This window comes from Salmo salar, chromosome 03, assembly GCF_965601325.2.
Source record: "Salmo salar chromosome 03, fSalSal1, whole genome shotgun sequence".
NCBI classification, from domain to species: Eukaryota; Metazoa; Chordata; class Actinopteri; order Salmoniformes; family Salmonidae; genus Salmo; species Salmo salar.
The window spans coordinates 59,124,320-59,268,498 of record NC_138293.1 but is presented as its reverse complement, the minus strand read 5'-3'; the positions used below and the strand labels follow the sequence as shown (position 1 = coordinate 59,268,498).

Sequence of the window (144,179 nt, the reverse complement as noted above, 5' to 3'; positions counted from 1 at the left end):
TTTTTTTTCTGTTGTGCTGTTGGCGGTAGGTGCACTTGATTCAGAAACCCTGCTCACCGGGTAGGCAAAGTGTTCCCATTTTGAACCATTTAATTTGTCTGAAAAGACAAACTCCGCCTACCCGGCGGACTGGGAAATCTGTGGCTAAATTGAGTGTGCCTACTGCGCTGGCCAATCGGATAACTTAAATCACCGTGCTTACAGCTTCCATGACCCCGGCCACAGCAAAGTTTTATACTAGCCTACGTGACATTACAGAACTTTTAAAACCATGACCAGAAAGAGACTGTCAAAGAATACAGCAAAGAGCTGCTGTTTTTATTCAGCACTGTTTTTATTCAACACTATTACAAAACATAAAGCACATCTCCCTACTTCCACTTGTGTTGCAGCTGCGATGAATGAGTAGCCAAGTGTATAGATAGCCCTGCATCTTTATTATTATTATTATTATTATTATTATTAGCAGCTTGTCGTGTCCATTTTAATATCAAGAAATGTTTCACTTTCTCTGGTAATAGGAACAACATGAATTAATGCATGAGGCAGATGTGGTGAGACTCGATTTTCGCCATCAGGTGGAACAAGGTGTCCCCGCTCTCTGGTCAGTCTCACCGGAGGAAAGGATGGAGAGAGATGGGACCGTGAGAGGCGGACCCTCTGTTGCACTCTCCCTCCCTCCCTCCACTGAGAGTAATGCTTAAAACAACAGGGAACTCGGAAAACTCAGACTTCTGACTTCAGTGCGTTCAAGACAACTGGGAACTCTGAAAAACTGGGAAAATGTGTTTTGAACGGTCATCAAACTCGGAATTCCATGTCGGAAATTGGGCATCTTTCTAAAACTCCGACTTTCCGACCTGAAAACTACTGACGTCATGATTTGACCTCATTTTTTTTGTACCCGAGTACCCAGTTGTCTTGAAAGCACCATGACAGATGCAAGTACCATCAGTCCAGTAAAATAAAAAAGCTAATTATTTGTAAACTTTTTCAATTTCTGCTCAGCTGAGCCTCGCAAGTGCTCCACGAACTAATCTATTTTGCTATCAAAGCTCAAGATTTGAAATATAGATTTATTTATTTTTTAGATTTGAGAAGACCAATATTGCCAGGCATATAGCCAATATGCTGAGATACTGTATTAGGCCTACTGCACAAACCTTATTCCTACAGAACTGTTTTTATTAGGTTAATTATACATTTTTTGAAGTCATCTTTTATTTATTTTTTGGTAGATCTTGGCTTTTTGACTGCGAAAGTGAACTTGACTCAGAATAGGTTGATGACCACTGCTGTAGATGGTAACTATTATAGTTCGCTAGCCTAGTTGGTATCCCCAACAAAAACGCCAGCTAACATTTGCTAGCTAGCTAACGCTAGTGAACTACAGAATGCATGTATCCAAAAAAGCTAAACAAATTGCATGGAAAACGTTTCTGACTTAATACACGGTTTATTTCACGGCATTCATTGATGTCGGAATTTTGCACACTGACCTTCTCGACTATGTCTTTGCCCACTGTTACATGATGTCAGTGTCAACACGTGGGCAGGTTCGAGTTTGTTGCTATTTTGAACGTGTTGCCCAGATGGGCAAATCTTGACATTATGCCTTAATTCCTGGGATAAATAAATAATTGCACCAATTGCATCCCATCCAAAAGTGAGAATGTTCCTCAACAGTGAAACCCTTGCAAGGTTACACGATGGAGTAAGAGTTATAGTGACCATTTTAAGTGCATTTATAAACCATTATTAAGTTTACAATTTGGCAAGCACGAATGATTCACACTTTTTTTTAACCATAACTGTTTATTTAATGTTTCTAAAAATGGATGGATAAAGTAATTGACCCATTGCCAAATGCACCGTTAAATGATTTAACAATTGAAAGTATTTTTTTTTTATGTGAACCGTCTGTGAACCCGTTTTTGCCATTGGGTATGGGCATCAGACGCCAGATCTTTATTGAAGAGTTGTGTCAATGAGGTGGTCGGTTTTCAATTGGCTAACACTTATGTGCTTTGTTTAGGCTGAAATGCGGCATTATGTTAGACCCCTTCAATTGCAGACCGCATTTACGTTATTACAGTGTAACTATGAATTATCACAATTAATTACAATACTTGTTACAGTGTAATTACGTATATAATTACACTGTAATAAGGACCCCGTAAAATGAAGTATTACTGAAAGTTGGCCATTTTAGAACTTGGGCCATGTCTACAGAAACAGACACCTGTCATATGGCCTCCAGTGACCTATCCTCTGAAGCTGGGGTGGACAACTGCACCCATAACCTGAACGTTGACCTTTCATAGGGATGAGCAGTCATTCCCCTAGGTTATCCTCCCTATCTTTGAGTTTGCAGGTCCATTAAACCCAGACACCCATCAGGCAGTAAAGCTGAGGAGGAGAGAGATTTACACCGTTTCCCAGCTTGGAGGAGTCCTCATGGAAACCTGACACTAAACGTTAACAGGTGTCGGTCAAATGTGGTTCTTGTTGTGTTGTTTTGCTAATATGGTGTGTACAGGGGATAAGTACTGAGCACAGCGCTTTGGGACAACCAAGGGAGGAAGTCTACATTTAACAAACCTTTTCATGAACTACCTACTTTAATGTTCTGTCTGTGATCTATGCCTATCTATAGGCGTTACTGTCAAATGCAGAATGAGAGCGATTTGGCTATGACTTACCACTCTTTCTATAATGAACAAAAATATAAACACAGCATGTAAAGTGTTGGTCCCATGTTTCACGAACTGAAATAAAAGATCCCAGAAATTGTCCATGCGCACCAAAATATTATTTCTCAAAAATGTTGTGCACAAATTTATTTACATCCCTGTTAGTGAACATGTCACCTTTGCCAAGATAATCCATCCACCTGACAGGTGTAACAAATAAAGAAGCTGATTAAACAGCATGAGCATTACAGAGGTGCACCTTGTGCTGGGGACAATTAAAGGCCACTCTAAAATGTGTAGTTTTGTCACACAGCGCCACAGATGTCTCAAGTTTTAAGGAAGCGTGTAATTTGTATGCTGACAGCAGGAATGTCCACCAGAGCTGTTGGCAGAGAATTGAATGTTAATTTCTCTAACGTAAGCGGACTCCAACGTCATTTTAGAGAATTTGGCAGTGCATCCAACCGGCCTCACAAGCGCAGACCACGTGTAACCACGCCACCCCAGGACCTCCACATCTGGCTTCTTCACCTGTGGGATCGTATTTCTGTGTGTAATAAAGCCCTTTTGTGGGAAAAAACATAATCTGCTTGGCTGTATTCTGATTATCTGTGCCTGGCTCCCAAGTGGGTAGGCCTATGCCCTCCCAAGCCCACCCATGGCTGCGCCACTGCCCAGTCATGTGAAATCCATAGATTGAGGCCTAATTCATTTATTTCTATTGACTGATTTCCTTATATGAACTGTAACTCAGTAAAAATCTTTGAAATTGTTGCATTGCTATTTTTGTTCAGTGTACATTAGTATAATCGTTTGGACTCTATTAGCATAATATGGCATGCCTTATAACAGCAATGTATCTGATGTTGCCAACCAAGGTTTGATATGAGACACAGCATGACAGGTATTTCTCTCATTCCCACAACCGCTCAGTGAGGGTGCTAGCAATGGCATTTGAAATAAAACATTCTGTTGTCTCCTGGCTAGCTGCCAAGCTAAACGTAGCTGCAGGGAGCAAGCTGATCCCAGAGAGCCTCCTACTCAGCACATGCCAGAGGGCGTGATGAAGAACAAGGACTGGATGGGGGCGGTCTGTCTGAGAAGGGTTAGGAGTTAGGACATACTGCCAAGAGTCTGGCGCTAGCCCCGTCCCACTGACCCACAGGCCTGTCTTGTACAGGATATGCTGGATCAAAAGGTTGTTAACCCCTTGACACATTACAATTTCTGGGATTTTGCTTGGATTTCCCATCCCTTTGTGACACGTTATTAAGAGGAAGCACTGCATGTTAACTATTCTTCAAGCTAGCAGGTTAATTGAGAACTTGTAGATTGTTAATTGAGAACTATTATTATTTTACATTTTTTCCCCCGCAAACTCTGAACATTTTCATCTGGATCTTCGCAACTAGCTAACCGCAATCCTGGGTGACTACTCCTGGCTAGCGTTTCCATCCCGGAGCAAGCACCAATTAGCCTGAAGCTAGCCCGGGCCAGGGCTCCTGTGCTACCACCGAAGCCCACACTTGGGCTGCAATATCAGGACCCCTTCTACTGCCGGTACGGGGCACGGAACCCCACCGATCCTCTACGACTGGAATACCGACATAATCTGGACCCATACAAATCAGCCAGGCTAGACAATCTGGACCCTCTCTTTCTAAAATGATCTGCTGAAATTGTTGCAACCCCTATTACTAGCCTGTTCAACCTCTCTTTCGTATCTTCTGAGATTCCCAAAGATGGGAAAGCTGCCGCGGTCATCCCCCTCGTCAAAGGGGGTGACACTCTAGACCCAAACTGCTACAGACCTATATCTATCCTACCCTGTCTTTCTAAGGTCTTCGAAAGCCAAGTTAACAAACAGATTACCAACCATTTCGAATCGCACCGTACCTTCTCCGCTATGCAATCTGGTTTCCGAGCTGGTCATGGGTGCACCTCAGCCACGCTCAAGGTCCTAAACGACATCATAACCGCCATCGATAAGAGACATTACTGTGCAGCTGTATTCATCGACCTGGCCAAGGCTTTCGTCTCTGTCAATCAGCACATTCTTATTGACAGACTCGACAGCCTTGGTTTCTCAAATGATTGCCTCGCCTGGTTTACCAACTACTTCTCTGAGAGAGTTCAGTGTGACAAATCGGAGGGCCTGTTCTCCGCACCTCTGGCAGTCTCTATGGGTGTGCCACAGGGTTCAATTCTCGGGCCGACTCTCTTCTCTGTATACATCAATGATGTTGCTCTTGCTGCTGGTGATTCTCTGATCCACCTCTACGCAGACAACACCATTCTGTATACTTCTGGCCCCTCTTTGGACACTGTGTTAACTAACCTCCAGACGAGCTTCAATGCCATACAACTCTCCTTCCATGGCCTCCAACTGCTCTTAAACGCAAGTAAAACTAAATGCGTGCTATTCAATCGATCACTGCCCACACCTGCTCGACCGTCCAGCATCACTACTCTGGACGGCTCTGACTTAGAATAAGTGGACAACTACAAATACCTGGGTTTCTGGTTAGACTGTAAACTCTCCTTCCAGACTCACATTAAGCATCTCCAATTCAAAATTAAATCTAGAATTGGCTTCCTATATCGCAACAAAGCATCCTTCACTCAAGCTGCCAAACATACCCTCGTAAAACTGACCATCCTACCAATCCTCGACTTCGGTGATGTCATCTATAAAATACCCTCCAACACTCTACTCAACAAACTGGATGCAGTCTATCACAGTGTCATCCGTTTTGTCACCAAAGCCCCATACACTACCCACCATTGCGACCTGTACGCTCTCGTTGGTTGGCCCTCGCTTCATACTGGTCGCCAAACCCACTGGCTACAGGTTATCTAAAAGTCTCTGCTAGGTAAAGCCCCGCATTATCTCAGCTCACTGGTCACCATAGCAGCACCCACCCGTAGCACGCGCTCCAGCAGGTATATCTCACTGGTCACCCAAAGCCAATTCCTCCTTTGGTCAGCTTTCCTTCCAGTACTCTGCTGCCAATGACTGGAACGAACTGCAAAAATCTCTGAAGCTGGAGACTCATATCTCCCTCACTAGCTTTAAGCACCAGCTGTCAGAGCAGCTCACAGATCACTGCACCTGTATATAGCCCATCTGTAAACAGCCAATCTATCTACCTACCTCTTCCCCATACTGTATTTATTTATTTATCTTGCTCATTTGCACCCCAGTATCTCTACTTGCACATTCATCTTCTGCACATCTACCATTCCAGTGTTTAATTGCTATATTGTAATTACTTCACCACCATGGTCTATTTATTGCCTTAACTTACCTCATTTGCACTCACTGTATATAGACTTTTTGTTTTCTTTTGTTCTACTGTATTATTGACTGTATGTTTTGTTTATTCCATGTGTAACTCTGTGTTGTTGTATGTGTCGAATTGCTATGCTCTATCTTGGCCAGGTCGCAGTTGCAAATGAGAACTTGTTCTCATCTAGCCTACCTGGTTAAATTAAGGGGAAATAAAAAAATTACAAACATTGGGTGTAATTTAAATTGAGGATTCAGAAAGAGGATGGTGCTGGCTTTTACGCTACTTTCCAACGTCCTGTCCGTTATGTTCCACACTGCTAGCCAGTGACTGGAACGTCAACGAGGACAGCAGTCATAGTCCAAAACTGCAGATTTTATTGTAGGTCTTGAGATGGTCAGAAGGGAGACCTTTAGACGTCTTCATTTGACAATAGACAACGACAGGAGATGAATGAGTAGGGAGGAAGATGGATTAATCATTCAAGAGAAATCAATATATTTTCATAGAGGTGCATTTGTCATTTAAATAAACAGCACAGCAGTGGTCATGAGAAATTGTCCCTAAAGTCCAGCTTTGACTACAATGATCTTGAAGGATTGGGTTCATTATGCTTTACCATGATCAAACTGGGACCACCATGGTCATTTCTGGTCAGATGCAGGAATCCTTCCTTCTCCCAATTCCCCTCCATCTCTTAATACAAGCTCCCTTACTCTCTCGTTCTCTCTTTACTTAACTTGGTAACATTTAACTACCCCGACCGTTCTTTCCTGCCCTGGAAATCAGCCCATGGGGGAACACGATACACCCACACACAGACCAGAGGTAGACTTACCCATTCCCTCAAAACAGTGACATAGGTAAAGCATACATTAAAGTTCTGTGTGCATCTGTGTACATTATGTATAAATATTATCCAGTATGTTAAATGTTATATTTCAGTGTTTAGAGACCCTTTGTTGTCATCTGCATGAACCTTGAATTGTTCCCCTTTATTTGTAGAAATCTGTCCCTTGACTTGACTCGAGCTCCAGATACAGTATTTGTTTGAAACATCAACCCAGTCGCCCTTTATTTCCTAGCTCCCTGCTGGACAGTGCTGTGAGAGGTTGGGCAGGGTCAAAGTGTTGTTTGAGGACAATCTGTCGAACACCAGAAACCAAATTTCTCAAATGTCATCCCGAAATCTCTCCAAAAGAAAAAAACAGTTCCCTGTTGATTTGAGCTCAAATAAAACCGTTTATGATCGATGTGGTAGCTGTGTCACACTTTGTAACATACCTGCATGCTGTAATGGGATTTGAATTGGCAGGTAAAAGTTTTTGTAAATGATATGTAAAAGTATTTCTCCTTACATCGAATTAGGCCTATTGTCTCTACTACTTTTCAGCAACGTGCTGCAAATGTGTTCCGTGCCAGTTTGTCTAAGTAAAAGTTCAGTTCAACGCTTCTACTGTGGCATCATTATACAACTGAACTGCTATCTCTACACCGCTAACTCACTCAGTGGTTTGGGAGATTCATTTACAATCAACACAGGGATGAGATTGGGAAGATGAGACTTAAATCCACATGCCAAGGTATCATTTGTGGTCACTAGAGACAGGGAGAAGACGAGAGAGAAAGATAGCAGACGAGAGACAAGCGTGCCAAACCCCTTTGGCGTGTTATAAAGTCCAAATGCACCAGCATGAATTGGTAAGGACCTTTTGGAATCTTTCTGGAGCAGTCTCTTACTAACAGTAAAGGGTCCTCCACATGAAAAAAAAGAATAGGTATATTGGGTGCACATTTTCCCCTTCTGGACCTAAAGCTGAAATCTGTAAATGGGGAAACAGCGCCACTGTTCACCCCAGCGACTTGGTCATCGTTTATGTTTTGTTGATGAAACGGAGGAGAGAAAAATCCAGAATCGTGGTAAAAAAAAGTAGCAGTACAAATTCTGCTGTTCCATCGTGCAATGATGTCCAAGGAAAAAAGAACTGTTTGGTGTTTGAAGTAGCTTCTTTGTTGTTGTAATATTGCTAAATGGACGTGGCCGTTTCACCAACTGTGGATTTCAGCTTTGAGGCCTCTTTCTGATGACCTTTCCCCAAAGGAATTTTCAAAGAAGCAGCGCACCTGTTACTTTCCTTCACAGGCCTTCTCTAACCTCACCTTACGGTCCTGAGTACTAATACTTCCGCCAATGTTGTGTTTTATGATGTCCAGGATACTGAGCAGCAGGCCCTCTAGTGAATGGTGAAACAGTTGGGAAAGATGCTATATCACACAGGAAACTGTGGATGGCTCTGGTTTACAGGACGTCGCTAACGGCATTCGTTAACCTTAAGAGTTTTCACACACACATACCAAATAAAGTCAAACTCCAGACATGCAGCTTGCCCAACAGGGACATGTTCTAATTCTTTATTGTAGAACAAAAGATAGACATTACACCAAATGTTGGCAATGCATGGCTTTACTAATACTTACCATAACATAACGAAAGCATGGAAGAGGAAGTGACATGGCTATGGGTCCGACCTCTACCCATAATCCTTTGCAGCAGTTAATTGGACCGTGAGTGCTGAGTGTGTGTGACATAAGGGGAAAATACTGATTGTTTACACAGTGCTGCTTGGTAGGTGCTGTACTGCCCTGTCGCTGCCTTCTAATGGAGAGAGGATTGTAAGTTCCAGCTCTCAACAGGCAGGCTGCACTACTGAGAGCATTCTTTCCCCATTACATCACGTATGCCTCATCATCTACAGGAGACAATTCCAGTTTTTTTTTTTTTTGCTTTAGTTCCATTAAAAGCCTGTAGCTCTTCACACAAGTTTTCTTTAAGTGTTGTACACAAATCTTGATATATCTACAACATTAAAGAGAATGATAAATTCTACATGTAATGTTCCTTGAAAACAATTGTTTTTTCTCTATAACCGCTGTAGCAATCTCTCCCAGATTCTGTTCTTCTCCTTTCCCTGTACTGCCTCTCTAAATATATCCTCTTTGATCCACTTCTCTTTCACTCTTTCTCCTTTTCTCTTTCTTTCACCCGTTCTCTTTCCTCAGTTCCTCCCTGTGTCTGTGCAAAACTGAACCAGAGGACCAGAGACCCAGAATGAAAGACAGTGAGTTAATGTAGTCTCCAGACAGGCAGCTGAGCTCACTCTCTGACTCATTTTCCCATACTGGAACGTTGAACGACGGGGGGAAGGGTAAACCTAATCGCTGCCTCAAGAGCTGTTTTTCCAAGGCTGCGCAGGTCTGGACAGTATTTTCAGCCAAGCTGGAGAAAACAGCCTCTAGACTGACTGCAGTGATATTCAACCAAGAATCCCTTTAGATAAAATAAGGCTAGAATAATTCTCTAACAGCTGGTCCCAATGTATTATTTTCTAGGGAACACGCCAGCATGATGCATGCTAGCATGATGCATGCTATAGATGCATTAACATTCAGTGTGTGTGCAGTCATAATCTGTTGCTAAACCATGGCTTTGCCCTTAGGCCCATTCTAGTTTCATTAAAAGGTAATTAAATCAACTCCTAGTTCAGACAATCTCTGTCTGAGGTCACAAAACATACCTTCCCCTATAATGCTGAAAAGACACCCAAATTAGGAATTTAATTTTAAAAAGCAGGGGAATATTTATGGGACATTTATTCAAATATCAAAATTTTTCAAAGAATGCTAGGCTACTGTAGGTTAGCTAGGTGGTTTCTGTCAGTTGGCTAACCGTTTAAGTGTTCACCAGTCGTTCCAATGTCAGTGTTTCTTCAGAAATTCTAGGTGTGATATAGGCAATTCTGTTGGTGTCCGTTATAGTTAGCTACACAGTAAATCAAGGAGAGTTGAAATCACAGAGTAAAAAAAATGTAGAGTTAACTCCAGTAGAGTAAATTTATCTTAACCCTCGACAGAGTTTTAAACGCTCCCTGGAGTTAGTGTTAATAACTGGAGTTGATTGGGACTGAGTACTTTTAACTCCATTAAGAGTAAGCACAAATGTCTCTTACTTCCCAGCATGCTCTGTTGAAGGTTGATTTTTTTTTAAATTGTTTCAATATCTGTTTTCGCATGTACATTTATTCATTTTGATCTTGTACTACACAATTATATGTAACATATATTTTCCTAAACTAATCTCATCTGTAAATGGTTGGATTTATTGTAACCATTACCGAGAAGGCTGTTCCAGTTTATATGGTGGAGGCAGTCTAAATGATGGTACTCTCCTCCTTACTCTGACATGTAATTCTGAATGTACATTGTGGATGTAAAATTGCTGGACATCCTCCCTCTTAAATGATACATTATGTACTTTACATTTACACCTCAAATGGGACCATATAAACCCCAAAATAGTCTCCATAGGAGTTGAATTAATTAACTAGTGTAATTATATTGTGAAAGTAAATATTACTCTAAATATTAAACTATAGCATACTGAACAACATTGCAGAGTTTTCAAAAGGTAGTTCTTTTCAATGAATACTGTACAGAGTGAGTATGCCTTTCTCAAGACCATGAAAACACATGAATTCAATTTGGAAATTTACCTCCACATTGTCAATTTCATCATCTGTTTTCACTTTTGTTATTCAGCCAGGAATGTTCCATTACACACCCGTCTCTTCGGCCGACCCCCGTTGAACAATGTGCAATGGTCTAACCAAGTTCTGGACTGTCTGTCATAGAGCATGAGGGAAGAACAATGGCTTCACTGAAAAATCAGATTTTTTTTACTAGTGAGAAAATACCAATGTGGCGCCAGTAAGAGTGGAAAGGAAAGGATTGAATATTGAATGGAGATTGCAATGTCTACCCCTCAGGTCAGAGTTCTTACCAGAGTATTTACCACTAAGAAAATGCCAAAGTATTTACCCCTAAGGAATCTATATAGCATGTATTATTATGTCTTGAAAAGGAGGAACCACAATGTCGGGCAGTGGATCCATAGAGATCCTTTAACTATAAGTATTCTCATTCTTAATTTTATGAGAGGACCACTCTCTTTCATCCAGAGCGAATTATGTTTCCTTTAGGGTGTTTCCTTCTCGTCTGAACAAAAATGGCTGCCACAGTGATGTGGGTTCACAGATTATCAAAGTGGGAAGCTTACACAGGCAGGAAGCAATGGTGAGGTCACTGCATCTGGCCCAGTAAGAAAACCTAGCACTATTTCTGTTTTTCATCCGTGGGGGTCCACGTCAGCCGTGACTAGCCACCCTGGAGGCAGAATCTACTGCGGGAGCACACTCATAGCTATCCCATGAAGCACCCTGTTCTTGAATTAGAGTCAAGCAAAAGGTAGTGCTTGGATCTAAAAGGCATAATCATATAGTAGAAAATGATACACTTCTTTGGGCGCTTGGACTCAGAAACCCATGTTGGCACCTTCCAACTGCAAAGCGATATCAGTGCTTTAGAAGTGAAAGAGTCATGTGCCGTGTCAGAAATCTGTCTTGCCTACTACTTACTTAAACTGCATACTGTGTACTAATCATACAACATACTATTTAGAACGTACTGTTTAGTAAAAACAAATGCGGCAAGCAACAAATATCAGCATACTAGGCTCCTCCTACTGAGAATGTGTCGTCTAACGCGCAATTACGTTGATTCGTTCATTTTGGTACAGCGTGTCCCCTTGGCTGATTATCAGCTGTTGTCAAACACACGTGAGTCTTGAAAGACGATTCTCTTCTTCCATAGCGTGCAGCGAATTCTACTAGATGAAAAGCCGAATGAGTACAACATCCTGGCATTTAAAGCATGCATACACCATTTTTTTTAAATGTCACATAATATAAAACTTTATTTTTTTCTCATACCCAAAATGCCTACTATTTATAACGCAAACACGGGTATTCGGACCGTGGATCTGAAAAAGTCATAGAAAATGACAAAAGAAAGAAGGAAAGAGCCTGCCCTAGGTTTCAATGGGCAGCCTGCCTATGCTAATGTGAGAGTCTTAGGCCTGGCACACAGATGATAGGTAAATTGATGTCCATGCCGACTCCGCTCCACATTGCTCTACTGTAGCTGCCGGTGATGTAATTCCACCCTGTAATTGAACCCCTCCCATGCTCGGCTTCGTCCTCTCTCTCATTTAGTAAAAACACTGCTTTTGGTGCTCTCCATCTCCCTCTTCGTCGGTGTATTTGCTCTTCCCACTGGGCAAATAAAATGGTTGAATCAACGTTGTTTCCACGTCATTTCAACAACAACAAACATCAATGTGATGAAGTGTTTTTACTAAACGAGAGAGCGGAAAACTGATTGGATTTGAAAAAAGTTCTCAACGTTTGCGAATTTTGTCATTTCCTTCACCCAACTTTGAACCTAAATCCAATGACATGGTGACATTTTTTGGTTGATTTCACGTTGAATTAGTTGACAAATCAACAAATTGTAAATCAAAACAAGATGTTGAACTGACGTCTGTGCCCAGTGGGCCCCCTCTCTCTCTGTCTCTCGCCCATTCCCTCTTTGGCATGGCCTACTATACCTGTGGTCTCACACACACACACACACACACACACACACACACACACACAAAACCTGGTGCCAGACACCAGTCCTCCGGCCCTGTCTGTGTTTATGTTGGGTTTGAGAGAAACAGCCCGTCTGGGTGTGTGGCACTGGCTGGCTGCGGCAGGTGAGCTACACACTGTCAAGTGTTTGTAGGGCGAGTGATGTTTACTCACACTCATCTGAGGATTAAGAGCCATGCCAATTAGGTTAAGACGCTTATAATAGATCTGAGACCAGATGATCATCACTTTAACATTTCTCAATGGAAGCTTAGTGTGGCCAACCACACACTCTATCCCTGGGTTTCTCTCTGGAGGGAACAGAGAAGTAAACTGACATTAAATAAAAAACATACATTTAAAAAAAGCTACTGTCAAATGTCACTTTTTTATTCATGAAACACAATTTCAAATCAACTTCCTGGATTGACTGAATCAACATGGAATTGACTCCAACCCTGAAACGAACAACTTTAGCATCTACAGACACGTCATCAAATTGCTCCATGTCGGTGTGGTTGTCCCTGGGTTTTGCTTCATATTCTCCCTCTCCATGCTACTCCAGTGTCTTCCCTGACCAACAAAAACAAAGGCAGAGAAGTACACACAGAAATGATTCCGTTTGGGAATGTTGAAAACCCACTGTGTGGGGACAACAGTAGTTCATAAGCTACAGAGCTAAGGCTTTACCTTACTTTCAACCGTAAACCATGAGAGTTCCACAGTTCCCTGATAACAAATGACTGACAAATCACTGTACCGTGGTAAAATGTATCCAATGTTTTCAGGAAATGCAGTTAACTTGGGGGGGTAGCTCAAGCAGGACTCAAACCCACAACCCTGCATCAGAGAGCAAGAGAGCGAGAGCTCACAGAGGTCAATGAGCACCTAGCGCTGTGGTGTGAATGGTGCTGGTGACATGGATGTTCACACCTCAGCCGTGTGTAGACACTGCTGCCCATATTTACAGACCTGCCTGCTAACGGCATTGGAAGCCAGGATTTAATGCTCTACTTATAGAAGTTTAAGTTGCATTTCCCCCCCTCAGTGTTAGGTCTAAGCACATCTATACCTGTAGTTATCCATTTTTCTTCAAATCATCTGAATGCAATTCTCTCTGTTCGGACTATGACATTTTCTATGTTTTCTTTCGGTGCTTTTCATGTCTCCTGAATGTAGCCTACATAAAACCCTAATGTCTGAGTTTAGCTGCCGTAGCTGTGTTAGAGCCAGCCTGAGGTGTCTTTTATAAAACTAAGTAACGGGGAATACTATCGGTAATGAGCAATGACGTAGTTGACCATTAGTTCAGACAACTACCTCATCCCCATATTGTTATTTAGTACAAAAAAAAATTTTAAAAAAATGCATGAAATGAAATGTATGCATTCACTACTGTAAGTCGCTCTGGATAAGAGCGTCTGCTAAATGACTAAAATGTAAAATGTAAATGTATTTTTTGCTCCTTTGCACCCCAGTATCTCTACTTGCAAATTCATCTTCTGCACATCTATCAATCCAATGTTTCATTGCTAAATTGTCATTATTTCGCCACTATGGTCTATTTATTGCCTTACCTCCATAATCTTACTACATTTGCACAAACTGTATATAGACTTTTTTATTGTGTTAACGACTGTACGTTTGTTTATCCCATGTGTAACTCTGTGTTGTTTGTGTCGCACCGCTTTGCTTTATCTTGGCCAGGTCGCAGTTGTAAATGAGAACGTGTTCTCAGCTGGCCTACCTGGTTAAATAAAAGGTGAAATAAAATAAAAATGAATTTGCCAACAGAATGGAGCCGAGTCAACTCGGAGTTGCAATAGGACAAGCCCAAGGTTAATGATAGGGTAAGGAAGCTGTAAGATGTTGTACATGACTGGATGACCTGTTCCATTCAGGTCATCCAGTTCCATTTGCCATGGCAACCAATGCAAGAATCCTTTCTGGACATTTTGTTTGTCAACATAATGACGTCATTGAACCAATTAAGACTCAAGACACCCTTTCTCTCCCCCTCATCCCGGTCCTAGTGTGTCTGTAACATTGGGAAAGACAGTGGCAGGTTACCTGTAATTGGAGCAGATTATTTTTAACTCTGCGTTAAATGACATGTTTTACAGTCTCCCAAATTGAAGTGGCTTGAAAAGGGTGTGATTTTGCCCCCGTTCTCCCCCCGGCCTATAATTTGTCTGGAACGCGAGGGCCTATCAAAGAGGATCCACTACCGCCGCTGCACCTGGCGGGGATTAAAAAAAAAAAAAAAGACGGTCTGGGAAGGGAAAGAGGAGAGAGGGTATTATCTCCACATTAACAAACCCTTCTGTCTCATCTCATCCCACTGGGGCACGACCTGGTTTCCTCGAAGTTGTCGCCATGTCATTTCAACAAACATTTGATTACATTGTAACCCCATGAGCACAGAAATAGAATTCTATTCTCGTGTGTTGTCATATTAGCCAAGTCTCCGGTGTCTCACTCTGGCATCCCTGCTCATCTATACTACCAGTAGGTCTCCACATAACACCCCTGTCACTACAGATATGGTTGAAGTAATATATATATATTACTTCAACCATATCTGTAGTGACAGGGGTGTTATGAGGAGACCTACTGGTAGTATAGATGAGCAGGGATGCCAGAGTGAGACACCGGAGACTTGGCTAATATGACAACACACGAGAATAGAATTCTAGATATATACTGCTCAAAAAAATAAAGGGAACACTTAAACAACACAATGTAACTCCAAGTCAATCACACTACTGTGAAATCAAACTGTCCACTTAGGAAGCAACACTGATTGACAATAAATTTCACATGCTGTTGTGCAAATGGAATAGACAACAGGTGGAAATTATAGGCAATAAGCAAGACACCCCCAATAAAGGAGTGGTTCTGCAGGTGGAGACCACAGACCACTTCTCAGTTCCTATGCTTCCTGGCTGATGTTTTGGTCACTTTTGAATGCTGCCGGTGCTTTCACTCTAGTGGTAGCATAGTCTACAACCCACACAAGTGGCTCAGGTAGTGCAGCTCATCCAGGATGGTACATCAATGCGAGCTGTGGCAAGAAGGTTTGCTGTGTCTGTCAGCGTAGTGTCCAGAGCATGGAGGCGCTACCAGGAGACAGGCCAGTACATCAGGAGACGTGGAGGAGGCCGTAGGGGGGCAACAACCCAGCAGCAGGACCGCTACCTCCGCCTTTGTGCAAGGAGGAGCAGGAGGTGCACTGCCAGAGCCCTGCAAAATGACCTCCAGCAGTCCACAAATGTGCATGTGTCTGCTCAAACGGTCAGAAACAGACTCCATGAGGGTGGTATGAGGGCCCGACGTCCACAGGTGGGGGTTGTGCTTACAGCCCAACACCGTGCAGGACGTTTGGCATTTGCCAGAGAACACCAAGACTGGCAAATTCGCCACTGGCGCCCTGTGCTCTTCACAGATGAAAGCAGGTTCACACTGAGCACGTGACAGACGTGACAGACTCTGGAGACGCCGTGGAGAACGTTCTGCTGCCTGCAACATCCTCCAGCATGACCGGTTTGGCGGTGGGTCAGTCATGGTGTGGGGTGGAATTTCTTTGGGGGGCCGCACAGCCCTCCATGTGCTCGCCAGAGGTAGCCTGACTGCCATTAGGTACCGAGATGAGATCCTCAGACCCCTTGTGAGACCATATGCTGGTGCGGTTGGCCCTGGGTTCCTCCTAATGCAAGACAATGCTAGACCTCATGTGGCTGGAGTGTGTCAGCAGTTCCTGCAAGAGGAAGGCATTGATGCTATGGACTGGCCCGCCTGTTCCCCAGACCTGAATCCAATTGAGCACATCTGGGACATCATGTCTCGCTCCATCCACCAACGCCACGTTGCACCACAGACTGTCCAGGAGTTGGCGGATGCTTTAGTCCAGGTCTGGGAGGAGATCCCTCAGGAGACCATCCGCCACCTCATCTGGAGCATGCCCAGGCGTTGTAGGGAGGTCATACAGGCACGTGGAGGCCACACACACACTACTGAGCCTCATTTTGACTTGTTTTAAGGACATTACATCAAAGTTGGATCAGCCTGTAGTGTGGTTTTCCACTTTAATTTTGAGTGTGACTCCAAATCCAGATCTCCATGGGTTGATAAATTGGATGTCCATTGATTATTTTTGTGTGATTTTGTTGTCAGCACATTCAACTATGTAAAGAAAAAAGTATTTAATAAGATTATTTCTTTCATTCAGATCTAGGATGTGTTGTTTAAGTGTTCCCTTTATTTTTTTGAGCAGTGTATATAGTATAGCCTCAGTCTCCATAGCCGCAGGCAAGTGTCTCTCTGCACAATTCTGTGCCCTTACATATCATCCACCCACACCTCTAAATATACAGTAGCTCACTAGGACATCTGTGTAGTCTGAAAGGGTGATTATTACTAGGTAAGGCTTCCCATCACCCAGCTATATGACAAGTTAAATATAGACGATACAGTAGTGGTCCCTCCTGCGCCGTCTTTCCAGTAGTATCAGTGAACCTTATGGAATAGTATGCCTGTCTAGCGGGGTGCCTGTCTGGCGGGGTGCCTGTCTAGCGGGGTGCCTGTCTAGCGGGGTGCCTGTCTAGCGGGGTGCCTGTCTAGCGAGGTGCCTGTCTGCGAGTTTAGACCTGCACACAAAACAGCCATGGACTGAATTCTCAGCAGCTGGCTGGGGGCGGGGGCTCTGCTCTACCTCTACCTCACCTGACCATCCACGTCAGCTACTGACGGAACAGGGGATTTGATTCAGTGCTCACGTTCCTGGAGGCCATATGCGACGCGGCAGAAAATGGTCAGTGCCGAGACGGGGACCTTTCCAAAGAATCGTATTGGCTACATTGGGGTTTAAACCAAATTCTACCTGGACAAGATGAAAATAGTCAGCCAACATTAGGCTATAAGAGACAACTTTATGCCTTGGATACCGATTTGAAAAACCCTATGTCTTGCATGTGTAGGAGTGCTACTACACATGTAGGAGCCAATTTACAGCACATGTAGGAGTTGTACGTTACTGCCCGGTAGCGGTTCACTGTGCTTTGTGGAGTAGCGTAGAGTCCTGACACAGTAAAAATGGTGGCGTCTGGTAGTAGCCTAATCGCAGCCAGAACACCTGCTGTGAAACAGAAGCCCTCGTTGGAAGCAGGCGCCGAATGACTGCGCCTCTCCTGCCCCTTACCTCTTAACAGAGGCTCGTGAAGTGTGTCTCACAGCTAGTATCTGCTGCCTTCCTTGCCCCGGAGGTGCGCGCACACACACACACACACCACACACACACACACACACACACACACACACACACACACACACACACCACACACACACACACACACACACACACACACACACACACACACACACACACACACACCTAAGCATATAATCAAATACTCATGGAAAAAAGACACATTTATGCAGACTCAGACACAAGAACATTCACACAAAACATGAATTGCCGCCAGTGAAACGATACATTAGTAAACTATCGCATGAAGCCATTGCGCCATGATGTTCAGACTTGTGAGATGGCTAAGCATCGGCTAAATGGACGATTGAACATTAACCTCTGCGAATAATACCCCAGTGCATCACTTTCACAAGTCCCTCACCTATTTCTCTGGGCACACATCTGATAGCGTCACCTTGGTCAAATATCCCACTTCTGACACCAAGAATGGAAATGGCGAGTGAGACATTCAAACCAGCAACCAGTTTCAGATGTTTTGCATCTTGTGAGGTTGCTAAGCATTTCAGTAATGGTTCCTATAAAACACACCCATATCTATGGGCAGATGGGCAAGGCGAAGATGGGAAATCATTACTTGTGATGAATAGGCATGAACACTCTATAGGTATAAAAGGCCTGATTGCTACCATTCAGCTAGTTTTATTTCACCTGGGAAATAACAGGGATCCTGCCAACCAATGCAGTACATTTTCCCTTCTATGGATTCTGTTCTCAATCTAGACGAGGGCTCATGAGAGGCAACATAACTCAATTACAAAGGGGATGAGCAGAGAATATAAGAACCTGCGCTGCACTAACGATGCAGGGTCATTACTGTGGTACGAAGGAAGCCCTAAGTGACGCCACACACCAACTAACTATGCAGGCCCACAATGTGATGAGGTGGCTGCACAGTGCCCGTTCTAAATTCACACTTTCCTTACAGGGCTGTGTAAAGGAAGTAATTCAGGTTCAAATATCTGCTAAATAGCTGCAAAAAGTGACACTTGAATGGGTTGTTCTTTTTGAGCAGCTGGGATTTCTGCTAATTTGGAGACAACTTATCGAGGCGGAATGTATACAATTAGTATTTAGGGAGGGTGCTAACAAGGCTAAATGACATGATATCTATCAAACCTTACAGATGTTTTGTTGTATAAATAGACTCTAATCTATGAAGAAACATGTACTGTATTAGTTGAAATGGATGCCTATTTCAACATTGTGCTTTGTATCCAAAACCTTCAGGAAAAAAACCAATGTACAGGACACCACTTCCTGGTACAAAAATCATTATGAGTAGCATGAGTTAGGCTACGCAAAAACAAATATCTACACACACACACACACACACACACACACACACACACACACACACACACACACACACACACACACCTTAATAGATTGTTTTAAATGCTCATAAATGTTCAAAACAAGCTGTTCAGTTACTACTCTGCCCCTCACTGAGTGCCAGCAGCAGCAGCTCCGCAGGCGCATAGGCCATGCAAAAAAAATGATGATGATTGTTTTTTCCAGCTATTTGCTATGAGGGGGAACTGCCCCAATGAAATCACAGGATTTCATAGCAAAAATTATAAACGGCACAAAGTAAATGGATCGTCCTGGGGGCGCTCAAATGTGAGTCCCATCAGAACTTCTGGGTCTGCTCTCCCTCCCAATAAGTCCCTCGAGCCAAATGACTTACTTCCGCATGTGAGACTAGATCTGCTCTATCAGGTACAGATGGCGCTAAACCAAAAAGTTCTTTGTAATCATAAGTCATGGGAGCCTGGAACCTGATGAACCGGACATCTACATCCGACAAGAGTCGAAGGACAGAAGGATACACTAGCTAGAACTTTCTCATCGCAGATCTAGTAGAACAAAAAAGCATGATGGTGGCTGGCCAATTTTATTATTCATCAGGTTCTACTGTGGGTGACAGGTCGACATCTTGTTTGGACTAAAACAGCATAAAACCGGGTGAATCACAAAGCATGATCAAATTAATTAGCCTGCTAGAGTAATTTTGAGAAACATTTGTCAATTTTTGGGGTCAAATTAACCAGTTATCTACCAGCAGCTAGCTGGTAGCTCGCTAGTTGCTTAACTACCATGCCAATTTTAAGTCTTTCTAAACAAATATCTGATTAACTCAGAAATATGAAGTTATTTCAGAGTGAAAGTTAACTGGCTAACGTATCATGCTTTGTAACATTATGTTTGCAGTTAGGGATAATGTGTTTTTACTTATTGCATCAAAATGCTTGTTGTGTTCTCCCTGGTGCGCTCATTCGTTCGTGAGCTGGCTGCTTGTTCTAATTAGTATAGTCTAATCTTTATGAGATTAAAAAGAAAATGTATTACCCTTTTTCTCCCCGAATTTCGTGATATCCATATTTTTCACTATTCCTGACATTTAATCCAAGTAAAAATTCCCTGTCTTAGGTCAGTTAGGATCACCACTTTATTTTAAGAATGTGAAATGTCAGAATAATAGTAGAGAGAATGATTTATTTCATCTTTTATTTCTTTCATCACATTTCCAGTGCGTCAGAAGTTTACATTCACTCAATTAGTATTTGGTAGCATTGCCTTTAAATTGTTTAACTTGGGTGAAACGTTTCAGGTAGCCTTCCACAAGCTTCCCACAATAAGTTGGGTGAATTTTGGCCCATTCCTCCTGACAGAGCTGGTGTAACTGAGTCAGGTTTGTAGGCCTCCTTGCTCGCACATGCTTTTTCAGATATGCCCACAAATTTTCTATAGGATTGAGGTCAGGGCTTTGTGATGACCACTCCAATATCTTGACTTTGTTGTCCTTAAGCCATTTTGCCACAACTTTGGAAGTATGCTTGGGGTCATTGTCCATTTGGAAGACCCATTTGCGACCAAGCTTTAACTTCCTGACTGATGTCTTGAGATGTTCCTTCAATATATCCACATAATTTTCCTACCTCATGATGCCATCTATTTTATGAAGTGCACCAGTTCCTCCTGCAGCAAAGCACCCCCACAACATGATGCTCCCATCCCCGTGCCTCACGGTTGGGATGGTGTTCCTCGGCTTGCAAGCCTCCCCCTTTTTCCTCCAAACATAACAATGGTCATTATGGCCAAACAGTTCTATTTTTGTTTCATCAGACCAGAGGACATTTCTCCAAAAAGTACAATCTCTGTCCCCATATGCAGTTGCAAACGTAGTCTGGCTTTTTTGGTGGTTTTGGAGCAGTGGCTTCTTCCTTGCTGAGCGGCCTTTCAGGTTATGTCAATATAGAACTTGTTTTACTATGGATATAGATACTTTTGTACCCGTTTCCTCCAGCATCTTCACAAGGTCCTTTGCTGTTGTTCTGGGATTGATTTGCACGTTTCACACCAAAGTACGTTCATCTCTAGGAGACAGAACGCGTCTCCTTCCTGAGCGGTATGACGGCTGTGTTGTCCCATGGTGTTTATACTTGCGTACTATAGTTTGTACAGATGAATGCGGTACCTTCAGGCATTTGGAAATTGCTCCCAAGGATAAACCAGACTTGTGGAGGTCTACCACTTATTTTCTGAGGTCTTGGCTGATTTATTTTGATTTTCCCATGATGTAAAGCAAAGAGACACTGAGTTTGAAGGTAGGCCTTGAAATACATCCACAGGTACACCTCCAATTGACTCAAATGATGTCAATTAGCCTATCAGAAGCTTCTAAAGCCATGACATAATTCCCCCCCAAAAAATCCAAACTGTTTAAATGCACAGTCAATTTAGTGTATGTATACTTCTGACCCACTGGAATTGTGATACAGTGAATTATAAGTGAAATAATCTGTCTGTAAACAATTGTTGGAAAAATGACTTGTGTCATGCACAAAGTAGATGTCCTAACCGACTTGCCAAAACTATAGTTTGTTAACAAGAAATTTGTGGAGTGGTTGAAAAACGAGTTTTAATGACTCCAACCTAAGTGTATGTAAACTTCTGACTATTTATGCTGTTGTTAAAATGCACAGATCACTTTATCTTCTCAAAGAAACCCTTGGTAGTTCGAACAGTTGGTATTATATTTCTGTCATCCTGCTTTGTTGAGAACTCCAACCACCCCGCGCCCCGGATATTCAGCCAATCAGAGGCCGCCACTGTTCCGATGACACCTTTCATGTGGTTATTTCCCATCTTCTGAGATGAGCAAATGTTCCTCATTGGGTAATTACAGGTTCACATTACTGTACAGGTGGGTTTCATTTTTCAACAGACAGTTAGCAGAAACGTCCATGTAGCCATTGATGTGGAGTTGAACCCCTCTGCACAGACGCAAAGAAAATAAATCTTAGGTAACCGCGCTCCTCCAGCAGACACAAAATGCCCAATTTACTGGTGCCCTGGTTCCTGTCTTGCAGATGTTCGTAAACTACATGTTGTGTGTTTAAATACATGATTATTAGCCCCCCAGTAATGCGCTTTTTTTCACCCCCCTCCTCCCCACTGACATCCACTCGCTGCTTTTGGCAAACATGCGGCTCCTGCAAAACTTCAAACGGCAAGGCTTCCGTTCATAAAAACGACATGCTTTAAAGAGGGAGGCACCTTTAGGGTTGTGGGCCGTGAGGAAAAAGCTGCATCAGTGTATTCATTAAAGGCCTCTTATGGAGGTAAAGAAAAAGCTACAGTCATCTTTTCATCACTTGCTGTGCTGGCTTGCTCTGTTCTGCAAGTCTGTGGTCTCCCTAGTAGAAAATGGTACATAATACATAATAACCATCAAATCATTCTCTTTACCCCAAGCTGCTCTGAAGTGCAAGGTAGACCGAACGGAACATCAAGCTACATTGGTGTGTTTTATGGTAGTATGTAGCTGCTGTACACTTACACAGTGCAGTCAACTCCTGATAAGTAAAGATAAAGCCTTGTGCCTAAACTCTAGCCCCAGCCATGCTAATATTCTTGATATACCTGTAGCTTCTCGGGGTTATTGCTTCATTGAAATGTGCACGCTTACATACTTACTCAGTCAAATCTTTCATGAGTAAGACGAAAGTACTATAATATAGGAGGCACTTGATCATCTTTCTATTGTATGTACATGTAGTTAAAAATTATATTTGGATGAATTTGGCTCTAAAGCCTTGTGCTGACCAAGAATCAGTCTGAGCAATATAAAGGAGTTGACCTCCGAGGTCTGAACAAACATTTGTCTTCAACTTTGGGGTAAATGGCAAGGCGTAGAAGGGTATGGTGTGTGAAATTATGTGTACACACATATGGCAGTTGGCAAACTAAACCCCTACATTTTACTAGTAGCTTGGCATAACCAACCCTGCTCTTATGGTTTGTCCTTAGAGGCCCCAAATGTAATAATCTGTTCTTCTTTAAAACCCTTTCCTGCAGGGAAATGACCTAGTGGCCTCATCGGTAGAATGTTCATATTTTTCATTTAATTAATAAACATTTTCAAAAGACTACCAAGAAAGATGCCAATAAACACCTGTTTAGCCCACTGCAGTAAAAGGTTAACAATGTGTGTAAATCAAACATCCCATTGCCCTTTCTTTCTTTCTGTGGTAAAAACAATAATAGTATTTTTCCCCAATTAAGACTAATGCTAATCTTATGTGCTTCTCTGGCACTCAACTGCATCCAGTCTCACAACTTTTCCACTATCTTCTGTCCAACTTAACTCAAGAGCCTGACGTCTGCTATCGCTATGGGGGGGGGGGGGGGGGGGGGGGGGGGGGTATTGTCTCGTGTCAACTGCGAGAGGAGCTGTAACCTTTCTGCGCTGCGGTCTGCAGAAGAAAAGTACACCGCGACAGTTCGTCCTCTCCCTCTTTCCATCTCTCTAAGAGTCTGAGCCAACCCGACACAGTGGGACTCCACCCTTCTTAACCACCAGTTTGAACTGTACAAGACACTGACCACAGAACAGTAGATTACAAAGAGTCCTGTCTGGCCAGCCGGACCAGTAAATTAATGTTTCTATTTCAGACGCTGTTTGCCCTTTGGCCAATGCAAGGCACCAGCGGTGCTCTCAGAATAGCTGAATCCCTAACAAATGGAGATGGGTAAGAGTAGGTGACTAACTGGTGCGTGACTTTGTGGTACTGCAGTAATACATTTAGCATATATGGCATTTTGCAGCCATTTTGGTGGAAAGTAAAGGTATGTGACCACTTGTGGCCTTCACTGCACATTACAGAAACTCACTAAAGAATGAATGGTGTTAAAAATGCCAAATGTTAGTGAGAATTGCAGTACAACCCTTTGAATTCCACAGGCTCCTTGAGAGTTATGAAGCCAATGAAATGAAAAGCAACAAAGACAACAATCATATATAGGACAGAAAAGTTCAACTGGTTCTACAGTATCTCCTCCTTTCTTCCGAACTTCAATTCTTCCCTGGTCCTGTGTTTCCATTCCAGGAAAGCTCCCGGTCGGTCTGCTGGCAGGGCCAGGCTCAACAAGAGAAAGTTTCTCTGCTCCATCTGGCTTCAACCAGCACATTGAGCAACACTCACATACAGTGCATTCTGAAAGTATTCAGACCCCTTGACTTTTTCCACATTTTGTTACAATACAGCTTTATTCTAAAATGGATTAAATACAAAATCTCATCAATCTACACACAATACATCAATGACAAAGCGAAAAGAAAAAAAACTTTTGGCAAATATATAAAAAATAAAAAACAATGACCTTATTTATGTAGGTTTTCAGACCCTTTGATATGACTCGAAATTTAGCTTAGTTGCATCCTGTTTCCATTGATCATCCTTGAGATGTTTCTACAACTTGGAGCCACCTGTGGAAAATTCAATAGATTGGACATGATTTGGAAAGGGACTCATCTGTCAATATAAGGTCCCACAGTGGACAGTGCATGTCAGAGCAAAAACCAAGCCATGAGGTCGAAGGAATTGTCCATAGAGCTCTAAGACAGGACTTTGTCGAGGCACAGATCTTGGGGAAGGGTAACAAAAAATGTCTGCAGCATTGAAGGTTCCCAAGAACACAGTGGCCTCCATCATTCTAAAATGGAAGAAGTTTGGAACCACCAAATCTCTTCCTAGATCTGGCCACCCGGCCAAACTGAGAAATCGGGGGAGAAGGGCCTTGGTCAGGGAGGTAACCAAGAACCCGATGGTTACTCAGAGAGCTCCAGAGTTCCTCTGTGGAGATGGGAGAACCTTCCAGAAGGACAACCATCTCTGCAGCACTCCACCAATCAGGCCTTTATCGTAGATTGGCCAGACGGAATAACTCCTCATTAAAGGGCACATGACATCACGCTTGGAGTTTGCCAAAAGGCACCAAAAGGACTCAGAGACCATGAGAAACAAGATTCTCTGGTCTGATGAAACCAAGATTGAACTCATTAGCCTGAATGCCAAGCTTTGAGTTTGGAGGAAACCTGGCACCATCCCTACGGTGAAGCATGGTGGTGGCAGCATCATGCTGTGGGATGTTTTCAGCGGCAGGGACTGGGAGACTAGTCAGGATCGAGGGAGAGATAAATGGAGCAAAGTACAGAGAGATCCTTAATGAAAACCTGCTCCAGAGTGCGCAGGACCTTAGACTCGGGCGAAGGCTCACCTTCCAACAGGACAACAACCCTAAGCACACAGCCAAGACATCGCAGGAGTGGCTTCGGGACAAGTTTCTGAATGTCCTTGAGTGGCCCAGCCAGAGCCCGGACTTGAGCCCATTCAAACATCTCTGAAGAGACCTGAAAAATAGCTATGCAGCGACGCTCCCCATACAACCTGACAAAGCTTGAGAGGATCTGCAGAGAAGAATGGGAGAAACTCCCCAAATACAGGTGTGCCAAGCTTGTAGCGTCATACCCAAGAAGACTTGAGGCTGAAATTTTTATACATTTGCAAACATTTCTAAAACCTGTTTTTACTTTGTCATTATGAGATAATGTGTGTAGATTGTATTAAATTGCCCGCCCCAATCATTTTAGAATAAGGCTGTAATGTAACAAAATGTGAAAAAAAAGTCAAGGGGCCTGTCACGTCCTGGCCAGTATAAGGTCAATTGGTATTGTAGTTTGGTCAGGACGTGGCAGAGGGTATTTGTTTTATGTGGTTCGGGGTGGTGTTTTGGAAAATAGGGTGTTTGATTTAGTATTTCCGGGTTTTTGGTTTATGGTCTGTGTTTATGTATTTCTATGTGTTATCTAGTTAGTTGTATGTCTATGTTTGGTTAATTGGGGTGGACTTCCAATTGAAGGCAGCTGTGTGGTGTTGCCTTTGATTGGAAGTCCTATATTAGTTGGGTGTGTTTGTTTGTCTAATTGTGGGAGATTGTCTTTGGACTGCTGTGTTGCCTTCAAGGCTGTCATTTTTGTCGTTCATCGTTTTGCTTAATTTTGTATACGTGTTTGTTTGGTTTTTTCCTTCTTTTCCGTTAAATAAAGAAGATGAGTATACACATACCTGCTGCGTTTTGGTCCGCCATTTCCAACGACAAACGTGACAGGGCCTGAATACTATGAATGTACTGTATAATACATCTATTTGACTCCTCTGCTAAAATATACAGGATCTTAATTTGAGCCAGTTTGCTACAGCAAGAATAATCCTCCAGCAACAGGAAATGTGAATTATTATGTGGATTATAATTAATTTCATGGAAATGTTTGTAGGGGTTGTATTTTTCATAAGGGCAAATCAAGTCTGAAATGACAAACTTCAGAAGCCTTTTTCATTCTCAGCAACAAAAGTGATCAAATTAAGATCCTACATCTTTGTTAATTTGTTAATTCCCGTTTTCATTGTATTCTTTGTTAATAATAAAATACAGTTTCACTGCAGTGCAGACGATTAAAAATACAGTATTCAACTACAGCATAACATAAATTATACAGTATGAGGCGATGAGTGATATTGGGTTGCATTCTTCCCCTACCAGTCCATACTGAAATGGTAATGACAGCATCATAAACCCTCACCTGGTCACAGTGTAACAAAAGGGTGTGGTGGTGGGGGTATGGAACGATAGGTCTCCGTCTTACCCAATCTGACACCAAGAATCCATCTAATTTGCATACAATTGGTTGGAGCATGCAGCAAAGTCATTATGATAATGGTATTGTCAAGAGTTCCAGCATAGTAACACGATGAGACAGATCTGAAGTCTCACATGTTGTATGTCCAGGCTTCATTGAGTTCATAATATGTTACTTATCTTCACCCTTAGATGAATAGACAGTAATGGTATGCAGTATGGGTGTGATGGAACCTCAAATGTCTTCCTATTTGTAGTCCAGATAGGTAAAAACCCATAACTAAGTGTTTGTATGTCTCAGATTAAGTCAGTTCGTCTTTTGTTCCATTTCAGACGTGGTGGTTTGGCCTTAGTTGTCAGAAATCATGTTGAGTGCTACAATTTCAGTGACTTGGAATGAAACGAGAGGACCCAAATATTTTGTAAGCAACAACTTCCTCTCAAAATGAGCCAATGGTTTTCTACGAGCCAATCGAGTCACAGTTTGAGGCCTTTGATTGGCTCATTCCGAGAACTTTAAGTCAGTCATTTCTATTTTTCTCAAGTCCTTTTTAGAGATTTGTTTTGTTTGTACATGTGTGTGTGGGTGGAGGCTGCTTGAGGACCTATGTGCTGCATCCAGTGTCCATGGATGTCCATATGACGTTGTGTTTGAACTATGCTCACACAGAATACATCTAGATGTACTTTCCAAATGCACATTTCTCTAGAGTCTAGAACAGCAAGTGATTAAGATACGTTTCTGCAAAATAAAGCTATTATTACTATAGACAGAATAGAACCATGTATTTTTTTATGAATGAGCAGCATACGCTTTTCTTTCCATGATTTACTGACGATAATTGAGGTCTTGCAGTGCCATTGCGTCCATCTTGCATTCCTCTCCTTCTTTCCAGGTTTGCAGAGATTCCTACTCATTTTCTGTTTTTATGATGCTGCCGGGAACCACAAAGAGGATGGGACCCTTTCCAAGAGGGAACAGCTGCGGTGAAACACCAAACTGCGTGAAGCTGGTGTTTTCAGAGGCATCCCCCCCTTTGCACAAGACTGACACCCACCCATCAACCAGTCTCCGTGTATTTTTATTCAACAAACAGTGCCAGTAGTTGTTGATTAGATTAATTAGGCAACTCTCCAAAATAGAATAATGAGAGGGTACGTGGCTGTGCATCAAGGGTCAGAGCTCAAGGCTTGTTATGTGCTGCGTTTACATAGGCAGCCCAATTCTGATAGTTGTTCCACTAACTGCTTTTTGACCAATCACAACAGATCTTTTCACATCAGATATTTTTCAGAGCCGATCTGATTGGTCAAAAGACCACTTAGTGAAAAAAAGATCAGAATTGGGCTGCCTGTGTAAACCCAGCTTCAGAGGGCCACTTGGCATAAAACAGCAAATAATGACACTCATAGGAAACTGATCATTAGTTTATTTGTAGATGGGAGTTCTACCTTGAAAGGTTGGGTAATTGGGTAAAGGGTAATTCCACGGTAACAGAGTGATGCTGAGACTCAGATTTTTCACTTTAAAACGTACTATATGTCAAACTAAAACCAATGGTTGCAAAGTTAAACAAACCAACTCTATACACACAGACAATTTGTATCAATTTCTACAGATTTTGTTGTACAAAAACATATTTACTTGAAGAACAGTGCAGAAGCAAAGTTCGGTAACAGAATGATGACACAAACAGCACAAACTATCATTATGTTACCAAACTTTGCATCTGCACAGTGGAATTACCCATATGTGAACTGGCATGCATGTGTAAACTGCCCTTTACTCAATTACTGTACTCCATTAACATCTTCTGACTTTATCATGTAGGCTTGGGGTCAATGGCATCTCAATTCTATCACTGGCATTGCATATCTAAGTGAAGCTCTGCAGCTCTTAATAAGCCACATGTGAGGTGTTTTGGTTGGCAAAGAGATGAAGATCCTTTTTCAATGCTGGTTCTAGACGATGGCGAGATCATTGAAGTCTCTGCGTTCTCTCGGCCTCGCTCTTGCCCTCCGACTGAATGATCAAAACTACAGCCCTTTTCGTTGCAGCTTCCCATCTCTCTTCATGCGGTCTTTCCACCATCAACAGTCCATGTCCAAACACTCATAGGCCTAAATGTCTTTGCTTCCTCGTTTTATTTATCCCTTCCTTCCTGAGGTGAGAGCAATATGGCTGCTGCAGCCACCAGCTATAGCAGCGGAGATTTCATCACACTGCTTTTACACATTCATATATCGTTAGGAGCATATGGCAAAGAAGTCTTGAGGTATTGCTCGCCTGAGGTAGAGTACCTCGCTCGTCGGATGTGGCAGAGCTTGCAAACTATTACGGACTACAAAGGGAAACCCAGCCGCGAGCTGCCCAGTGACGCCTGCCTACCAGACGAGCTAAATGCCTAAAGCATGCATGAGAGCACCAGCTGTTCCGGACGACTGTGTGATCGCGCTCTCTGTAACTGATGTGAGCAAGACCTTTAAACTGATCAACATTCAAAAAGCCGCAGGGCAAGACAGATTAACAGGACGTGTACACAAACCATGCGTGGACCAAGTGGCAAGTGTCTTCACTGCCGTTTTAAACCTCTCCCTGACCAAGTCTGTAATACCTACATGTTTCAAGCAGACCACCATAGTCCCTGTGCCCAAGAAAGCGAAATTAACCTGCCTAAATGATTACCGCCCCATAGCACTCACGTCAGTAGCTATGAAGTGCTTTGAAAGGCTGGTCATGGCTCACATCAACACCATCAACCCGGAAACCATAGATCCACTCCAATTCACATACTGCCCAAACAGATCCACAGATGACGCAATCTCAATCGGACTCCACACTTCGCTTTCCCACCTAGACAAAAGGAACATCTATGTGAGAATTCTGTTGATTGACTACAGCTCAGCGTTCAACACCAAAGTGCCCACAAAGCTCATCACTAAGCTAAGGTCCCTGCGATTAAACACCTCCCTCTGCAACTAGATCCTCAAAAAGTTATACTGCTGCACCATCGAGAGGATCCTGACCGGTTGCATCACCGCCTGGTATGGCAACTGCTCAGCATCTGACAGTAAGGTGCTACAGAGGGTAGTGCGTACGGCCCAGTACATCACTGGGGCCAAACTTCCTGCTATCCAAGACCTATATACTAGGCGGTGTCAGAGGAAGGGCCAAAAAATTGTCAATGACTCTAGTCACCAAGTCATAGACTGTTCTCTCTGCTACTGCACAGTAAGTGGTACCAGAGCGCCAATACTAGGACCAAAAGGCTCCTTAACAGCTTCTACCCGCAAGCCATAAGACTGCTGAACAATTAATTAAATGGCCACCGAGACTATTTACATTGACACACACACACACACCCTTTGTTTGTCCACTGCTGCTACTAGCTGTTTATTATCTATGCATAGTCACTTTACCCCAAACTACATGTACAAATTTCCTTGACTAACCTGTACCCCGCACATTGACTCTGTTCTGGTACCTCCTGTATATAGCCTCATTATTGTTATTTTATTGTGTTACTTTTTTATTTTTTTATTACTTTAGTTTATTTTGTAAATATTTTCTTAACTCTATTTCTTGAACTGCATTGATAGTTAAGGGCTTGTAAACTAAGCATTTCACGGTAAGGTCTACACTTGTTGTATTCGATGCATGTAACAAATCAAATTTGATATAGTAAGAACTAAGCCAAGGTTAAGGTCTTGAATTACAGGCTTGTAGTTTGACTTTTTAATTTGAGATATTTGACACTTTTGCTTGTCAAAAGTAGCCCTGCACAAATTTTTGAGCGTGACCATGTTTATGTATTTTTTTTAATGTAGGCAATTTTTTTGTATGCATTTCCCTCTGGAGACATTGGTGGCCATCACAGCAGAAAACACTGTGGCTTTTGCTGTTTCACTTGACATTCTTACTGCACGGTCAATTTCACATTTTTGCGACGATTCGATCTGGAGAGTTTGGGCGAACATCTGACAACAACAAAAAGATTAACGCCTCTCGGTATGGAAGCATAACCTCAATTTATGACGGACATTACTTTTATACGACCCTGCGGTCTGTCAAAAATAAACATTTTTAGTAGTCTAGGCCTATACAAGCCAATCTAGGAAAAAGTGCCCAATACGTAATTGCAGTAACCAATGCGAAGTTGCAGTTCAGTCATTGTTGTTAAACATTCAACATGAATATACAGTCTTCCATCAAATTACGTTTCTATTTTAATCTGCTGATCGACAAGTGAAGCTTAAAATTGCCTCATCAAAAATAAAGCAAGGCTTACATTTACAAAAGTTAGGGTATTTCCCGCGCGTAAAGAAAATCACAAAACTACAATGAATTGCATTGATAATTGTAGACATACAGCCTATTAAACATGCGGCTGATCCGAGTGAAATTATTTTTAGCACGGATGATTTGGTCGTAACCGCAATCTCTCTCATTCACACAATTGCCGGGTAGCTCGCAATTGGTCCTGTAGACTGCCATTGGACTGTACAGCAGTCCATCCTAAATGCTACCTATCCAAATGGAGGGTGCATTCACGCAAAGCAAGCTTCCTTTTCTCACTGACTTTCCATCATTATGAGAAGCCAATCGTGCCCCGTTCTGTGTTTATAATGGTACAATGCACCTTTAATTCAGTCCCAAATACACCTGATTCAGAACTCGAAATGATGAGGTGGCGCTTTCCATCTCAGAGAAAGCATTCCATCGTCATCCTAGTAAAAAGAAAAAAGACACGCATTTCTTGGATAATGCGAAGGCACGTGAGAAAGGCTCAGAAGTGAAGGGAAAGAGCAGGGATGGGATTGGGTAGTTCTGCTCAAAGCTGCAACGTGTCTGCAGTGCAGAGAAAAGACTACTGATGCCAAAAAATGTATTTTTCATAAGGAAGACGCAGACGCGTCTATGGAGAGGTGTCTTTCTGTGCGTAATAATTATAGTATGGGCGTTACGGAGCGGTGCCTCTGACGACCTATATTCACTGATATCTCGTTGTATTGATTTGCTATATGTGCATGGATGTTGTATGATACCTTCATCTGGGGAGTTGGGATGCTTTTTGTTTTGATTTTTAACAAACTTGAGAGAGACAGACGTCCTAAATAAATACATTATTTTTCGTTCTGAATAATTCGTTTCCATTGTGGAAACTCCCCTGAAAATCCACATCGGTTTCTGTCACGCTAACTTTTTTTGCGTGTTTATGGCTGTGCACAGACATTCTGCAGCATACATACGACCAGTAGAAGTAGAATAATTGACGGTTTCCATTCACAGAGAGAATCGGGTATATATTCTTCAAACAGGCTATAACCGGGAGTTAATTTACGGTATTCTCCTCAAGCGACCTGTAGTGGGGTTGATGCCAAGATGAAAGATGCGCTGGCAAGCCACAGGCATTCAATTTTCCGACCACTCGTTCCACGTACCTTTCTGAAGCCGAGCCCATATCGCATGAACTATAATATGAACAAATTTGAAATAAAAACGTAAAATTACTGCCAAAATAATACTATAGCCTAAACTGTGTGGTTCCATTGTGCCACATAACGACACTGTACACTCCTTCCCTAAACTGTAGCTCAGTAAGGCCTAGCAGCCATCCTTTCAGCAATCAAGATCCTTATCGATATGATGATGGGCTACATACAATAGGTTATCGAAAGCCCGCACACCTCTCCCAATATGATCGGTCATAGAACTTCAAACCACATTTACTACAAAAACGAAAATAATCTTAGGAATACATTCGATATTGCCCCACATCTGGATTCAATCGATGAGCAATTTCACCTTACAAAAAAATGTAGGCAAACGTTTCCGATAGATAGATTTCGATCAGAAATATCCTAGGCCTGGACACAGATGTATAGGCCTGCTAAGCAACAGCCAACCCATCCCCACAGAATAATACATGGCAACGGAACCACAGCTCCTGAGCTTACAGTGCGTGCCCAATTTAGTGCCCAAGTTGATGTAGCACTTTTACTCGTAAAAGTAAGACTGTGCTACAACTGCAAAGCATTCAATATTGACAACAAAATAGCATCTGCCTGGAAACACACACGCGATGTAAGGAACATAATTTAAGTCAATTTCCTGTGCAGAGCTCGTTTCTATTTAATTGCAACCCAGAAGAATCTACCGAAAGTGAGCTAGGTATCCGGGCCCTCCTCGCCAATCGACTTTTGGAGATGTCATGGCCTGTCGTCTGTCTAAGCCAGGATGGGATGTTTTTTTTTTTTACAAAGCCTCCACCTTTTCTAGAAAGATCAAGTTTCCTGAGACTTTAAGGTGAAAAAAAGTGCCTACGACACCCCCTTTGTACCGATGGAAGGAGGGACTTTTTTTTGTAATGAACATGAGCATGCTAGAGCTTTCTGGTGAAGCCAGCACCTCCCCAAAAGTTTGGAATATAAAAGGCAGGGCAAAAAGTTTATGTAGGCAGTAGGGAGTTTTCTGCGGGGTCTGGATTGGAAATACAGAGGACCGGTCCCCTACTTGTATGATTGGAGTCTAACGGAAAATATAACTTCCCCCCTCGCCTCAAAGAGTCTACATGTCTAATATTTAGACATGTTCAGCTTTGTGGATATTCGGTTAGCGCTGTTGCTCAGCGCAACAGTGCTTTTGGCAAGAGGACAAGGCGAGGACGATCGTAAGTGTCACTTTGTAGTCTATCCTTGCCTCTGGTATGTAATTGTCTTAACGAAATTCATATGGAAAGACAGTGGGTTGATGGAGAAAAGTGGTTTTCATAGGGACAAGGTTTGCTGATGACTGAGCCATTGAGATACATATTAGGATACATTTCTATTCTTTATCTGTGGTAAGTGTTTATTGATTGTTGACTGGTTCCCTGGTTGTTTGTGTGTGTGGCATTAATAAGGATAGCCCACCTCTTGCAACTTGAGGAGAGTGTATGCGCATCATTGCTTGTTGGCCTTCTCACGCGTTGGAACGAGTTGGTACAGGTTCCAAGGCTTTCCCTTCCACTCGTTATTTGATGCCCTGGAGGTACATTTTAACAGCTGGAAATATTGGAATGCATGTAAGGGACAGATGGGAAAGCTACAAGGCATGCCAACTCTCTGCCCATTGGATTGAGTGGAATTGAATAGGCCTATATGGCTCAACAGTCTGGAAATAAAGGATACAGGCATTCAGTTGGTTATTAAACAATAATTCGTAGCCTGAGGCTAAATGGCAGCCCAGTAGAAAAGGATCAGGGTCATTCCTGAACGATGGAAATCTAGTTTTTCTAAATGGCATGTAGCCTAGGATACAGTCATTCATCACATGTAGGCTATACATTTTCTAATATAATTGTTTTACTTTTGCGGAAAGACTACAGTGACCTCAACATTGAAGGAGAGGACAAAGCATCATCATGCGCAATAAGCTCAGTTATTTGGCCTAGGTAGCTACTTACAAAAAGTTGATTCTAATGAGAGATAAAAGGATAAGAACCTAAATGCATTACCTATAGACAAACTACATTATCCGTTTTAAACTATTGGATTATGGTGTCAAATTGTCTAGACTGGTTGAGTATAGGGTTTCTAGTTGCATCTGGGGCGGACAGATGTGCAAATTCGCTCTACGGCCCAGTAGCGCCACCATGTGGTTCTGACATGCAACTCCAACAATGACATGCATTAGACGCGCCCCCTACCATCCCCTTTCATTTTTTTTATGATAATTGAAAACACATTCAGACTTCGGAAACTTTCCACTGAGGGATAAACGCTGGTGCTTGCCAAGCCGATAGTTTTCAATTATTTCAGCAGCGTTTGGAGGACAGCATTGACGACGTGGACCTTTTCCACTGACCGTTTCGCCCTCTACAGTCAAATTGTAGTAACTCCTGTGGACCAACATTTTTTGTTTTGGACACAGGTTGGCGGGCCCACAGCTAAACGAAGACCACAAATTAGCCATCAATACACTATATAATATAGGCTATTTAGGCCTAGTTCGAGCGCTAGCTGGGCTTACTTTGGAAATGCAATGTCTGGTTGGATATCTAACAATAAATAAACATGCTCAAAACGAATTTTGAGGTAGTCAAGCCTGCTGAGTATACGACAAAGCAGGATCAATTAGTTAGCCAGCTAATTTGAATAAAATAAACTGAAATACTTAACGTTATTCATTTTCTGGTTCATTAAGAAAATAATAAGTTATTTCAGATTTAAGCAAGATATCCGGGTAACTAATTGAGCCTACTTTGTAGTATAGGATAGCAATCCCTCAAGGATTGCTATTTTACGTTTCAATGTAGGACATAGGCCTTACTTTAATCGTTTTCCAGGCCTTCTGTCCTGTTGTTCATTCCAATCAAGGCATTACAAATGCATTTGTCATTTAGCACAGTGTTTCTCAACCCAAGTCCTTGAGTACCCCCAACAGCACACGCATTTTTGTTGTTGCCCCTGACAAACTCACCTGAATGAATTTGTTGGGGATTAATTCTAGTTGACAAGTTGAATCAGGTCAGTTTGTCTGGGGCTTCAAGAAAAATGTGTACTGTGGGGATACTCGAGGACTGGAGTTGATTTATCAGACACTTATCCAGAGCGACTTGGTGAGTACATACATTTTCGTATACATCACCTGGTCAAGGCGTCATCACATGGGCATCCGTGCCTTCCAAGTCGACATTGAAGGCAGCGTTGTGAACTATTTCCTCTCTGCATCTTTCTCAGGCACCGCCGGCAGCTGTACGTTGGACGGTCAATTCTACAACGACAGAGATGTCTGGAAACCCGAGCCATGCCAGATCTGCGTGTGCGATAGCGGCACAGTCATGTGCGACGAAGTTATCTGCGAGGACACATCCGACTGCCCCAATCCAGTGATCCCCCACGACGAATGCTGCCCCATCTGCCCCGATGACGGTACGCCGATTTCCTCCCGACTCAACGTTCACGGAGTTTACGTTACAGGCGCTTCCAGAATCAGTTTTGAAATGTTTTTCGAGGCCTCAGAGGGACTATTCGGCTTTTACTTTTAAGGGGTTGGAGAGCATTTTATGGATGGCCAACGAGGAATAAACTTGGATTTACCTTTATTCCAATCACACCAGTCATTTTTTTCCCCTTTTCCTCCGAAATGTGATGGGATACTATTCAGTGCTCCAGGCACATATTATGCGCATGACCAGTCTGGTGCCACTGCCACCTCCTAACTACCTTTGGCCTTCCTTTCAACTTTGACCTAGTCTCAAATTGGGCATTTTGTGTACATTTTCATTAGGCCTAGTTCAGAGATTGTAGGCCCCTGTTAGTTCTAAATCTAATAGCATAGGCCTAATGTACAATTTGAATTCACCCTACAAATATTACATTTTTTTACTGTTCAGATTTTTTCAGATATTTCACATTTGAATCTAATTGTTGTTTTTCTGTTGCTACCATAGGCTTCCAGGAGCCAAAGGTTGAGGTAAATATGATATGATCCTTATTGTTATTATCTATTAGATAAAACGTATAATTAGATTTGCTATTATTGTTAACGTTTAAAATGTACTTTACATGTATTCTTTATTGTTGATTCATTATAAACACATCATTGCAACAAAACTATTTGATCTTGACTGCAACACTAGTAAGGCCATAGGACAATAAGAACCACATCCTCATTTACAATCATAACCTAATTCTACTATTTTCCCGTCAAATAGGGACCCCAGGGTGATCGTGGAGCCAAGGGCGAGCCAGTACGTTTCACTTCCTTATTTCTATCATGCTTTGTATTCACTTCCGGTGGGCCAAAACCTAACAAACATGAGATGCATGCAAAACCTTCAAGTCACAGTCTTTCACCGATCCTCCTTTGACAGAGGTGTGTGGACGTTTTAAGGTTTGCACCTGTATCCCAAGTTAGGATTTGGCCATTGTGTTCTGGTATATTTTTGTACTTGTGTGCCTCTTGTCTCAGTTTTAAAGGACAGGCATCTTGCACATATCACTCATCATGACTGTTGTATTATCTCGTAATACTCATAGCCGAGTTTTGGCCTATAAGATATTAGCCATTAGTAGTTTCTGCTTTTATATTGGTAATGTCTGACACAAGGTTAGATTGTTATCGAAGGCAATGGATAGACATGTACATCCAGAGTCTTTGGAGTTTACTAGTGGAGCTAAATGGCTAAATAGTCGACCACTACCTTCATTATTTAGATCTCAGTTCATATTCTTCAATTGGTGTAGATGTTATACTTAATCCAAAACCCAACCTGTCTAGATACCCATTTGGTGACTAGCATTTTGAGATATGTGCGGATTTGTATCGGGCCAGCATATGCAGATATATTGTACATTTATTGAAATAGAAATACAATTTCTTAACTTGAGTAGTTCTACTCCATTTCAAATTAATTTGAAGAATAATGTAGTTCTCACAATATCTGGGACAGTGACTGGTTGGCCCTAACCAAATACTTTAAGTGGGTACAGTGAAGTGTTACAATCTTTATGACTTAAGTCACTTGGGATTGTCTTATAACTGAGACCGTGCGTGTAATTTTATCTCCGATCAGTTGGATGGATGGATGGATGGATGGACCGACTGGTAGATACTTATACAGTTGGATGAACAAATAGATAGATTGATGTATGGAAGGACAGGAAGATAGCTAGACTAATGTACAAGTAATCTGAAGGTATTACAGATACGACCCATCAATTTGTTTCTAATATACAAGGGGCCTATATGCCTTGAGTTCACCCCAACCCCAAGGCCTATGTTAGCTTCTCCCTTGTCACTCTTCACTAATGCCTTATCCCCCATAGATAATAACGAAGCCCTTTTCTATATTCAATGACTACTACTATGTCTCTGTGATAGTTTATCACTAACCAGCCTCTCTCTTGTCTCTCCTGCAGGGAGCTCCTGGTTTCCCGGGCAACGATGGTATTCCTGGCCAGCCCGGCCTTCCTGGACCCCCAGGCCCCCCTGGACCCCCTGGCCTCGGCGGAGTAAGTATCTCAGGCCAAGATGGACATTTAGCCCACTTAGTAATGACCCGGTGTCTTCTTTGACCCAGGTGGAAAGGTTATGCGTTAGACAGAGGAAACTGATCCTAGATCAGAGATTAGGGGCAGCTTCTGTTGTGGGTTAGTAACTTAGATTGAAAGAAATGGGAGAAAGTGGCTAGCTCTGACAGCCGGTAGGAGAACACAGCAACACCCTCTTATGATGTCACATATCTTAACCTCACTGATCTCCATGTAGTCTGGACAGGCTCCAAATACAGTTAGCGCAGTAAATACAACAGAAACTATTGTGCTAGTCTATTCAGAATGGAAATCTCCAAATCATAATGATAAACCTCCAACAAGAGTACAGGCAAGAGCACGGGAGGTGTAATGCTAAGCTATCCTGGTTAGAGTGCAGTGCAGTCTGTATTTCAGCACCAGGGCAGGTGGACAGTGCCCAGCCAGGAGTGGACAGGGAGGTAATGCCAAACACAGCTAGGGAACGCCAGAGAGGTAGTCACCCTGTAGATATGTAATGGATATGAACAGATCTGTCATTGATATGGACAGGCCTAGTGCCTTGTATTCTCTAGCCGTGTTAGGCCCATCCATATACTGTATGTCGAGATTGCAGCACTGTTCTCATGATTCCCAATACTGACTGACTGTAACACATCTCTCCCTTGTGTTTCCCGTACAGAACTTCTCCCCTCAGATGTCTGGTGGTTTTGATGAGAAGAGCGGTGGTGGCATGTCCATGCCCGGCCCCATGGTACGGACATACAACTACACAGAGCCTGTTGGCCCAGTAGTATCACTCGCTCGTGGAATCTGTTTTATGTATAGGCACTACCGAAAACTATGGCCATGGGAGACTTTTGCTCAGCAGAAGTCCCACAAATTGACCTCTGTGGTACTCCATAGGTCACAGAAAATACTATCCCTTAAAAAAGAAGATATTTTCATGTCTTATGTACTTCCATATTCCATAAACGACTAACACTATACATTAGATGTTTGAGATATCTGCATAACCTTTGACTCATAATCTCCCTGTTACCACTGTGTAGATGCCTTGAAAAGTTACTGATACCACTATTTTAATATCCCTCTTCATGGTACGACTGTTGGGCATTAGAATGTATACTTTGGGAGGAATCTAACTCTCGCCCACCCACCCTTTGGTTGATCCTTTGGTCAGTTGGCTCCTTCTCAAAGATATATTCTAATGGGAAGACTGATGTGATTGGTCAATAATTGACTGATTGTTTCTCTTCCTTTTGATTGACAGGGCCCCATGGGTCCCCGTGGTCCCCCAGGACCTCCTGGCTCAAGTGTAAGTATCCCTTCCCATTGTGTTCTAGCTGTTTAAATGGCATTTGTCATGTAGGGGAAGAGACCTCGGGTCAACGGTCAAAAAGAGGTCAGTTTATGACCCTAGATGAATTGCATGATGGGAGTTGAAGTCGCTCTCGAGTTGTTTAATTGTAGGTGTGTTTTTTTTTTAAGCATATATGGCTGTATGTAAACTTTGTTTCATTTGATAGGTTCCTGACCATTTCTATTTAGTATCTTTTTAGTTCTTGTCAATTTTATTTTAGTTTTCGTTAGCTCCTAGTGTCTGTCATTGGCTTTACTTTTAGACTATTTGTATTGCTTTTTTGTTCTGTTTTTTGTTGTTGTTACATTCAGTTTCAGTCTTCGATAACTATAATGACTGTGGGAATGTTTTACCCACAGGACTCATTGTTCCATATGCTCATAGCCCATTGACAACAGAATTAAACAATGTTGTTTTTTGGATGGATGAACGTCATAGTCTGACATTGTCTCTTTGTCTCCCCCTACAGGGACCTCAGGGTTTCACTGGCCCCCCTGGTGAGCCTGGTGAGGCTGGTTCTTCCGTGAGTATCTCGTTCCCAGAATTTTCCAGAAAATGATACACCACCATCTCAATATCATCTCAGTATCTGAATCCCTCATAAACACACACTTTGAACTAAATTCTACACCATATTCTGCAGGGCAATACAATGTCAAAAAGCAGGAAATAAATCAATATATAATAGCTACACTTAAAAAAAAAACTTCCAAACAACCTCCAGAATACTAAGCCACCCATTACCTGCTGCATAGGCCTTGCCCCAGCCTGATGCTTGGAATGGACTCCACTAAGGTCACAGGGTCACCAATGTATGTTAATGTAGCCCCCCCCCCCCCCCCCCCCCCCCACACACACACACACACACACACACACATCACCACCTTCCAATAGTATTTTGACTTACCTACCTATTAATTATAGTTTCTAGATTAAGGACAAATGATCCTAGATTATTTCCATTACTGACAAATTGTAATGATATTTCTCATATCAAGAAATCTCACGCACACACACAGCCTTCTCACCCAGTGGTTTATTTTTTACAGGGTCCCATGGGTCCCCGTGGTCCTGCTGGTCCCCCTGGCAAGAACGGAGATGATGTAAGTCACCAAGATATCCATCATTAAAATCGACCATTTAACATCTATGTCCCAGGACAATTTCTGGGTAAGATATTCATAAAGGGGATGGATTTGGAGCATAATTTATTCCTCACCTTGTCTCCTGCTCTCCATCCCTCTCCTTCCTTCCTTCCCTCCTTCCTACCCTCTTCCCATCCAGGGTGAGTCTGGCAAGCCTGGTCGCCCCGGTGAGCGTGGAGCTTCCGGCCCACAGGTGAGTCACAATGTCATTCTAATGTCACCTTATGTTACTCCATACTCCATCCTACACTCACTCTAGAACGTTAGTCTCAAGAGCAATAGCACCTAATGGTCAGACACCATGAGACATCTCATATACTTGAAGGGACGTTAAGCCATCATAACTCGCCCTCTTTTTTTTCTCTTTCTTTCTTTCTTTCTTTCTTTCTTTCTTTCTTTCTTTCTTTCTTTCTTTCTTTCTTTCTTTCTTTCTTTCTTTCTTTCTTTCTTTCTTTCTTTCTTTCTTTCTTTCTTTCTTTCTCTCCAGGGAGCTCGTGGATTCCCCGGAACCCCCGGCCTTCCCGGCATCAAGGGACACAGAGTGAGTCACCGCGCCCTCAAACTGTCCTGGTAGAAGTTGCTCTCCAGAGCAGACCCAGGATCAGCTAAACGTCCCCATGTCTAACCTTAATCATGAAGGGGATGCACGTTAAACTGATCTTGGATCAGTGTCTGGTGGCAACATCAGCCTATACTTCCCAAATAGCAGCAATACAATCTGCCCTATTTTCCTCTCTAATCTTGTCCTCTCTCCCTCTGTCCCTCTCTCTCTCTCCCTCTCTACTTCCTTCTCTAGGGATTCAGCGGTCTTGATGGAGCTAAGGGAGAGACTGGCCCCGCTGGACCCAAGGTGAGACCCCTTCTCCTCCATCTCTCCTACTGATGTTGAAATCACACACAATCCCCCTTCCCCCCTCTCTCGTCCCCCATTCACTGACCTGTCTGTGTCCGTTTGTCCTTCCTCAGGGAGAGGCTGGTGCATCCGGTGAGAACGGAGCCGCTGGAGCCATGGTGAGTCCCAGCCTCCATTTAGTCAGCAGACCTACACAGTACTATGAGTGTAGAGAGAAGATCACACTCATTTTTAACATTCTGCAGCAGTAGCAATGTGAATGGCAGCCATGGTTACTTACCGTGCCACTATCTCTCCCTCTCTTTTAGGGGCCCCGTGGTCTGCCTGGTGAGAGAGGCCGTGCTGGTCCCAACGGAGCTGCTGTAAGTCAACCCCACAACCACCCCCTGTAACCAGTTGTGGGAAAAGTACCCAATTGTCATACTGGAGGGAAAGTAAAAACACCTAAATAGTAGTACTTTAAAGTATTTTTACTTAAGTACTTTACACCACCCCCTGTAACCATAAACAAGGGGTGCAATATCATCATCACAACATTGTCTTATTGACAGAGACCCTATACCTGTAGCTCAACGGTCATCACATTTCCCAAGTAATTTTGTATATTTCAGATGTTTACTGATCAGTCCAGGGCTAACTTGTTGGAAACAACCGTTCTTACTCTCAATCTACAAAATGCCTCACAAACTGATTTGCCTGAATGTCCTATATTGTTGAACATAAGCCTTGTACAGCCTTGCATACTGGCCTCAGTAGGAAGCCATATTTGATATGTTCTAAAAATTCAGTATGTCAGTTAATTCGTTTTACAGTGTCATGTTGGATTCTGACATTGAAGGGTCAGCCATTTTGTTTGTTTACAATTCATGTTTACAGTTCAGCCATATTTGAATTGGACCCTGAAGGGTGGTAGCTGGTTGCATCTGACCCAGTTGTGCCTCTCTCTCTTTGTATCTTTCTCTCCTGCAGGGTGCTCGTGGTAACGATGGTGCTGCTGGTGCTGCTGGTCCTCCTGTAAGTACTAACGCCAGCTATCTATTCACACATACACAACCATCAACAGAAACATATTGGTACACAAGCTCACTTATGCAGTATTCATGATTTAGACACTAACTCAATCCTCTCTCTCTCTTGTTTTCTTGTATTCTAGGGCCCCACTGGCCCCGCTGGTGCCCCCGGTTTCCCCGGTGGCCCCGGAGCCAAGGTAAGATATCAACTGGCACCTATCCGTGTTCACACACCTGTATACCTTCTATCCTCTCCCCTCTACCCTCACCTCTAGTTCTTTCCCAGGGGGCCGTATTTGGAGAGGTAGATGAGATAAAACATACAGTACATCCATTCTAGCACAAAAGAAAACAACAAAACAACAATGGTAATAGTAATCTACATACTGCTGGGTTTCCAAGATAGTGGTATCCATTTGCACCATGCATGAAACCGTGTGTAGTTGACTGCCAGTTGAAAGTATATCCAGCTTCACTATTGTGATTGTGCCATGCCATGTGACCTTCAGAGGTCACATTGATTTATATGTGGATATGATTCTATTGAATGGCAGCATAGTCGAGTATTAGTACAGTACTACCATAGGGAAGTACTAGGTAGTAGGGTAGTATAGTACACTAGTACTTCACTTGGTAGTAGTAGTACTACTAGAGTAGTACTTGTGTAGGGTAGTACTAGTACAATACTAGTTCCATGTTCTTTCTGTTCTTGCCCTGACCATATCTATCTTCACCCCAACAGGGAGAGGTTGGTGCCCAGGGAGCTCGTGGTGGCGAGGGACCCCAGGGATCCCGTGGAGAGGCTGGTAACCCAGGACCCGCTGGCGCTGCTGGCCCTGCTGTGAGTCTCACCCTCAGAAACCTCTAGTGAAATACACCTCTGGACTGTGTGGGAGACTTGAAGTTACATTTGCTATCCTTGTGAGAGACTTTCCCCTCTAACCCATTGGTTTGTGTCTCTTGTAGGGAAACAACGGTGCTGATGGAAACCCCGGTACCAAGGGTGCCCCTGTAAGTCTACACCTCACCCCACTCCTCAGTGAACTAGCCATTTTAGTTGTCATTGGTTTGTCTTGGTATTTGTTAGAGTTCAACTTTGGAAATAACCAATATTGTTGTCACTGACTGGTCTCTCAGTGATGATGAATCCAGGAAGTATAATGATTGTTGTCTCTCTGCTGCCTCCTTTAGGGTTCTGCTGGTATTGCTGGCGCTCCTGGCTTCCCTGGACCCCGTGGACCCCCCGGACCCCAGGGTGCTGGTGGAGCTCCCGGACCCAAGGGTAACACTGTAAGTCCAGCTCTCTCTGACTTCCATCACTAAATATTGTGTATATATATATATATAATATCTTAACTTGCTGTTATAACTTGGTCAGAATGCACAGACCATTGAGTGTGGATTCTGATAATGATGTTTGTTGTTTCTTCAACCTAGGGTGAGGTTGGTGCTACTGGAGCCAAGGGAGAGGCTGGTGCTAAGGGAGAGTCTGTAAGTACACCTTTTGACTTCCTCTTTGGTCAAATACGATCCACCAAGTCACCCATACCACGGACACTGTATCCACATACTCTGTCAGCAGTCTATATGTGTCTGAACTCTACCACTGTACTGATCCACATCTCAGCACAATGCCTTGCCACCCTCCATTTCTCTGACCTCTATCTTGTTTCTCCATTACCCAGGGCCCCGCTGGAGTCCAGGGACCCGCCGGCCCTGCTGGTGAGGAAGGCAAGAGAGGGTCCCGTGGTGAGCCCGGTGCTGCTGGTGCCCGTGGAGCCCCCGGCGAGCGCGTAAGTACCCCAGATAGTCACACACTGTCCCCTCTTCATCATACTCCTCCTCTCTCCCTCTGTCCCTCTCTCTCTCTCCCTCTCTACTTCCTTCTCTAGGGATTCTTACTCCTTACTCTTAGGACAGCCAGTTTGACTGTCCTCTTACTCCTTACTCTTAGGACAGCCAGTTTGACTGTCCTCTTACTCCTTACTCTTAGGACAGCCAGTTTGACTGTCCTCTTACTCCTTACTCTTAGGACAGCCAGTTTGACTGTCCTCTTACTCCTTACTCTTAGGACAGCCAGTTTGACTGTCCTCTTACTCCTTACTCTTAGGACAGCCAGTTTGACTGTCCTCTTACTCCTTACTCTTAGGACAGCCAGTTTGACTGTCCTCTTACGCCACATGTCCTCTGATGTCCTAGTTTTAGATTACCCTCCCCCTGCCTCACTAAACTGTGTTGTAGGCCTCCAAAATCCACTGTCTTCCTCTTCCAAAGAACCACCATTGCATTCCTGCCCCATACCCATCAAAATGATGGTGTTTGAGCCATCCAATATGATGCATTAAATCAACTATAGGAACTGGGTCAGTAGGGGAGTGCGATACAAGAACTTGAGCATTTGTCTTTTTATACATTGCTTACTTCCTCAACAGTACAGCTAGCGTTGGCACACGCATACACAGCGATGATATCTCTATGACTATTCCATCACATAAATAATCACATTTCGACTTATGAAGGCTTAGCTCGTTGGAACCAATATCTAGCTAACAACCTCTCTGGTTCCCAGTCAGCTAAATGTAACTGTCGCCCTCTCCCTGATGTTTCACCTCATTTGGCCACCAGAGGGCTGTGAGCGCTGAGCAGTAATGTGGTGTTACTGAATGGTTGTGTTATGGTGCTGAGGTAGCAGTAATGTTGTGGCACTGACTGAGTGACAGTGTTGAGGTATTGACCTGTGTTGTGTTTGTCGCCCCCTACAGGGCGGCCCTGGTAGCCGCGGTTTCCCTGGTGCTGATGGAGCTGCTGGTCCCAAGGTGACTACACACACACACATACACACATACCTGGAACAGACACACATACACACCTGCAACACCCACCCACTTGTTCAAATGTATATACTACAGTACACCACCAAACGTTGCTACATGCTATGGTCACTAGCTAAGTACAGCAAACTCATCTCTCCATCTCTCTCTCTCTCTCTCTCTCTCTCTCTCCCTCCATCACAGGGTGGCCCCGGTGAGCGTGGTGGCGCCGGAGTTGCTGGAGCTAAGGGTAACACTGGTGAGCCTGGCCGCAACGGCGAGCCTGGTATGCCTGGATCCAAGGTGAGTAAGACAGGGGATCGGTCTCAGATCGCTGGACATTTGTTATGCTCTATCATTGTTGGATAGTTACTCCACAACTAATAGATACTAGAAGAATGGAACCAATATATTCATGTTAATGTGGCATATCAAGATATGTTATGTACCTGACCTTTGCCCTCTCACCTTTGCCCCCCCCCCATCTCTAGGGTATGACTGGTAGCCCTGGCAGCCCTGGTCCCGATGGCAAGACTGGCCCCTCTGTAAGTTCCTCAGCTACAGATTCACCTGACCCTCACAGCACCGATTCAACGACACTGAAAGACACTGATAAAGATGAAGACCTATGGCTACTTCACCCAATTTCACTGTGGTCACTGACTCTCTACCCTCCTCTGTGACAGGGAGCTGGTGGTCAAGATGGTCGCCCCGGACCTCCCGGCCCCGTTGGAGCCAGAGGCCAGCCCGGAGTCATGGGATTCCCCGGACCTAAGGGAGCCGCTGTGAGTAACCCTTCTCTCTCGCGCTGCTCTCATTCGGGCGCAGTATTTTATGGGCTAATTCGAGAAATGTGATCTGAAGTTGCGAGGAAGTTGCGAGGGGGAGGAAGGCTCGTAACAGTGGGTGGAATGGAGTCAATGGAATGGTATCAAACATATGGTTTCCATGTGGTTGATACCATTCCGTTGACTCCATTCCAGCCATTACTATGAGGCGTTCTCACCTCAGCAGCCTTCACTGCAATGTATGATATAGTTGTCCATAGCCTAAAACCTAGGTTTCAGTATACAGTATTGATCTCTGATGGGAAATGAGCTAATGGGTATTTGCCTTCTCCTGTAGGGTGAGGGTGGCAAGCCTGGTGAGAGAGGAGTCATGGGACCCGGTGGCGCTGTTGGCGCTCCCGGCAAAGATGGTGATGTTGGTGCTCCTGGTGCCCCCGGTGTTGCCGTAAGTACACTTTCAGCATCCCACAATGCTTCACTTCCATTCTCCCCGAAGCTTTGAGGACAACATTCTTCAGTATTACCTGCACTACGTCACACTTGCACACAAGCAAACACACTATCACTAATACAAGCCAGCATGGAATCTCCTAGGAGATTGCAACACCACTTTTGCTTACATTATATGGGGGTAACTCCATCCACTACCAAGGTGTAGCACCCACCATTATGCCGATCACACTAATGTTCCTAACCAACTCTCCTCCTTCTTCTCCTCCTCATAGGGACCTGCTGGAGAGCGAGGCGAGCAGGGAGCCGGTGGCCCCCCTGGATTCCAGGTACAGCATTGAACTATGGGAAATGATCAGCATCTGACCAATCACAGATCTCCTCCTACTTCAGGACCTCTGGCCCTTGCCTCACCTGTCTCTCACTTGTCTCTTTGTATAACAGGGACTTCCAGGACCCCAAGGTGCTATTGGTGAGACTGGCAAGCCCGGAGAGCAGGTAAGAATACTACAGGAGTACAGCATCTTTGGTGTCACTCACTGCCCCATGCCTTGTCCTTGGTACTCATCACTACATGACACTTGACTTCCTGACAAGATTTGTGACTTGACAATGCTAATCTCAAATCTCTAATTGTGATCTCTAATATCCTCTCCTCTCTCTCTCTCTCTCTCTCTCTCTCTCTCTCTCTCTCTCTCTCTCTCTCTCTCTCCTGTCTAGGGTCTGCCCGGTGAGGGTGGTGCCCCTGGTTCTGCTGGATCCAGAGTGAGTATCCCAGAATAATAATGACATCACTTCCTGAGTGGTAGACTGCTACAGCTACACTGTAGCCCAGCGGCCTGGCCAAACTAGACAACGGCTAAAGGCTAAAGCAGCAACAGACTAGCACCCAGCCGACCCAGGCTAAAAACATTAGCATTGACATCGAAAACATCCTTCATCTTATATACATGTGATGTGATGCTCCGGAACCAAAGCTGATGTCCTCTCTTCTCTCCGTACCCCAGGGTGACAGAGGTTTCCCCGGTGAGCGTGGTGCCCCCGGCCCATCTGGACCCGCTGGTGCCCGTGGCTCTCCTGGCTCTGCTGGTAACGATGGTGCTAAGGGAGAGGCTGGTGCCGCAGGAGCCCCCGGTGGCCAGGGACCCCCTGGCCTGCAGGGAATGCCCGGAGAGCGTGGTGCTGGTGGTCTTCCAGGCCTGAAGGGAGACAGAGTGAGTACCGGTGCCGCCCTTCACTTATCATCCGCCATGCCTAAATTCATGTTCATCAGTAGGCCTTGACTTCATACTTCTGTGGCACTCAGTGGCATACCCTCCATCCATCCAAACTTCCACTTGCATTACAGTGGACTTGCCTGAGTCCATCCATCTCGGTATCTGTATAACCCACAGCTTACAATACTAATTCAGCTACTCTTGTGTTTGACAGGGTGACCAAGGAGTCAAGGGTGCTGATGGCGCCGGTGGTAAGGATGGTGCCCGTGGTATGACTGGCCCCATCGGACCCAACGGCCCTGCTGGCTCTCCTGGTGATAAGGGAGAGACTGGCGCTCCTGGAGCTGTTGGACCTTCTGGTGCCCGTGGTGCACCTGTGAGTACCTCAGGCCCAGCCTGTCACCATCTCACCACAGACATGACACAAAGACCTAAAAACATAGCTCCCCATGCATCCATACCACGGGGCATCGCTCTATGGGAGTTAGTCTTGAAGCTTCAAATAGAGACCACATTGCCACAATGCATGAAGCAAAGTAAAAATGGTGCCGGAACACACCGAGCACCAAAGCGAGCAATAAAGAATGAAACTTAAGTAGAAATAAAGGCGTATAGAAGAAAGAACTTACCCACACTCATGTGATGCTAGTCCCTGACCTGTAACACACTCCTGGTCTGACTAACCCTAACCTTCTCTCCCAGGGTGAGCGCGGTGAGTCTGGTGCCCCCGGACCCGCTGGATTCGCTGGGCCTCCTGTAAGTACACACACCTCTTTACCTGTCCTCATTTCACGCAGAAATCACTTCTCAATTCACACAGAAAACACTTCTCAATTCACGCAGAAAACACTTCTCAATTCACTCAGAAATCAGCTGCCAATTCAAACAGACATCGGTTGTCAATCAAGATGATGACTCGTAACATCTCGCACACTATGACAATTCTAAATTGAATTCGTTGACGTTAAAGGAGACCGGCTTATCTTACCATAGCATCCAGTCTAGATGAACCTCAACACTAATCTACTCTACATTCACTCAATCACTTCTTCTTCTCTCTTCTCCTTCAGGGTGGTGATGGTCAGCCTGGTGCTAAGGGAGAGGCTGGAGATAACGGTGCCAAGGGTGACGGTGGTGCCCAAGGACCCGCTGGACCTACTGGAGCCCCTGGACCTCAGGTATAACACGTGGGACTGACCACTGGGTACCCACCCTGACCCATCTTAAATGGTTCTCTGTAGCTCAATTGGTAGAGCATGGCAGTTGCAACGCCAGGATAGTGGGTTTGATTCCCGGGACCACCCACATGTGAAATGTATGCACGCATGACTGTAAGTTACTTTAGATAAAAGCATCTGCTAAATGGCATATATTATGATATAGTTCTTTATTGATATGCATTAAAGTCATTCAAATGAATTCCACTATCATAGCCCTGCAGCGGGTACTCTCAGTGACTTCAGCTGGAGCGCTGTTATATTGGTCTACCCGGTAAGACCACAGTATTACAGAGATGTTTGGATTGCTCTTGCTTACTGACTGAAGCACTGCTGTATCCACACAGGGTCCCGCTGGAAACACCGGAGCTAAGGGCGCCCGTGGTGCTGCTGGTCCCCCTGTAAGTAGCTTTATATCTTATCCTCCCAACATCTCTCATCTGTCTGACTGTAAAAGATAGCATTTGTAAAGTAGAATCATGCTTCCCAATCTGATACACTAGGTTGACCAGTGCCTCTCTTTCTCTCCTTAGGGTGCCACTGGTTTCCCCGGTGCTGCTGGTAGAGTTGGACCTCCCGGCCCATCTGTAAGTACTTCTTTCTCTACCACCATTCGAACTGAACCATGTCCATCCTCCATCAATATACCAGTCAATACCCTGGATCTGGCCGCTGGTTCCAGATTTAACCATAGGCTAACACTAAGCAAGCAAACAGCTCGATAATAGCTTAAGACAGCAATCCCACAATACAACAGCACAACTATCAATACAACATGTTATTGTGCAACCAACCCAAGACATAACGGCATTGCCTGATGCCCAAACAGGCATCTAGCTAGGCGTTAGCTTAACATTTGGTTGATCCCAATACTGTCATCGATAACAGCCATTGATACAGGTTTATTCGGTCAACTTCAGCCTCATCTCATACTCAACCATCCTCTCCTCTTTCTTTCAGGGCAACAACGGACCCCCCGGACCCCCAGGCCCTGGTGGAAAGGAAGGACAGAAGGGTAACCGTGGTGAGACTGGTCCCGCCGGTCGTCCTGGTGAGCTTGGCGCTGCTGGACCCCCTGGTGCCCAGGGAGAGAAGGGACAGCCTGGTGGAGATGGTCCCAATGTAAGTACCCCTTTTTTTGGCTGTCACTGTCACCCTAACAAAGTAACACTCTGACCCCTAAACTGACAAGAGGGAACAATACGAATACACCTTTTGGAGTGCACCTGTAACACACGCCGCTGGAGTTCAGATCTGACGCTTTAGAAAAGGGACACCTCAATGACCTATTCTCTCTTTCTCTTCTTCTCTCCTACAGGGACCCTCTGGAACTCCTGGACCTCAGGGTATTGGTGGACAGCGTGGTATTGTTGGTCTGCCCGGACAGAGAGGCGAGCGCGGTTTCCCCGGCCTCGCCGGACAACTGGTCAGTGCCTCAGAGTGCTATAGTTCTAGAACTTCACATTAAAGGGCGTTAGGCTTTTGCAGAGGAGACAGCGTTCACGGTGGATATCCCTCGTTTTCAATAAGGCAGTGACTAGGTGGTCTATAAGCCTGCCGCAATGATGCTAAAGGCCCTCTGTGCTATCGCTGCCAAGATGGCAGCCGACAAGTGCAACGCTCTTGCAGTAGCTTATTCATACAGTGTAGTTGTCATGGCGCTACTTCAGTAGTGGTACTCCGGTGTTATGATTGAGGTCTAACCCTGTTCTCTGTTTCCTGCTTTAGGGAGAGCCTGGCAAGCAGGGACCTGGTGGCCCATCTGGTGAGCGTGGACCCCCCGGACCCATGGGACCCCCTGGACTGGCTGGAGCACCTGGTGAGCCTGGTCGTGAGGGAACTCCTGGTAATGAGGGATCTTCTGGTCGCGATGGTGCTGCTGGACCCAAGGTGAGAGCTATGCTCGTACACTGTCCTCAAGACAGAGTTAACCCTTCACTTTGGGAACCAGCCTGTAGACAATCTACACTGGGCACCATTACACGACTACTTGCATGGCTGAAATAGGCATCACATACTGTAAAGTATTGGGATTATGTCAGGAGTTTGATCTTCTCTTGACCCGTCTCTGTTCCCCTCTGTCTTGCCTATAGGGAGAACGTGGTGAGTCTGGTGTTGCCGGTGCTTCCGGTGCCCCCGGGCCCCCTGGTGCCCCTGGACCCGTCGGCCCTGCTGGAAAGTCTGGTGACCGTGGAGAGTCTGTAAGTGTCCAGATCCTCAGCCATTACTCCCTTAGACTGACGAGGAATACATAACTGGATGCAATTCAGACTTGATAATATTCAGAGACCTTACTGTATGTTGAAAACTGTTGTTGCCTCAAAATGGCCGCCCGTCGCACAGTAACTAGTTAAGGCTCTAGAAGGGGTTGAGGTCTTAGTTTGTAGTCCTGTTAGAATACAGCATATGCTGGAGCTCCTAGTAGTTGAGCTACATAGTCTTTATGACATGCCATCGAGTTGGGATTATCAATTGAATTGATTGTCATAATCTCTTTATCTCTCTTTCCCTTTCTCTCTTCTTCAGGGTCCTGCTGGCCCCGCTGGTATTGCTGGCCCTGCTGGTCCCCGTGGCCCATCTGTACGTATATACTCCATCACAAATTCATAAAACCATCACGATGAATACAATATCTGCTCTTCCACTCTGAGTCTGAGGAAAGGGTATACTGAACACACCTGTCCTTTTCCCACCCAGGGACCCGCTGGAGCTCGTGGAGACAAGGGAGAGGCTGGCGAGGCTGGAGAGCGAGGCATGAAGGGACACAGAGGATTCACTGGCATGCAGGGACCCCCTGGCCCCTCTGTGAGTACCCCTACTGATTACGAATCAACAATAATAACAACACACAAGTGACTCCAGCAGAAACAAGGGAAATGGGTCGCTACACACAAGGAAGAGATAACACAGAACCTAGCAAGTGGGAAAAATCAACCTTCTCCCTGTAATGTTGTTTGATGCAATAGGCACCTAAATCTGTTGTTTCTGCCCATAGGGACAATCTGGAGAGTCAGGACCTGCTGGAGCTTCTGGCCCCGCTGGACCTAGAGTGAGTATGACCCACATTATGACAACGGTCACACAACTATCAGCACAGCAACGTTATGACTGTGGATCACTTCTCTGGTGACAACATGATGTGGATAGTCTACACTGTCGTATTAAGCTTTGGCTCTCCCTACACTAGGGACCTTCTGGATCTGCTGGTGCCGCCGGTAAGGATGGTATGAGCGGTCTGCCCGGCCCCATCGGACCTCCCGGACCCCGTGGTCGCTCTGGAGAGATGGGACCCTCCGTAAGTCACTTTAACCACTTCAAAATCGATATATTTTGCTACTTATTCTTCTTCACATCCTGATCCCTTATACTTCCTCCACATATAGGGACCCCCTGGCCCTCCCGGTCCCCCTGGCCCCCCCGGACCTCCCGGCGGTGGATTCGACATGGGCTTCATTGCTCAGCCCGCTCAGGAGAAGGCCCCCGATCCCTTCCGTCACTTCCGCGCCGACGACGCCAACGTGATGCGCGACCGTGACCTGGAGGTAGACACCACCCTCAAGAGCCTGAGCCAGCAGATTGAGAACATCCGCTCTCCCGAGGGCACCAAGAAGAACCCTGCCCGCACCTGCAGAGACCTGAAGATGTGCCACCCCGACTGGAAGAGCGGTGAGTTGGAGAGTCATAGACCCATTCTAGACTACGGTTGCTCGCTCATCATTAGTCAAGAAATTGCTTGGCTTTGAGGAAAGCATGGAGCTGTATTGGTTCTGACAAGCTTTGGCATAGTGTGTAAAGACATCTTCAGTAGACACAAGCTATTTTAGTTTCTGTTGAGTCTTGCTGTCTGTGGAGTCTCAAAACAACCACAATCACATTGGATGTTCTTGACGCGATCCACTCTCTTCTCCATGCAGGCGAGTACTGGATCGACCCCGACCAGGGCTGCACCCAGGATGCCATCAAGGTTTACTGCAACATGGAGACCGGCGAGACCTGCGTCTACCCCATCGAGGCTGATATCCCCAAGAAGAGCTGGTACACCAGTAAGAACATCAAGGAGAAGAAGCACGTCTGGTTCGGCGAGGCAATGACCGATGGCTTCCAGGTGAGAACATCGGCGCGACAATCTGGGCTGTTGGGAAAAGAGGACCCTAATCGCACCATTCTCTCGGATGACGAGTCCTTGATGCTAACTCCATCTCTTTCTCCTCCCTCACAGTTCGAGTATGGCAGTGAGGGCTCCAGCGCTCAGGATGTTAACATCCAGCTGACCTTCCTGCGCCTTATGGCCACTGAGGCCAGCCAGAACATCACATATCACTGCAAGAACAGCATCGCCTACATGGACCAGCAGTCCGGCAACCTGAAGAAGTCCCTGCTTCTCCAGGGCTCCAACGAGATCGAGATCAGAGCCGAGGGCAACAGCCGCTTCACATACAGCGTCACCGAGGACGGCTGCACGGTGAGTCCTCCTTCCGGCTGTTACCTACTCTCTGCTGTATCTTAGGCTGTGTCCGCTCAGGAACTTCTCTAGAAAGAATCCTTCCTCTCAGGGATGGTTTGAGAGAGAATTCTCGCCTCTAAAAGAGGTAGTTGGTGTAAGACTGTGGGCATGAGCAGCAGTAGTCTTGGAAAGAGAATTGGAAAGGGCTTTTGGGATTATGGTGTTAATGTAGGACAAGGGTCACTAGTTGGAAGCAGATGAGGGTTTGATGTGAGGGGCTTTGTGATCTGGGATGATATTCCTCATCCCTTGGTATAAAGGGCTTTTTCCAGGAGCCATCTTTTGACAGGGGGAAGGGAGGGAATGATTTTAAATTGATTAGGAAACGCAACTATGGATTCTGATTGTGCCTTTTTCATCTTCTTTCACATCACAGTCGCACACTGGTGCATGGGGCAAGACAGTCATCGACTACAAGACAACGAAAACATCCCGTCTGCCTATTATTGACATCGCTCCTATGGACGTTGGTGCACCCAATCAGGAATTTGGCATTGAAGTTGGCCCAGTCTGCTTCTTGTAAAAAAGAAATCTGGACTTGAAATTGTTCGTGTGTGTGTATGTTTTTTTTCTAGCAGTCATCCCTCTCAACCCTTTTCTATGCATTTAAAAAACCCTAGAGTTTCATTTGGCCGTTCAAAAATGGTCCACTTGCTTAAAACCGCACTTCTGAAGACAGTGGTTGTGTGTCATCAAGCTTTTTTGAGACCACTATTACCACCACCATCAACACCGAGGATACTTTAGAAGACTCAATGGTTTCACTGGCAAAAAGAAAATAATATATACTTGTAAAGTGTAAAATCCCCCCTGGAGTTTGACAGAAAAAAAACATCCCAGATACAGGTGACTTTTTTACCACTGCGGAAGGACAATGAAAAAGAAAACCAAATGCTTTGTACCACTTTCAGGTGATGTCAAATAAATCTTAAAAATGACAGTGAAGTGTCTTGTTGTTGTACCCACCTGGAGAAGCAGTTGTTGTTCCTTCTGAAGTCACACGAAAGCAGCATTAGAGACATGGGTTCAACTTCTTTTTTAATCTTATGGCTACCTCAAAAAAGAAATCCACGTTACCCAGTGTTAGTTAAACCCAGGTTAGATTTTACACGGCAGAAGTATGGTTGTAAGTAACAGCTGCAAAAGGTGCTATTCTTCATGAGGTCCTGACAATGGAGGGTGATCGAAATTGTGCTATTATGTTGTCATTCTTGCTTGCAGGACCTTAGGTGCTAAATTAGCAGATTATCTTGATGTCAGTCTTAACAGATGTGTTTCAAGTGTTGGCTAAGATCTCTGCAACAGAGGCATAGCAAGAGGTATACTGTAGTTAGGATGCACACAACCCTGTCTAGTGTAGAATGAGCAGGTGGATTTGTTGTCTTTTGTTTTTAACATCTTTTGACACTTTTTGGTTGTTTGTTTCGTTTTGAAATCCCCCCTTTTGTGGTCCAATTGCTTCTAGCAGTACCCCTCTTTCACCCCCCCATTGTTTTCGTTTTTTTGTTTTGTTTTCTTATTTTATGCGAAGGGTTTTGGAGAAAAAAATTGAACACAGAAAAAATTGAAATATCAAATTATGAGCGAAGCAGACACACCGTTGGGGGATTAAAACAAGAGGATCTGTACCTATTTTGTATATGTATAAAAATTTGAGATGTTTTTAATTATTTTGGATGCTGAAATAAAGCATGTTAAGTGGTCTACCTTATGTTTGTCAGACATGATCTTGACTATTCCCTGACTGCCCAATGGACTTGAATGAGGCACAGCTTGCACCTGTTACAGTTGTTTTGACTGAAAGGAAGATTAAAGAAAATCTCAGAAATGTTTGCCTCTGAAAATGATATGCTCCTCAGAATCAGGTAATATTTAAGGTGGAACCATGTCCAAGGCAACAATTAGGCTAAAGTAAAAACACATGGTGGCCATTGTTAGAGTTAAAGACAGTTCAATAGTACAAACACAGCACAGAAGATGGATACTTCAATACTCTACCTTTACAACATAAGATAAATGGTTTAATCCTTTTTTTCTGACTTAAATCTAACCTGGGCAGAATCCAGTTTGAAGATGCATATCCAAGACATTTGACTTCAGTCCACACGCTGTTCGTCTCCTTCCGACAGGGTTGATTTAAATATATATTCCATTCTGTTATGTCAAGTAAATCCACCAGCGATAACCATCCACATTGGCGCGCCCTTGGAGACAGCAGCGGTGCGCGACACCTCTGTATGCAACAAAATATATCGTGCCCACAGTTTACGCATTGATGTTTACGCATCCATCGGCAAAAGCAAAACCACTTCACAGTTGAAATCCAATTTGTTTCAAGCGTAGTTCATCCGAAATAGAAAAATAAATACAAGAGGATAACCATCCGTAAGACATTCTCTCTGATAGGTGTTCAGTTGTGGAGACCCAGCAACCATAGTCTAACCATCTCTGCCTTTCAGAGGCACACTATTCAGGTGGGCTCTACTCTACCCGTTAGCCCTGAGCTGGCTTTACAAAGGGCCCGATTGTCCACCCTGTTGTGTCAGCAGGCAGCAGCATAGTAGGCGGCTACCCCCAAATTCCGGAGGGCTATAAGGGTTTTAGTTAGTCTGTAAATTCCAACTTTTGGGCTCCCATTTCTCAGATATGCAATATCAATATTAAGCACAAATAACGGCTTTTTGGCTAAATAATATAGTTCGGGTAGGCTAGTCTGTTTTGGTTTTCCAGTTTGTACTCAATTTTGGAGATGGAGTGGTGGCCTGGGGTAGGGGTACGTGAAGATTTTGAGGGGGGAGGTGGGTGAACAATCATGAAGGAATATTGTGAAATTAGATAATTCATTCTGTAAATGAATGCACTTGTAATTTCGCTCTAAAAGGATCTTTATAACAATGTTATAATTGTTCAATAAAAAAATAAGTAGGTTATTTTTCTCCTATATTGTTGATATTCTCTATACCCTGTCTCAATCTGGACTTCATGTTAAGAAAAGTGTGACAACATGCAGGTACGCAGACACATCCACACACAAGCACACACATAGCAACACACATGTTTCTTTTACTATCCTTGTGGGGACCAAATAATTGATTCCCATTCAAAATCCTATTTTTCCTAACCCCTAACTGTAACTCCAAACCCGTAAACCTAACCCTAACCCTAACTATAACATCTAACCCTAAACCTAAGCCCTAACCCTAATTGTGATCCTAACTCTAATACCTAACCTTACCTAAATCCAAACCTAATTGTAACCCTAACCCTAAATCTAACCTCTAAGCCTAAAATAGCCTTTTCCATGGGGAGACTGGTGAAATGTCCCCAAATTACTGTGAGGATTTCTGGTCCCCTTAAGGATAGTAAAACCAACACACACACACACACACACACACACACACACACACACACACACACACACACACACACACACACACACACACACACACACATAGTTAAAGCCACATTCTGTATGTAAAATTCCTGTCATTGGAATTGATGAGATTATTACTGTCTTGTTTTATCACAAACCATCCTTGTTTTAGTAAGTTGTGTTGCTTTCATTACATGTCATGCACCAGGCCCAGATACTGTATATTGGCTATAGAAATTAAGTAGATTGACTATTTGCATTGCATGAATTTGCATTTGCTCTGTTGTTTCCCTTTTTGTTAGTGACCAACTCTTTGATTCATGGTGGGCATATTGTTTTTGTGCTGTTTGTAGAGTACAGGTATTTTTTTATGTCAATAGAGGGAATACTGCCATCTTGTGGAATCAGGTGGTTCAGGTCATATAGGCTAGGCCTAGTAAGTACTCTAAAAACAGTAGATGTATCTATCCCCTGAGGCAGGTATTCCCAAACTGAGGATGGCATTGCGTACCCTGACGCAATGCCAAATAAAAATGTGATTCACATAAAAATAAATAAAAATCTTCATATTTTCAAACAGTCCATTTATATTTTCAAATGGGGCTATACTGTACACTTGGGTGAGGTTTTTTTCTCACCTGAGTAGCCTCGTTTCTCGTTTCACTGCCAGAAATAAAATTAAACCATCTAGTGTTCAGCTAAATAACAACACAATGTCAAATACAGGTAGCCTAGTCAAATAATTAACATCCAATCACATTAACTGTTACTCCCCCGCAGGAATTCCACTAACGGTCTGTATGTAGCCAAGCTGTAGCTGCTGCTCATGTTGGTATCTGTACTGATGGCACAAAAGCCATGACAGGGAGACATAGTGGAGTGGTAACGTGTGCAAGCAGTTGCTCCCGACTCCACTTGGGTACACTGCAGCATCCACCGAGAGGCTCTTGCTGCCAAGGGAATGCCTGACAGCTTGAAAGACGCTTTGGACACTACAGTGAAAATGGTTAACTTTGTTAAAGCAGGGTCCCTGAACTCTCCTGTATTTTCTGCACTGTGCAATTATATGGGCAGCGACCATGTAATGCTTTACAACATACAGAAGTGCTGGGTCGTTCGTGAACCCGGCACGCATATCAGAAGAGCCAAATCTATTTATAAAAATATAAAACATTTTAGATATGAATAATCAAGAGATTTAAATGATTAGAATTAACTAATTCAAAGAACGAAAAAAGAAATTAAATAATATAGGCCTAAATGCTCAAGCACACACACTTTGTTCTGACTGTCTACTCAGACTAACAGCCTCACCTGTTGTTCCTGTCAATCAGACACGCAGTGTCAACCAATGAACCAAAGATGCGTGAAGGAGGGCCGAGCCAACTCACTCACAGTCACACACTTAGCAGCCGAGGAGAGAGAGGAAGGACAGCTGTGAAAACAATAGCTGGAAAATGAGTTGGAAGCACAGTAGCATTTGGATGCACTTTAATAATGTAGACAATGTTAGAGCACAGTGTAGAATTTGCCAAAGCAAAATCTCATATGAAGCCAGTTCTACGCACAACATACACTGGCATATGTGAACTGTGCACCCAACTGTGAAGCTATCTGTAGGGGAGCTTCGAGAAACTAGCGGGCCTGCTAGTGATAGTGGTGGAGCCAGCACCTCCACACATGGAGATGTATCCACTCAGTCAACTAGGCCTACTCCGCGACCCACAGCAACGCAGTCTTCTATGGACCAGTTTATACCAAAGTCTATGTCTGTAGCAAAACAAGGCCAAATTGATATTGCATTGGCTAAAATGATTGCCACTGATTTCCAGCCATTTTCGATCGTGGAGAACAGAGGTTTTAGAAATTATAGCAATAGTCTAAATCCAATGTACACAATTCCAAGCAGGAAAATCCTTTCAAAATCACTTATTACACAACTGTACGAGAGCACACAGGCTTCAGTGCGGGAAAGAGTCCTGAAAGCTACTGCAGTTTGCCTTACCACTGACTGCTGAACATCAAGGGTAACCACTTCTTACATGTCGGTTACATGTCACTTCATTGAAGATTTTTCGATGTCTAGCTGTCTTCTGGACTGCTTTTTGTTCAGTGACAGACACATCTTAGAGAACTTGGCAGAGGAACTGTTGAGAGTGGCCAGAGATTAGCAAGTAGATGGAAAAGTGGTCTGTTGTGTTTGCAACAATGCAGCTATATACATTATATATGTATATGAGCAGTAGATGAGAATGTAGTATCAGTAGACAAAACATGAACCTGAACTAATAAGTTACTGTCCTCTCTTTTCAGCTATGTGACAGCCTCAAAAATTATACTCCTGTGTAAGGGTCTGTAGCGAATCACAGCCAGCCACCAGAGAGAAGCAAATGTAACCACAGGACATGTGACAGAGTTGATGGACACCCTATGTTCATCAATGGACAGAAACTTCCACAGAATGGAATATAATCACGTGCTATCAGAAACCGCTGCACTTGACCCCAGGTTTAAGAAGTTAGCCTTCAGTGATGTCAGAGGGATTGATGAGGCTCTTCAAAGAATAACCTCAGGAGCAGGGAGGGACAGCCCCAGCAGTCAGCTGGCTCAGGCACCAGGGCAACAGGAAGAAGAGGGATCAGATGGAGCAGAAGCACCAGCAGTAGTGCCACAAACGTCTGCTGTTTGGATTGGTGTTCATTGGTGTTCTTCCATGCCGTCCCTAGGAGGGGTGCGTCCCTTGAGTGGGTTGAGTCACTGACGTGGTCTTCCTGTCTAGGTTGGTGCCCCCCCTTGGGTTGTGCCGTGGCGGAGATCTTTGTGGGCTATACTCGACCTTGTCTCAGGATGGTAAGTTGGTGATTGAAGATATCCCTCTAGTGATGTGGGGGCTGTGCTTTGGCAAAGTGGGTGGGGTTATATCCTTCCTGTTTGGCCCTGTCCGGGGGTATCGTCGGATGGGGCCACAGTGTCTCCTGACCCCTCCTGTCTCAGCCTCCAGTATTTATGCTGCAGTAGTTTATGTGTCGGGGGGCTAGGGTCAGTCTGTTATATCTTGAGTATTTCTCCTGTCTTATCCGGTGTCCTGTGTGAATTTAAGTATGCTCTCTCTAATTCTCTCTTTCTCTCTCTTTCTCTCTCTCGGAGGACCTGAGCCCTAGGACCATGCCTCAGGACTACCTGACATGATGACTCCTTGCTGTCCCCAGTTCACCTGGCCGTGCTTCTGCTCCAGTTTCAACTGTTCTGCCTGCGACTATGGAACCCTGACCTGTTCACCGGACATGCTACCTGTCCCAGACCTGCTGTTTTCAACTCTCTAGAGACAGCAGGAGCGGTAGAGATACTCTCAATGATCGGCTATAAAAAGCCAACTGACATTTACTCTTGAGGTGCTGACTTGTTGCACCCTCGACAACTACTGTGATTATTATTATTTGACCATGCTGGTCATTTATGAACATTTGAACATCTTGGCCATGTTCTGTTATAATCTCCACCCGGCACAGCCAGAAGAGGACTGGCCACCCCTCATAGCCTGGTTCTTCTCTAGGTTTCTTCCTAGGTTTTGGCCTTTCTAGGGAGTTTTTCCTAGCCACCGTGCTTCTATACCTACATTGCTTGCTGTTTGGGGTTTTAGGCTGGGTTTCTGTACAGCACTTTGAGATATCAGCTGATGTAAGAAGGGCTATATAAATACATTTGATTTGATTTGGATTCTGTTTGACGAGAGAGCAACTGGGGATGCAGCACGAAGGAATCCCTCAGCAGATGCCATAATGGAGGTCTGATCCTATTTGGAGGAGCCCCTCCTGCAGATCTGCAGATCCTCTGAGCTGGTGGAAGAACAATACCACAGCGTACTGAAGTCATGACAGAGAGACTCATAGTGCATAGTGGCAACATCTGTTCCCTCTGAGAGGGTCTTCTCGAAAACGGGACAAATAATTACTGAGAAAAGAAACCGCATCAGCCCCTCGAAAGTGACGCAGCTTGCATTTCTGAATGCAAATCTCTCATAAAAGCAAAATATGGTCAGCATTGCTGTGTGCTGCTGGTTATAACATGGCAATAAAGAGAGAGAAAAGAGGGACCAGATTAATGTTTTAAGTGGGATGCTGCAGTTTTGCAAATTGTTATTTATTTTCTTTGATATGGTGCAATATTCTATTATCATGTTCAGATTGTATTCGTTTTGCATTGTTAGATTTATATGCACTTTGTTTATATACCTTAAAAAGTTATACTTTAAATGCAAATGTTTAATAGCATTCTTTTTCATAACCAAATGTATTTAAAAAGGCATTGCTTTGTTAAGGTAGAGTATGATTTCATTTAATAATTGAATTAGAATTGTTTTAACACCAATCATAGTCAAACTATCGCAAACTGTTTGACTTGAAAAAATACAAAACATATATTTTTAAAGAGCCGTTTGGGAGCCAAAAGAGACGGCTCTTTTTGGTGAGCTGAGCCGAACGAGCCGTCTCAGTGAAAAGAGCTGGAATGCCCATCACTATTACTGACCATCATTTTCACATGTCTGACCGCTTGCTTGATGACGAGTTTCTCACACGACTGGCCTCTGGGTGATGTTTTTTCTTGACTGAATGATCTGAATCTAGGATTACAGGGACTCTCCGCAACTATATTCAATGTGCGGGACAAAATTGAGGGTATGATTACGAAATTGGAGCTCGTCTCTGTCTGCATTACGGACAACACACAGGTCTTTCCATCATTGTATGATTTTTTGTGTGCAAATGAACTCAAGCCTACGGACAATGTCAAATGTGATATAGCGAAGCACCTGAGTGAGCTGGGTGCGCAATTACGCAGGTACTTTCCCCAAACGGATGACACAAACAACTGGATTCGTTATCCCTTTCATGCCCTGCCTCCAGTCCACTTACCGATATCTGAACAAGAGAGCCTCATCGAAATTGCAACACGCGGTTCTGTGAATTGCAGAGTGTCCTGCATTTGCAATTCGCGCTGTTAAGACACTGATGCCCTTTGCAACCACGTACCTATGTGAGAGTAGATTCTCGGCCCTCACTAGCATGAAAACTAAATACAGGCACAGACTGTGTGTGGAAAATTATTTAAGACTGAGACTCTCTCCAGTACAACCCAATATTGCAGAGTTATGTGCATCCTTTCAAGCACACCCTTCTAATTAACCTGTGGTGAGTTATTCACAATTTTCGATTAACAAAGAAGGTGTTATATGTAAGATGGTTAAATAAAGAGCAAAATTATTTATTATTATAATATTATTATTTGTGCCCTGGTCCTATAAGAGCTCTTTGTCACTTCCCACGAGCCGGGTTGTGACAAAAACTCACACTCATTCTTATGTTTAATAAATGTATCGTAGTGTTTGTGTGGCAGGTTTACAATGATGGCAAAAACAACATTTGAGAGTGCGCTGACCCTGGTGCTGGAGGGGGTACGCAGCTGGAGGTTGAATGTTTGAAGGGGTAGGGACATATAAAAAGTTTGGGAACCACTGCCCTGAGGCAATAGAAAACAAAGCTAATGGAATAGATAGAATGGAGACTTCAATTCTTGGGCGGGACTTAAATTGGGGAAAGATTAACTTCATGCAAAAGTCTCTGCGATATCGCAGCGCAATTTACCAATATAACTTCCAGACCCTACTGGATAGGCTGTTGATACCGAGCACTACCGGGCACGCTGTCGGCTTGCTAGCAACCACATGACGAGCCACGCTGGACAATGCTAGCGTGGCTAGGCAAAACATCGCTGCTTGTGGATCACAGCCGTGGGATTAAACGTATTGTAATGAAATAGGCAGGGAGCAGGACTCGAACCCTCGACCTTCTAAGCACGAAGTCCAGCGCGCTATCGACTGTGCCCCAAACGCATGCTCAAGCGGCAGAGTCGATATCCGTGCGTATAAACCCAGGGTCATTACAGTATTTTGGCGTGATGCCTGACAAAATGTGCACGCAGTCGCTATTGAGTCCCTTTGGCTGTCTGTCACATGCATCACATGTTGCCTGGGTAGGCTCCAGTCGTTCACCACAGTGAGTCTCCAGACAGAGAGAGACAACAGGCAGCACAAATGTGGGTCATTACTGCGGTGTGTGTGTATGTGCAGCAGCCACATGACCACAGGCAGGGGAGGCGTTGCCATGGAGTTGAGAGATTCAAGGCCTCAGCTGCAATGAATCTCCCTGAGAACTGGTGCCTGCTGTGAGCCAACCTGCTGCAGGTACAGTGGTCTGGACCCTACATAATTTGGTTCTGGTGGCACTTGGCTGCAGCATGCTGCTTGCAACACCACCAGAGTTGTGGGTTTGAATCTTGAATGGGGCCACATATACAGAATATGTTTGATAATACAAGTTGCTTTGCAGCTAATAATCATTTCATTATGCAATGTAGATGTGGATATTCGATGATGTTACATATAAATAATTTAAGCCCATCAATATTAATAATACATTTCTCACAGACTCACACTGTAGGAACCCAGTTCTCTTTTGTTATCCAAGCTGGAGAAGAGTAGGGACGGCTGGTTTGTTGCTCTGCCATCTGCTGGCTGCATATGGTCAGTAGAAATAAATCATTACATTTGAGTAGGTTGAAGATAATATTACCACTACCAATATTACTGTTACCACTAGTCCTATTATCAATAGGTATGAATGATACAAGTAATCTTTAATATGTTTATGGTATATAGTGAATGTGCTGTTATATAGGGATATATAGGGTTCAGTCAAGGCAACATCTCTTACCATCCCGCCTCTTCTCTCTGCAGCAAGTCTGCAGTGTTGAGTCATTGGTTTAGACAGCTGGGCTGCATCCCAAATGGCACACTATCCCCTAAATAGTGCACTTCTTTTGCCAGAGCCCCATGGGCCCTGTTCAAAAGTAGTGTGCATTGTAGGGAATAGGATGCCATTTGAGACTTTCCTCTGCTGTGTTGACCCATGGTTAACTCCAAAGGATGATAATTCTGCCACTGCACATTAGAACCTGGTGATAGAGGGAAATGATCTCTCTCTGTGTAGACTAGACAGATGGAATCCCATTATAAACTGGAAGGTAAAAAAAATGTACACACAGATATTTTAGAACATGGTTTTCTCACCATGTCCTCTGTGCCCATCAGGTCTGTTATTGGAGTGTTTTACATGCCCAAGGAGCATTGTGGTGACACTGACAGGAAGAACCACCCAACCTTAACCAAACAGAAAGAAAGGCAAGGGCAACATGTGTAAGAGGCTAGGGTAGACCAGGCCTTCTCAAAGTCAAATTATAATGGCTGAACATGAAGATGGTGTTTGTTCTTTAAATAAACAACACAAAAAGATGACAAAAGAATTACACTATTGCAATGCCTTTATAATTCAGTTTATAGCCTATGGTATTCTTTCTATAGAGGGTGAGTGAGCAAATCACATGGGTATGAGCCTATAAAAAGATGCCTGTAATTTCATCTCTGAAAAAATATCTATAACATGCCACTTTCCACCTCCGGGGCCCAGAGAATGGTGGCAACGTGTCTCTAAGTGCAAAAATGATATCAATTTACGAAACATAAAACAATGACATCATAGAATACACGTTTCCCTCTAATCCTGCATGTTATTGTCATGTTCAGTGGGATAGGCCTGCATTTTAAGAGATGGCTCGGTTTATTCCCTATTTTTCATTCGTTTTTACCAGGTTAGTCTCATTGAGATACAAATCTATTTTTCAAGAGAGACCTTCATTTCTATACATTTCTACCATGTATATTCAGCTATCCAGTCCATATGTGCAATTAGCCTAGTAGTAGCCTACACACTTTGGGAAAAAATACCCTATCTAGAACCCAAAAGGGTTTCCCCAGAGGATTCTACATGGGACCCAAATGAGTTCTATCTCGAACCAAAAAGGGTTCTCCTATGAGGACAGCCAGAGAACCCTTTTGGAATCCTTTTTTTTCTAAGAGTGTATGTGATGGGTTGAATAATATGACACTCATAATGTGAGTAGAATTATTCAATACTGTATAAGGCAATAGCTCTATAAAATGTATTCTCTGTTCAGTGCATTGGTAAATAACAATGTCATGCTCCCTGATGTGGTTAGTGGTATAGGCTACTATAAGACATATTTATGTCAAGAGGTCATTTGTTTGTAAAACAACTGAACAAAAATATAAACTGAGAAAAAATATAAACACCACATGTAAAGTGTTGGTTCCATGTTGAATGAGCTGAAATAAAAAATCCCAGAAATGTTCCATTTGTACAAAAAACGTATTTCTCTAAAATGTTGTGCACAAATTTGTTTACATCCCTGTTAGTGAGCATTTATCCTTTGCCAAGATAATCAATCCACCTGACAGATATGACATATCAAGAAGCTAATTAAACCGCATGGTCATTATGCAGGTGCACCTTGTGCTGGGGACAATAAAAGGCCACTCTAAAATGTGCAGTTTTTTCACACAACAAAATGCCACAGATGTATCAAGTTTTGAGAGAGCGTGCTATTGGCATGCTGAATGTCCACCAGAACTGTTGCTAAATAATTTAATGTTAATTTCTCTACCAAAAGCCGCCTACTACATACTTTTTGACAATTTGCCAGTATGTCCAACCGTCCTCACAATTGCAGATGACGTGTAACCAAGCCAGCCCAGGACCTCCATATGTGGCTTCTTCACATGTTGGATCGTCTGTAATAAAGCCCTTTTGTGTGGAAAAAAACGAATTCTGATTGTCTGTGCATAGCTCCACAGTGGGTGGGCCAATGCCTTCCCAGGCCCACCCATGGCTGCGCTCCTGCCCAGTCATGAGAAATCCATAGATTAGGGTTTAATGAAATTATTTCAGTTGACTAATTGAATTGTTGAAATTGTTGGATGTTGCATTTATATTTTTGTTCAGTATACATCGATAAAGGAAATGGAAACACCTTTAGACAACATATGTTTAATGTAATTAAAAGGCACTATAACGCCTGTAGCCTATCCGATAAACTTGACAAGGATCTCATCTAGATTAGGCCTTCTTAAACCCATAAACGATAAAGAGATTTTTGTTGTAATCCAGGAATAACTGTGTTCGACTATTTGTCCCTGCATTTAAAGAGCAACTGCCTGTGGCAAATGGTGTTTGCATGTAAGTGGGACATTCTGCAAAGGATTGTTTCAATTTTACCACAAACCAAGAACAGAAACTCGTCACACTTATCACCATCGTATAAACGATCTAACAAAACCTCATTGGGTTTGGATAATCCTATGATGAAGTGTCAAAAGGAAAGTGGTGCCATTTGGAGGTGCCACTGGCTGTTGTTACACTGCTGTGCACTGTACACACATACAAATAGTAATACAGGCCTAGCATACCATCCCGTCAAAGTAGTTAATTGTGTCTTTGGAAGATGTTGTGATTGCTTTTGAATAGTGAGCATTAACCATTGTTCTTCTTGTGTGTTCACAGATTTAACTCACGAGGTCGCTGCCGACTCTCACATTTTTGTTCCATTCCAAGGAACAGCCGAACAATGTAACAACCACTACCACTTCGATATATATATTTTACTGTTCATTATAATATTTTTTTTATGACGTGTGTAACATTTCATTGGGCTATACTTTGACTTGATTTATTTCAGATCGAGCTATATGAAAGTGTAACAGCTTTTGGCGTTTGGTTACCAGTAGGCCTAATGGTTTTGGGCTATAAGGGGCTATACACGCAAATACAATGTCATTTGTAATTATTTGAGTGCTGAAATTAGTCACTTGTATAAAAACTTAATTTTAAGTGACGTCGGGGCTCCAGTTTAATCGGCTATAAACCCATAGGTCTAGCAGTCGGTTCAGTGTGCTAATAAATCATCTATAGGCCTGTTCGATTATTGTCCCGAATGTATTGTAGCCAACAGCCCTACGAGAGGCATGTCTCTTGCAAGATTAAATAGGGGGGAATCTTCAAGTGTATTTTGTTTTGCTCAACATCAAGGGTTAAGGTTGCCTGTGATGCCATATGCTGTTGGTGGTGAGGAGAGGAGGGGGAGGGATGGAGAGAGAGAGAGGGAGAGGGAGAGAGGGATGGGGAGAGAGAGAGAGAGAGAGAGAGAGAACGAGCAAAAGGCATCAGTTCGCTACGCTCGCAAGGGAATCAGAAGCGAAAACAGAACGTGGACACAATGGATTCTATAACAGACGGATTGTAACTTGAACCAACCTCTGTGAAACACTGTGATCAAGGTACGGTAAACAAACCTAGTAAAGATGTAACGACATTACATGTTTTTGCTTTTATCTTGCTCTTGTAGGGCAAAATAACTATTATTCCGACTGCAGAAGATGCAGGAAGCGATGTACAGCCATCATGCAAGCGAGGTGTTCGAGGCCCTTAATTTCCGCAGGGTCCTAATGTTTTTGACAACACGGAGTTTTGACGGACGCACATAGGGTATTGTCGGGGATGTTTAATGAAAGTGTATTCCACAATAAATGTCCTGTATAGACATAGTTTGTTGAGCAGTGCTGGCGTTTATAGCGAACAGACTAAACTATAGCGCTCCGTAATCCTGACTGACTGTCTGCCTGGTAGTCTATTAGTCACAACAAAAACCTATCATAACATGACATGTGTTTATTCTAGATGCTCTGTTGCACATCAGACACACGTTGCTACATTTTACAGACTACCTATTTGGAACGTGTCGTTTCCCGATACAATGTATCGTACGATTGTTGGACTGTAGCTGAGAAAATTGCTATTTTGTGTCAAAATTACGGAATGGTCTATACGCTGAGAAGGTGAGTCACTGACAAAATAGCGTGCTCTATCACTAAAGAATTTAGGGTAGATTGTGTTCGTGTTTTGTAGAGGATGTCCTTTGTGCTGTCAATGCATAGGCTGTTGCAATAGGTTATTCCATTCATGGAAATGGCACTGATCAAATGCGGATATCCGGATTCTCTGTCCGATTTCAAATAGGCCCAATGTTGGATAGATTCTCATCAAAGGCATTAGGCATATCATATTTAAATCCAACTGACATCATACATGACATGTAGACTACAGCAGTTTACATACAATAGGCCTATGTGTAGTGGTAGCAGGATACTGTGCTTTCTTTGTAAATACAATTAGAACGTTCATGGGATAAGGGGTCGCCATGGTAATATACAATAACAGGAAACTGGATTACATTTACATTTAAGTCATTTAGCAGACGCTCTTATCCAGAGCGACTTACAAAATGGTGCATTCACCTTATGATATCCAGTGGAACAACCACTTTACAATAGTGCATCTAAATATTTTAAGGGGGGGGGGGGGTTAGAAGGATTACTTTATCCTATCCTAGGTATTCCTTAAAGAGGTGGGGTTTCAGGTGTCTCCGGAAGGTGGTGATTGACTCCGCTGTCCTGGCGTCGTGAGGGAGCTTGTTCCACCATTGGGGTGCCAGAGCAGCGAACAGTTTTGACTGGGCTGAGCGGGAACTGTGCTTCCTCAGAGGTAGGGGGGCCAGCAGGCCAGTGGTGGATGAACGCAGTGCCCTTGTTTGGGTGTAGGGCCTGATCAGAGCCTGAAGGTATGGAGGTGCCGTTCCCTTCACAGCTCCGTAGGCAATCACCATGGTCTTGTAGCGGATGCGAGCTTCAACTGGAAGCCAGTGGAGAGAGCGGAGGAGCGGGGTGACGTGAGAGAACTTGGGAAGGTTGAACACCAGACGGGCTGCGGCGTTCTGGATGAGGTGTAGGGGTTTAATGGCACAGGCAGGGAGCCCAGCCAACAGCGAGTTGCAGTAATCCAGACGGGAGATGACAAGTGCCTGGATTAGGACCTGCGCCGCTTCCTGTGTGAGGCAGGGTCGTACTCTGCGAATGTTGTAGAGCATGAACCTACAGGATCGGGTCACCGCCTTGATGTTAGTGGAGAACGACAGGGTGTTGTCCAGGATCACGCCAAGGTTCTTAGCACTCTGGGAGGAGGACACAAGGGAGTTGTCAACCGTGATGGCGAGATCATGGAACGGGCAGTCCTTCCCCGGGAGGAAGAGCAGCTCCGTCTTGCCGAGGTTCAGCTTGAGCTGGTGATCCGTCATCCACACTGGATCAATACAATGCTGCTGATTTGAAGAATAAAGGCATTGTGGCTGGTATTTGCATAAGTATGGTCCAGCCTGATATGTTTTACATGATTTGCAACAACAATTAGGCATATTTAGTCTATAACATGGTCTGAGTGCGGGAGGGTAGCCTAGCGGTTAGAGCGTTGAACTAGTAACCAAAAGTTTGCAAGATCGAATCCCTGAGCTGACAAGGTAAAAACCTGTCGTTCTGCTCCTGAACAAGGCAGTTAACCCACTGTTCCTAGGCTGTCATTGAAAATAAGAATTTGTTCTTAACTGACTTGCCAAGTTAAATAAAAATATATACAAAAGTATGTGGACACCCTTTGAAATTAGTGGATTCTGCTATTTCAGCCACACCTGTTGCTGAAATGTGTATAAAATTGAGCACACAACCATTGGCAGTAAAATGGCCTTTACTGAAGAGCTCAGTGACTTTCAACATGGTGCTGTCATAGGTTGCCACCTTTACAACAAGTGAGTTTGTCAAATTTCTGCCCTGGTCAACTGTAGGTGCTGTTATTGTGAAGTGTCTAGGAGCAACAACGGCTCAGCTGTGAAGCTCACAGAACAGGACTGCAGAGTGCTAAAGCACATAACATGTAAAAATCGTCTGTTCTTGGTTGCAACACTCACTACCGAGTTCTAAACTGCCACTGGAAGCAACGTCCGCACAAGAACTGTTCGTCGGGAGCTTCATGAAGTGGGTTTCCATGGTCGAGCAGCCGCACACAAGCTTAAGATCACCATGCGCAATACCAAGTGTTGGCTGGATGGTGTAAAGCTCATCGCCATTGGACTCTGGAGCAGTGGAAATGTTCTCTGGAGTGATGAATCACGCTTTACCATCTGGCAGTCCGAAGAACGAATCTGGGTTTGGCGGATGCCAGGAGAACGCTACCTGCCCCAATGCATAGTGCCAACTGCAAAGTTTGGAGGAGGAATAATTGTCTGTGGCTGTTTTACATGGTTCTGGCTAGGCCCCTTAGTTCCAGTGAAAGGAAATCTTAACGCTACAACATACAATTACATTCTAAACAATTCTGTGTTTCCAACTTTATGGCAACAGTTTGGGGAAGGCCCTTTCCAGTTTCAGCATGACAATGCCCCTGTGCACAAAGTGAGGTCCGTACAGAAATGGTTTGTCGCGATCGCTGTGTCAGAACTTGACGGGCCTGCACAGAGCCCTGACCTCAACCCCATATAACACATTTGGGATGAATTGGAATGCCGACTGTGAGACAAGCCTAATCGCCCAACGTCAGTGCCCAACCTCACTAATGCTCTTGTGGCTGAATGGAAGCAAGTGCCCGCAGCAAAGTTCCAACATCTAGTGGAAAGGCTTCCCAGAAGAGTGAAGGCTGTTATAGCAGCAAACGACGAGCAGGTGTCTACATACTGTTGGTTATATACTGTATTTGAGTGACCGTAAAGACATTGGATTTGTAGTCCTCTCTCACCCAGACTCATGGCTCTGATTGCATGAATGAGGATTATTGTAATACAGTTAGCTTTAAGACCCTGTGGTGTCTTTCTACTTTGCAGCAGCTTTTGCTGTCAGTGGTGAGACCAGAAATCTTGAGGCAGCTGAGAGAAATCCTAGCGATCAAAATTATATAATGACTAAGGGATACAGCGCAAGTAATCCGTCACAAGTTGGATTTCTGCCAGGCCTACTCCAATTTGCTATCTGTGTGTTATTGTTGTAAACCCTAGACTAGTCATATCATATTTATCTCATATCATTCACTGCAGTTCTCCTTTCTAAGTGTAGGTGAATAGATAGGTTACAGCCTGGGGCGCTGCAAATCTCCTATTTACATCAGCATAAACTTCCCTCACACCCACGTGTGTAGCTTTCTATTTTTTCTCTCTCTTGGATTTCTCTAACTTGCTCCTTTTCAAGCCTCTATCCATCCTTCCCTTTCTTTCTTGTGTGCAAGATCTCTATCTATCTTCCTTTCGTTTTCACTAACCCACTCTCTCTTCCCCACTATCGCTCAATGCGGTTATTGCATTTGTGTCTGTCTACCTTATGTGGCAGCCAAACTCCCTCAGGTGAAATTGAGTGGTTTTGTTTGTTTTTCTCATCCAGGGGGAGGAAGACAGAGGAGCTATGCTGTCACTTCCAAGTCTCAGTGGCTCAGTTTGATTAACCATGATGAAGACTGAACCCCCATCGGCGGGCAGTGCCAGCTCCACCCTCCGGAGCCCGTCCCCCCACAGGAACGCTTATGAGGCGGGCATCCAGGCTCTGAAGCAGGCCCACGACGCCCTGAATAATGCCGCCAATGGGGACGATGCTGCCAAGGACGGCAAGCCGCCACGACCTACCGGTAGGGGCCGCCGCCAGTACGGCTCCAATGTCCACCGCATCAAGAACATGTTCATGCAGATGCAGTCGCCTGGCGACGAGGATGACCCGTCCAAGGCCAATGACCAGGCGGTGCGGCTGTCCCTGCCCAGGGCCAGCAGCCTCAATGAGGACGTGAACCACAGCGCCCTGCTCAAGCTGGGCGCCACTGTCTCCGAGCGCGTCAACCGCTTCGACCCCAAGGGCGGCGAAGTCGGCGGGTCCCGAGGGGCCTCAGCGGGGTACTCCAAGCTGCAGGAGACGAGGAAGATCTTCGAGCAGCGCCAGCTGCAGGAGAAGCAGTCGGCCACCAACCGCATCCTGCTCAAGAAGGAGCGTCCAGTTTCGTCCGCGGTCCAGGACAGCCGGCTGGACGTGGTAGTGCGCTTCAATGGCAGCACTGAGTCTCTGGACTGCCTGGATACGGTAGGGGGAGCCGGTGAGGCGGTGTCGCCCACCGTTAGCCAGCTAAGTGCCGTCTTCGAGAAGGGTGACCTGAGGAACAACCTGCACCGGCCCTCCTCCACGTCCCCGTTGCCCTCCCGAGGAGAAAGCCCCACTCCGGCGAAAACAGCGGAATGTCTCAACTCCAAAATCATCGCCAGGAAGGTGCAAGTCTTGCCCCCAGGCAGTCAGGAGGATGGGAGCAGCCAACCCTTGGACCAGGAGGGTTCCCCCAGAATCAGAGCAGCTCCCCGAAACGACAACGGCTCCTCAGGAAGTCCACAAACAGGGGACAGGACCTCTTCTGCTTCTACTGAAGCCAAGCTTGAGAGGGAGAGAGGGAAGGAAGCCATGGGCTCAAGTACCGGAGGCGAGCCTGGCAGGGAACCAATACCCAGGGACCAGGTGGACTCCTCCGCACCCGAGGCAGGATGCCGGCTGGTGCAGGCCGAGATCCACGCCTCACTGGAAAATGGAGAGGCCTCTGGGGGCCCCAGCGACATGGCAGTGCGGCAGGAGGGAGAGAGGGGCCACAGGGAGGAGCCAGGGGAGGGTCCCCAATGTGAGAGACAGGAAGAGGATGGCCTGGAGGAGGAGTCTCGTAAGGATGATTACTCGGAGGGCGACCTGGTGGACATCAGCGCGTACAGCGGCATCGGAGAGGACTCCGGCGGCAGCCAGCTGGATGAGGATGAGGAGGAGGAAGATGAGCCCTACGAGCCAGAGTCGAGCTGCTCTGAGATCCCGGGACTGCCTGCTGAGGAGGAAGCACCGCCGGAGAACAGGAAGATCTGCTTTAGCACTGGACCAATAAAGGTGAGTCTGGTTCAGGTGGGCAGAAATGAGGAACAGTTTATCAAGAGATAAGGGAAGAGACGTCAATACTGGTCTGTAGTGGAGATCAGAAGCTATCTGGTGGTAGACTATTATTTCGACCCTTATGCATAGTACTTAGTTTTATTATTTGTTTTACAGTAGTATTCAGAAGACAAAGCTCTATGACTCATTTGTGTAGAAGTTATAATGGTAGTTGGTTGACGCTGCCACACAGTTTACGTTGGCCTACGTCTCTACACTGACACATTTGAATGACTTGCATTTCCTGTATTGGTGAAAACATCTTGTGAAAGCCTGTGCAAAGATCAGCATCCACATACTTCCTTCCACCTTCACGTCAAATGTTATTAGTCACATGCTTTGTAAACAACAGGTGTGTACTAACAGTGAAATGCTTCCTTAGGGGCCCTTTCCAACAATGCAGAGAGAAAGAAAATAGAGAAATAATCGAAAAGTAAAACATGTAATAATAGCTACGCAATGATCAACAATAAATTGGCTATATACATGGGGTACCAGTACCGAGTCGATGTGCAGGGGTACGAGGTAATTGAGGTAGATATGTACATATAACTAGGAATAAAGTGACATATAATAAACAGTAGCAGCAGTGTATGTGATGAGTCAAAATAGTTAATGCAGATAGTCCGGGTAACTATTTGGTTAACTATTTAGTTAACAATTTAAGAGAGGTGCAAGAAAGGTGATCAAGTTACATTTGAAATTCTCTACTAGTGTTTGCCAGGTAAGTTTACCTATCTAAGATGTGCCAAATACATTCTCTCCAGCTCAGGGCTCCAGCTATGCATTTGGTTTGCTAACTTTCTAGATAAGTAGCTAGCTTGCAAGATCAAGCTTCTTGGTTACAGCAGAGACAATCAATCCACTCCTGGATCAAGATCCCCGCTGTCTAATATTTATTATGTGCGTGCAACCTTTTTGAAATAATTGTACAACTTCATGACCTGTGGTGTCTTTATCCTTGCAATTAGTTTAATGTTCTCTTGCGCTTGTAAGCATTTAGCTAGTGTTCGCTATGTGAATTTGCCAGTTTTTTTTTAGCATTTATTTGTAAAAATCATTCAATTGTGTGCACTGCCGGTATAACCATATACCCCGGTATGGTACAGAAACGGTATGAAAATCTGGATACTTCCCAACTCTTCTACAGAGTGCTTCAGAGATAGAAGCTAATAGCCCTGGTTTTGACTTCTGGATATCAGGCCAACTTATTGGTTTAGCTGTTTCAACACAGCAGCTGTATCCAGTACAGCGTGTGTTTACTGCAGAACACATTTAGCACTACTGTGTGAGCTGCTCTATGTATGACTAAGTGACTGACAACTTGTGAAATCTCTTTTTGGCTTGGTCAGCATTCATTCATTTGCTTGACACTGAGGGCCTTCTCATTAGTCCTGACAGCAAGATAGACTTCTTCCTCCTGCCTTGACGCCAGTCAGGTTAATCGTTTCAGCTTGCACCAGCAATAATTATTGTGGTGAAATCCAATGTAGAAATCCCCCTTCAACAGCTTATTTCCTCTAAGATCTATATGTTGGATCAAGGGACCTCAAAAAGCTGGGGCGTAGAAAACGGATTTTTAAATTCCTAATGCTGACTCCTGCTCCAGTGATATGTCATTTCCAGCTAGGTATAGGCTAGGTGTTCTCAGGGGCTTTAGCCTGAACCACAAGTACATAGTTTACATAAAATGTGAAATGATGTAGGTAGGTAGATATTAGCTCTAGGCTTCTGTATATTGTCATTATGAAATGTCAGATGAATATGCCAGTGGCCTTTCTCTCCCGTCCCTTGGTGACTTGCCATTAAATGCCACCAGCAAGGATTTCATCTCCCCACCATGCACAGCATGCTAACCAACCAGACAGCCACCGTATCACTGTAACTATGTGAGATGGATTTTCAGTAGCAATTTCTGCCTATAAAATATATCTTCACCTCTTCTCAGTCAGTGAGTGTCTGAGATTTCGTGATTGTGATGGGGCACAATAGATTGGCTGCATAGCCTTGTAATCCTTGTGAAGCATTGACTGCTTCGCAGTGGGCCACCCTTAAGCGCAGCCACTTGTGAAATGTGTAGTGGCATGCCATGACTTTGCTGTCACAGCAAGCAATGTGCCTTTATTCCTCAGTGGCGGAGGATAGAAGCGATCATTTAGGCTAGTCCACCATGGCGTAGAGTGGAAGGTGTGAAGCTGTTAAATCTACTAGAACTATCTCTGCATAGCCATTGCTGTTGCACTGGCTTGATCGGACCTGTGCAAGAACTGGAGATGACAGTTCAGCGTCTTATTTGACCTTTCTGACCTATCGACCCTGTTATAATGTTATGGCTTTATTAACTCAACCAAGGGTGTGGCTTAACCATGGTACATTCACTGCACCTGGGAGTTCATTCTGCAGTCAGCTTCCATTGTTGGTAAACTGTGCTGTATATGAGTGTCTTGTTTTGTCTGCAGTAGTGCCTGATACTTACGCATTTCCCCGTACCGTGACTGACTGACTCCCTCTCTTAGCCAAGGTGAGGGCACTCGGTGAAGAGAATGAATGTCAGTTAGGCATTCAGCAGGCCGTGGGGATGACTTGGTGAATCACCCGTGTTGTCCTCTTTGCAGAGATAAGGACAGAACAGGCAGGTACATTGTCCAGTCAGTCAGCTCCAGAGTTTCTGGGTCACAGGAGGGCTGCATCCCAAATTGCACCGTATTCCCTAGATAGTGCACTGACCTGGTCAAAAGTAGTGCATTATAACAAATTCAATTCAGACATTGGCCTCATTACGAAAAAAATGCCATCATTGATACATTTAATTACCATTTGTTTTCAGCAGGGTATCTCTTTGAAATAACTTATTCCAGGCCTATTCACAATGATATTGGGCTGGATGCTGATTGGGGAAACTTGCTGAATGATCATAGAAATTATAGTCAAAGCTTTTCTTTGAGGCTATTTACAGAAAATAAAGTCCTGGATGCTTTGCTAGCATTAGACAACAAGAAATCCTGGTCCGCTTAAGTGTGCAGCACCCATCATTGTTGGCTCAAACCCACATTTTTTTATTTAGAATTGTTATCAGGAAATATTCTAAAAGTATGTAAATCAGCTCTTGTGCTGCCACTCCATAAGGACGGGGATAATAGAGCTCTTCATCATTATCGCCCCATTTCAAGGTTTCCTGGTCTAGCTAAGATTCTTGAATCCTTGGTAAATGTACAGCTCTGCTCTTTTTTTTAATCTGAGAAATGTATTTATGAATGCATACCAATCAGGGTTTAGGCCTGGGCACAGCACTATTACAGCAACCATTTTAGTTGTTAGTGATCTTCTCAATGCTTTAGACACTGAAATGAAATGTGCTGCTTTGTTTGTGGACCTGTCAAAAGATTTTGACACTGTTGATCATGCTATTTTTATTGAATAAGTTGTCCTCGATAGGCCTGAGCTCTGACTCCTGTTCCTGGTTTTATGATTATCTAAGTGACAGAACTCAGGCTATCGTCATTGATGGGGTTTAGTCTGAATTTCTTGAAGTACATGAAGGTGTAAATCTTTTTAACTTCGTCTATATGCGGATGATACTACTATGTATGCTATTGATCAGACTGTTGATCTGGCATTTTCAAAACTACAGTCAGATTTTGTAGCTATGCAGGAATCCCTTGCTGATTTAAAACTTGTGCTTAATACAGGCAAAACGAAATACATGTTGTTTTTAAACTCTCGTAAGAATGTTACAGATTAAATACATGTGCACTCATTAGATGATTCTCCAATCGAACGTGTTCCCGCCTTTGGATTGATAATGAATTTGACCTTTAAATTTTTTTTAAACATATAGATGAGCTGGTTAAGAAGCTAAGATTTAAAGTTGTATTTTTCGACAGAAACAGATCGTGCCTTTCTCTAAGCAGTAGGACGCAGAATATTCAGTCAACCTTTTTATCTGTTCTTGATTATGGTGATATTATTTATCAAAGTGCAGCTGGTACTACTCTTAAACCTTTGGATGCCATCTACCATAGTGGCCTTCATTATGTTACAGGCGACAGTTTTGAGACTCATCACTGCATCCTGTATCAAAAGGTTGGCTGGACTTCCCTAAAGACCTGTAGATCTGTATATAACTCCCTTTTTGTTTACAAGGCCCTAATTCATCAACTTCCTTCTTATCTAACTTTGCTGTTGACGTATAGAATACATCAAAATACATTTCATCTTGGTGTTCTGGTGCCGTTCGGGCATTTAAAATTATTGATTGGGAACTTATTTGTTGAGGAATGTAACTGTTTTTCTGGGTGATATGTGATTTATTTGTGCTTACCGTGTGTGTGTGTCACACACACCACCGTTCAAAAGTTTGGGGTCAGTTAGAAATGTCCTAGTTTTTGAAAGAAAAGCAAAACATTTTGTCCATTTAAAATAACATCAAATTCATCAGAAATACAGTGTAGACATTGTTAATGTTGTAAATGACTATTGTAGCTGGAAACGGCAGATTTTTATGGAATATCTACATAGGTGTACAGAGGCCCATTATTAGCAACTATCACTCCTGTGTTCCAATGGCACGTTGTGTTAGCTAATCCAAGTCTATCATTTTAAAAGGCTAAATGATCATTAGAAAACCCTTTTGCAATTATGTTAGCACAGCTGAAAACTGTTGTGCTGATTTTAAAGAAGCAATAAAACTGGCCTTCTTTAGGCTAGTTGAGTATCTGGAGCATCAGTAATTGGGGGTTCGATTACAGGCTCAAAATTGCCAGAAATTTCTAAGTGACCCCAAACCTTTGAACGTGCGTGTGTGTTTGTGTGTGTGTGTTTTATATATACACACACAATAATATATATATATATATATATATATATAAGTAATTGTGTATTGTGTATGTATATTGTATTATACAGGGCGCCTCCCGGACTGGGTCATGGAGGCCTGCTGTAATTCACCAGCTTTTCATAATTATAATAATAATAACAGTACAACAGAGAAAGGGATGTGCTGCAATTACTTCAAGAAAGTCAAGATTATTTTAATCTGGTGGATGAATGCCTGGTGTAGGAGGACCTTTAGTCTAAAGAGAGAGAGCCCTGATAGGCCTCTAATTATATGTGTGGCATTGTGCAAACCATAGGGTAGTAGTCTGTAGTGGAGGAGTCCATGTTGGTGCTATATAGTGTTAAGAAGTTGAGGTGAGGGTCATAAGGCATTTTGGGGGTATTTGTAAGAATTATAGGTTAGGACACTTGAGTCTTGAGCTTGCCTTCACTTTTTTTACACTAACTTACACGTTCCATGTCTGTGACTTGCTATTCTGAATCATATTTTGTTCAGTTCAGATAATACAGGAATTGCTACCTTAAGGCCTCTGTGAAAGGTACTTTTCTATCGTTATATGAAGACACATGGATAAGATGTGACAGTTTAAGGACTGGAGCCTTGTGTAAAAGGGGTAGCTACTATAAGCTGGTGATCTGGCAGACCAAAGGCTTAGTGCTTTAGGGTTTCCAGAGAAGGACCAGTTCAGCTCTGCTGTTGTGCTCCAATGACTGAAATGGGCTTTTCAGTCCCTGAAATCTCCAAGGGAAACTGTAGTGCTTCTTTTGTTACACTCAAAGCCATTAACCTGTTCAATCCTGCCTTTGTTTTTTCTTCTCAGTGATTGATTCATTAGATTTTTCAGACTAATATGGCATTCATACATCAATGACAGTGAAAGCACCGAAATAGGGCATGAAAACATAATATATTCTCCATCTCTTTCTTCAAAGCAGGCATGCTGTCACTCTTATCAGACAAATGTTTTACTTTCCATGGTGGAGAGCTGAGAATAAACATAATCTCTCTGCATTTAGAGCAAGCTAGACCCTGCACTTTCTTTCTTTCTTTCTTTCTTTCTTTCTTTCTTTCTTTCTTTCTTTCTTTCTTTCTTTCTTTCTTTCTTTCTTTCTTTCTTTCTTTCTTTCTTTCTTTCTTTCTTTCTTTCTTTCTTTCTTTCTTTCTGTCTGTCTGTCTGTCTGTCTGTCTGTCTGTCTGTCTGTCTGTCTGTCTGTCTGTCTGTCTGTCTGTCTGTCTGTCTGTCTGTCTGTCTGTCTGTCTGTCTGTCTGTCTGTCTGTCTGTCTGTCTGTCTGTCTGTCTGTCTGTCTGTCTGTCTGTCTGTCTGTCTGTCTGTCTGTCTGTCTGTCTGTCTGTCTGTCTGTCTGTCTGTCTGTCTGTCTGTCTGTCTGTCTGTCTGTCTGTCTGTCTGTCTGTCTGTCTGTCTGTCTGTCTGTCTGTCTGTCTGTCTGTCTGTCTGTCTGTCTGTCTGTCTGTCTGTCTGTCTGTCTGTCTGTCTGTCTGTCTGTCTGTCTGTCTGTCTGTCTGTCTGTCTGTCTGTCTGTCTGTCTGTCTGTCTGTCTGTCTGTCTGTCTGTCTGTCTGTCTGTCTGTCTGTCTGTCTGTCTGTCTGTCTGTCTGTCTGTCTGTCTGTCTGTCTGTCTGTCTGTCTGTCTGTCTGTCTGTCTGTCTGTCTGTCTGTCTGTCTGTCTGTCTGTCTGTCTGTCTGTCTGTCTGTCTGTCTGTCTGTCTGTCTGTCTGTCTGTCTGTCTGTCTGTCTGTCTGTCTGTCTGTCTGTCTGTCTGTCTGTCTGTCTGTCTGTCTGTCTGTCTGTCTGTCTGTCTGTCTGTCTGTCTGTCTGTCTGTCTGTCTGTCTGTCTGTCTGTCTGTCTGTCTGTCTGTCTGTCTGTCTGTCTGTCTGTCTGTCTGTCTGTCTGTCTGTCTGTCTGTCTGTGTCAGCTGGCTGGCAGTACATTCCTTCAGTCCCCTATGTCATACCACCCTGCATCCCACTGCTGGCTTGCCTCTGAAGCTTAGCAGGGTTGGTCCTGGTCAGTCCCTGGATGAGAGACAGATGCTGCTGTTGGAGGGCCAGTAGGAGGCACTCTTTCCGTAGGGCCAAATAAATATTCCAATGCCCCAGGGCAGTTATTGGGGACATTGCCCTGTGTAGGGTGCCTTCTTTCAAAGGGGACGTTAGACGGTGTCTTGACTCTCTGTGCTCACTAAAGATCCCATGGCACTTATCCTAAGAGTAGGGGTGTTAACCCAGGTGTCTTGGCTAAATTCCCAATCTGACCCTCCGCATCATGGCCACCCAATCAGCCCCAGCTTCAAATTGGCACATTCATCCCCCTCCTCTCCCCTGTAACTATTCCCCAGGTCTTTGCTGTAAATGAAAATGTGTTCTCAGTCAACTTACCTTGTAAAATAATTTGCTGACAGCTCTGTGAGTTGGTCCCACACATGTTCGTTGTGTGTATGCCCACTCAAGTGTGGTTGAGTATTTGTATGTGACGCGAGAGTTTGTATCTGTCCGTCCTTGTGTAATTGTGAGAGAGTGACCCTGTTAAGTTTTTCCTGATCCCAGACAGACTTGGGCGAGTCTTATCCTCTCAAAGGGAGGAAGCAGTAGAGAGGGAAGGAGGGCTGGGAGTGTGGGGGCAGTTTAGGGGGAAGTAGGGCTGGGTGGGGAAGTAGGGCTGGGTGGGGCTAGGGCTGTGGTGATCATGAAATTGAATTAGCCGGTGATTGTCAAGCAAATAACTGCCATTCTCACAGTAATTGACGGTTAGTTAACATGAACACATTTAGCATCTCCTGCGTTCCATGCATAGCCTACAAGCCACTGATGTAGTCCTTTGGAACATTACATTTAAAAAAATCGAATACATCCATGTAATGTAGCCTACACCATCACAATAAATCTATTATTTATTGTAGACAGGTCTAAAACATAATATGTAGAAAATGTAGTCTATTTCAGATGAACAGAATAGCTTAGTCTGAGTTGTCCTTATGTTAGTCCCTGATCTGGCTATGCCATATGGCTGTGGGCTATACTAGTTCATTTAGCAGACAAGATTTGCTTGGAATTCCGTGATATTATTTTATAGTATGAAAATACAATTGACCATAGCTGAATAAATAGCGCAAAAGCAGCTATTCTGTGTTGAGCAGTTAATAAAGAAACAGGTAGTCCTATATGCTTAATTTAGAGTTATTTATGTAACGTTAGTTGTGATAAAAATGTTGGGCTATATGTTTTGATTCTTAATACATTCTAAGGCTGCATGATGTGACACTAATGATGATTTGAAAAAAGTTGCATGAACTCTGCTTTGTTTTTTGCACAGGCTGTACACACGTCATCAGTCTCTCATTCACAATTTTTACAAGCACTTAATAATGCCTCAAATTTCCCGGCAGCATCCCCTTAGTGTGGCCGTAATGCTCCCTAAAAAAATCCAGGCCTTTTCCGGCCAGTGGCCGTTTTGCCTTTGGGCTGAATATAATAATTATAATTGTAACTGGGGACGCAACTGCGCACATCCTTATCCTATTCTGAGGTGGATATTGGAAGAATTGTCGATATGTACTTTTTGTCAGCCAACAAGATGAGTAGGCCTAACGAACAGCAAAAGCACTAGCCTATGTCAATCTACTATCCCTCATAGTACAAAAGTTGACCTATTCTGTGCGAGAAAGAAGTATTCCAAACAGTCTGGTACAGTTGTAGGATGGGACAGATCCCAAATTAATACAACCACTAGCATAAAAAAAAACTTTAAGCAATGAGACTGACATAACAGATCAGAACGTTTAGCTTAAAATTTAGAGAAACTATTAGGCTATTTCTTCACATTATAAGTGCAGCAATGCGAACATGGCAGTAGGCTATAAGCGCAAATTTTCCATTAGCGGGAAAACACCATTCTCAAAAGTGACCACAAATGTGATTATGCATGTAATGCTTTCATTATAAAGGTGCGTTTTTATGTTGAAAATTATCTTCCCCAAACTTCATAAACACATGCTGCGTATGTATGCCAGTTAGGCTCTAAACCCGTTGTAAAGCTGATTTAATGTACTTAATTTGATGAAGTTATTTGGCCACTTTAGTTGTGATACAAACCTAATCAAAACATATAGGTCTATGGGCTAGGCTACATTAGGTGTGCGACAATGATTTGAAAAAGTTGTAAAACTGTTTCTTGCCTTACTGCACACAAGCTGTGCATCATTCACAAGTGATAATATATAATTCACAAGTGATGGGTGACAATATTAGCCTATCAGACTATTCTTGATTTACTCTTGTCTTAACATATACTAAATAATATATGTGTGAAACCTGTCGATACAGGGGCAGAGGGAAAAAAATACATGTCATCTATGCATTTAAATAGCGGACGCTTTTCCCGTGGTTCCTTTTCATGCCAGTCAGTTAGGCTACACTCCTGAGAAGAAACGTGCTTAATATTAAAAAAGTTGAGAAATAATTTAGGCCTAGCCTATAGAAAGCTGATGGGATCCTCCTCTTTTTAATAGAGGCCATCACTCTTTTTTTCTCACGCAATTGCATAGCCTGAAGAAATGTTGAGCAGGCTCATGGGCTCTCATGAAGTGTTTGATTAGATTTTCGATTACATTTACATTGATGTCAGAGGGACAATAGAGTGCTGAGTACCAGGCAGTTAGTGAGTTTTGTAGGCTACTAATGACCATCAGCAGCATCAGAGCTTGGAGAAGCCTAGTTACCGTGACTAAATGGTCACGTGGAAATTGACTGCCATAATGACTCGTGACTGCTGGTGTGGCGGTAATCCGGTCACCGTAACAGCCCTAGGTGGGGGCATGTCTCAGAGAAGGATATAGCCCAATTTCGAGAGGAAGGGTGGGAGGGAGAGAGATGACGTTTCAGTGTGTGGACACCTGGCTCACTGCTGAGGTAGCGCCTTGATGAGTCTGCCATCACCAGAGCCAGCTGGGCTTGTGTCTCTGACCTGGGATCTGAACCTGCAGACACTGTCTTGTAACAGGTCAATGTTTCACCTTCCTCACATTGAATAACAACTGCCTGCCATCCGTAGTATTACAAGCTGACATCCTTCAATGCATCTGGTAGTTTATACGTGTCCAGCTAACCACCAGCTACCATAATTGCGTCAGTAAACAATAGTGTTTTTGATGCATCATCTAAGTCGCCTCGATGGGTAGATCTAGCTTATGCATTCCAAAGGAAATTACTTATTTGAACAAATTACCTTCTCATCAACATCTATCCATAGCATTGGGGTATAAGCAGTATATAGTACCATAACCTGGTCCATTGTCTTGCCCAGGCCTTGTACAGTGCCACAGTCTAAGTATTGAAAGAGATTAGCGGAATGCCCTAGTGGTTATAAATAGAAGTCTACTGCTCTGAACGTTCCCATAATCCACTGCTTGGTTCTTAGAGCCTCTGTACTGCCGTGCGGGGTTATTTAAAGACATCTCCCTATGTCAGAATGCTAGGGTGGCGCTGCGGGGGGGGGGGGGGGGGGGGGACGGGGACGGGGGGGCAGGTCTGGAAGCCACTTAGGTTAGGTAGATGTACTGTACCATAGACGAGAGAGTAACGCCAGCATACCGTGGATCTTTTCTTCTGTTTCTCTCCCTGTTATGCAGAGGCCCTTATCTTTCCGATACAGACTGCTCTGCAGTCAGCAGCCTTTCTGTTCACGTTTCGATTGTTATCAAAGTTTCTGCATTCCATGACAGTGCTTTTTATAGTCTTAAACGGGCAGCCTTGATTACAATGTTGCCTAAGGCTTAGGAGGCGGAGGAGGTCAATAATGTCAGTAGACAGGAAGTTTTAACATCTCCAGTTCCTGCCCCCTCGTCACCACCTGATAATGACACTGATAATGTCATTTGTATACGAATGTCAAAAGCGTGACACTCTCATGACTCATTGTTTGGGTTAAGCTAGTTAGTAGCCTATAAGACCAGTCACCAGACAGGACCAATGTACTGAAGTTCTGTATTTGTGACATATAGAAGGCTATTCAAAGTTCCAAATCCACGCATAGCCTAGGCTACAGTCTAAATGTCCACTCAGGATGCTGTATATAGCATTTTTTACATATTAAAACAAATTTTGAGAGAAATAATATTTGTCCAGCAATTGCCGCTATGCTTGCAGATGTGCATCATATGCTGCCACCCTAATCCAAAAGTATTTAACTCCAAATAACAAAAATGTAGCTTTTGTAACATTTAAACAACTCCTTTGTAAAATAAATATTTTAAAATCAAACATGTATGGAAACAGATGAATTAACACTCCTCAGTTAGCAGGCTTAAAATGTCATACCCCTAAAATGTCATACCCAAATCTAACTGCCTGTAGCTCAGGCCCTGAAGCAAGAATATGTATATTATTGATACCATTTGAAAGGAAACACTTTGAAGTTTGTGGAAATGTGAAAGGAATGTAGGAGAATATAACACAATAGATCTGGTAAAAGATAATACAAAGAAAAAACAAACATTATTTTGTATTTTTTTTAACCATCTTTGAAATGCAAGAGAAAGGCCATAATGTATTATTACAGCCCAGCTGCAATTTTGATTTTGGGCACTAGATGGCAGCAGTGTACGTGCAACGTTTTAGACTGATCCAATGAACCGTTACATTTCTGTTAAATTTTGTATCAAGACTGCCCAAATGTGCCTAATTTGTTTATTAATAACTTTTCATGTTCAAAACTGTGCACTCTCCTCAAACAATAGCATGGTATTCTTTCACTGTAATAGCTACTGTAAATTGGACATGCAGTTAGATTAACAAGAATTTAAGTTTCCTGCCAATATCAGATATGTCTATGTCCTGGGAAATTTTCTTGTTACTTACAACCACATGCTAATCGCATTAGCCTACGTTAGCTCAACCGTCCCGTGGACTGGACACCGATCCCGAAGACGTTTTAAGCTAAAACCCACATGTAGCAAAAACTAACTAGCAGAAATTGTAAACAAGTTAGAAATGATTTAAACACACTTTGCTGTAGGCTACTATTTACTAATTCACAGAAAAATCATATATGTCATATAAAATATATTCACCCCACCCAGTATTGTAGTCAAAACTTAGCAGAAAGCATGTAGTCCTTGGCTCAGACGGTGTACTAGCGTGGGCTCAATAGCACCTCATTAGTGTGCAAGATCTTGTGAATCAGCTGTACATGTGATATGGAAGAGTGTGATGAAAGAATGCAATGTGCATGCAGAGGGTTGCAATTCCATTGAATTGGGGATAGTTTAACCAAAATATGCCACAATACCTAGAATTGCCTTGTGTATCCCACAAAAAAAGGTTCACTGTTATAAGCTAACTTTTTTGATGAATTTAAGCAAAATCCCTGGCTTAACTTCCCATGGAAAATTTCCGGAAACATTCCGTAAATTTACCAGAAGGTTTCCAACCCTTTGCAACCATAAGTAGCCAGTCTAGGCTACTGCTCATATGTTGCTGTAATAGGCATACATGTTTCTCCTTTGCATGGTGTTTTGTTGCAGGTTTTTATTTTTTTGGGGGGGGGGTTATTCATTGTCAAGCTTTAAAAACGGAAGCCAGACTGCAACATTTTAGTACCCTAGCTATGACTGTGACATGTGTCTGTGCACTTTCCCTCCACTGCACGAGGTAAACGGGACACACGAAGCAGCGCAATTGACGTTGAATTCACAGATGCCAGCGTCTCATCAGGCTGTTATTTCATGAAGTAGATGACTCATTTATACTTGCTTGTGTCCTATTGTCCTTTAGTAGTAATTTATACCCGCGTGTGAATCCTTTATCTTATTGGTATTTATTATGGATCCACATTGGTAAGGCAGCAGCTACTCTTTTTGGGGTCCAGCAAAATTAAGGCAGTTTATACAATTTAAAAGAACATTACAATACATTCACAGATTTCACAACACACTGTGTGCCCTCAGGCCCATACTCCACCACTACCACATATCTACAGTACAACATCCGTGTGTGTGTGTGTGTGTGTGTGTGTGTGTGTGTGTGTGTGTGTGTGTGTGTGTGTGTGTGTGTGTGTGTGTGTGTGTGTGTGTGTGTGTGTGTGTGTGTGTGTGTGTGTGTGTGTGTGTGTGTGTGTGTGTGTAGTGCGTATGCATGTGTTTGTGTTACTTCACAGTCCCCGCTGTTCCATAATGTGTTTTTAATGTGTTTTTAAATCTAGTTTTACTGCTTGTATGAGTTACTTGATGTGGAATAGGGGGGCACCCTGGGTAGCCATTTGACTAGATGTTCAGGAGGCTTATGGCTTGGGGGTAGAAGCTGTTTAGAAGCCTCTTGGACCTAGACTTGGGGCTCCGGTACCGCTTGCCATGCAGTAGCAGAGAGAACACTCTGACTAGGTTGGCTGGAGTCTTTGACAATTTTTAGAGCCTTCCTCTGACACCGCCTGGTATAGAGGTCCAGGATGGCAGGAATCTTGGCCCCAGTGATGTAGTGGGCCGTTCGCAGTACCCTCTGTAAGTGCCTTGCGGAGGCCGAGCAGTTGCCATACCTGGCAGTGATGCAACCAGTCAGGATGCTCTCGATGGTGCAGCTGTAGAACCTTTTGAGGATCTGAGGACCCATGCCAAATCTTTTCAGTCTCCTGAGGGGGAATAGGTTTTGTCGTGTCCTCTTCCCGGCTGTCTTTGTGTGCTTGGTCCATATTAGTTTGTTAGTGATGTGGACACCAAGGAACTTGAAGCTTTCAACCTGCTCGACTACAGTCCCATCGATGAGAATGGGGGCGTGCTCGGTCCTTCTTTTCCTGTAGTCCACAATCATCTCCTTTGTCTTGATCATGTTGAGAGAGTGAGGTTGTTGTCCTGGCACCACACGGCCAAATCTTTGACCACCTCCCTATAGGCTGTCTCGTCGTTGTCGGTGATCAGGCCTACCACTGATGTCATTTGCAAATTGAATGATGGTGTTGGAGTCGTGTCTGGCCGTGCAGTCATGAGTGAACAGGGAGTACAGGAGGGGACTGTGCACGCACCCCTGAGGGGCCCCTGTGTTGAGGATCAGCGTTGCCGATGTGTTGTTACCTACCCTTGCCACCTGGTGGTGACACACCAGGAAGTCCAGGATCTAGTTGCAGAGGGAGGTGCTCAGTCCCAGGGTCCTTAGCTTATTGATGAGCTTTGAGGGCACTAAAGTGTTGAATGCTGAGCTGTAGTCAATGAATAGCATTCTCACATAGGTGTTCCTTTTGTTCAGGTGGGAAAGGGCAGTGTGGAGTGCAATAGAGATTGCATCGTCTGTGGATCTGTTGGGGCGGTATGCAAATTGGAGTGGGTATAGGGTTTCTGGGATGATGGTGTTGATGTGAGCCATGGCCAGCCTTTCAAAGCACTTCATGGCTACAGACATGAGTGCTACAGGTCGGTAGTCTTTTAGGCAGGTTACCTTAGTGTTCTTGGGCACAGGGACCATGGTGGTCTGCTTAAAACATGTTGATATTACAGATCCGGACAGGGAGAGGTTGGAAATGTCAATGAAGACACTTGCCAATTGGTCAGCGCATGCTCGCTGTACACGTCCTGTTAATCCGTCTGTCCCTGCGGCCTTGTGAATGTTGACCTGTTTAATGTCTTACTCACATCGGCTGCGGAGCGCGTGATCACACATTCTTCCGGAACGGCTGGCGCTCTCATGCATGTTTCAGTGTTATTTGCCTCGAAGCAAGCACAGAAGTTATTTAGCTTGTTTGGTAGGCTTATGCAACTGGGCAGCTCTCGGCTGTGCTTCCTTTTGTTGTCTGTGACAGTTTAAGCCCTGCCACATCTGACAATCATCAGCGTTGGTGTAGTGCGATTCAATCTTAGTCCTGTATTGACGCTTTGCCTGTTCGTCAGAGGGCATATCGGGTTTTCTTATAAGCTCCCGGGTTAGAGTCCCACTCCTTGAAAGCGGCAGCTCTAGCCTTTAGCTCAGTGCGGATGCTACCTGTAATCCATGGCTTCTGGTTGGGGTATGTACGTACAGTCACTGTGGGGACAACGTCATCGATGCACTTATTGATGAAGCCAATGACTGATGTGGTGTACTCCTCAATGCCATCAGAGGAATCCGGAAATGTATTCCAGTCTGTGCTAGCAAAACAGTCTTGTAGCTTAGCATCTGCTTCATCTGACCACTTTTTTATTGATTGAGTCACTGGTTCTTCCTGCTTAAATTTTTGCTTGTAAGCAGGAATCAGGAGGATAGAATTATGGTAAGATTTGCCAAATGGAGGGCGAGGGAGAGCATTCTATGCGTCTCTGTGTGTGGAGTATAGGTGGTCCAGAGTTCTTTTTCCTCTGGTTGCACACTTTAACATGCTGATATAAATTTGGTAAAACGGATTTAAGTTTCCCTGCATTAATGTCTCCGGCTTCTAGGGGACATTAATGGGTTAGCGTTTTCTTGTTTGCTTATGGCCGGAATACAGCTCATTCAATGCTGTCTTAGTGCCATCCTCAGACTGTGGACTGCTATAAAGAATACAGATGAAAATTCCCTCAGTAGGTAGTGTGGTCTACACCTTATCATGAGAAACTATACCTCAGGCGAGCAATAGCTTGAGACTTCCTTAGATATCGTGCACCAGCTGTTTACAAAAATAAATAGACCGCTGCCCCTTGTCTTCCCAGATGCCGCTGTTCTATCCTGCCGTTACATCGTATAACCAGCCAGCTGTTTGTTGATATTGCCGTCATTCTGCCACGACTCCGTGAAGCATAAGATGTTAGTTTTTAATGTCCCGTTGGTAGTTTAATCTTCCACATAACTTGTCGATTTTATTGTCCAAAGATTGCACATTTGCTAGCAGAATGGAGGGAAGTGGGGGTTTATTCGATCGCCTACGAATTCTCAGAAGGCAGCCCGACCTTCGCCCCCTCTTTCTCCGCCTCCTCTTCACGCAGATCACGGGGATCGGGGCCTGTTCCTGAGGAAGCAGTATATCCTTCGCATCGGGCTCGTCAGAGTCATGATAGGAAAAAAGGGATTCTGCTAGTCCGTGGTGAGTAATCTCAGTCCTGATGTCTAGAAGTTATTTTCGGTCATAAGAAACGGTAGCGGCAACATTATGTACAAAATAAGTAAAAAAATAAGTTACAATCGGCTGGAGGCTTGTAAAACGTCTGCCTTCTTCTCCGGCGCCGTCTTATGGCATGTATTGTGGGGTATGCATGGGTGTGCGCCAGTAGTTCAAACCGACAGCTCGGTGCAGTCATCATGTCAATACCTCTCATAACTACAAGTAGTGATGAAGTCAATCTCTCCTCCACTTTGAGCCAGGAGAGATTGACATGCATATTATTAATATTAGCTCTCTGTGTACATCCAAGTGCCAGCTGTGCTGCCCTGTTCTGAACCAATTGCAATTTTCCTAAGTCCTTTTTTGTGGCTCCTGACCACATGACTGAGCAGTAGCCCAGGTGCGACAAAACTAGGGCCTGTAGGACCTGCCTTGTTGATAGTGCTGTTAAGAAGGTAGAGCAGCACTTTATTGTGGACAGACTTCTCCCCATCTTAGCTACTGTTGTATCAATATGATTCTGACAACCAAGATTACATTTTCTGTAGGCTACGGCAATGACCCGTTGGAACCGAAACTTGGCATGGACATTTAGCCACAACACCTTTAAACATTTCGGTCTGGTAGAAGATTTGGTCAGTGATGATATAATACAGTGCACTGGCTGGCTTGTGTGTGTGTGTGGTCTAGAAAGAAAGCTGTGTGTGTGGCAATGCACTGCTGTTTGGCGTTGGCAGTGCTTGCTGTGACTTTTAGTGCAGTGCAACGCGGGCAGTATGGAAGCCAAGAATAAATTGACAACCTAAATCATTGCGCGGGCCAGATAGTAATGTGTCACTGGCCAGATCCGGCCCGCGGGCCTTGAGTTTGACACTTGTGGTCTAAATCTATTGTCTAAATGTCTATGGTTGGACTGTGTGATGGAGTTCAAATGGTGATCTGTGTGCATTTTGTGTCAGTGAGTTTGGAGAAACTGGGTGTATCATATTAAAGAGAGGAAGGAGAACAATACCAATGGCATGCCTGAGCAGCACAGCAGACCTCCCTCTCTTTCCCTCCCTTGCCTCAGTCTGCCATTCCCCTCTCCCTGGAGAGAAGGATTAATAAAAAACCTGTCTCTCCCTTTCTTTCTTTCTCCCAAATCCTCAACAGGAAATAGGCTATGACGTGAGTCTCATTGTGCCAGTTCACGCCCAATACACCTCAGAATTTCAACGTAGCTTTTAAGTCTTTGATTCCACACTGTGGTATTTTCGGTTTTGAAAACAATCTCACATGACATATTATAATTTCCCCACAACAGACATTTTGTGTTGCCATCTGGCATGTTTGCTCTTTTGCCGATGGCGGTTTGCATCCAAAGGGCAGGACTCGTTAGCAGAATCCTTGAAGACTGCTTCCGAGTTCCGAGTAGAACCTCTAAGAACAGGAATCGGACAGAGAGCATGTTCCATTTCTTTCAATTGGTTTGCCTCACCAACAGCGCAATATTGTTCTCCACCATCCAGGCTGGTTTGTCTTGAACTCTTTCTATGCCACTTCTAGACAATTTTACTGATACAGAACAGTTACTGTATTACCAATGGGCTTAACTCAATTTAAACATGCTATTGTATTTGTTCTGCATCATTAGCCTAACCTTGGGAGTCTCTCTCCAGTCTGCTAACAGTGTTCTGCCTGTGTGAACGAAAGCTCCTAATGATTCTAATTATCTCAGAAACTCATTCCATCCCTCCGAAGCCTTCGGAATTGCCTGCTGTTGAATTTCCTGCTGTTGTAATCCCCCATTACCGAATCGGGAACAAATGAGGATATAGCATGACTTCAACATTACCAGTAAAAGCCAATGTAATTCGACCCCAGTGTTTGTTTCTGCCAACTGGAAAACCACTAGTTTATGACGCTCCTCGTCCACATTTCCAAGATGGCGTAGCAGTCAGACGTCTTTGTCCTGTCGTGTCCCTTGTATATATCTTTTTACATCTTTTTCTTTGCATATCTTTTTTAAATATTTTCCTAAACCTCAACTTCTAAATATTCTCCTGCAACCCGCCTCACCCAATGTGGCGTGGATCATTTTTTTTCTTTTTTTTCTAAAGTATTTCTATTTACTTCGGATCTGGAATCCCTCAACTGAAGCTAGCCAGCTAACTACCTACCAGCTATCAGTCAGCAAACCATTGCTAGCGGTCATCAGCTAACCTTTAGCTCGGAAAGCTCTCGCCAGTTCGAACAACGTGACTCAAACCAGAACATAACGGACCTATTATTATTTTATATATTTTTTTCCCCATATCCCCGGATTCCTACCGTAGATGAACATTTTCATCTGGATCTTCGCAACTAGCTAACCGCAATCCCAGGTGACTACTCCTGGCTAGCGTTTCCATCCCGGAGCAAGTACCAATTAGCCTGAAGCTATCTCGGCCATGGCTCCTGTGCTACCACCGAAGCCCACTCCTGGGCTACAATATCCGGACCCCTTCTACTGCCGGTACGGGGCACGGAACCCCGCCGATCCTCTACGACTGGAATACCGACATAATCTCCCCGAGGATTCCAACAGGCCCCTCAGGCGCGATGTCCGCTGAAGGCCCATTCTGCTAACCGGCCTACTAGCTAGCTATCTAGAGCTACTTGAGCCCTAATAATTCCACGACTGGTCTATTGACGTCACCACAAGAAGAGGCAAAAACAGACTTACCCCCATTGCGACTTCCCCCAAAGGCTAACTTGCTTGCCCCGGTCTGCTAACTGCTAGCTTGCCTGCCCCGGTCTGCCAACTGCTTGCTTACTAACCCGGTCTGCTAACTGCTAGCTTGCCTGCCCCGGTCTGCTAATTGCTAGCTTGTTTAGCCCCGGCCTACTAACTGTTAGCTTGTTAGCACCGGCCTGCTAGCTGTCTGAATCGCCGTGTCCCCAGTCAGCCCAACCAATCACTGGACCCATATGTTCACTTGGCTACGCATGCCTCTCTCTAATATCAATATGCCTCGTCCATTACTGTCCTGGTTAGTGATTACTGTCTTATTTCACTGTAGGAGGCTCTAGCCCTGCTCAATATGCCTTAACCAACCATGTTGTTCCACCTCATACATATGCGATGACATCACCTGGTTTAAATGTCTCTAGAGACTATATCTCTCTCATCATTACTCAATGCCTAGGTTTACCTACAATGTACTCACATCCTACCTTACCTTTGTCTGTACAATATGCCTTGAATCTATGCTATCATGCCCAGAAACCTGCTCCTTTTACTCTCTGTTCCAAACGTGCTAGACGGCCAGTTGGTATAGCCTTTAGCCGTACCCTTATCCTACTTCTCCTCTGTTCCTCTGGTGATGTGGAGGTTAATCCAGGTCCTGCAGTGCCTAGCTCACCTCCCACTCCCCAGGTGCTCTCATTTGTTGACCTCTGTAACTGTAAAAGCCTTGGTTTCATGCATGTTAACATTAGAAGCCTACTCCCTAAGTTTGTTTTACTCACTGCTTTAGCACACTCTGCCAACCCGTATATCTTAGCCGTGTCTGAATCCTGGCTTAGGAAAACCGCCAAAAACCCTGAAATCTCCATTGCTAACTATAACATTTTCCACCAAGATAGAACTGCCAAAAGGGGCGGTGTTGCTTGCAATCTACTGCAAAGATAGCCTGCAGAGTTCTGTATTACTATCCAAGTCTGTACCCAAACAATTCGAGCTTCTACTTCTAAAAATTCACCTTTCCAGAAACAAGTCTCTCATTGTTGCCGCTTGCTATAGACCTCCCTCTGCCCCCAGCTGTGCCCTCGATACCATATTTGAATTGATTGCCCCCCATCTATCTTCTGAGCTCGTGCTACTAGGTGACCTAAACTGGGACATGCTTAACACCCCCGGTCATCCTACAATCTAAGCTTGATGCCCTCAATCTCACACAAATGATCAATGAACCTACCAGGTACAACCCCAAATCCGTAAACACGGGCACCCTCATAGATGTATGTCATCCTAACTAACTCGCCCTCCAAATACACCTCTGCTGTTTTCAATCAAGATCTCAGCGATCACTGCCTCATTGCCTGCATCCGTAATGTGTCTGCGACCAAACGACCACCCCTCATCACTGTCAAACGCTCCCTAAAACACTTCTGCGAGCAGGCCTTTCTAATCGACCTGGCCGGTGTATCCTGGAATGACATTGACCTCATCCCGTCAGTAGATGATGCCTGGCTATTCCTTAAAAGTGCCTTCCTCACCATCTTAAATAAGCATGCCCAACTCAAAAAATGTAGAACCAGGAATAAATATAGTCCTTGGTTCACTCCAGACCTGTCTGCCCTTGACCAGCACAAAAACATCCTGTGGCGTTCTGCATTAGCATCAAATAGCCCCCGTGATATGCGACTTTTCAGGGAAGTTAGGAACAAATATACACAGGCAGTTAGAAAAGCTAAGGCTAGCTTTTTCAAACAGAAATTTGCATCCTGTAGTACTAACGCAAAAAAGTTCTGGGACACTGTAAAGTCCATGGAGAATAAGAGCCCCTCCTCCCAGCTGCCCACTGCTCTGAGGCTAGGAAACACTGTTACCACCGATAAATCCACTATAATTGAGAATTTCAATAAGCATTTCTCTACGGCTGGCCATGCTTTCCACCTGGCTACCCCTAGCCCGGTCAACTGCCCAGCACCCTCCACAGCAACCAAATCCAGATAGCTGATGTCCTGAAAGAGCTGCAAAATCTGGACCCATACAAATCAGCCGGGCTAGACAATCTGGACCCTCTCTTTCTAAAATTATCTCCCGAAATTGTTGCAACCTCTATTACTAGCCTGTTCAACCTCTCTTTCGTATCGTCTGAGATTCCCAAAGATTGGAAAGCTGCCACGGTCATCCCCCTCTTCAAAGGGGGCGACACTCTAGACCCAAACTGCTACAGACCTATATCTATCCTACCCTGTCTTTCTAAGGTCTTCGAAAGCCAAGTTAACAAACAGATTACCCACCATTTCGAATCCCACCGTACCTTCTCCGCTATGCAATCTGGTTTCAGAGCTGGTCATGGGTGCACCTCAAGCCACACTCAAGGTCCTAAACGACATCATAACCACCATCGATAAGAGACATTACTGTGCAGCCGTCTTCATCGACCTGGCCAAGGCTTTCGACTCTGTCAATCACCACATTCTTATCGGCAGACTCGACAGCTTTGGTTTCTCAAATGATTGCCTCGCCTGGTTTACCAACTACTTCTCTGATAGAGTTCAGTGTGTCAAATTGGGGGGCCTGTTGTCCGGACATCTGGCGGTCTCTATGGGGGTGCCACAGGGTTCAATTCTCGGGCCGACTCTCTTCTCTGTATACATCAATGATGTTGCTCTTGCTGCTGGTGATTCTCTGCTCCACCTCTACGCAGACAACACCATTCTGTATACTTCTGGCCCCTCTTTGGACACTGTGTTAACTAACCTCCAGACGAGCTTCAATGCCATACAACTCTCCTTCTGTGGCCTCCAACTGCTCTTAAACGCAGGTACAACTAAATGCATGCTATTCAATCGATCACTGCCCGCACCTGTTTGCCCGTCCACCATCACTACTCTGGACGGCTCTGACTTAGAATATGTGGACAACTACAAATACCTGGGTGCCTGGTTAGACTGGAAACTCTCCTTCCAGGCTCACATTAAGCATCTCCAATCCAAAATTAAATCTAGAATCGGCTTCCTATATCGCAACAAAGCATCCTTCACTCATGCTGCCAAACATACCCTCGTAAAACTGACCATCCTACCGATCCTCGACTTCAGTGATGTCATCTATAAAATAGCCTCCAACACTCTACTCAACAAATTGGATGCAGTCTATCACAGTGCCATCCGTTTTGTCACCAAAGCCCCATACACTACCCACCATTGCGACCTGTACGCTCTCGTTGTTTGGCCCTCGCTTCATACTCGTCGCCAAATCCATTGGCTACAGGTTATCTACAAGTCTCTGCTAGGTAAAGCCCCGCATGATCTCAGCTCACTGGTCACCATAGCAGCACCCACCTGTAGCACGCGCTCCTGCAGCTATATGTCACTGGTCACCCCCAAAGCCAATTCCTCCTTTGGTCAGCTTTCCTTCCAGTACTCTGCTGCCAATGACTGGAACGAACTGCAAAAATCTCTGAAGCTGGAGACTCATATCTCCCTCACTAGCTTTAAGCACCAGCTGTCAGAGCAGCTCACAGATCACTGCACCTGTACAAAGCCCATCTGTAAACAGCCCATCTATCTACCTACCTCATCCCCATACTGTATTTATTTATTTATCTTGCTCCTTTGCACCCCAGTATCTCTACTTGCACATTCATTTTCTGCACATCTACCATTCCAGTGTTTAATTGCTATATTGTAATTACTTCGCCACCATGGCCTATTTATTGTCTTAACTTACCTCATTTGCACTCACTGTATATAGACGTTTTGTTTTCTTTTGTTCTACTGTATTATTGACCGTATGTTTTGTTTATTCCATGTGTAACTCTGTGTTGTTGTATGTGCCGAATTGCTATGCTTTATCTTGGCCAGGTCGCAGTTGCAAATGTGAACTTGTTCTCAACTAGCCTACAGTGGGGGGAAAAAAGTATTTGATCCCCTGCTGATTTTGTACGTTTGCCCACTTACAAAGAAATTATCAGTCTATCATTTTAATGGTAGGTTTATTTGAACAGTGAGAGACAGAATAACAACAAAAATATCCAGAAAAACACATGTCAAAAACGTTATAAAATGATTAGCATTTTAATGAGGGAAATAAGTATTTGACCCCTCTGCAAAACATGACTTAGTACTTGGTGGCAAAACCCTTGTTGGCAATCACAGAGGTCAGACGTTTCTTGTAGTTGGCCACCAGGTTTGCACACATCTCAGGAGGGATTTTGTCCCACTCCTCTTTGCAGATCTTCTCCAAGTCGTTAAGGTTTCGAGGCTGATGTTTGGCAACTCGAACCTTCAGCTCCCTCCACAGATGTTCTATGGGATTAAGGTCTGGAGACTGGCTAGGCCACTCCAGGACCTTAATGTGCTTCTTCTTGAGCCACTCCTTTGTTGCCTTGGCCGTGTGTTTTGGGTCATTATCATGCTGGAATACCCATCCACGACCCATTTTCAATGCCCTGGCTGAGGGAAGGAGGTTCTCACCCAAGATTTGACAGTACATGGCCCCGTCCATCGTCCCTTTGATGCGGTGAAGTTGTCCTGTCCCCTTAGCAGAAAAACACCCCCAAAGCATAATGTTTCCACCTCCATGTTTGACGGTGGAGATGGTGTTCTTGGGGTCATAGGCAGCATTCCTCCTCCTCCAAACACGGCGAGTAGAGTTGATGTCAAAGAGCTCCATTTTGGTCTCATCTGACCACAACACTTTCACCAGTTGTCCTCTGAGTCATTCAGATGCTCATTGGCAAACTTCAGACGGGCATGTATATGTATTCTTGAGCAGGGGGACCTTGCGGGCGCTGCAGGATTTCAGTCCTTCACAGCGTAGTGTGTTACCAATTGTTTTCTTGGTGACTATGGTCCCAGCTGCCTTGAGATCATTGACAAGATCATCCCGTGTAGTTCTGGGCTGATTCCTCACCGTTCTCATGATCATTGCAACTCCACGAGTGAGATCTTGCATGGAGCCCCAGGCCGAGGGATATTGACAGTTCTTTTGTGTTTCTTCCATTTGCGAATAATCGCACCAAATGTCGTCACCTTCTCACCAAGCTGCTTGGCGATGGTCTTGTAACCCATTCCAGCCTTGTGTAGGTCTACAATCTTGTCCCTGACATCCTTGGAGAGCTCTTTGGTCTTGGCCATGGTGGAGAGTTTGGAATCTGATTGATTGATTGCTTCTGTGGACAGGTGTATTTTTTACAGGTAACAAGCTGCGGTTAGGAGCACTTCCTTTAAGAGTGTGCTCCTAATCTCAGCTCGTTACCTGTATAAAAGACACCTTTGAGCCAGAAATCTTTCTGATTGAGAGGGGGTCAAATACTTATTTCCCTCATTAAAATGCAAATCAATTTATAACATTTCTGACATGCGTTTTTCTGGATATTTTTGTTGTTATTCTGTCTCTCACTGTTCAAATAAACCTACCATTAAAATTATAGACCGATCCTTTCTTTGTCAGTGGGCAAATGTACAAAATCAGCAGGGGATCAAATACTTTTTCCCCCCACTGTACCTGGTTAAACAAAGGTGAAATAAAATTGTTGCTGTATTGTCTTTGTCTTGTGCCCTCATGTTAGAGAGAGCCTACTCCTCTGTAGATGCCCATGAACTGAAACATGCTTAGAATGAGGGAGGACGAGTGTTTTTTTTATTTTATTTTTTTATTTTTCCTGTCCGTGAGGCGGCCATCTTGGTAGTGATGTAGGCCGATGTGACATGCCCCATTTATGGAAGTAGAGGCATTCTTACTGTACATGACATAGATTGTTTGTGAGGTTAACTTCAGCAATAGCGTGTACTGTACCCCCAGTCAGTGTGTCGGGCCGTATGAACTGGTCTTGGCTGTGCTTCAGCTCTCAATGAGATTAACATCCTACTTCTCCCAGGATTCATTCAGCTGCTGACTGTAATGGTACAGTAACTCATCTATCTGATTTAAAGCAGTGATTATTGAATATGGTGTTATGAAATATTTTTTTATTTCACCTTTATTTACCAGGTAGGCCAGTTGAGAACAAGTTCTCATTTACGACTGCTACCTGGCATATTGACTTGGGCTTGGTTAAATCACAACCCAAAACAGGAAGGCATTGACAGCAAGCAGATTCTGTTTTTCCTCAGGACTTATTCTGCAGTTCTACATAGGCCTACTCCAATCTCTTCTACCTCAGTATGTGCCCCACAAAACAAATCTACTTTCAGGTGCTGTCACAGTCAGAAGCCTGACATAAAGCCAGGTCACAGATAAACATTGTAAAGCACACACAGCTTTTGTACATGTATCATGGGCAGTAGGTAGCCCAGCTGCTAAGGACTTGGACCTGTAGCTGAAAGGTGGCTGGATTGAACCCTGGGCTGGGCACTGCAAAAATGTGTGAATTGATGGGTTCAACACATCCTAAAAGACATTGCCCTACCATTAGGCCCCTTGAGCAAGGCTCTTAACATGCTCTCCATCCAGGTGTGCTGATCCTGTGCTTTTTAAAATGTTTTAGTGTGTGTGTGTGTGTGTGTGCCTTGCCGTCAGGGTGAGATGAGAACAGCATTTAACCATATGACTGTGGATTTTCAATCCAAGGCCGTGTTTATTTTATAGCCCCAGGTATAGGCAGTGTCTTAGCCATGACTTGTTTTATCTTGTGTGTAACCTCCACAGTGATCTCTTCTCAGTGTTTTCTCCCAGTCAGCGGAGTCTGACATGTAGAGTAGGAGGATGGTGAGAATGGATTGTTTGTGCCACATCGATTTAAGAGGCTGGAGTGCCATTTTGTGCGTTGCGGGGGTCTGAATTGAGCTGGGATGTAAGTTAGTAACCCTTTACATCCCTGTCATCATAAGGTTACAATGAAACGATTGTGTAATAATGATTAATAGACTACCCTGCGCCTCTTCGCTCTCATTGTAGCGAAAAATAGTTAGTCCCTGTAAAGTTTTTTTCCTATATTATCTCCTTAAAATAGCTAGCCATCAAACCTCAATATCAAGCAACTTTCTCACATTTGAGGAAGTATGACAATGTGATTGGCTTACATTCACTCCAAGTGACCCATGAAAGCACCTAGCCTTATAGAAAACCTCTGCAGTGAGCTATGTATGTTGGTTAATGACTAGCCCTTGTGTAACCCATTCAACTTGAACCCCGCCCTTACTGCGCCGCGGTGCGACGTGACGCTAGCCACATAGTAACCGTCATAATAGGATTACTGCTACGTCTCTATTCGACAACAGTGACACTTACTAGTGTATACAGGGAAGGGTGGCCATGTTGGAATCCGAGATTCAGAAATACACTATGAACCAAGATCAACAAGATGGTGCACTTTGATTCAAGCGTAGATGATCAGTAACCAAACTTTGTTATGGCGGTCTCTTAAATAAACAACTTAGCCATGTCGTGACCTGATCAACGCTAGTCATTGTTTCCATTCTGTATTTGCATGTTGGTTACAGTGAAACCTTGGTTTGCATGTGGCTGTTCTGTCTCCCCTCTGCATTAATGCGACTGTTTAAGTAACCTAATTTTGAACCATGAAGTCTGGGTTCATAGCATTACACCAGCATGGGTTTCCATTGTAGTTTGATGATCATGTGAACACAGTGAATCAAGCCATCACACTCAGAGAAGGATTTGACCTTCTAATGGTTGTTGATGTGATTGTTGCCCAGGCAACTCCAATCGCTGCTGCCCTTCTTACTTTCTGTCTCTGACATCTGTTTCAGGATCAGGTTTCTACCAAAGGCCATGACCATTATGAGCTAACAAGCAAAATAATCCTCTGCAAATTAATCTACTTCAAGGACATTCTACACTGAACGTGAATAATTGTCTTGTTCTCGTCCTCTAGTCTCGCTCTCTCTTTTTCTTGGCGAATGGCTTCTGCCTGTCTGTCTAAACTGTGGCAATCTTTTTCCTACTCACACATTTATATTAAGAATTTCTGTCTGAGGTGGAGCCATAGCTTCTTCTTCCTCTCCCCTGTACACACACGCCTTCTCTCTGACATCATATTCACTTGTCTGTCTGTCTGTCTGTCTGTCTGTCTGTCTGTCTGTCTGTCTGTCTGTCTGTCTGTCTGTCTGTCTGTCTGTCTGTCTGTCTGTCTGTCTGTCTGTCTGTCTGTCTGTCTGTCTGTCTGTCTGTCTGTCTGTCTGTCTGTCTGTCTGTCTGTCTGTCTGTCTGTCTGTCTGTCTGTCTGTCTGTCTGTCTGTCTGTCTGTCTGTCTGTCTGTCTGTCTGTCAATGCATTCCTGCACAATACCCCCACGCTTAAGCTGCCTCTTTACCAAGACATCAACACCAATGCCATCTAAAGCAGGACTTGCTTATGTCTCACTTTTTTTTTCTTCCTAAAAGCAACGAGCAGGGTTGCCAGTACTGGACCTTTCAATCCACCATTTCTAAAGCGCTTGGGTTTGATTTAGCCTAGTTCTTATAGAGGCTGTCCAAGGAAGGTCACAACAGGGGAACGAACAACTGGCAACCCCCTCACTAGTTATGACTCACACACTGGTCTCTGTCTCAACATGATACTGAGCCATGATTCAAAACTGCTGCTTTCATTCATTCTTCCTTTCTCTAATGCTCTCTTTATTTTGCGCCATTTTTTTTGTCCTCTCTTTCTAGCTCTTTACCTGGCTCTGACTGACTGCTTTCTCTCTTTCTTTATCGTGTTGTCTCTCGCGCTGTGTGTCTTTCTTTATCTTTCTTTATCGTCCCTCTTGAGCCAATTCAAAAGTCACAAAAAGAAGAAATGTGCCATGAATTGACTGAATTGAAATGGAATTGAGCCCAGCTCTGAAAGATACCATGTAGTCAACACTCCAATGTTACAGCTACTGTGCATTGTGAGGGATTTTTATTTTTGTGGACAGCACATGGAGGCTTTTAGCCCTTTTGGATACAGGCTTAGTTAATGACTTTCTCAGACACAAAGAAGCTAGGCTAGAGTCTGCTGTTAGTGTTATTGTGTTTTCTCTCCGACATGTTTTCCTGGTGTTTGGGACAGATGCCTACGAGGGCACGTGGAAGTGTGAACCGCGCCCGCCAGGAAAAGGGGGAAAGGCGAGGAGCAGAAGTCGTTGCCCAGTGGAGTGAGGGTAGAAGGGAGGGAGGTCGATATATATGAGGTGATGTATATAGAGGTGATATGTGCCAGGGTGAGTTTGGTGGAATGGAAGGAGGGAAAAGGAGAGAAAGAGAGGGGTGTTGATTCAGGATGTCCCTCCCAGACTGCGGAGTCTAATGAGGTGCACAGTGCATTCTCACGCACATAGCCAATCAATTTCTCCCTCTCCCTTTTACACCCTTCTCTCGGACACTTGAACACTTTATCTGAACCCCTGACATGTCTCTCTCTCTCTCTCTCTCTCTCTCTCTCTCTCTCTCTCTCTCTTTCTCTCTGTTATCATGCTGAATCTCCAGTGTTGGCTGGACCTGCCTATTAAAACTATAGAAGGATCCTCCTTTTCACACTGAGCCCACCTCCAAATGCGCACCCCCCCCCCCCTCCACCCCCCAACATCCACACTCACCCCCATTCCTCTTTCCAGCTTCTCTCAGCCCACTTCCCCTCCATAGACCGACTCTGATGGCGAGGTTGTGGTGTGGCGGCCTGGAACTCCCACATCCTCCATTTTTAGAAAGCGCTTATTATTTTCTCCACTTGTCCTCAAGCTGTCTGCACCGTCTCCTCGCCTGTCACTACAACTACTCTGCTCTTTCTGTTACTCTGTAGCTACACGCCAGCTGGTACTGCTGTTGGTCAGTTTATGCTCGCTTTATTACGTATGCAATCCCGCAACGCTAGGACTATAGTGCATCCCTATAATACTAGCAAACGCTGACTTTTCTTTACTTTTCAATGTCTGTCTCAACCTGGCAAGGTCTTTCATTTCTAAACTAGAGTAAATTCTGTCCCTGTTGCACCCCACTTTGTGTAGTTTTGACATATTTTTGCCTATTCGACATGCCCTTAGTGAAAAGTGACTTAGTATATTACAGACAAACCTGGATTGTATTTGTCGCTGCTGGGGCTTCTATTGAAGTCTCAAATATTTGGTGTGTTTGAAGTTTAAAGTGAACAGTAATTATTATGTTTTAATTTTTCATTTAAACTTTCTTTAAAAGTGTTCCCAACACCTCTGGTGGTATGCAAACAGAACTTAAGGAGAGTTGTTTGTTTGGTCTAAGAGCTCACACTAAAATCTCAAATGTCAGACTATCTAGTGTGACAATCTAGTGTGACTGGCTCTCGTTCTTACTAGAGGTCGACTGATTATGATTTTTCAATGCCGATACCGATTATTGGAGGACCAAAAAAAGCCAATACCGATTAATTGGCCGATTTTAATATTAAAAAAAATGTATTTATTTATTTGTAATAATGACAATTACAACAATACTGAATGAACACTTTTATTTTAACTTAATATAATACATCAATCAAATCAATTTAACCTCAAATAAATAATGAAACATGTTCAATTTGGTTTAAATAATGCAAAAACAACGTGTTGGAGAAGAAAGTAAAAGTGCAATATGTGCCATGTAAAAATGCTAAGGTTTAAGTTCCTTGCTCAGAACATATGAAAGCTGGTGGTTCCTTTTAACATGAATCTTCAATATTCCCAGGTAAGAAGTTTTAGGTTGAGGTTATTATAGGAATTGTAGGACTATTTCTCTCTATACCATTTGTATTTCATATACCTTTGACTATTGGATGTTGTTATAGGCACTATAGTATTGCCAGTGTAACGGTATAGCTTCCTTCCCTCTCCTCGCCCCTACCTGGGTTCGAACCAGGAACACATCGAAAACAGCCACCCTCGAAGCATCGTTACCCATGCAGAGCAAGGGGAACAACTACTCCAAGTCTCAGAGCGAGTGACGTTTGAAACGCTATTAGCGCGCATCCCGCTAACTAGCTAGCCATTTCACATCGGTTACACCAGCCTAATCTCGGGAGTTGATAGGCTTGAAGTCATAAACAGAGCTGTGCTTGAAGCATTGCGAAGAGCTGCTGGAAAACGCATTAAAGTGCTGTTTGAATGAATGCTTACGAGCCTGCTGCTGCCTACCACTGCTCAGTCAGACTGCTCTATCAAATATCAAATCATAGACTTAATTATAACATAATAACACACAGAAATACGAGCCTTAGGTCATTAATATGGTCAAATCCGGAAACTATCATTTCGAAAATAAAACGTTTATTCTTTCAGTGAAATACGGAACCGGTCCGTATTTTATCTAATGGGTGGCATCCCTAAGTCTAAATATTGCTGTTACATTGCACAACCTTCAATGTTATGTCATAATTACGTAAAATTCTGGCAAATTAGTTCGCAACGAGCCAGTCGGTCCAAACTGTTGCATATACCCTGACTCTGCGTACAATGAACGCAAGAGAAGTGACACAATTTCCCTAGTTTAATATTGCCTGCTAACATGAATTTCTTTTAACTAAATATGCAGGTTTAAAAATATATACTTCTGTGTATTGATTTTAAGAAAGGCATTGATGTTTATGGTTAGGTACATTTGTGCAATGATTGTGCTTTTTTCGCAAATGCGCTTTTGTTAAATCATCCCCCGTTTGGCGAAGTAGGCTATGATTCAATGATAAATTAACAGGCACTGCATCGATTATATGCAACGCAGGACAAGCTAGATAAACTAGTAATATCATCAACCATGTGTAGTTAACTAGTGATTATGTTAAGATTGATTGTTTTTTATAAGATAAGTTTAATGCTAGCTAGCACCTTACCTTGGCTTCTTGCTGCACTCACTTAGCAGGTAGTCAGCCTGCCACGCAGTCTCCTCGTGGAGTGCAATGTAATCGGCCATGATCGGTGTCCAAAAATGCCGATCACCGATTGTTATCAAAACTTGAAATCGGCCCTAATTAATCGGCCATTCCGATTAATCGGTCGACCTCTAGTTCTTACACAACCCTCTTAATTCAGCTTCCCTGTACTTATATTTCAACTCGTGTAAGACATTTGGGGGGGGGGGGGGGGGCATAGAGTATGTGACACGTGTGTGTGATCCTTACAATGGATGGCTTTCATGTCATGGCTTATAGCAGGCTGTCCCTGCTCACTGCTTAGTGATCACCTTGTCGATGAACACTGAATATGATGACTAAGACGTGATGAAAATGCTCCTGCATAAGTAATCATGTCTATAAAAACATGCTGGGTCCTCCCATCCATCCTCCCACTGCCCTGGCATCTCTGTTGCTTTTATGCTTCTGCAGTTTCCTTCCAGTTTCACAGAAACAAGGAACACTATTTTAAACAAGAATGTTCTCTGGAAGTCGGCTCGCTAGACATGACATCCATTGGAATCACAGCACATAATGTCACAATGTCGAAGTCCCAAATGGCACCCTATTCCCTATGTAGTGCACCACTTTTGGCCAGAGCCCTATGGACCAGTGTAGAAAATAGTGTGGAAACTGTCAAATGGTTAAGTGTTAAGTGTTTGTTATGAACTTTTAGAAGTGGGATTTTCACTGGGTGGTTACTTTAACCATTTGTTACCATTATCACCATGTTACAGATTGTGACAACACAACGGCCATTTCAAAAGCCAATCCAACAGGAACCTGCTGACTTCAAGGTCTAATCACGCCTTGTGAGGGCCGAGGTCATGAAAGACTTAGCAATATAAACTTGTTTACGAGAGCCGAGGGCAGGCAGGAAACAGCAGTTAGAGCTGAAGAGAGAGAGCTGTGTTCATGTTGCGCTAGTGACGCACAGCTTTTACTGTCACTTAGCTAGCTGGGCTACAAGAGGCCCCGGGAGGAGTAGGAGGAAGTGCACTGAAAACAAGGTGTTTCGGCTTTCGCAACAGGCAGCGCCAAACATAGATGTATAAGTAATAGCTTGGGTATTACCGCAACCAAAGTGTGGTAATTGTTTCCAAGTAGGAATGGCTCATTGACTGATTTGGTTTTTTGGGGGGGGTAATTCTAGATCTATGTGTCTATCTGGTCTATTTTACATTTTATTCTATAGAAGAGGTTTGTATGGAAAGTGATACCGTCGTCCTCAGTGCCCTGTTGTTACCCAACACTGTCTCTTCTTCAAACGATGTAGATATGATCTGAAATCATGTTTGGTGCTTTGTTCTTACTTCCTGAATTGTTTGGTGGTTGTAATGCCTACTCTGTTCTACAAATGCCAAATGCTACAAATGTGTTACCCTAAAAGTGAATTGTGTTAGGGGGCATAGCTGACTTTCGCCTCATTCTTTTGACATTAATGTCAGTGTCTTTTTTTTTTTTATACCGAGTAGCAGATAAATAGTGTGTGTGCGTGTGCGCCACGCACACTCCATTGTGACATATAAAGTCTGTTCCATAGCAATGACCCCCATTAGCACTGGTAGACTGACACCTATTTCTCTGTCATTTAGTTTCTGTGCAACACTTTAAGACAGCTTCCGCCTGGAGAACGGCTTTTCTGGACGACATTGTGATTGTTTGGCCCCAAAATGGCTGTCGTCAGCGAGGAATGTCACTCTGGCTCAGTGGCCTCCAGGGCTGTTTTTGCTCTCACATGTCGTGGCTAAAAGACCGAGAGGAGGAGAGGGGACGGTGAAGAGGACCTTTTAAGACAAGCTTTCATCGTGTGTGTTTGTCCTCTTTTTCTACCTTTTCACATTCATCATTTCCACTAAGTACCTCTTCTCCGATGACAGCCGATCTTTGCCGTTTTTAGTTTTTTCCTCTATATAATGCAAATTATTTAGGTGAGGTGCATCTCTTCACGTGACGGGCATCCTTTGAATAGACTTTTTCGGTTCTTCTGGTTGTCTTGTTATTGTTCTTGTTTTGCTGCAGGACGGTCCCAGAGGGTTGTTTTGGTCTCGGAGAGGAAGTGCTAAGGCTGCTGACACAAAGGCTATTTTCCTCCCCTTCTCCTCCTCCGCGTGGGAGAAAATGGCGCCTGTCTTTGGCTGGAAACACAGGGGGTTGGTTGTCAAGAGGGGCACAACGGGTCAGGCTGAAGTGGAAAGAGACAGAAAAACGAGAGAGAGCTTTTCTGTCTTTCGCGCTCTTGCTTTCTGTTCACGTCCCTTTGATAGTCTTCCACTGGCTAGAAGCCTGTGGAATGGTTAGAAAGAAAGAGAGAGTGTGAGGGAGAGAGAGAGCACACTGCTATCTTTGTTCTCTTTCACTCTCTGTCTCCTTCCCTCTTTTGCTCATGAGATCTGTGCCTCTCCCTGCCCTCTCTGCCACTCTCTCCCACTGCCTCTCTCTTTTCTGCCTCTCAGTCCATCTTTCTCGGTCTGCTGTCTCTCTGTCAACCTCCCTATCTCTCTGTCAGTTAGTGCCACTGTCTCCCCTCTCGCTTTCTGTCACACCTCTCTCCCCCTCGACCCTCCTCCTTTTACGCTGTCCTCCTCTAACTTGATCTCTCTGTCTTTTCTCCACCCGTCCTGCATCCACCTCACTGCGTATCTGTTCAAAGCAGCCATTTAAAGAAATGGTCTCATTGTAATCACTGCCTCTGGGTGTCAAACTCATCCAGCCCAGAAAGCCTACTCACTGCTCCTGCATTATGTATACGTTGTTTTGTTATTGTCCCTCCTCGGTGTGTGCCTGGTGGGTCCTGTTTTTTTTTTTTTGGGGGGGGGGGGGGGGGGTCCACACGGTACAGGAGGGACCATTTTGCCACTAAGCGTGTCTCTGTCTGTCTGTCTGTCCGTCTGTCTGTGTGCGCTAGGTTAACTGTTTTCTAAATGGGATTCCTGGAGCTACACATTTAGCAACCAGCTGGGTGGTTGTGGAGAGGAAGGAGGGAGAGGGGAAGGAAGGAGGGATGGGGAAGTAGAGATGCAGTGGTTTGGGGAGAGAGATCATGATTGGTTTGTTTGTTGTAACTGGTAGAAGCTTTGGGGTGGGTCTTTCTCTCCGTCTGGCATTTAGTAGTTCATTTAAAGTAGCTGTATTGTTGCTAGTAGCGGTAGGTTAGAAGCACTGGGAGTTGTCTCTCACTAACATAATTGTAACTGTGCAGAGTTTACAGTTAGCACAACAGTAGTAGCTACTAGCAGCCGTGACCTCGGAGGCAGTAGCCAGTCTCAGTCAATGGGACAGAGAGGCTGAGACGGAGACAGCGCCCTGGGGGGGTAAGCTGGGCGGCATGCCTTTTGACCCCTGATCCTTTTCCCTCCACGCTACTGAGCCTCTTTTGTGTGGCCAAACGACAGCCATTTTGGTCAGTGTAATGCCCCCGTTATCGGCCTCGGTCCAGGGGCCAGCGAGAAATAAAGGACCTGTGAGGATCAAAAGGGCATAATCAGTCTTTTACAGCTGCTAAGGCTGAGATGGAAGTGTATACTGGATGGAAACACACACATACATTGTAGTAACCCAATGTGTGGACAGTTCTACAGCTAGTGTTTCCCTGTGACATAATGTGCAGTAGTAGTTCCCTACCAGCGGTACAGTACAGTACAGTACAGTACACCAGCAGCAGGGATGTTTATGGGTGTTCATCATTAAAAGGCTGCAGGCTGAGAAGGACATGACCTCTAAAAAAGCGAGAGAGACATGCCCCTGCTTCTTCATCAGACATAGCTCAATGACTGCCTGTGTGTGTGTGTGTGTGTGTGTGTGTGTGTGTGTGTGTGTGTGTGTGTGTGTGTGTGTGTGTGTGTGTGTGTGTGTGTGTGTGTGTGTGTGTGTGTGAGTGAGAAAGGGGGAGACCATTTGTGCATTCTTAATGTGTATCTGTGGCCATCTGGCCAGTATGTAGGAGAGAGTGTTCGTATCTTTATGTGCGTGTGTATGTGTGTAGTTATATTGGTGAGCGTGTGTGTAAGCCCTCCTCCATTCTCTCTAAGCTGATTGGACGGTCTCTGACAGCCAGTGTGCTCTGTGGCAGCAGTAGCGGTGCTATGATTGGTCCAGCTGCTCCAGTGGCGGGGGCTGTCCCAATGGGGGGGGGGGGAGTTTGACGTCAGTACTGCTCACTGGGTCAGCATGGCGAGAAGGGAGGAGAGGAAGAGGGGGGTATGATGGAGGAGGAGGAGGGAGGGGACACTGCAGCATTCAGAACCCCTCCAATACAAGGACGGATGTTTTTTTTTCTTGCCAGGTTGGAGGAGGGAAGATGGAGAGAAGAGAGGAGACATTCATATACACTCTCTCTCTTCTGCAGTGACACTACTGCTGGTAGTAGTGCGTTGAGGGCCTGCTATTTTCAATGGCGGTTGTGCAGAAGGAGTGGGGGCAATTTTGGGGAGGCATTTGACTATTGTGGCTTCTGCAATGCTGGATTCTTGGTGGGCAAGGCTTGTCGTTTCAAAAGATGCCATCGAGATAGAATGTGGGAAACTTTAAGGTGTTAGCAAGGCTCACACCATTAGAAAGATGGATAACCGGCCTGCCAGTAAAACACTTAATTCCTTTGTTTTTTAAACTCTAAACGGAGAGTGTTCAACTCTGCGTGTTGACTTGTCATTTATTATTTGTAAAATCGATGGTGGATCGCTCTGACCTGCAGTACTGTCCCCATTCATCATGGTGGAGGGACCAGGAACAAACACCTCAAGTGCCATGCCGTTTACAGCCAGAAACACTCTCTCGTTGTAGTTCTCTCTTTCTCCCTATCCACATCCTAGTTCTCGCTCACTCTCTCTTACGGCTCGCTCGCTCACCCTCTCACTGCTCGCTCTGTTTCTCATTATGTACAGGGCCAATAACAGAAATGAAGAGTGCTCTATCCTTCATTTTCTCACTCACTCCTTCTGGGGAGAGGTAGGGGGTTATTAGAACAGAGGGAATGCTGCATTCCTCTCGCCATCTCTCTCTCTCTCTCTCCTCATTGTTGATTAGCAAGGAGGAGAGCGTCACTCCCTCTATTGCTCTCCTCCTCTCTCATCACCCCTCACTCCTGTCTTTCCTCTCCCCTCCCTCCCTCAGCACCCCCACCCGTCTTTCCTCTCCTCCTCTCTCTCCCTCCCTCAGCACCCCCCACCCGTCTTTCCCCTCCTCCTCTCTCTCCCTCCCTCAGCACCCCCCACCCGTCTTTCCCCTCCTCCTCTCTCTCCCTCTCTCAGCACCCCCCACCCCTGTCTTTCCCCTCGTCCTCTCTCTCCCTTCCTCAGCACCCCCCACCCCTGTCTTTCCTCTCCTCCTCTCTCTCCCTCCCTCAGCACCCCCCACCCGTCTTTCCCCTCGTCCTCTCTCTCGCTCTCTCAGCACCCCCCACCCGTCTTTCCCCTCCTCCTCTCTCTCCCTTCCTCAGCACCCCCCACCCCTGTCTTTCCCCTCCTCCTCTCTCTCCCTCTCTCAGCACCCTCCACCCCTGTCTTTCCTCTCCTCCTCTCTCTCCCTCTCTCAGCACCCCCCACCCCCGTCTTTCCTCACACTCCTTTTGTCCCTCCCTCAGCATGTTTGTATAGGTTCAATCATTTCTAGTCGTCGTCTGTCTATCTGTGTACCCTAGAAGGGTTAAACAGACAGAACACCGAGGATTCGCTTGTCAATCTCCAGTGTGTCAATCCCTGCAGAGATGAGAGAGTGCAGTGTGCTAACAGTGCAAAGCCCCAAATCCACAATTTAATACTGTTATATTGGATATAAGAGTCATATTGAATGTTGATTGGACATGCATTGATTATGTGACAGAGATGATGGTGCTTATCGGTATGCTGACTAGTGGGATAGTTGTTTTGTGACGGGCATGACAATTTTCACATGACGGTGATTGTGTTGCCAAATGACTCGCGTTACTGAGTCTCATATTCAGCTGCATCACCTTATCCATCAACAGAGTGGTACTGTCAACCGAGACGCAGTGTAATTACAGGGACATGATGAGGGGATATCTTCCACCCCTGCCGTCTCTCCTCCTCATACAGCTGGGTTGTAAGTAAGTATGCCTCATAGGAGCAGGAGCCTATCTCCTGTTTCTGTAGCGTGAGGCAGCTTGATGTACCAGTACACCCCCACCAGACAGGATGCTAGTCTATCACAGGGCCTTACCCCCGATCTATCTCCTTAATGCTGAGTGCCAAGCAAATTGGGTCCCATTTTTACAGTCTTTGTTATGACCTTTTTGAGGATCGAACTCCCAATCTCAGGGCGGACACTCTAAACACAAGGCCACTGAGTTGGCTACAGCTGGGTTGTACACCGTAATGAAATGTGATTGCTTTATTGATTGGTGACCACTAAAAGCAGCCATACATCATGGGATCAATAACATTTATTTAAGCTTTGATCTTTTAACCCCAAATGGTGTTTGGAACATTGGGAGATCTGTTGTCGTTTGAGGCCTCCAGGCTTGGAGCCTCCAGGTTTTTTTTTTGGGGGGGGGGGGGGGCTAAGCACTCTGTGACAAATGACCTTTTGTGTAATGTAAAACAAAAAACCAAAGAAGGTTAATTGAACAGGAAATTGAACGTTGCTTCAGCTCGATGGCCTCAGACACAGTCCTTAGCTACTGCGGTTTAGCTACTACGTGTCATGCATTTATCTGGTTTGAGCCCTGGTATGAATCGATATTCAAGTCAGCCAATATCATATACAGTAATTAACTCAACACGTTATTTATATGAATGCTTTCCTTCAGCTCCAAAAAAAAAAAGAAGATGTTTACGTGCTGTACACGAGCCACGTTGTTGTTTCGGTTTGAATCTTGCCCAAAGTCTGATTTCGTCTTCAACCCTGGTCTGGTCTCAAACCTGGTACCCTGCCCTGGCTAGCTCAATGTGTTGATGACGATGACAGCCAGAAGCCCTGCAGCTAGTCTGCTCCATCTCCTCCTCTGCTCCACCAATCACAGAAAGAGGAGCGTCTGTCCCTCCCTTCACTCCTTCATCGGTTATCCATGCTAATGAGCCTGGGGCCAGGGAAGTGGACATAGCGGTGCAGAGCGGTGCAGAGCGGTGAGGAAGGGAACGTGGGATTTTCTCGTCTCCATGTGGATTCCATCCCTTTTAGGAGATCAAAGCGCTCTCTGTCTGTCGGTTTTAAAAAAAACTGCCGTTTGACATGCTGTATGATAGAAATGGATCTAATGAATGATTTGGCTTGCTGAGTGTTGACCTAGTATTAGCAACACATGATTTAATAGCTCGTAGCTGCTACCCTGCCAGACATACTATGACCTCATACATATCTTCTGACATATATCCCCAGTGTTACATAGGGAACTGCTGTAGTGCCTGCAGTGTTCTACTACGACTACATGTCCTACTGCTAATCTAACCCTTTACAATGCCACCTGATGGTAACGGAGCTAATGAATAGTCTGTGCTAGTGTCAGTGATGTTGATAGCCAAGGATAACCATGCTAGCTACAGGAATGTGCCATCTCAGTGATGGCTAGCTATAGCTAGTTGCTACGTTTTAATGTACATAGATCAGACTGACATGCAGTGATGTATACTATAGGCTATAAACTATCCTACAGGGTTGTGTTTCTAGTTCCAGGGGATCTCTGTATACAGTACGTATATCTTATGGTTTTTGAAGCCATCTTTTGAGAATGCATCTAGTGAATGGTTTGATTTAGTCTCCATGTCATTAGTGGCACAACATCCTTACACAATAGACTGGCCAGTTCCTCCCTCTGGCTATGGTAAGATAACATATCTGCTGTACAACCCAAGTAATTCCCAGAAAGGCATATGAAGCATTTATTGTGTTTCAACTGTGAACGGTCGTTTCAAATACCAACTGGTGTGTGTGCATCTTCTGAATGGTTTAATTGACTAGAATAGTGCACTGTTTATCTGTAGGCTTAGGCCTACTATACAGGCTACAGTGTACAGTGATTCAGACCAGTGTTTCCCAAATGGTGGGTTGTGGCGGATTTCTTTGGGTTGAGACATAACTGGCTATATGCTTTCGCTTTATTTGTGGCTTATATTTTCAGGAAAACACCCAAAAGCTCTATTGAAGATACGTTTGAAAACACACACACACACACACACACACCACACACACACACACACACACACACACACACACACACACACACACACACACACACACACACACACACACACACAGGAAGAGAATACCCCCCCCACACAAGTCTGACAGTGGAAACACACACCGACGCGCGCACACACACAGGCCTGTCACAAGGGAGGTGGAACACAAGCTCGATCTGTATCTACCACTTCCTGTCGTCATGTTGTGCTTCCTGTCGTTCCCCAGTAGTGTCTGACACTGTCGCAGAGTCAATCTTGAGCGTATTCTGCTGAATATAGCCCTATGATACAGCGATCGCGCCATGGCGTGGCAGACGCCATAGTGACACCATAGCAACCCCTTAGCTGTCAGATGTAGTGACACATGAACCCCCTAGAGACATACAGACAGATTGAGACATACAGACAGATTGAGACATACAGACAGATTGAGGCTAATGGTGCGCATGTGTGCGGGCGCTGTCAGACTGCATCCCCAACACATCGTCACATCAAGTCAACAAGTCAACAAGGAAATCTTTCTCTAAACCTGCACATCTAGACAGGAAAACATCTTCATCAAATTAGTCTCTCCCCACTCCCCCTGCCTCCCTCCCTTCCTCCCTCTCTAAACCCCAGAAGCGTGGTCCCTCTCCCCTCCACTGTTAAAACCAGCATGGCTCCTTAGGTTCATTATCAGATCACCAAGTGGATTATTTAGCTAGGCAAACACCCTCCTCTGCATCCTCCTGCCCCTGCTGTGGTAGCTGTTCGCACGCTATGCTAACGTTTTTATGCCTAAGGCAGCAATGTAAAATAGTGGTTGGGACAAAATTGGTGTTATAATGTGGGATTCGGGCTTTGAATTAAAGGCGTATACCTGCTGTTTTCCCTTGAGCAATGTATTAAAAAAAATCAGAATCTCAATTATTAATCGTTTTAAACTATTTCCAAAAGAAACTATTTGGTTGCTAAACTAAATCAATCAGATACTCTAAATGTACACTACCATTCAAAAGTCTGGGGTCACTTATAAATGTCCTTGTTTTTGAAAGATAAGCACATTTTTTTCTCCATTTAAAATAACATAAAATTGATCAGAAATACAGTGTAGACATTGTTAATGTTGTAAATGACTATTGTAGCTGGAAACGGCTGATTGTTAACTTAGGCCTAGGCCCCTTTTTTCTCCACTTCCTGTCTGAATGACGTGCCCAAAGTAAACTGCCTGTAGCTCAGGCCCTGAAGCCAGGATGTGCATATAATTGGTACCATAGGAAAGAAAACACTTTGAAGTTTGTAGAAATGATTACTCAAATCGCTGGCGCCAACTAAACAGACCTTTTGGGATATAAAGGATTTTAGCTAACAAAACAACACTACATGTTATAGCTGGGACCCTTTGGATGACAAATCAGAGGAAGATTTTCAAAAAGTAAGTGAATATTTAATCGTTATTTGTCAATGTATGAAACCTGTGCCGGTGGAAAAATATTTTGATGTAGGGCGCTATCCTCAAACAATCGCATGGCATGTTTTCGCTGTAATAGCTACTGTAAATCGGACAGTGCAGTTAGATTAACAAGAATTTAAGCTTTCAGCCGATATAAGACACATATGTACATAAATGTTTAAAATCCATATTATTTATTTGAATTGCGCACCCTCCAGTTTCACCGGAAGTTGTCCCGCTAGCAGGACCCCTAGCCCTAAGATGTTTTTAATGGAATATCTACAATGGCGTACAGAGGCCCATTTATCAGCAACCATCAATCCTGTGTTCCAATGGCACGTTGTGTTAGCTAATCCAAGTTAATCATTTTAAGAGGCTAATTGATCATTAGAAAACCCTTTTTCAATTGTTAGCACAGCTGAAAACTGTTGTTCTAATTAAAGAAGCAATAACACTGGCCTTCTTTAGACTAGTTGAGTATCTGGAGCATCAGCATTTTTGGGCAGAAACAAAATGGCCAGAAACAAAGAACTTTCTTCTGAAACTCGTCAGTCTATTCTTGTTCTGAGAAATGAAGGCTATTCCATGCGAGAAATTGCCAAGAAACTGAAGATCTCGTACAATGCTGTGTACTACTCCCTTCACAGAACAGCGCAAACTGGCTCTAACCAGAATAGAAAGAGGAGTGGGAGGCCCCGGTGCACAACTGAGCAAGAGGACAAGTACATTAGAGTGTCTAATTTCAGAAACAGACGCCTCACAAGTCCTCAACTGGCATCTTCATTAAATAGTACCCGCAAAACACCAGTCTCAACGTCAACAGTGAAGAGGCGACTCCGGGATGCTGGCCTTCTCTGGGATGCTGGCCTTCTCCGGGATTCTCTCTCTCTCTCTCTTTGCGGGTTGCCCAAACTGATTGCATTTATATGGCGTTCCTCCGTGAGGGATGCTGAAAATACTCTAGTCACATTCCCTGTGTACACAGGCCTGGCTGAGAGCTATGCTGTGTGTGTGTGTGTGTGTGTGTGTGTGTGTGTGTGTGTGTGTGTGTGTGTGTGTGTGTGTGTGTGTGTGTGTGTGTGTGTGTGTGTGTGTGTGTGTGTGCTGTGTGTGTTGCATGGTAACCAGGCAAACAGTGTCAAACATCGGCCCGGCATGCCCAATTTTCATCGCTCTTAAGGCGCATGAAACCATATGCTTCTTTTTAAAAAAGGAAAAACTGCTAGTGAAATACAACCTACGCACAAACTCTGCCCCGCCTCCCTGGATTCTGAACTGCTGACTGCCAGAGCTTCTACATACATTTGTCCGTGGTGTTCGCCTTCTGAATGTTACCTCATGTCTCACTCTCCCTCCACCACTCCCACTCCAGCCAGCCACCACACCCCCTCCACCACACTGAAGTACACATACAGCTGGGCAGAGCCGAGAGAGAAGGAACAGGCTATGCTATGGTTGTTATTGCTATGCTGTTAGCATTAGCAACGTGCTATGCTGCTGCTAGCGTAGTGCCAGCCACATGCCAACTAAATCCTGTGGAATGGCTGAAAGGCATGAACCAGGAGATGGGTAAACACAGTGGTCAGCCCAGACACATTCCTCACGGTCTTTGTTTGCATCCCAAATTGCGCCCTATTCCCTGTACTTTTAATCTGGGCCCATAGGACCGTTTGGGACGCAGGCACTTTCTACCCATCTCCCTAAGTAACCCGCTGAAGGTGGGGTTGCCCTTAACCCTTAACAGATCTAGGTTGAGATTTACCCTCATTCTTCATCTCAACCATTTGGGAGATTGATGAAATAATAACTGATCCTGTATACATTGTTAAGAACAGCTCCCACAAACTGAAAACAACCAGAACATCTGTTTCATTCCCCCCCCCCCCCCCCCCCCCCTCTCTCTCTCTCTCTTTTCTTTCTTTCTCTCGGTCTCCCCCTGAATCGGGTTAGTCCATGGAAGTGTAAATCTGTCTTCCCTACTATAGGGTGTGCTAATCCTACTTCATACTATTTAGAACACACTGTTTAGTAAGAACGAATGCCGTAAGCAAAATATCACCATATTAGGCTCATCCTACTGAGAATGCGTAATCTAATGCACAATTGCGTCGATTCCAGCCATTCGTTCATTTTGGTACAGCGCGTCGCTTTATGTGATTATCAGCTGTTGTCAAACACGTGGGATCTCGAAATAAGATTATCTTCCTCAATAGCGTGCCGCGGAATTCTACGAGATGAAAAGCCAAAACGAGTATGACATCCTGGCATTTTAAAGCATACCTAAATGTTCGAAATGTCAAACTATGAAACGTTATATTTTTGCATACCCTAAATGTCTACTATTTAGAACGCAAGTATGGGTATTCGGACACTCTCCCTGCCACAGCTGGCTACTTGTATCAATGTACAGCTCCAGAGGGACGGCAGGCAGGGGACTAGGACAAGCTGCCAGCTCGGGATGAGGCCAGAGCAGGGCCCACAATTCAGACTGGTTCTCGTACTGTACTATCAAAAGGATTTACTCACGTCTGTGTGCTATACAGTAGCCTGCTTGCTAGCCTGATTTTGCTACGTGTCATTATGTGTCTTTGGCGAGATGACAATATAGCATTGGTGAATGTAGAGCTAGTCAGGCACACAGGCTAACTGCACATCTACATGGATACATTATCGGAAAATTGTTGGCTACAGTAACTATCTTAGCCACCCTTATTCACTACAATAACTTCACTCTCAGCTGTAGAGTTGTATTTCTTTACTGGTTTGCATTTGGCTGGTGTTTTATGGCTGGGAAATCATGCTGGGAAGCTGTGTTCATTTTCCACTGGTCATATCTGGATCTCTGAGGTCACCTGCAATCTGCTCTCTCAGTCCGCCCTCATTCTCATGTTGTATTTCATGCTGGTAACCACTAACCAGTTTATAATAGAAATAAGGCACCTCGGGGGGGGGTTGTGGTATATGGCCTATATACCAATATACTGAACAGAAATATAATGCATCAATTTCACTGACTTACAATTCATATAAGGAAATCAGTCAATTGAAATAAATGTAATTATGCCCTTATGCCCACCCAATAAGAATGAGTTTTCCCCCACAAAAGGGCTTTATTACAGACAGAAATACTACTCCGTTTCATCAGTTGTCTGGGTGGCTGGTCTCAGATTATCCCGCAGGTGAAGAAGCCGGGAAGTGGAGGTCCTGGGCTGGCTTGGTTACACGTGAGGCCGGTTGGACGTACTGACAAATTCTCTAAAATGACATTGGAGGTGGCTTATGGTAGAGAAATGAACATTAAATTCTCTGGCAACAGCTCTGGTGGACATTCCTCCAGTCAGCATGCCAATTGCATGCCCCCTAAACTTGAAAAGATAAACATCTGTGGCGTTGTAACAAAACTGCACATTTTAGTGGCCTTTATTTATCCCCAGCACAAGGTGCACCTGTGTAATGATCATGCTGTTTAATCAGCTTCTTGATATGCCACACCTGTCAGGTGGATGGATTATCTTGGCAAAGGAGAAATACTCACTAACAGGGAAGTAAACAAATTTGTGCACAAATTGAGAAATTTAGCTTTTTGTGCGTATGGAAAATGTCTAGGATCTTTTATTTTAGCTCATGAAACATGGGACCAACACTTTGCGTTTATATTTTTGTTCAGTAATATATGCCATTCAGCAGATGCTTCTATCCAAAGCGATTTACAGTCATGCTTGCAAACATTTTACCTACGAGTAGTCCCAAGAATCAAACCCACTATACTGGCATTGCAAGCGTTATGCTCTACTAACAGCTACAGTACATACCTCTCTGTGTCTGTCCTCATTCTTATTACAGCTCTAAAAGCCATTACTTAGATTTTGTCCATTATAATTTTAGTACAGCACATTTCATAATTGACTCTATAGGAAGATAGAGATTAGTATAGAGATATCATTGAGCTGGTCAGCTTTTTCATATCGAGTAAGCGCGGGCAGTATCTTTTATGTTCTGCCCGATTATTGAAGCTTCTGCTAATTCGGCCATATTGTCAAAGTTATTGTACATTATGTTTTCAAATGTCAAATAGTTTAATTCGATGTTCACAATTTGACTGAGCAATACGCCATGATAGTGGAGACACTGAAAACACACAGGTTTTTTCAAATGTGTGTGCCGTGCACGTTTTAAAAAGCATGTTAGTGTGTATGTGTAAAATTAATTCCCTGAAGTCTAGACCGAGAGAGATGCTGAGACTGGGGGAAAAACTGCCTTCTTACTGCAGCCTGGGGAGAGGGAGACAAAGAGAGAGAGAGAAACTGGTGTCAAACTAACATTTGCCAAGCTGCGGGTTGCTATGGCGACGGGCATCACGTGACCATGGTGATGGTATTCACACAGAGTGGGGAAGCCATTGAGAGAGCTCAAGTGAGATATTCTTGAAAAGCAGAGTCAAGATTACAATGCATTTGATAAAATATTGATGCTCCTAGGCAGAGGGAGTGAGATTGATGGGATGTGTGTGGAGGGAGAGGTCAAAAACAAGGTTGCGAAAGAAAGGGCCTATGGGATATTTAAGGATTTTTATGCTTATTTTATTTATTTTCTCTGACCGACCCAATCATTCTATATCCCTCTAACTTTAAATATTCAAGCCTAAATACTGTAAAAATGTGCTTAACAAGTCACATAAGTTGCATGGACTGTGCAATAATTGTGTTTAACATGATTTTAGAATGACTACCTCGTCTCTATACCTCACACATACAATTGTCTATAAGGTCCCTCAGTCGAGCAGTGAATTTCAAACACAGGTTCAACCCCAAAGACCAGGGAGGTTTTCCAATGCCTCACAAAGAAGGGTACATTCTAGGGGTAGATGGGTAAAAAAACTAAAACAGACATTGAATATCCTTTTGAGCATGGTGAAGTTATTAGTACACTTTCGGCGGTGTATCGATACACTCATTCACTGCAAAGATACTATAGGTGTCCTTCCTAATTCAGTTGCTGGAGAGGAAGGAAACCGCTCAGTGACTTCACTGTGAGGCCAATGGTGACTTTTAAAAAAGTTTGAGTTTAATGGCTGTGATCGGAGAACTGAGGATTTGTAGTTACTCCGCAATACTAACCTAAATGTTAGAGTGAAAAGAAGGAAGCTTGTACAAAATACAAATATTCCAAAACATGCACCCAGTTGGAAACAAAACTAAAACTAAAGTAAAACTGCAAGAAATGTGGCAAAGAAATTAACTTTATGACCTGAATACAAAATGTTATGTTTGGGGCAAATCCAACACTTCAAATGTTCAAGCATGGTGGTGGCTGCATCATGAGTATGCTTGTAAACAGCAAGGACTAGGTCGTTTTTTTTTTAGGATAAAAAGAAACGGAATAGCGCATAGAGCTAAGCACAGGGAAAATCTTAGAAGAAAACCTGGTTCAGTCTGCTTTCCAACAGACAGAGATATTAGATATTTAGATATTTCTGTATTTCTTATTCAATAAATTAGCAAACATTTTTAAAAACATGTTTTCACTTTGTCATTATGGGGTATTGTGTGTAATTGGGTGAATAAAAAATACATCAATTTAATCAATTTTGAATTCAGGCTGTAACGCAACAAAATGTGGAATAACTCAAGCGGTATGAATACTTTCTGAAAGAGAAAGGGGATACCTAGTCAGTCGCACAACTGAATGCATTCAACCGAAATGTGTCTTCTGCATTTAACCCAACCCCTCTGAATCAGAGAGGTGCGGGGGGCTGCTTTAATGTTGCTATTTGGGACACATCCATAGACTGTCTGGTTGTAGTTATCTAATAGCTGGAGAGACAAAAATCATCTTCGCTGGCTGCTACATAGGGCCAATCATATGATATTATGCGAAAACACACTTCTGGCTTATGTGCTTTGAAATGGCTGTTCCTTTTCTTATGCTATGGTGTAGTGTAAGGTAACTTATCCAGAGCTGTCTTAGGACGAAATGTTTCTGTTTTTTAAACATCTGGATGGCGCTGCTCGGTTTTCACCGGCTGAAATGAGCTGTAAAATCAGAGGCATAGTTTGTAGGCTTATATTCCATTCGGGAGGTGTTATGCAAATGATATGTAAATTGGGCCCTCATCAGTTAAAATCATGTTGATTTACGGTTGGGTTTGGTTCAGTGTGGCTTTGTGATAAGTAGTCCGTCTCTGGTGTGAAAGAAAGCTAACAGGTATTGGTATTTACTAAGGGTAGTGATCTGGCTTGCACAGTAGTAATTATGCGTCTGCCTTTTTGGAGCAGAGGGACGTGACACACCTACTAGCAGCCCTGAATAGAGCGGCTGATAAGGTGACGTCTTTCACTTGACAAGAAGACGCATCACACTCCTACACTTTATTTAGGTGTACCTGTCATTTTGTTAAAAAATAATAATAATTAAAAGTTGTACTATTTTGATATTGAATCCTGCATTGTTGGGGAGGGGCTTGCAAGTTATTAAGTTAAGCATTTCAGCATTTCATTGTACTTGTGCATGTGACAAATAAATCAGCTTGAAAATTGAAGTGTCAGGTCTCGGCTTCTTTTCGTAAGAGCTTATGAGGCAGACGGTGTTCGTGTCACTCTATGGAACGCTGAAACTTGAAGAGGAGATTCAAGGACTTGAACCAATGCTGAATTCCAAAACCTTGTTTGTTATGTTTTCTTTTCGCCTCTTCTCCTTCTGCCTCTCACACAGTAAACCTCCAGTTCCTGTAAAATACCACACGGCTCATTACATTCTCCCCTGACCAGCTGATGAACTCAATTCCCTTGTTGCCTACTTTTAATTATTTCTCACATCTGTGCCCCATCTACCTTCTTTACTCCCCTCCTATGAGCACAAGACGTTGAAAAGATGTCTTTGGGCAAATTTTTCTCACTGGGCCTTGATAGCATAGAACTGGACCAGGCCACTAGGGGATATGGGGTTAGAATTCTAGCAGTACAAAATCCTAAAGGTTGAGGGTTATGTTTATCCTTTAACCTCAGCAAGAGGATATCCACCTTATTTATACTTGACCCTCTTAGCACGCGTGTGGATAACTCTGTTAGAGCTGTTGTTCATCTAATTTTTACTCTGGAAATAACAAATGCATATTAATAATGTTGTTATGGCAACCCTGGATCAAATCAAATAACTGAATAAAGGATTCCTCCCAATTTATGATATGAATAATACATGTGAAACTCCATGACCTGTGTGTGTGTGTGTAGCCACGGCCACGTGCATGACCCCATTTCAAATATTAAACCTCATCTCTCTGACAGCAGAACACATACCAAAAAAACGCCCCTACCTGCCCGGACACCCCTCTAATACACTAATGCAGGATGGGAAGTTATGAAAAATACATCCCCCTGTTAAATATAAATCGCCTGAGAAGCACTAAAATACACCCCACCTAGCCGCTCACTGGAGCATCCTCACCGCTGCTCTCCACACCCACAAGTTGCCAGCGTAACATGGCACTCCAACACCCCCCAGAAGTATGTCCTCGCTGCCAGAGTGAATTTGGCTAGCTGCAGAGGGAGGAGAGAGGCCTTAAATACACACACGCTCTCTCCTCTCTCTCGCACTCACACACATTAAACTAGATAGACTTTATTAGGTTGGATGAGAAGCCATTAGCTCAGCGAGAAGCCATGAGAGTGTGTGTTTGTATCAGCGAGCCGTATATAACACCACCCCTGTCTGTCCGGCTACTGGAGGCATCTCCTTCCGCCCTGTTAGTGCCTTGCCTGCCTGGCTCTCCTTTTAGCTCCGGGTAGAGGCCTGTAGGCACAGATTTAGGATCAGCTTACTCTTCCCGTAGTCTTATCCTTAACCATTAGTGGTGAACATGCTAAACTGACCGTAGATCATTTTCTAGAGCAAGGGTTCCCAAAGTTTTTCACTCGGGGGCCCCCCTTCTAGCATCGGGGAACATCCTGTGCACGCCCCACGTCTATTTCTATGGGCACAAGCACAGTTCATGACACAAACTGTTCACACCCCTCTTGTGGGTGGAGAGAATTTTACAGGTTTGAAGCTTATTTTCTGTAATTCTCCACATTTTGTCATGGGATGCAAAGGAAATGTTGCAAATTTTCTTGCAATTCTATACATTTTGCCACGTCTAATATGTGTTCATGTGATATTTGAGTGACAAAAAAATTACAACATCTATGGGCTAAAAAAAACATTAGCAAACATGGGCTAGTTGATCTGGACATTTCAGACAAGTTCTAAATAGCTCTCTAAGATACGTAATGACTAACATGACGAGGAAAACTGAGGATGCACCACTGTTCTAGAGGACGTCTTCTCTATGGGAAACCTGTTGTGGTGTAAACCTTGCGTGTTGGTGTGTGTCGAACTGACCTATGACCTTTTTGTCTTTTGGCAGGTGTTCACCACATACTCCAATGAGGACTACGACCGGCGTAATGATGATGTGGATCCCATGGCGGCGTCGGCTGAGTACGAGCTGGAGAAGAGGGTGGAGAGACTGGACCTCTTCCCTGTGGAATTGGAGAAAGGTAAAAACCTGGTGGAATCTTCTAGAGCATTACAGAACCCTACTGAACCTCAGAGTATATTGTTAGTCCTGCATGGCTCAGTCGGTAGAGCATGGCGCTTGCAACACCAAGGGCTGTGGGTTTGATTCCCGCTGGCCCAAACATAGGTAAAATGTATGCACACGACTGTCATTTTGGAGTTCAATAGCATAAACCAGTATAACAGAAAGACATAAATAGAAAGAATTAATTGTAAACATTTAACTGTAACTATTAAAGTTACAACTGGTAGCTAAACATTTTCAGTGAAGTCTGTAGGTTCCATTAAATACATTTAAAAATAAATAAAAAATATATATATACACACACACAGTGGGGGGAAAAAGTATTTGATCCCCTGCTGATTTTGTACGTTTGCCCACTTATAAAGAAAGGATCAGTCTATAATTTTAATAGTAGGTTTATTTGAACAGTGAGAGACAGAATAACAACAAAAAAATCCTGAAAAACGCATGTCAAAAATGTTATAAAATGATTTGCATTTTAACGAGGGAAATAAGTATTTGACCCCTCTGCAAAACATGACTTAGTACTTGGTGGCAAAACTCTTGTTGGCAACAGAGGTCAGACATTTCTTGTAGTTGGCCACCAGGTTTGCACACATCTCAGGAGGGATTTTGTCCCACTCCTCTTTGCAGATCTTCTCCAAGTCCAAGTCCTGTCCATCTTCCCTTTGATGCGGTGAAGTTGTCCTGTCCCCTTAGCAGAAAAACACCCCCAAAGCATAATGTTTCCACCTCCATGTTTGACGGTGGAGATGGTGTTCTTGGGGTCATAGGCAGCATTCCTCCTCCTCCAAACACGGCGAGTTGAGTTGATGTCAACAAGCTCCATTTTGGTCTCATCTGACCACAACACTTTCACCAGTTGTCCTCTGAATCATTCAGATGTTCATTGGCAAACTTCAGACGGGCATGTATATGTATTCTTGAGCAGGGGGACCTTGCTGGTGCTACAGGATTTCAGTCCTTCACGGCGTAGTGTGTTACCAATTGTTTTCTTGGTGACTATGGTCCCAGCTGCCTTGAGATCATTGACAAGATCCTCCCGTGTAGTTCTGGGCTGATTCCTCACCGTTCTCATGATCATTGCAACTCCACGAGGTGAGATCTTGCATGGAGCCCCAGGCCGAGAGATATTGCCAGTTCTTTTGTGTTTCTTCCATTTGTGAATAATCGCACCAAATGTTGTCACCTTCTCACCAAGCTGCTTGGCGATGGTCTTGTAGCCCATTCCAGCCTTGTGTAGGTCTACAATCTTGTCCCTAACATCCTTGGAGAGCTCTTTGGTCTTGGCCATGGTGGAGAGTTTGGAATCGGATTGATTGATTGCTTCTGTGGACAGGTGTCTTTTTTTACAGGTAACAAGCTATGGTTAGGAGCACTCCCTTTAAGAGTGTGCTCCTAATCTCAGCTCTTTACCTGTATAAAAGACACCTGGGAGCCAGAAATCTTTCTGATTGAGAGGGGGTCAAATACTTATTTCCCTCATTAAAATGCAAATCAATTTATAACATTTTTGACATGTGTTTTTCTGGATATTTTTGTTGTTATTCTGTCTCTCACTGTTCAAATAAACCTACCATTAAAATTATAGACTGATCCTTTCTTTGTAAGTGGGCAAACGTACAAAATCAGCAGGGGATCAAATACTTTCCCCCCCCACTGTGTGTCTGTGTGTGTGTGTGTATGTATGTATATATATATATATATATATATATATATATATACTTCAGTTAAGAACAAATTCTTATTTACAGTAAATATACTTTACCTTCAGTTAATTAACAACAAATTCTTATTTACAATGACGGCCTACCCCGGCCAAACCCGGACGATACTGGGTTCAATTGTGCGCCGCCCTATGGGACTCACAATCACAGCCGGATGTGACACAGCCTGGATTCGAACCAGGAACCATAGTGACACCTCTTGCACTGAGATGCAGTGCCTTAGACCACTGCGCCACTCGGGAGCTCGAATTGCTTCAACTAGCTAGTTGAAGTCTTTAAGTAACCTTTATCTTTTTCCTCACAAATCTGCTAGCCACATATATTTGCATGACGAGCGAACACCGTAGTGGTCACTAATGAATCCAGAGTTGCCCGTTATCTCCTTATTGGATTTATATAACACTAGATTAGCAGTGGCTAATTGGGTTCTAATACGGATAATGCCTGCGTATACAAAGTGGCGTAATAGCATTAGCTAGCTTCTGTATCTTTCTGTCAAGGTCCCCCATTTTATTCAATTTATTTCCTTACATTGGGAAGGGAACATATTTATGAGGTTAGAGTTCAGGTGGGCCTTCTCGCTTCAGCAAACAAAGGAATGGAGGGGTGCTTAACAACCATGACAAAAATCATGAGAATGGCTTAACAAGAAAAGCTTCCAAAAGGAGCACTCAACAAAAAAGAGCAGAGTGATTTATTTTTGCTGACTTTAATCCATTGTACAGGATGCGAACAGGTCAATGATGTTTCGACGTCAAGCTGACGTCTTCCTCAGTGACCACTGCACTTAGCTCCTACTTCTAGCCTAGTGGCCCATTGAGACACAACAATGGATTAAAGGGAGCAAAAATAAATCAATCTCTGCTCTTTTTTTGTTGAGTGCTCCAACTTACCTTGAATTAGTCCTTTTGGAAGTTTGTCTTGGGAAGACACTCATATTTATGAGGTTATTTCCCCATTTCCTATCCCCTCTTCTCCACAGATGGGGACGGTCTGGGGATCAGCATCATCGGCATGGGTGCCGGGGCGGACATGGGTCTGGAGAAACTGGGCATCTTCGTCAAGACGGTCACTGACGGAGGAGCTGCACACCGAGATGAAAGGTTCTGAACAATCTGTGTTACAGCAGTGTATCCCAAAATATATATATTTTTGCTTGCTCCTCATCCTCTTTTCCCGTTGTTCACTATCCCTCCCTCCCTCCCCTGCAGGATCCAGGTGAATGACCTGATCGTGGAGGTGGACGGGACCAGTCTGGTGGGCGTGACCCAGGCCTTTGCTGCCTCCGTCCTCAGGAACACCAACGGCACTGTCAAGTAAGAACCCTCACTCAATAGCTGTCAATAAACACTTTGTTTCAACATCAAGCTATTGGTACAGTATCTATTATGTATTTACTGCACTTTGGTATAATATGGTTCAACAGTACCCTGACAAAATCTGTTATGAGAAACTAAGCATGGGATTGGAGAGAAGGGGGTCTAGATACAGAATTGTATAAAGACTGGTGATGGGGAACCAAACACACTATTGCTCCCAAGTACCATAACTCTACCTCCCTTCAGACTGGATCACAATTGGAATCCCTCTCACCCCATTCCCACCTCTAATCCCCTCATATCCCTCTCTCCTGCATTATTAACTGCCTGTGTGGGTCCTTGTGTTAATTGGCGGGGCAGTTTGACTGTAGTGTAGCTAGGCGAGCAGAGACGTCTCTCCATGTCTTCACATCACAGCCACCCAGAGATTGGACAGCCTGATTTTAATACAAAATAGTAAAATAAGAACTCAATGTTTATATCCCAGGACAAATTAGCTAGCAACAGCAAGCTAGCTAAATAGGACAAATTAGCTAGCTAGCTACATTACACAAACAAAACAGCAAATGAATCCAATGCTTGATGTAATCATTGTGTGCTAAGAATATGGGACCAAATAAACTTTTGATAACTTTGATACACACAAGTGAACTTGTCACAATACTTTTGGGCCCCTAAAATGGGGGGGGGGGAGAAAGAGTCCATGTACAAAAAGTGCTGTCATTTCTAAACGGCTCATATGGATGAAAATACCTTCAAATTAAAGCTGACCGTCTGCATCGAAGGTGCTGGAGTACATAGCCAAAACAAAACACACTGTCCCAATACTTTGAGCTCACTGTATCTCTGCTAGAGCTGACCTTATCTGCTATTGTCCCTTCTCAGTGTACAGGGCTTGAGAGGGATGCCTAAGGTAAAGCCAAACATGTTTAATGTTAAAATCTGCTACTCTTTTGGAACGCAGTATTGTCAAGATAACTACTTTTTACCGTGTGTAAAATTGCTTGTTTCATTTGAAAGCTTTTTATAAAAATACAAAAAATGCATGAAATGAAATGTATGCATTCACTACTGTAAGTCGCTCTGGATAAGAGCGTCTGCTAAATGACAAATGTAAATGTAAATGTAAATACATGAGCCTGGATCCTAGGGAGATAGCCGGAGAGGCCGGTGTCGGTGAGGGAGCGGCGAGGCTATTTATAAAACAACCTGGTCCAACCTGATTCTCGGACCAAGCTCAGGTTGCTGTCTAACACTACGGACTGTAATCAAAGGAGTGAGGGAGGGAGAGAGGGAGGGAGGGATGCCCCAGAAATGTTATCGGGTGCCCAATCGGACTCTTGTCTCCCCTTGTGGAAGCACCTTTGTTCAAAGTGAATTTGCCACCTATTTTTCAGTTTTGTACCCCGTTTAATCAAAATCCAGGAAATGGATTTGTCTGTAGACAAAATTCTCTGTGGAGAATGCTGGTGTATGACCTCATCCAAGGTAGGATGGGTTTGTACAAATGGTGGCAGGGGGATACTTGCAGATTCACACGTACAGACGGTTCCAGACAAGGCCTGGTTGTTTTCCACTTCGCCTCATGTCCTACATCCTGGATGGAGCGTGTCTCTGAGCTTGTGAATATTCATTGATTAGCACATCCGTCGATCCCCCTCACAGGCTGCTGACTGGTTGCATGGACAGGCGGTGATGTTTTGATTGGTCCAAAATTAGAAGCGCCGTCTCTCTGGTAAATATGCTTCGGCATAGTCGCAGCAAATAGATGGCGTGGTTTGTTTTGAAAATGCTGGAGAGGTTAGGTGTCGTATTTGCTTGACATCTTTTTCCGTGCACAGCTTGGCTTTTCCACATAGTGGTTAGATTCCTAGTCACCGTTTCTTCCTCCCTTTTGACCACCACAGAGTTATTTCTCCTCAGGCAAGAAAGGGGCACCCTAGTGGGTTCTTAACCCTCACACACTCATCATGAAACACCCGCCCACACTGAATGCCACAGTGATGCCGGCAGTCGTGTTGAATTATGTAGCTACCTCTCTCTGGGGTCTCATGCGCATGTGTGGTAGTCTAGTCTCAGGCAAGGATACAGATTGGTGACCAGAGGTTTGTTAGTTCAAATCTCACTTAAAGGGATTTTTATGATGTAATGATCAATGCCATTTTTTTTCTGCAGTTAACCATATTAGGTGTACAAAAATATATCACGTTAGAATAGATTTAGAAATGATTGTTTTCATCATATTGTCTAGTGCACCAACATCAAGGAATATGATGTTCTGTTGAGAGAATCCCTTTTAGTACAACGTGGTATTAGCTACAGCGACATGGTTTCCTTTGTCTTACGTGTCACTGTGCATCTGGCTGCTTTGCACACATGCTTGGGTGTGAAAAATGATCCCCGGGCAACCCGTCCAGTTGAGGTCTTTCCGCTCGATCATTCCATTGGACAAACATGTGACAGACAGAACTGGTGTCGCGGTCTTAAGGGTCCCATCTGCAACAGGATAACTCTGTAGACGCTTCAGTCACACATTCTATAAAACATGCATGTCCTCTCATGCTTTGTTTATTTCATTGTTATTCTCTGTGCTACATAGAAAAAGGCTGTGTCTAAAATGGCAATCTATTCCCTATATAGCTTTCTGGGCAAAAGTAGTGCACTAAATAGGGAATATGGTTCCATTTCAGACACAATCTTCTGATGGCGTGCTACACTTATTCACTGAATTGTCTTTCTCCCTTAGCATAATCTTATCACATTTTCTACTCGTTACAATGTCAACTCATCCATCCATGTACAGTGAGTGTCATGTTCCTTCCAGGCACAAACTGTAATTTTCATTTCCCATCAAAAGTTGCTGCCCTGGCTTGCACTTGTTTGTAATCTGTGGTGGCTCTTTTCTTGGAAAATGTAACTGATGAGTTATTTTAATTCTACAGTATGGTCCTTCTGTGATTATAACATATTTATCTACATTCTACTGTGTATCTTCTGAAGTTGCAACCACTAGACCTAAACTTAACCACCCTACCCTAGGTTTACCTTACTACCCACTAAACCATACCCTAGGTTTCCCATTGGCTACTTCTTGACAGACATGCCTTCCTACTCACCCCGTTGGTCGTTGTTAACCCATGCAGGTTCATGATTGGCCGAGAGAAGCCAGGTGAGCAGAGCGAGGTGGCCCAGCTGATCCAGCAGACCCTGGAGCAGGAGCGCTGGCAGAAAGAGATGATGGAGCAGCGTTACAGCCAGTACATGGAGGAGGACGAGGAGGTGAGGGGCTCACAATGGCTGTGTCCCAAATGGCATCCTATTCCCTCTATAGTGCACTACTTCTGACCAGTTACCATAGGGCCCTGGTCACACACACACACACACACACACACACACACACACACACACACACACCACCATGAAAAAGATTACTTCAGCCCATCCAAAACATCTTCGCTCGTTCTGTCAGTCAATAATATGACAAAACAAGATGGCGCTAATGAAGCGTTTGACACTTCCTCCCCAAACCCTTACAGATGTTCCATCAGGCTCCCTTCACAATGGAATAATACAACTAGAAATTCTAGAAAGAACACTCTTTGTTCACCTCCCGTTCACTGATCTAACAGGACTGGATAGGTGTAAGCAATATGACGGAACCTAGGTGCACATAGTGCTTTACACCTGCCCAGTCATCTCAGATCTTTGAAAGGGGCTGAATAAGGACAGAGGCGGTAGGGGAAAGCGTTGTGGCATGAAGCCCAGCCCAGCAATTTTCTCAGTTCCTTGTCTCCCCTCAGTCTCTTCCATGGAGAGGAAATGCTTGAATAATTGAATCCGTCTCCTTGCTAAATTCAATCATGTTCAATAGATGTCTGGGCTTGGGTGTGAAAGACCGACAAGTACGGACCAGATGCCACGACCCAGGTCTGGTATTCCATCACACTGTCTCCCCATCAGAACATGCCGCCCTCCCAACAGATCTGAGCCTGCATCAATGTAATTTCCTGCTAAAGATGTGTTACCAGTTAACATACACGTCCTTTCTAATACATTTAAAAATGAATAGTAGGTGTTATTTGGTCTTGTTTTTATGGGTAGGCATCGTTTGATGGCATTGTCCTATGTGACTCCGGCTAATCCCTCAGTCTCCGTGCTTTGTTCGTTTCTCCCCCAACTCTGGTTGGCTATGCAACGTTCAAACAGTGTAAACATTTTTCAGCACGTTTGGAGAGTTGACACATCAGACAGTGTTGTTGTGACAGGCACGTTCAGGGCTTTGATGCTTCGTCCAACTGGGAGGGAATCAGACGAGCAGACAGACCAGGGTTGGGGGGGGGGGGGGGCTGTGGGTGTGTGGCATTCCCTCAGAGAGAGTGACTCATTGGTGTGACAAGGTTAGGAAACCTTTGTTGGGGCTTGTCCCAGGCGGCTGTTGTTAAAGGAATATTTGGAATGGCTGTGTGTCAGTCTTTGTGTTGTGTGTGCGTGAGGTGGGAGGTGTTAGGAGTGAATGTGTGTGTGTGTGTGTGTGTGTGTGTGTGTGTGAAGGTGGAATTTCAAACAGAGGTGTGTTTTTTGTTATTGACCTCACCAGGTCCATATAGACGGTACAGTATAGTGGGATTAATTGCACCAATCAACAGAACGATTGTAGACTATTTCTCAACAAAGATTCCCGTCCCTGCAGCCACGGAGTCCCCTGACAAGCTTTGCCTTTTGACAGGCTTCCTTGGTAAACATAAAATGGTGGTTGCCCAATTCTAGTGTGTCAATTCTGGCCCACTAACATTCTACTCCTGGATAGCTTTTTCGTCTAAGCTCAACTTTACCATCTAGTGGCCATTTTAGGGTACAGGGAAAACATTGAAAAGATTGAAGAGAAATAGAAATAGAGGCCTATCCAATGGGAAAACGTTGGTTTCCCATTGGTGAAACCATGTATTTACTTCACATGGTAGTTACATAGGCAGGGATGGTTACTGTGTGACATTGTTGGTTCACAACAAGACCGAAACATGACAGGAATGTGTCTATATGCACTCCCTGAATATACTCTGAATCTTCTCAATGTCCTCCAGACAGGTGAGTATGCCACGGATGAGGAGGAGGAGATGAGCCCCATGTTCCCCAACGCCATAGAGGTGTTTGACCTGGCGGAGAATGAGGACATGCTCTCCCCCATGGAGATGGACCCTGAGAAAATGGCCCACAAGTTCAAAGAGGTGAGCAGGGAGGCTTGATGCCAAAGGCAAATGTTCATCTCGAGATGGAGAAAAAGTTATATTCAATTCAACTTCTTGTTGAGAGAGCGTATGAGATGAGACATTGTGCCAGAGTGAACCATGGTGTTAAATGTTTTACCTCTCTCTCTCTCTATAGCTACAGATAAAGCATGCTGTCACCCAGGCTGAGATTCAACAGCTGAAGAGAAAGGTTAGACCTGCTCCAAAATCAATTAACCAACAAACATAGGACTGGTTTCACAGACCCACGTTAACCTCTTACATCTAGACGTTCCGCTAGCGGAACACCTGCTCCAATATCCAATGATAGGGCGTGGCGCGAATGACAAATTCCTCAAAAATACAAAAACTTCAATTTTTCAAACATATGACTATTTCACAGCATTTTAAAGATAAGACTCTCCTTTATCTAACCACACTGTCCGATTTCAAAAAGGCTTTACAACGAAAGCAAAACATTAGATTATGTCAGCAGAGTACCAAGCCAGAAATAATCAGACACCCATTTTTCAAGCTAGCATATAATGTCACAAAAACCCAGAAGACAGCTAAATGCAGCACGAACCTTTGATGATCTTCATCAGATGACAACCCTAGGACATTATGTTATACAATACATGCATGTTTTGTTCAATCAAGTTCATATTTATATCAAAAACCAGCTTTTTACATTAGCATGTGACGTTCAGAACTAGCATACCCCCCGCAAACTTCCGGCGAATTCACTAAGAATTTATTAAATTACTCACGATAAACGTTCACAAAAAGCATAACAATTATTTTAAGAATTATAGATACAGAACTCCTCTATGCACTCGATATGTCCGATTTTAAAATAGCTTTTTGGTGAAAGCACATTTTGCAATATTCTAAGTACATAGCCCAGCCATCACGGGCTAGCTATTTAGACACCCGGCAAGTTTAGCACTCACCAATATCAGGTTTACTATTATAAAAGTTTGATTACCTTTTGTTGTCTTCGTCAGAATGCACTCCCAGGACTGCTACTTCAATAACAAATATTGGTTTGGTCCAAAATAATCCATCGTTATATCCGAATAGCGGCGTTTTGTTCGTGCGTCCCAGACACTATCTGAAATGGCAAATCAGGGTCGCGCGCATGGCGCAATTCGTGACCAAAAAAATCTAAATATTCCATTACCGTACTTCGAAGCATGTCAACCGCTGTTTAAAATCCATTTTTATGCAATTTTTCTCGTAAAAAAGCGATAATATTCCGACCGGGAATCTCCTTTTAGCTAAACAGAGGAATGAAAACAAACCCTTCGGTCGACGCGGGCACGAGCCTGAGTCTCACAGTACTGTAACCAGCCACTACCCAAACGCGCTACTTTTTTTCAGCCAGAGCCTGCAAAGCCACGATTCGGCTTTTTACCGCCTTCTGAGACCCTATGGCAGCTGTAGGAAGTGTCACGGGACAGCTAAGATCCTCACTCTTCAATAAACAGAGACAAGAAGAACGACACCTTGTCAGACAGGCCACTTCCTGCCTGAAACCTTGTCAGGTTTTTGCCTGCCAAATGAGTTCTGTTATACTCACAGACACCGTTCAAACAGTTTTAGAAACTTTAGGGTGTTTTCTATCCATATGTAATAAGTATATGCATATTCTAGTTACTGGGTAGGAGTGGTAACCAGATTAAATCGGGTACGTTTTTTATCCAGCCGTGAAAATATTGCCCCCTAGCCATAACAGGTTAACCCTTGACTAAAACACACAGTCCAGGAGTAAACTAGAAGTATACAGGAGTAAACTTGACAATTTCTTCCCTTATGTAGCTGGCGCATTCAGAGCAGGACAAGCTGCGCTGGCGCATGGAGCGTGCCCAGCTGGAACAGAGCGTTCGGGAGAACAAGGAACGCATGGAGAAGCTGGAGGGCTACTGGATGGAGGCCCAGAGTCTGTGTCAGGCGGTGGACGAACACCTGAAGGAGACACAGGCCCAGTACCAGACCCTGGAGCGCAAGTACAGCAAGGCTAAGCGCCTCATCAAGGAATACCAGCAGAAGTAAGGCTGATAAATAAGGGGGATTCTGGGGGTTTGTAGGGGGGAGAGGAATGGAAGATTCTGGGGTTTGTAGGAGGTAGTGCTGAGCAATTAACCGAAATTGCAGGTTTTTTGTTATTAAACGACCTACATCGGTTCAATTACTTAAATTCCTTTGGTTGAAGGATCTACAATCATGCCTGACGAGGCCAATGAAATCTGTATCTCGCTGGAAGCCCCGCCTTCCACAGGTGATAAGCGTGAGGCTCAGATTAATTCCTTCAATTTAATACCGCTCTTCACCGAGCCCAGAAACAGGTGGTGCTGGGCCAAACAGGTGTTTTGACCTTGTTTCCTTCTTTCAGGGAACAGTAGTTATAGTCATAATGCTACGTTCCCTTTCAGTCAGTCAACTTTGGTACAACATACTATGGGGAAGTATAATCACACCCCAGGCCGACCCCAACGGATAAGAACACCGGAGCCTGTAAGAAGTGTTCTGGTAACCGGCTGGCATCTAGCGCTGGACCGCACGCATAAAAAATAGACAGGGAAAACTTTATCATAGAGGTTACCCTACCGACCAGTCATAGGTCTGGCGACCAACGCGTCTTGTAACCTAGCTGGGAATGGGACAGACAGCTCTGAAAAACAGACCCCTTCTGTTGTAACAGACGGGGGCGATTCGTAATTAAATCTAATTCCCAGGAATGAAAAGCGTTGAGCTGGAGACAGACAGTTCATATAAACCACAGAGACTGCATGTGGGATAATAGTATGATTGCGTCCAACCCTGCTCGTTCCCTTGACTCTGCTACCAACAACCCACTAATTGCCTAGAGAGCCCATAACCTGTATCACTAAACACCTCATAGGGACTAGTGAGCTACAGGCAGGAATCAGCAATAATTCCCAGTAATGAGCCACCTATGGGGAGGGGTGACCCAACTTGTCACTGTTACCCTGGGGAGATTGATATACCTCATGATCCCCATGAAACGCAGGGTAACAGAGGGGGTAGCATTAAACACGCTTCCAGCTTGAGTTGTGCTTCTGTGAGACTTTATAGCCTGCATGAAGCCCGGACCCTTTATGGGCACAGGGGGCTCTGGCAATAGCTGACATATCACCCCGTTTGACATGGCTTTGGCCTTGGCACTGTTTCCTTCACTCCCTCCAACTCCAGAGGGAAATGGGGATGAGGTTACCATAACGCCGGGGGAAAAGTTATTACGTTTCACTCGCCGGAAGTTAAGCATGCTAGCCAACGTTAGCCAGGAGTTTTTTTTAGCATAAGCTAGGCTAGCTAGCCTCTTTGACCGCAGCATGGTCCATTTTAGAATAACCAAGCGACTTAACGCTACATATACTAAACAAAAGAGCTACCCCAGCAACTCCACTGTGGTGAGGCAGGAATAGCTAGCTCACCTCTGCGACTGGGTAACCAAGGTGGGACCGGACTCTCCATCAACAAGTCTGGGAAGAGAGGCAAGCGGTGCTTGACCGAGGCAGACACAGGCGGTAGGGGGTAATGTACGCTAACCCTATTCCGTACAAATGTGCGCAACAGCGACATTCAAACGAGGCTGCAAAGAAAACTAATGGGACTGTTTGACATCAAAATCTGGGGTGTGAACTACGTTTCTATTCAAGCGTTGATTGACATGGTAATGGTGTTATATCTAGCCTAGCTGTAGAAGAACGCACATCTGCACAGTTTCACATTGTACATCACTCTCTCGTTTAATGACATGTGCCACTCATTTTGACAACCCATTCATCCGTAAAGCAGCACACTGTCGTAAACCATAACAACGTACAGTATGACGTACAGCACGTCGTACCATACATAACATTTCCCTCCCCCTTTCCAAAACCAGGGACTGGGACCATATATACAATGTCCATAGGGCAAGAACCTAGAGTGATACCTGTAAGAAATAAACATTAACCCTTAAACGGAAGGACTCTCCAAACTAGCCAGTCCAGTCCAGTTGACTAAGACACCTACCGGAGCCTAAGAATGAAAAGAGGTTAAGTAGTCCCCCAGATGAGCAGGGCGAGTTCGTGCCCGCATAAGCCTTTCTTCAACCGCCACCACTTGTGGCTCTGGCCCTTGGGGAGCCCGTAGAGGCTGGGGCTCGGGTGGTAGTAGTGGGGGAGGTCCATCCGGTGGCGTCTCTGGCCTGCATGTCTATTTTGTGTGCATTCGTATTCCTCGATGGGCAGGGACTTTTCTGAGGCTGCTGGCGTGCCAGCGTGATCCATTGCTTAACATGAATGTTGCGGGCACGAGTTGTCGACTGACCTGCAAGGGGTCCGACCAGAATGAGGCCATTTTGTTGCACCGCTGAGGCCGTCGGGCTCGGACCCAGTCAGACATTTGGATGATCGACTTCTTCACCCTGTGTGCCTTGTCTAAACGCTGTTTCATTGCTCTTTGGTGCCTGGTCACTGCCTGCTGTTCTTGGGTGCACCTAGTTGCCGGTTCTGCTACTCTCTGTGTTCTGAGTCTGTCCAGTGGCAGTTCCATCTCACGACCTAGCATGAGGGATGCCGGGGAGACCTGTGTTGTGTGTTTGCTTGCTCTGTAGTGCATTACCGTTTGATTCAAAGCAGTTTGGAACGTGCACCCCTGGACCAGGTGCGCTCTGATGCCGTTCTTCAGCGTTTGGTTGAAGCGTTCCACCCCTCCGTTAGATTGTGGGTTGTAGTAGGCCGTGCGGATGTGTTTGATTCCCTTGTTGCTGAGATATGAGGAGAACTCGGCAGAGGTTAGCTGGGGCCCATTGTCCGTGGTAAGGGTGAGGGGTAGGCCCCACCTTGTGAACAGGCTGTCTAGGATGCCCACGATGGCCTGTGCTGTGACAGTTCCGACAGGAACCACTTCTGGCCACTAAGAGTGGAGGTCATACACCACCACCAGGAAGCGCTGATGGTGAGGGACTGCGTGTCCATGGATCCCGCCACAGATGTCCAGTTGGATGTGCTCCCAGGGGCGGGACGGCCATGCGAGAGGCTGCAGGGGGGTGGGGCGGACTGTCCTGTTTTCCCACTGAGAAGGCATGCAGCAGAATCCCTGACCAGGGCTTCAATGTCGTGGTCGATGCCTGGCCACCACACAAGGTCTCGACATCGCTGTTTGACCTTCACTATGCCCAAATGCCCATCGTGCACCATGGATAGAACACGCGCACGCAGACCACAGTGCAAACCCCCCGAGAGACACAGACTTCTTCCCAGCAAGAAAGTTCGTGCTTCACCCTGGCGAAAGTCGCCAGCTCTTCCGGCACGTGTCCTGGCCATCCAGTGCATATGTAGGTGCGCAGGGTAGACAGTGTGGGATCCTGTTCCGATGCTTGCTTCAGCTCCTCCAGTGAGACGACTGACTGAAGAGGAGTGTAAAGCGTTTGTACAAGCTCTGTTTCGTTGTCGTCTGGCAAGACGGTCGGACTAGGAGCATCAAAGGAGCGTGAGAGGTGGTATGCCACCACGTTATCCCTCCCCGGAGTGAACTTCAGCTGATAGTTGTACTGTCTGAGGCGGTCAGCCCATCTGTGCAGCTGAAGTGGCTTGTGGCCAGTTCCTGATGCTGACAGTAGCGTTGTGAGGGACTGGTGGTCGGTTCCGAGCGTGAACAGACGGCCATATAGGTAGAGGTGCCACCTTTCACACGCCCAGACACAGGCCAGTGCTTCTCGTTCGCCCACAGAGTACCGTTATTCTGTGGGGCTCAGGGCCCTTGAGGCGAAGGCGACGGGCCTCTCAATGCCCTTCTGCAATTCTGCAGCTGTGCGAGGACAGCTCCTAGTGCTACAGCTGAGGCGTCACATGTGACAATGGTGGGGCAGACGGGGTCAAAGTGAGCCAAGACTGGGGCTGTGGTGAGCTGGCTCTTCAGTGAGCGGACCGCGTCTGAGCAGGCTGCCGTCCAGGCCCATGGCTCATCCTTCTTGAGTAGCTGGCGAAGGGGCGCTGTGGTCTGGGAGTAGTGGGGCAGAAACCGGAGGTAGTAAGCTGTCATGCCCAAGAATGAGGCCACCTGAGAGGCTGAGGTCGGTTCCGGGATCCGGCGGACGGCTTCAATGTTTGACATGAGTGGCCGACAGGCGGAACCCCACAAACTCGACGGCTGGAGCTGTAAAGGTGCACTTTCCACCGTTAAGGGTCAGGTTCTTCTGCAGTAGAGTGCTGAATACTCTGTGGAGTCGATAATCATGGATGTGGAGGTCAGGGCCGTGGACCACGATGTCATCCAGATAGACCGCCACCCCAGGTATTCCAGCTAGGATGGTGCTCATCACCTTCTGGAAGCAGCTGGGGGCGGAGCTAAGTCCAAAAGGCATGCGTGTATATCTGAACACGCCAGCATGTGTGACAAAGGCCGTGAGGTCTCTGCTAGCTGCATGGAGGGGTACCTGAAGATAACCCTGACGAAGGTCAAGCTTTGGCTTAGTTGGTAGAGCATGGTGTGTGCAACGCCAGGGTTGTGGGTTCGATTCCCACGGGGGGCCAGTACAATTTTTTATTTTATTTTTAAATGCATGAAATGAAAATGAAATGTATGTATTCACTACTGTAAGTCGCTCTGGATAAGAGCGTCTGCTAAATGACTAAAATGTAAATGTCAATGTGGAGCCATGGAATTGTGCGGTCAGCTCCTCAGCTGTAGGCAAGGGGTACTTATCCGGGACAACGGCCTTGTTCACAGCACGGGGATCCACACAGGTCCGGATTCCACCTGACTTTTTGGTTGCAATGACCAAGTTTGAAATCCAGGGGGCAGCGTTGACTGGCTCAATGATGCCTGCATCCAACTGTGCCTGGAGATCTTTTGTGACGTCATCACGCAGTGCAAAGGGAATGTGCCGCAGGGGCTGCATGACTGGGATCACTTCTGGATTCACTAGGGGCCTGTGAGTAAAGGCTGTGAGGCAGCCCAGTCCATCAAACAGAGTTGGCCAGTTCTGTTGCCATGTGCAGGTAACCTGGTGGATAGCTGACCCACTGTCATCTGTCAGTGTGAATCCCAAGCCTGTGAAGAGGTCGAGGCCCAAGAGGTTGGCACCCCGCTTTGCAACATGAAATGTGAATGATGGCAGATGCTTGGTGCCGTAGTGTACTGGGACCTGGAGGGTGCGTACAATGTCTATCTTGGATCTACCGTACCCACACAGGGCAGTGGAGGGCTGTTGGAGTGGTAGGTGACTGAAAAACTTGTAGTAAGTGGCAAGGTTGAGCAACGACACCGCAGCGCCAGTATCCAGCAGTAAAGGCAAACCCACCTCACCCAGCTGCACAGTGCATGTCCTGAATGACACATGGTTGGTGGAGACAGTTCGGATTTCCGTGTGTTCATGTTGAGAGTGAGATGAAACTAAGGGCCTGTGCTGGGTGGAGCTAGTAGCTGGGGCAAAACGACACACTTTCGCAAAGTGATTGTATTTTGAACAGTTCTTGCATATTTTCCCACGGGCTGGGCAGTTTGAAGCCCTTGAATTGTGAGAGCTAGCCCCACAGTTGCCACAGCTACTTCTGTTTGTTTGTCTCTGTGCCTGCTGCACGGGCATGCCGGTGTCTGTGTCCATGCAGCTATCGATGTGGGAGGCCGTGCGCAGCGCGTGATCGTTGTAGTGCGCCTGCTCAGGCTGAAGCTGCTGTGTGAGAATGGCTGGGGGCCAAGTGTATGCTGCAGAGCTGTCTGTTAGCATAGTAGCGCATTCCAACGCCGCTTCAACCTGGAGTGCTATTTTAATAGCTCCATCTAGTTCTAAATTATCCGATTCCAAAAGCAGTTTCTCCCTTGTCTTTTCACATAACGTCCCCTCTATCAACTGATCCCTGATGATCTCGTCCTGAAGTGTCCCGTAGTTACAAGAGCTAGCCAAATCCCTCAGATTAGCCACGTAGCTTTGAATGGACTCACCCGGCCGTTGGTGTCTCTTCCGTAGCCAGTAGCGTCGGAGGAGCACTCGCTCTTTCCCGGCGAAGTGGTTCCGTAGGAGGCTGACTGCAGCAGTGAATGTAGGAGCCGATCCAAGCGCTCTGAAAATCCTCTGTCCCTCTGTACCGAGGCAGTGACGGAGCAGTGCTGTCCTCCGCTTGTCGGAGATTGTAGAAAAGTCCATAGCTTCGAGATAAGTGTTAGAGCTTCCGAGCCAGTTATTCCACGGGACTGGATGTTCGCCAGGCACGGCGAGGAATGGTGCTGCCGGTGGTAAACTGAATTCAGCCATCTTCGTCGCCATAACAAATGGGTCTATAGTATTGGAGACAATTTGAAAAAACGGACCCCTCTGACGCTGTACATTACATCGTAACTTGTCATAGTGTAACGTACAGCACGCATAAAGCAACTCATTCTGTCTTACAGCCTCTCTCCACCAGGTGTAGCGCTTCTCTCACCGTTTAGAAACAAGAAATGGACAGGGACAGGGGGATACCTAGTCATTTGTTTCGTCATCACTGTAAGCGATCATGACTCTCAAAAGCCGGTGTTTACTTCTGAAGATCACATTAGCACCGCCCTAAAAACCCGATTCAAATATGTATGTAATGACACATTATATAAACTCTTAGTGTTTTATTTACATTTTAGAGGCGATAAGGTGATAAGTTGGACAGATCGAGGGAATTCTCCCCCCCTTCGCGTTCTTCATTGCTGTGCCCGCACACCCTGTGCCGCCCCGGCAAGATGCCGTCCTGGGCGGCTGCCCATGTCGCCCGTACCTAAATCAGCTACTGCATTTTGTAATAGTCTATTTAATAAATCTCTTTGCCAAAATTAGTCATTTCTCCCATGTCTTATTCCACTAGTATTTTTGAAATTGTAAGGATAATTCAGCCATAGTTCTGAAATGTTTGTTTGCCAACATCTTACTCCCTCCTCTGTTTAATATAACACACATACATTAATGATTCATTTCGGTTGCCTATCCTGATGTGAAGTTTGTTCTATAGAAAGTATTTGACTCTGATGTGTGCCACAGAAAGTATTTGACTCTAGCCACAAAATTAAGGACATTAGAAGGGGGGAAATCTGGCGGGGGGGGGGGGGGGGGGGATTTTCGGCACACACCGGCATCCGGTCAAGGAAAGTCGCTATCGGTAATTCCAAGCTTCCCCAAGAATACTTCACGTCTTTCCAGGGAGTTTGTACGCAGTATGTGGCAATGCGCACACCGACTGGTTTAAGCGAGGGCCGCCTGAGCGTGCTGCAAGCTGAGACAAACTACACATAGATCGTGAGTATCTTTCAGAGAAATACTATAACCGCATGACTGGGGGCATGATCTCGACCACAACTCGGCTTAGCCATCGTCGTCTCGGGGGTTTTAGCCATCTTACTCATTGCACCAGCAAATTGAAGAATAATTGTTTGTGATTAGAAAAGTAATGAGAACAAATACAACCTTAGCACACAACGTCCAGGGGATGAGCACGCTCTACCACCATGGGACAGTTTAGTTGGCGCAACGTAAGACAGTCTCGTTTTCAAATAGTTTGTTTTAGTAGCGTGAATCATTCCTGTTCACACTGAGCGGAATAATTGAAAGAATGAATCATCCCTCACGCTTATCACCTATGGAAGGCAGGGCTTCCAGCGAGGCGCAGATTTCTTTGGCCTTGTCAGGCGTGATTGTAGATCCTTCAACTGAAGTCACAAGAGTGCGACTCCCCCATTGTATGTTGTACGGAAGTTGACTGACGGAAATGGAACTAGTAAAATTATTTTTTGTCAGACGGCATACTTAGCCAGCTATTAGGCAGCTACAGCTACTAGGTTCGTCAGACAGTACAGTACGGGGAGCACCGAGATAACGTTGGATGGTTGTTTGGCTGGCTGGCTGTTATTGCCTGAGATGCGATGACTGAATGAAAAATAATAAAGTCATAAAATAAAAAACAAATAATATACACAACTGATATATTGAGTTATTTCATAGTAATTCTATTGATGTCTTCCCAATGTGGACCTGACAGAGACAATCGATTGTTTTCAATGTTTTGGCAATTGAATGTTCACTGTTTTTGGTTTTGAACCCCCCCCCCCCCATTTTTTTAAATCAAAACTGAAATCGAAAACCGTGAACAATTTTTGTATAATCGAACCGAAACTGAACCAACCTCAAAAAAGCACTAATGCTCAGCACTAGTAGGAGGATGAGAGGAATGGGGGTTTCGGGGTTTTGTAGGAGGAAAAGGAATGGGGGGGTTCTGGGGTTTGTAGGAGGTAGAGGAATCGGATTCTGGGGTTTGTAGGAGGATGGATGGGTAGGATTCAGCCTAACAACACTTTGTGTCTCAGGGAGATTGAGTATCTGAAGAAGGAGACGGCTCAGCGCAGAGCCCAAGAGGAGACAGAGGCCACTCATAAGGAAGAGGCAGACAACCTCCAGGACAAGGTGTTGTATGATTAGGTTCTACTGTATGTGGAAACATTTCATGAAATTCTCAATAATTATGTAAGACATTTTGCTTTGGTTAATCAAGATGCATAGCAAGAGGATGCTACTGAGTTATGATCATTCTGCCTGGACATTTTGGGTGTAATAAAAGCCCCTTCTCTCACTCTCTGTCCTCTCCTCAGATCACAGACCTGGAGACCAAGGTGGATGCTCTGAAGACCTCTGATCCCTCCTAAACCTCTCGCAGAGAGAGGGAAAGGAGGAACAATGCCTTGACACCTGGGCCACCATTTTTCCAATCCACGTTGTCCCCGACGGATTGTAAGAACAACAAAAGAAGAAGAAAATAATGGAGAAAGGAAGACATTAGGGGCAGCAGTTTGAAGGGGGGTGGGGGGGTTCAAAGACACCTGCAAGGGAAAATTGAATACTTTTTTTTTTTTTTTTTACTGATGTCTGTCATTTGCTTCGAGCCGCGTCAACAATCCCAATATGCTCCTTATTCAGTACCTGGAGTCCTTGTTGCATTGAACCACATTCAACTAGTTAACTACCCAACTGATCAATCTGTGAAGGAGGTCGCTTGTCTTCTATGCTCTTCTTTCTGTCTAATCACTTGTAAAATAACTCACCAGGAAATACAGCCCCTACTGACTTAATGCTTGTAGTCTATTCTAGACTTACTGGATATGGGGAACAGAACTGGGCAGAATAAACTGTATTGATGACAGAGACTGTCCTCCGATACTGTTGAATATACTGGTGATAGACAGTGCTTCTGCTGTATGGCGTGATCTCTCTTGATTTCTACTAACTGAACAAAAGAAAATGGCCGCGTCCCCTTTTTGCTAGACTGCTCCCCTTGTATGATGGAAAGACTCAGGTTGGGTTCAAGTTCATTTGTACAGTGATGATATGCTTGTTTTGTATATATTCTTTACATATATTTAAAATTGCTTAAAAAGCTTAAGCAGTGTGGCTGGGTTGGGGGTGGGAGGGTGTTGAATGGAATCGACGTAAGCATCGAGAAGACTGGGTATACAGAAGATGGTCTAATTCCAAGTGGATATAGGACATGCAAAGTGGGTGCATTTTCCTTTTCTATTAGCAAAATGGCAAACAGGGTGTGAATATGTGTAAGGTTAACAGTTCAATGTGTTACTCGTGGTTTTACTTGCGTATGTCTCACCTTGGGTTCTGATAACGTGGAGGGTCAGTATTATTTGACTTTGTGCTTCACTCTATATGAATTTCAGAATCCGGGTTTTTCCCGCCCCAACCAGCAAGGTCTTACTCACGCTCCAGCGTTTGCGTCTGGAGTCACTGCTAGATTAGCAAAGGGGGTTAAATCTAGCCTTCAGACGGTGTATCCCTTCGAATTTGGGGACTGGATGTCAATCTTTGTGTAATGTTGGGGTAGCTAGAACCATGGGAAAATGTTGTTACATAGCAGCTTTGTGAAAGAGAGCGAGATCGACGGAGGCAGGGGAGGGGGGGGGAAACGCTCCAGCATGCCTCAATAGTCTCAAGTGGCTTCCTATCTCCTTGTCTCCTTTTCTTCATTTCATCTGATCTGAAAAACACAGGGAAGGTAAAAGCAAAGCAGTGTGTCTGATCTGATTCCTACCAGAGGTTCTCCTGTCACCTGTCCAGTGTATCTCAGGTCAGTGCAGATGAAGGAGACAGGAGGAGGCCACTGTGGACTACTGAGGTGCAGTAAAAGGTCTTTGTCTGTAGACGCGATGCTCTCACTTGATTCTCCTATAATACCAGTCAGCTGCCTTGCTCCCTCTTTGCTGCTCATGTTTGTCAACAGTGTCTTCTTATCCAAGACTAGGCATTTGGAACTTCCTGTCATCACTTACTTCACTGTCCCCTAGTGGCACAAACAGGTCAGACTCATTTGCCCCCACTATGTATTCAATTTTTTTTTCTTAAAAGTGGCCCTATTATTATTTGAATCTTGTATCATTTTAATTGTTTTAATGTCAAATTTGTATTATTTTAATTATGAAAACAGAGTGTTCATGGGCCCTATGTTACTGTACAGCTCTGTTATGTTGCAGTACTGCTCTAAGCCAGGAGGTGTCACTCTTTCAGTGAGTTTTGATTGAGAGAAGGCATACTAGGTCATCAGGTAGTGAAAAATTCCTGGTTTGCCATCTCTGGAATAAGCTGACACGTTTTCTGACCATATTTTTCAGTATTGGGTAATATTGGAGTCGATGTGTGAACCACTTCCACGTGCTGAGAAGTGGCATTGAACAGAACTTAAAAGGGACTTAAAGGCCCAGTGCAGTCAAAACAGGATTTCCTGTGTAAAATTATATATTTCCATACTATGAGGTTGGAATAATACTGTAAAATTGTGAAAATGATGATAATGCCCTTTTAGTGTAAGAGTTGTTTGAAAAGACTGCCTGGGAATTTCTGCCTGTTTTGGTGGGATGGAGTTTAGGCCTGCTCTAATTAGCTAATATAATTCCAAACAGCTAGTTTTCAGTTTTCCCCTGCCCACTCAACCTTTGCTAAGAAAGTATATTTGTTTCTTTTTGATGATTTTAATTGAAAACAATCACAGTGAGGTACTTAGATGTTACCCAGAAATTAATTCATATTGAGATGAAATGGCGGCATTGGACCTTTTTTAAAGCAAAAGGAAACACATTCATAAAAATGACTTGTGTGTTTGTCTTGTATGGCCTACTAACTCCATACAGTATGCTTGTATAGGATGCTGGTCGTAACATAGTGAGTGTGCCAGTATGGAACACACATGGTCCAACTTAGAGATAAGCAGTGCCTCTCTCATCTCAAGACCTTTTATATCCACTGTCCCCAATGGTATTATTGCTACTTTGCGCTTTCCTCTTGGCTATATGCAGTATATGTTTACTTTTTAAATCCATCTTCATAGTGAATACCTTTGCCTACAGTTGTGAATCAAAACTGTTGACCTCTACTAACCAAAAGAAAGAGAACTGCATAGAACACATTCAGATAGACGCTGCTACTGTGTCTGTTAATGTATGACTCTCAAACGGACCTAACCAACGGACTTGCCTGTAAAGTCTTCATCACAAAATGGACTCCTTCTCTCACCTCTCAGATGGCGGGCAGACACTGGACAAGTATCATTTAACTACAAACTGGACTAAATGAAATATGTTCATCCATGAACATTCCATGGCTAGCTATGCTGTCAGTAAAGTTACAACCATGGGAAATGTGTCAGAAATGGGATAGTTGACCAATGAAATGGCTGGGTGAAAAAGGGATGTGGTTTACTGAAGTGGATCTTTGAATTTGACACAACATTTAGCATCTTTGTGATTCCAGTTCTGATAGTACCCCTCAAGGCAGTATTAGAATACAGTACATATGCTGGGCAATGCATGTTCATATCTGTACTTCAGAATAGGAACGAGGAACCACATGTACACATAAACCACGCCAATGAGGGCATGAAACAGGAGCTCTATATTGTGATCTAGACCAGATTAATCGTATGGCGTCTCATCTTTTCACATTCCATTGTACACTTTGTCATTACTTCGAGTGCATGAGATTCAATGTGCCAGATAAATGCTGTTGGAAACTCATTCTGGATCTCTGCTTCATACTAGAGACTCTTGCATTATTGACCATGGCCCATTAGTATGTGTAATAGCATTGCCCTCCTCTGAGGTGGAAGGAAACTGGTTACATTCCTTTTTGTATTATTCTTTTTTTTATCCTTGCCTTGTGGTTTGCAAACACAAATGGGTAAGAGGGGAAAAAGTCCTGAAATTCATCATGTTTGTCTCACATAATTTACTGTCATTGTTAATAAATGCAGATGTGTTGAACAAGAGCTCAAGGGTCACGTTGGCTTGTTTTGTATGCACTGAAAGGGGGATCTTTTTCATAAATGAAAGATTATAGTAATGTTAGTGTCTGTTTCAATTGTATGCACTCAATTTGTTCACAAGTCAAGAGGTTCTTAAAGATTAGAGGCTATTTCACTTTTAAATGATTTCCTCAAAGTGTCTAATAGGAGCTTTAGGATAATAGTTGGCCTTAAGGTATCACAAGGAACATAGCCAACACATCCTTGAATTATTGCTCTTATCACAGCACCATGTCTATATCCTTGCCCTGACCATGTTGTTCCCAGCCCCCGCAATCCTCAGGAACATAACTACCTTGAGGTCATGCACAACATTAGGTAGCGTGACGTAATACCGTTATAAAGTCTGTTACTTTTCATCAGTCATCATTAGTAGTTACCTTTCTTCCATGGAGCTGATACAGACATGGACAAGAACTTCAAGTGGATCACTTATGGATGACAATAAGGCAGGCTTAGTCCTTGAAATACATGTAGGCCAGGGATTTCAAAAATTGCCTATATGAAAGATTAATCTGACTGACTGCATTGGAAATAAGATGTTATGCCCTAAAATATTGCAATAGCGGTATGGTTACTGGCTTGTAGCCTTTGGATTGTTTTTACTTGGATAAGTGCTCTTCTCAAATTCCTGTTATGTAGCTAAAACAATCAGGGGCAGGGATGAGCTCCCTCAGCCCAATGCAGAGCAGGATTAATTTACGGCATCATCTCGTGTCTGACTGTGAGACCGCTGATAAAA

General features: G+C 44.3%; 2 protein-coding genes across 2 annotated transcripts; both read left to right on the top strand.

Annotated features, from left to right (window-relative positions):
• Positions 1 to 33,199: 33,199 nt before the first annotated feature.
• Positions 33,200 to 54,842, top strand: LOC106600852 (uncharacterized). Its single transcript, XM_014192569.3, has 47 exons — positions 33,200 to 33,429; positions 35,480 to 35,671; positions 36,193 to 36,215; positions 36,457 to 36,492; positions 37,664 to 37,756; positions 38,457 to 38,528; positions 39,048 to 39,092; positions 39,607 to 39,660; positions 40,187 to 40,240; positions 40,422 to 40,475; positions 40,770 to 40,823; positions 41,079 to 41,132; positions 41,249 to 41,293; positions 41,444 to 41,497; positions 42,105 to 42,149; positions 42,289 to 42,342; positions 42,888 to 42,986; positions 43,112 to 43,156; positions 43,337 to 43,435; positions 43,583 to 43,636; positions 43,831 to 43,938; positions 44,908 to 44,961; positions 45,160 to 45,258; positions 45,447 to 45,500; positions 45,642 to 45,740; positions 46,081 to 46,188; positions 46,469 to 46,522; positions 46,638 to 46,691; positions 46,914 to 46,958; positions 47,201 to 47,407; positions 47,625 to 47,786; positions 48,113 to 48,166; positions 48,481 to 48,588; positions 48,975 to 49,028; positions 49,161 to 49,214; positions 49,588 to 49,749; positions 49,946 to 50,053; positions 50,356 to 50,517; positions 50,721 to 50,828; positions 51,154 to 51,207; positions 51,325 to 51,432; positions 51,623 to 51,676; positions 51,815 to 51,922; positions 52,011 to 52,293; positions 52,542 to 52,732; positions 52,847 to 53,089; positions 53,508 to 54,842. The coding sequence occupies exons 1-47, from the start codon at positions 33,348 to 33,350 to the stop codon at positions 53,652 to 53,654; spliced, it is 4,350 nt and encodes a 1,449-aa protein (XP_014048044.1). The 5' UTR covers positions 33,200 to 33,347; the 3' UTR covers positions 53,655 to 54,842.
• Positions 54,843 to 66,588: 11,746 nt separating this feature from the next.
• Positions 66,589 to 143,401, top strand: LOC106600853 (neurabin-2). Its single transcript, XM_014192570.3, has 11 exons — positions 66,589 to 66,750; positions 70,726 to 72,243; positions 120,663 to 120,795; positions 123,549 to 123,669; positions 123,778 to 123,882; positions 127,029 to 127,164; positions 128,967 to 129,110; positions 129,268 to 129,321; positions 130,932 to 131,161; positions 139,449 to 139,545; positions 139,731 to 143,401. The coding sequence occupies exons 2-11, from the start codon at positions 70,789 to 70,791 to the stop codon at positions 139,782 to 139,784; spliced, it is 2,529 nt and encodes an 842-aa protein (XP_014048045.1). The 5' UTR covers positions 66,589 to 66,750; positions 70,726 to 70,788; the 3' UTR covers positions 139,785 to 143,401.
• Positions 143,402 to 144,179: the final 778 nt, after the last annotated feature.

Coding starts and splice junctions, on each gene's coding strand:
- LOC106600852 (XM_014192569.3), top strand. CDS start 33,348: ATGTTCAGCTTTGTGGATATTCGGTTAGCGCTGTTGCTCAGCGCAACA. Junction 49,029..49,160: donor GTGGTGCTGCTGGTCCCCCT/GTAAGTAGCTTT, acceptor TTCTCTCCTTAG/GGTGCCACTGGTTTCCCCGG. Junction 50,054..50,355: donor CCGGCCTCGCCGGACAACTG/GTCAGTGCCTCA, acceptor TTCCTGCTTTAG/GGAGAGCCTGGCAAGCAGGG.
- LOC106600853 (XM_014192570.3), top strand. CDS start 70,789: ATGATGAAGACTGAACCCCCATCGGCGGGCAGTGCCAGCTCCACCCTC. Junction 123,883..127,028: donor AACACCAACGGCACTGTCAA/GTAAGAACCCTC, acceptor TAACCCATGCAG/GTTCATGATTGGCCGAGAGA. Junction 129,111..129,267: donor TGGCCCACAAGTTCAAAGAG/GTGAGCAGGGAG, acceptor CTCTCTCTATAG/CTACAGATAAAGCATGCTGT.